Source organism: Penicillium daleae (assembly GCF_028827525.1).
Source record: "Penicillium daleae strain IBT 16125 chromosome Unknown utg000003l_segment0_segment0, whole genome shotgun sequence".
NCBI classification, from domain to species: Eukaryota; Fungi; Ascomycota; class Eurotiomycetes; order Eurotiales; family Aspergillaceae; genus Penicillium; species Penicillium daleae.
Genome location: NW_026623151.1, coordinates 128,355 through 271,196, shown reverse-complemented (window position 1 = coordinate 271,196; position 142,842 = coordinate 128,355). Strand labels below are relative to the sequence as shown.

The 142,842-nt window shown below is 41.7% G+C and overlaps 26 protein-coding genes across 26 annotated transcripts, besides 2 other annotated features; 13 read left to right on the top strand and 13 right to left on the bottom strand.

Moving 5' to 3' along the window:
- Positions 1–61,397: 61,397 nt before the first annotated feature.
- Positions 61,398–63,605, bottom strand: N7458_003711 (catalase-peroxidase; the record flags this gene model as incomplete). Its single annotated transcript, XM_056907093.1, has 1 exon — positions 61,398–63,605. One exon carries the CDS (start codon positions 63,603–63,605, stop codon positions 61,398–61,400), a length of 2,208 nt encoding a protein of 735 aa, XP_056768500.1.
- Positions 63,606–64,511: 906 nt separating this feature from the next.
- N7458_003710 (cyanamide hydratase) lies at positions 64,512–65,411 on the top strand (the record flags this gene model as incomplete). Its single annotated transcript, XM_056907092.1, has 3 exons — positions 64,512–64,770; positions 64,814–65,105; positions 65,165–65,411. The coding sequence occupies 3 exons, from the start codon at positions 64,512–64,514 to the stop codon at positions 65,409–65,411; spliced, it is 798 nt and encodes a 265-aa protein (XP_056768499.1).
- Positions 65,412–68,621: 3,210 nt separating this feature from the next.
- On the top strand, positions 68,622–70,045 carry N7458_003709 (Zn(II)2Cys6 transcription factor; the record flags this gene model as incomplete). The annotated part of the gene is given in 3 exon segments (XM_056907091.1): positions 68,622–69,478; positions 69,507–69,978; positions 69,995–70,045. The coding sequence occupies 3 exon segments, from the start codon at positions 68,622–68,624 to the stop codon at positions 70,043–70,045; spliced, it is 1,380 nt and encodes a 459-aa protein (XP_056768498.1).
- Positions 70,046–70,868: 823 nt separating this feature from the next.
- On the top strand, positions 70,869–72,944 carry N7458_003708 (amidase family protein; the record flags this gene model as incomplete). Its single annotated transcript, XM_056907090.1, has 1 exon — positions 70,869–72,944. The coding sequence occupies one exon, from the start codon at positions 70,869–70,871 to the stop codon at positions 72,942–72,944; it is 2,076 nt and encodes a 691-aa protein (XP_056768497.1).
- Positions 72,945–75,093: 2,149 nt separating this feature from the next.
- On the bottom strand, positions 75,094–75,906 carry N7458_003707 (SDR family NAD(P)-dependent oxidoreductase; the record flags this gene model as incomplete). Its single annotated transcript, XM_056907089.1, has 1 exon — positions 75,094–75,906. The coding sequence occupies one exon, from the start codon at positions 75,904–75,906 to the stop codon at positions 75,094–75,096; it is 813 nt and encodes a 270-aa protein (XP_056768496.1).
- Positions 75,907–76,679: 773 nt separating this feature from the next.
- N7458_003706 (SDR family NAD(P)-dependent oxidoreductase) lies at positions 76,680–77,441 on the top strand (the record flags this gene model as incomplete). The annotated part of the gene is made up of 1 exon (XM_056907088.1): positions 76,680–77,441. The coding sequence occupies one exon, from the start codon at positions 76,680–76,682 to the stop codon at positions 77,439–77,441; it is 762 nt and encodes a 253-aa protein (XP_056768495.1).
- An 827-nt stretch (positions 77,442–78,268) lies between these two features.
- Positions 78,269–80,114, bottom strand: N7458_003705 (CocE/NonD family hydrolase; the record flags this gene model as incomplete). The annotated part of the gene is made up of 2 exons (XM_056907087.1): positions 78,269–78,796; positions 78,849–80,114. The coding sequence occupies 2 exons, from the start codon at positions 80,112–80,114 to the stop codon at positions 78,269–78,271; spliced, it is 1,794 nt and encodes a 597-aa protein (XP_056768494.1).
- A 581-nt stretch (positions 80,115–80,695) lies between these two features.
- Positions 80,696–82,785, top strand: N7458_003704 (flavin-containing monooxygenase; the record flags this gene model as incomplete). Its single annotated transcript, XM_056907086.1, has 8 exons — positions 80,696–80,955; positions 81,025–81,038; positions 81,098–81,347; positions 81,410–81,478; positions 81,535–81,789; positions 81,843–82,376; positions 82,433–82,596; positions 82,652–82,785. 8 exons carry the CDS (start codon positions 80,696–80,698, stop codon positions 82,783–82,785), a joined length of 1,680 nt encoding a protein of 559 aa, XP_056768493.1.
- Positions 82,786–83,358: 573 nt separating this feature from the next.
- Positions 83,359–84,012, bottom strand: N7458_003703 (glutathione S-transferase family protein; the record flags this gene model as incomplete). The annotated part of the gene is made up of 1 exon (XM_056907085.1): positions 83,359–84,012. One exon carries the CDS (start codon positions 84,010–84,012, stop codon positions 83,359–83,361), a length of 654 nt encoding a protein of 217 aa, XP_056768492.1.
- Positions 84,013–84,437: 425 nt separating this feature from the next.
- On the top strand, positions 84,438–84,920 carry N7458_003702 (SRPBCC family protein; the record flags this gene model as incomplete). Its single annotated transcript, XM_056907084.1, has 1 exon — positions 84,438–84,920. The coding sequence occupies one exon, from the start codon at positions 84,438–84,440 to the stop codon at positions 84,918–84,920; it is 483 nt and encodes a 160-aa protein (XP_056768491.1).
- A 690-nt stretch (positions 84,921–85,610) lies between these two features.
- On the top strand, positions 85,611–86,671 carry N7458_003701 (NmrA-like family protein; the record flags this gene model as incomplete). Its single annotated transcript, XM_056907083.1, has 3 exons — positions 85,611–86,223; positions 86,280–86,442; positions 86,509–86,671. 3 exons carry the CDS (start codon positions 85,611–85,613, stop codon positions 86,669–86,671), a joined length of 939 nt encoding a protein of 312 aa, XP_056768490.1.
- Positions 86,672–88,068: 1,397 nt separating this feature from the next.
- Positions 88,069–88,909, top strand: N7458_003700 (uncharacterized protein; the record flags this gene model as incomplete). Its single annotated transcript, XM_056907082.1, has 3 exons — positions 88,069–88,498; positions 88,556–88,764; positions 88,820–88,909. The coding sequence occupies 3 exons, from the start codon at positions 88,069–88,071 to the stop codon at positions 88,907–88,909; spliced, it is 729 nt and encodes a 242-aa protein (XP_056768489.1).
- Positions 88,910–89,306: 397 nt separating this feature from the next.
- Positions 89,307–90,218, bottom strand: N7458_003699 (uncharacterized protein; the record flags this gene model as incomplete). Its single annotated transcript, XM_056907081.1, has 1 exon — positions 89,307–90,218. One exon carries the CDS (start codon positions 90,216–90,218, stop codon positions 89,307–89,309), a length of 912 nt encoding a protein of 303 aa, XP_056768488.1.
- Positions 90,219–90,797: 579 nt separating this feature from the next.
- Positions 90,798–91,899, top strand: N7458_003698 (uncharacterized protein; the record flags this gene model as incomplete). Its single annotated transcript, XM_056907080.1, has 3 exons — positions 90,798–90,887; positions 90,965–91,147; positions 91,858–91,899. 3 exons carry the CDS (start codon positions 90,798–90,800, stop codon positions 91,897–91,899), a joined length of 315 nt encoding a protein of 104 aa, XP_056768487.1.
- Positions 91,900–94,594: 2,695 nt separating this feature from the next.
- On the bottom strand, positions 94,595–95,367 carry N7458_003697 (uncharacterized protein; the record flags this gene model as incomplete). The annotated part of the gene is made up of 5 exons (XM_056907079.1): positions 94,595–94,659; positions 94,710–94,800; positions 94,858–94,917; positions 95,133–95,204; positions 95,257–95,367. 5 exons carry the CDS (start codon positions 95,365–95,367, stop codon positions 94,595–94,597), a joined length of 399 nt encoding a protein of 132 aa, XP_056768486.1.
- A 681-nt stretch (positions 95,368–96,048) lies between these two features.
- N7458_003696 (uncharacterized protein) lies at positions 96,049–96,657 on the top strand (the record flags this gene model as incomplete). Its single annotated transcript, XM_056907078.1, has 2 exons — positions 96,049–96,114; positions 96,373–96,657. The coding sequence occupies 2 exons, from the start codon at positions 96,049–96,051 to the stop codon at positions 96,655–96,657; spliced, it is 351 nt and encodes a 116-aa protein (XP_056768485.1).
- Positions 96,658–97,372: 715 nt separating this feature from the next.
- N7458_003695 (uncharacterized protein) lies at positions 97,373–98,852 on the bottom strand (the record flags this gene model as incomplete). The annotated part of the gene is made up of 4 exons (XM_056907077.1): positions 97,373–97,469; positions 97,929–98,281; positions 98,342–98,748; positions 98,810–98,852. The coding sequence occupies 4 exons, from the start codon at positions 98,850–98,852 to the stop codon at positions 97,373–97,375; spliced, it is 900 nt and encodes a 299-aa protein (XP_056768484.1).
- A 2,056-nt stretch (positions 98,853–100,908) lies between these two features.
- N7458_003694 (NmrA/HSCARG family protein) lies at positions 100,909–101,993 on the bottom strand (the record flags this gene model as incomplete). Its single annotated transcript, XM_056907076.1, has 3 exons — positions 100,909–101,237; positions 101,297–101,708; positions 101,820–101,993. The coding sequence occupies 3 exons, from the start codon at positions 101,991–101,993 to the stop codon at positions 100,909–100,911; spliced, it is 915 nt and encodes a 304-aa protein (XP_056768483.1).
- Positions 101,994–102,921: 928 nt separating this feature from the next.
- Positions 102,922–105,147, bottom strand: N7458_003693 (uncharacterized protein; the record flags this gene model as incomplete). The annotated part of the gene is made up of 2 exons (XM_056907075.1): positions 102,922–104,493; positions 104,581–105,147. 2 exons carry the CDS (start codon positions 105,145–105,147, stop codon positions 102,922–102,924), a joined length of 2,139 nt encoding a protein of 712 aa, XP_056768482.1.
- A 512-nt stretch (positions 105,148–105,659) lies between these two features.
- N7458_003692 (uncharacterized protein) lies at positions 105,660–106,506 on the bottom strand (the record flags this gene model as incomplete). Its single annotated transcript, XM_056907074.1, has 2 exons — positions 105,660–105,725; positions 105,796–106,506. The coding sequence occupies 2 exons, from the start codon at positions 106,504–106,506 to the stop codon at positions 105,660–105,662; spliced, it is 777 nt and encodes a 258-aa protein (XP_056768481.1).
- A 447-nt stretch (positions 106,507–106,953) lies between these two features.
- On the bottom strand, positions 106,954–108,507 carry N7458_003691 (uncharacterized protein; the record flags this gene model as incomplete). Its single annotated transcript, XM_056907073.1, has 4 exons — positions 106,954–107,135; positions 107,215–107,353; positions 107,475–108,230; positions 108,376–108,507. 4 exons carry the CDS (start codon positions 108,505–108,507, stop codon positions 106,954–106,956), a joined length of 1,209 nt encoding a protein of 402 aa, XP_056768480.1.
- Positions 108,508–109,042: 535 nt separating this feature from the next.
- N7458_003690 (uncharacterized protein) lies at positions 109,043–111,740 on the top strand (the record flags this gene model as incomplete). Its single annotated transcript, XM_056907072.1, has 8 exons — positions 109,043–109,200; positions 109,258–110,002; positions 110,056–110,256; positions 110,347–110,436; positions 110,488–110,538; positions 110,600–110,718; positions 110,781–111,575; positions 111,650–111,740. 8 exons carry the CDS (start codon positions 109,043–109,045, stop codon positions 111,738–111,740), a joined length of 2,250 nt encoding a protein of 749 aa, XP_056768479.1.
- A 901-nt stretch (positions 111,741–112,641) lies between these two features.
- N7458_003689 (uncharacterized protein) lies at positions 112,642–113,613 on the top strand (the record flags this gene model as incomplete). Its single annotated transcript, XM_056907071.1, has 4 exons — positions 112,642–112,729; positions 112,794–113,122; positions 113,203–113,320; positions 113,399–113,613. The coding sequence occupies 4 exons, from the start codon at positions 112,642–112,644 to the stop codon at positions 113,611–113,613; spliced, it is 750 nt and encodes a 249-aa protein (XP_056768478.1).
- A 1,479-nt stretch (positions 113,614–115,092) lies between these two features.
- On the top strand, positions 115,093–116,811 carry N7458_003688 (sugar porter family MFS transporter; the record flags this gene model as incomplete). Its single annotated transcript, XM_056907070.1, has 1 exon — positions 115,093–116,811. One exon carries the CDS (start codon positions 115,093–115,095, stop codon positions 116,809–116,811), a length of 1,719 nt encoding a protein of 572 aa, XP_056768477.1.
- A 1,706-nt stretch (positions 116,812–118,517) lies between these two features.
- Positions 118,518–119,059, bottom strand: N7458_003687 (uncharacterized protein; the record flags this gene model as incomplete). The annotated part of the gene is made up of 3 exons (XM_056907069.1): positions 118,518–118,629; positions 118,696–118,876; positions 118,990–119,059. The coding sequence occupies 3 exons, from the start codon at positions 119,057–119,059 to the stop codon at positions 118,518–118,520; spliced, it is 363 nt and encodes a 120-aa protein (XP_056768476.1).
- A 5,014-nt stretch (positions 119,060–124,073) lies between these two features.
- N7458_003686 (uncharacterized protein) lies at positions 124,074–124,974 on the bottom strand (the record flags this gene model as incomplete). The annotated part of the gene is made up of 6 exons (XM_056907068.1): positions 124,074–124,126; positions 124,199–124,319; positions 124,476–124,538; positions 124,620–124,647; positions 124,673–124,833; positions 124,894–124,974. 6 exons carry the CDS (start codon positions 124,972–124,974, stop codon positions 124,074–124,076), a joined length of 507 nt encoding a protein of 168 aa, XP_056768475.1.
- A 1,144-nt stretch (positions 124,975–126,118) lies between these two features.
- Positions 126,119–126,147: a sequence feature (Short protein (N7458_003685, KAJ5456102.1) was converted to a misc_feature.).
- Positions 126,148–128,981: 2,834 nt separating this feature from the next.
- Positions 128,982–128,994: a sequence feature (Short protein (N7458_003685, KAJ5456102.1) was converted to a misc_feature.).
- Positions 128,995–142,842: the final 13,848 nt, after the last annotated feature.

Here is a 142,842-nt window from a genome sequence, read left to right as displayed (position 1 = left end):
ATACCTAATAGCAGGTAGGCGCTTATAATATATCTCGTAGGGTGATTTGAACCCTAGAGCACTATATAGGGTTATATTATATAGATAGGTAGTAGCTAATAAGGCTTCTCCCTATATATCATCTTTTAATCCTGATTGGATTAATAAATATCTAACCTTATTTATAAGTATTAGGTTTATACGCTCAATTAGGCTATTTAGCTCTTTTATATAGATAGGCGTAGTTCGGTGTATAATACCGTATCTTCCTAATAATATATAGAAGTTATTATTCACGTATTTAGTACTATTATTAGTAAATATCTCTTTAATCTTCTTATTAAGCTAGTTTTCAACTAATTGCTTATATAAGGTAAATTTCTTAATAGCTTCGTCTTTTGATCGAAGTAGAGATATATATAGATATCTTGATACTTTGTTAAGAAACGTGATATAGTAGCGATAGCTATTATAGGTCTTAGGGCTAATAGGCCCTCTAATATCGCTATATATTCTTTCGCCTATACCGTATTCGGCAGCAGAAGTAGAAGATTTATTAATCTTCCTATCATATTTTAACTATATATATATTTCGTATATATTTTATATATAATCTCTTATCTTAGTATTAGATAGAGATATATTAGCCTAGCTTAATAGCCTTTGTAGTAGTATTAGGCCTATATAGCCTAATCTATTATACTAAAGTTTTAAACTAGTAATATTACTAGTACTTTAGATAGATTCAGAATCTACCTTATATAGTTTTTTCATATATAGGGTAGTTCGATATAGATTATCTTGCTTATGCCTAATCAGCATAATATTTCGATATTAATCGAAAATAGTGGCCTTTTCTCTATTAAATAGAGATACTAAATTTTTTAGTGTATATATACTTAATATATTAATTCCTAATTGTGGGATATAGAGTATATTAGTCAATTTATAGACTAGATTAGTATTCGTCTAGAAGATAATATCTCTAGCAAGATCGATAGATAATCTTTGTGCGTTTCCCTATATAACAGTTTTATTAGTTTTATATACACTATTAAACAAATCTAATTTAGATACTGTATATATAGTAGTAGCTGTGTTAATAATAAAAATCACTTTTGTAGTAGAAAGATCTGAATTTATTAGATTATATGTACTTTCTATAGTAATATCAGAATTAGTTTCTTGGTTTGTTTTGATAGGTAGATAAATTACCTGATCGGTTTTATACGAGAAGTCATCGTAGAGTGAGAGACTTCTTGGTGTATTCACTATAGATTTATTACTTAGATTTGAGTAGTCTCTTATCAGGTTTTGATCATAAACTAGTAGGCTATACCTGATTGGCTGTGCCTCTATTATAGGTATATTAGATCTTATCTGATAATCTAATTGATAGTCAATTAGACTGATTAGTATATAGCAAATATCACTATCAAGATTAATTAGATTATTAGCTAATAGGCTAGTAGGTAGTAGGTTACTAGCCGAAATTTCTTGATATTCAGCTTCTACGGGGTAATCTGTTATATAACTAGTAACGTGGATTTCTTCCTTGTTAGATTGCTTATCAAGTATTATAGTAATTATCTTCTTCTGTTTATCAATCTTTTAATAATCGATTTAATTAGATCTAGGCCAATTTGCCCTAGGTATCTAATTAGCTAGTCTGCTAGAAGGATATAGATACTAGCAATCTGCTACTATATAGCTTCGTATATTATAATACGTATAGTATTTGCCAGAATTTAATAGTTTTTTCTATGGTTTTTTGCTAATTCGACGATTTTGATTAGCCTAACGATTTGATTAGTGATTTACCTGATAGTTAGGCTTATAATTAGCCTAGTAATGGCTTTAACGATTGTTTTGACGATTATTTTAACGATTGCTTTAACGATTACTTTAACAATTGCGTTAGCTAGTAGCTATAAAGATTTGCTCGCTCGATTAAATATAACCGCGCGATTCGTTAATTAGATTAGCGAATAGCGATTTAATTGAATAAGAATCAGAATCTCTACGAAGAGATTAGATAATATTTTGAACAATCGGTGCGTACGATTAGTCGAGATTATTAAGAACCTATACGAATACGATTTGCTTTAGGAAATCGATTCCTAGGCTTGCTAGTTTAATTAGTAGGCGTCTTATCTTAGTAAGATAATTATATATGCTATCGAAATCGCCTAATTGACTATTGAATAGGCTTTTTAATATAAGGAATTCGGTAGTAAAGCCTTTAGGTCGATATTAGGTAGCTAAGGTAACCTATGCTTAGTAGGCCGATATAGTATCTCCTAGCTAAAAGAGTAGGCTATCTTTATATGATAGCTTGATTGATGATAGAGCGTCTCGATTTATCTGATTAATAGTTTTGAATTTATTAGATAGAATAACTAGCTTATTTTAGCCTATCTTAGCAGGGCTAGTAGATCTTGTAGGTCTACTAGATCTTCTTCCTAACTAAATCGTAGTATTTCTATAATCAGGTAATCGTTGATTAGGTAGTAGAGCAATTGCTTTTTTATAAGACTAGTATTGATTAGGAATCTAGCCTTGCTGAATAGCAGGAAGCTTTATATAATCGTGTTAGATTGTATTAATCAGTCTCTCTTGATCAAGAATCGTCTTGATTCGGATAGACTAGGCAATATAATTTCCTTCTCCTTTGAGAGGATCGATATTATGTTTGTTGATTATCTTGAGTTTTAAAAACTTGATTGAATATTTAAAAAATAATTGTTTTTGTCAAGAAAGTCGAGATTTCTTAGTGTTTCGTATAGAGAAGTAGACGCGACCGGTAAAAATCGAGTATAAATTTTTGAAAATAAGAAGTCGGAGGAGCTTTTTGTTTCTCTTTAAGAGAGAGAAGTTTCTCTTAAAAGTAAAGGATTCTTCGTTAAAGATAGAAGATTGAAGAAGTGGTATAAGCCGAATTGAAGTAGGATTAATTCGGGCTCATAACCTATAAGCAAGCGATGCTACGCAGGTTGGGTAAAGAGGAAGATAAATTAAAGATGATTGAATAAGATCGATTGATCTTTCTTCCTCTTGATTGAATAGGAAGGATAAAATTAATTCGGCTTAGAATCATAAAGATAAGAGAAAAGTAAAGTAGGACTGAAGCTTGGTTGATTGTATTGAATCTTGCTTGTATGTCTTAAACATGATTATTATCTTGGTAGAGAAAGCAGGGCATCTTTATAATCAACTTGTCTCTTGCATGTGATTATTCTAGATGATGTATGATGATCTTATGCAGATAGATCTAGATACATAGTGATCTTATGCAGTAGCTGTTTGATCGGTGGTTGCTTGATTGTACGATGTTATTGACTGTAGTGATGATGTAGATCGTGTTATTGACCGTAATGATGATGTAGATCGTATACTGTTGTATACGTCTTTACTTGATGTTATTGACCGTAGTGATGATGGTATAGCATAAAGCTTATAGAGATTCAGCTATCTTGTATAAGCCTTATAAATCTGGCTTAATATACTGTATAACGGTTTAGGTATCTTGCCCTATATCTCACAAATTACTACTCGGCCCTGATTGTATTCGATACTATCACCACCACGAACAACTACTACTATTAACCCTTTTAACGGCTAGAAGAAGCAACGTCTAGAGGACTAGGGCTAGAGGTAGGAGTAGGGCGAGGTAGCTATAGCCGATACAGGGCCGAATACGCTACTAGTTAACTAGGGCTAGAACCTCTTTAACGAATTTTTATAGCTACCGTAATTAGACGGGGATCTCTTTGTTTCTCTCTAGGAAGTCGAGCTACCGGCTATACAGCCGTAGCCACCGCCGTAGCTATCTCCTTCCTTACAGCTAGCTATTATCTAGCGCTTCTCTCTTATATAGCTAGATCGAACGAAGAGCGTTACTACTTCGGAGATTAGCGGCAAGTCCTCTAAGACCTCTATATCTCCGCTGACCACGTTCGATAGGGACGAGGATAACGAGTACTACTAAGAAAGCTTACCTAATAAGGCCTAAAACCGGTTACGCTGCTAATGAAATCATTCGAAATCATCTAATATAACGCTACGCGGGCGTAGGACACTATCGCTACGTTCCTAAGAGAGAGAGAGGTAAGGGACGCGAAGGTTATCGCTATCTAGGAGCTATAGAAGAACACTCTTCTTGACACAATACACAATCCGGTGCCGGCCACCTATTAGCTCCTGTTTCCCTATATTAAGGATAAACGGCAGCGAGTGGCGCTTTTCGTATCCCGGGAGCTCGATCTATCGACGTAGGTATATATAGTCGTTTCTTCGGATTACTAAATCCTTAAGCTACGGCGTAACCGTGGCGATAGGTAGACTGACCTATTCGTTTACAATATCTATAACGACTAGCAGCGCGATAACGAGGTTGTTAGGATGATTCCTAATAAGATTACTAAGCGCCCTTTCGGCGAGTACCTAGTTCTTGGAGATTTTAATATATACTACGCGAGCTAGAGGGGTGATAGTACCTAGCTATACGACCGAGAAGGTAATACGATTCGGCCTAAAGAAGATAAGAAAGGCAGACAACTGGCTAATTTGATAGAAGAGATACGCCTAGATCTCGCTATAGAGATTAGCAAGAAGACCTAGGAGCGCTAGGACCAGCGGTTAGTATTAGACTTAGCCTTCATGAGCTAATCTCTCTACGACCGCCTAGTTTCTTGCCGTACCCTACACGATATTGACTACTAAAGCGACTACTTTCCTATCAAAACCACTATAGATATCGAGACGCCATAGTTAGAACTACTACTACGCCGAAATTAGCAAGCAACCGATGACAAGATCCTTTTTGACTATATAACTACCTATCTACTACCACCGCTCGCTATTAACACTAAATTCGCTATCGAAATAACCTACCAGGCCCTCCTACGACTAGTCAATAAGGCCGTCGATTTATCTACGCCTTAGGTAAAGCTATCAACCTTCTCAAATCCCCTGTTTAACCAGGAGTGTAAAGATTCAGTCAAACGTTACCGAAAGCTTCGCAGGCTATTTAGCCGCACCCAATCAATCAATCAATCAATCAATCAACACTCTATTAACCTGTTGCAGCCTAACTAGTGGCGTAATGGCTATGCAGGCGCTTCCTCCGGCGGAAGCAAGAGTGATCCGAACGCCAGCCCACGCACATGAAACAGTAGATACATAGGAAAACGGCGTATTGCCAATAGAATAGCCCGAAAATCAGTCCAAAACAATACCAAAACAGTACTAAAACGCCCGCAGTGCCCTCAATCCCACAATATATTTCTCACTTTGCCCTCGTATTAGCCTGCTGCTTCCTCTACATCCCCATCTCTGCCTTCCTTCTCTGGTATCTACATCCTCCTGCTTCGGTCTCGATTAGTAGCGTTCGTCAATGTTGGATATAGTCTTCCAAGACCTCCCGGTAGGCCTTAGTTTTAGCGTTCCTCCTACCTAGCATCTTCACCCCCTGTGCCTGCCAGTCTATCCTGGCTTGTTGTTTCGTTGCCTATTGGTTCTGGCTCAATTTCGACGTGGCGGAACTACCCCAACAGGCCTGTTTGTAACATAAATTCGGCCACGTAGCGGGTGGCCTGCGAGTGCGATACAATTGTATCGTAATCCGTCGAATCCCCAAGATCGGTCATCCTGATCTTGTCAAGGAAGGTTTTCCTCAGATCAGCGTACAACGGGCACTACATCAAGATATGTCTCGGTGTTTGAGACCCCTCTCCATAGTAACACTGATCTGATTCGACCGCCTTGATTTTGTATAAGAAATAGTTCAGTGCAATCCGCATAGACCGCATCTGGATCAAAATTGAGGTATACGGCTTCGAAAGAGATTCGAATAGCCGAAGCACCTTCTTATCTGGAACCTTCACTAATCGCTGGTTTAGTTTACTAGTTCGTTCCTTTACCTACTCTTGTGCCTATCTCTCTTTGATGCGCCGCCGCACACGGCGCTTCGCGGTCGATGCTAGAAGGACGCGATCGCCGGGGGAGTAGATCCGATCCCGATCTACTACCGAATCACCGGCAGGCGGTGTATCCGTTCTGCCCCTCCCCACACCTCCCGTTGCCGCTAACTTTGCTTCAACGTCAGCGGTCTCGTTGCTAGGAACGCCCACGTGTGCGGGGATCTAACGGATCTCGATGGGAATCTGATCGAACGTAGGCGTTCGCGATTAGAGGGTTCGTACGTGGTCGTAAATTTGCTGGAGCACGAACTAGCCCGATGATCGCTTTGGGTTTTGCACTACCTGGATAGCGGCCTGGCAGTCGGAGAAAATCACTATCTTCGTGGGTCTTTAGTCTTCTAGCCGGTTAACGAGGTTAGCAACCGCTATTTCAATGCCGTTAAGCTCGGTAACGTACACTATAGATTCGTCGGTGGTTCCAAGATATCGCCGTTGAAAAACGCCCTCGCGCGGGGTAACGGCTAAGGAGCCGATCTGGCCCTCGTACCTACTACTATCTATAAAGAATAAGACCGTAGGGTCTTGTGCGGCTTGTTGGAGAGATTCTATCTTAATTCTATTATACGAGGCTCGCGTAGCCTCTGTATCTTCGATAACGTATAGGATCCGTGCCTCCTATAGTGCCAGAACGAAAGCTTTTCGGGACTCCTATATTCCCTTTTAGTTAAGGATACCGTCTTTCTTCTATCTAAGGGCTTCTAGAGGGCTCTACCCCCCTTTCCTAATATCCTATAGGGACCGTTGTTGATGCCGGAGATAGTCTAGTTAGGCCTATACCGCGCCTGTCTGGATTCGTATTACTGTTTCCTGGATGATTTAGTCTATAAGTAGGTGAATTAGTGTCAGAAAAAGCTCTACGTTGAGAGCTACCGCGCTGGTCGATTTAAAGGCGCTACTAATAAGGATTGCCGCACGCTGCTAGATCTTGGTGAATTCGTTGATAGTACGTCGTAGTTCACCGGCCGGTATAGCTCTTGCTGCAGGGCAGAACCACGTAGATACCCCGTAGAGTATCTATAGTACCACGACTGCCTAGTAAACCTTCCGTATCGCTATTAGCGAGGTACCCTAGACTAATCCTGTTATTGCCCGGAGGGCTTCGAGGCTACCGTTAGCCTTAGCGAGTAGCTTCTATCGGTGTGTACTGAAATCGAGATGTTTATCGAGCTAGACGCCTAGGTATTTCGCGGTTTCTATCGGTTATATTAATAAGTTGTTAGTTCTAACAGGTAACTGGTCGTTGCCCTATAGGTACGCCGTTTCGAAGTCGTATATATCAGTAGTGTTATCCCCCTAGTCGTCCTACTAGCTATTGTCTTAGTCGTTATCTTATTTGTTGTCTTCGTTGTTGTGTTAGTTAGTGATGTTGCCTTGTTAGGGGTTGCTGAAGTGGATAAGTTCGAATTTGTCGGGTACGAATCTAGCCGTATATCGTTTAGCCTACACACCTGCTTTCTCGAGTACTCTTTCTATCACCCGGACGTTTGAGTAGTATGATTCTACTTCTACTAGGATCGCTACGTCGTTAACCTATCCGATACTATAGGAACTAGCACCTACTATCCTCCTATCGGTACCGTATACAGAGACTAGAGGCGCGTTGAACAGTAAGAACAGGATCGGTGAGATTGGCGAGCCCTATAGGATTCTAGTAGGCGTAGGGAAGCTATCTAATAGGTAGCCTGGTAGTTTGATGCGAGTGCTTCTGCTACTAAGGAAAGAGGCAATCTATAGCTTAATCTAGCCTAGCCGGAGCCGTCTAATGTTATACAGAAGCCTTTCGTGTAAGACGTTATCGTATACACCTGCAACATCTAGTAGAAGCATCGACACTTTCTTGCCTTGTCCCTATGCGCGGTGTACGCGGTCGAGGATCAGCTAGATCGCATAGTCTACTGAGATTCCCTTCCGGCCACTAAGGTAGGTCTTTGGCAGCAGGCTATACTCTTCGACCGCCTATGCAATACGCGTGGCGACGATGGATTCGAGTATTTTGCCGAGGGTGTTCAATAGGGCAACTGGCCTATACGATTTCGGCTTTCGAAAATCGCGTAGGCCGCCCTTACGGAGCGTGACGGTGATAGATGCCTAGAAGTAGCGAGGATTGTAGCCCGTTCGTATATACGCGTCGAAGATAGCCGTTAGAATCGCCACGAAGTGGTTATCCTCTACTAGTATCTTCCACACGCGGTTCGGGATACCATCCTCTCTAGGCGCCTTATCAGGCGGCGCACGCTTGATCGCATCGATAACCTCTTGTGGAGAGATCGCCGGGAAGGTGAGTTGATTCGGAGGTAATATAGAAGTTGCTTCGATATTAGAGAGGTCTGCCTGTGGGGGTTGTGGGAAGAAGACCTGACGAAGTAGGTTGACCTTCTATTGGTTAGTTTCTACCGGCGGCCCTCCTTCTAGCGAGTGTAGGGTAGGGATATTACTGCTAGTTGACCCCTGGTCACGGTTCCTGGCCCATTTGGACACTTTCCAAAGGCCGCGGGGACCTCGTTCGACCGTCTCTCGTACCCACTGGCGAAAGCCCTTCTTCATTACCTTTCTAATCACCCTCCCCTTCGTATTCCTTGCTGATATATACTCTTCCCAGTCCTTATCGCTGTGTGTGCGCATATACTGCCGGTATTGCCTACGCGACGCCCCGATCGCCTCTATATACTCGGAGGTCCAGCCCTGGCGGGCCTACGTTAACGGGCGTGCCTAAGGTGTTGATTCCTGAGCCGCTCGGTGGATGATTTCAAGAAGATGATCGACGGTGTTATCGATATTACTAGGCGAGGGCTTATCTTCAGTTTGCAGTCGTATCTAGCGCTGGCCGGTAAGGTTGAGAGTGATAAAGGCGAGGAACTTCTCTACGTCTATTGCCTTCTAGTTTCGGCGTTTGATAGGGTCTGCGGCCTCTGGCACGTTGAGTTCGAGTAGGGTGAGTATCGGCAGATGGTCAGAATCTGCGTATACGCTGCGATCCACCTCACAAGCTAACATCTGCTCGCGTAGTGAGTAGGACGCGAGAACGAGATCGATAGTGGACTGTGAGCCGGCCTAGTCACGTGTGACGGTGCCTGGCGTCAGCTAACTATCTAGCTCTACCGTTTCTATCAGGTCCAGGAGATCCTCTGCCCTTACATCGCGTGGCGTGTGGTTACCTCCCTATACTAGGTGATAGAGATTGAAATCGCCTAGGACTAGGTAGGAAATCCCCTTTTGTTCGCGGATGGTCGGTAACATATCTTGTAGGAGATCGAGTGCCGCTCCGCGCTGTTGGTCGTTATATACGTTGATGATTCGAAGCTCTCCGGACGACTCAGTTTTGATACGAACTTCCTAACAGTCGCGGGAGTGCGTTAGATAAGTGTGCTCGCCTATCTTCTTTAACATGAATATGCATACCCGCGCCCTTCCCTCCTCGTCCTACGGGAATAATAGCTCATGTGTCTGTTTTAGTAGGTGGTAAGTGTCGTTCTTATACGGGTTTTCCTATAGTTCCTGGATAGCGATGATGTCGGCGCTGATGACTTCCGGGTCACGTAGGAACTACGCTATAACGACGTCCTTCGATCTGTGTACGTTATATTGGTATATTTTGAGCTCACAGCTTATTAGTTCCCTCGGTGTGTGTTGTTAATAGTTATATTGATTTATTGACGCTTATTTTATGATAGTTTCCTGCTATGTGTCTTCCTTCTCCCGGCTGAGCGGATATTGAGGGAGAGGTCGTCGCTGTGAGGCTGTTTCCGTTTTCTTGATGATATTTCTAGTAGGGATAATAGCTGGAAGTCGCCGTCGCTCCGTGGGTTAGGCTAGGAGGATAAGGTAAGTGCTCGACCTAGGCCGAGTTGCCGCTCAAGTTCCTTTATGTTAACTTCGTCGATCGAGCTTAGGTCTGACCCTGCTTAGTAGTTTGCCTTCTCTAGATGTGCTGCTCTCCTCGCCTGCTTCCTTGTTGGTGCGTCGCATGTTGTGTCGTTCTGGCTAGCTGATTTCGCCTCCTTTAGCTTCTTAGCTCTTGCCTCTCTTACCTTAGCCGTTCTCGCTCTGGCCTTGTCCGCCTTCGATTGGTTACTAACGCTGGTAGCAACGTCTGGCTGGAAGTTGATAGCTTCTATGGCCGGTTGGTCGAGGAAGCTTCCTGCGGTTGTTTCGCCTTCTGGTCTCTCTGGCTAGGTTAGCGGGTCGAGTCGTATATCGGTTGCGTTCCTAGTCGTGAACTAGCGCGTGTGACCCTCTCCGAATCGGAATACAGGCTCTGTGGGCCTTTCGACCTCATCTCTTCTAGTATCTATCGCTTTAGGCACCTTCTGCTTCGGTTTTCTTCCTCTCTTCTTGCCTGACGATGCTGTTGTCGCTGATTGGGCGGTGTTTTGGGTAGCCTATTAGCTGGATTGTATGCTAGTAGATGTTCGACTGACCGTCGTTCGTTTTGTTGCTGTAGGGCCGGTACCCTGCTGCTCCCTGTTGCTGGGGCGTATACCCGGCGCCGAGCCGCTACTCTCGACGCTAGTAGGCTCTTCGGTTGAAGATTCCTATAGTATTCCCTACGAGCTAATAGTGGCCTGCGAGAGCGTCGGCGAGGGCTGGTTAATGCTATATAGCGCTGGTACTAGGTAGTAGCGGCCTCGCTGCCTTACTAACGCTATCACTCTTTTAACCTCTCGCTTCCGAATCTTACATTCGGCACTCCACGCAGTATACGCGCCCTCGTAATTAGCGCACTTGTTCTCCTATGTGTCCTTCGAAGGGCAATCCCGAGACTAATAGCCCTCCGCACAGTACACACATCTTACGTTGTTAGCATAGGTGGCTCCTATATGTCTAAACTATTAGCAGTTGAAACACTAGCGTACGCGAGCGTCCCTATCGTATAGGATCACTGATAGACTGTTACAGTCCTATAGTGCCCCCTTATCAATCGCCATATTCGCTGGTACCGGCGATATAAACTTAAGGACTAGCGAGCCGGCTTTCTTACCCTCTAGTATACGTAGCTAGCTTATCTTGGTGATCTCCGCTCCTTCTCCCTAGTTACCCACGTTCGCCGCTAATAGCTCCTTGATCACACGGTCTTGTACTCCCCTTAGTTTATCTATCGATAGCTTGTTAATCCCTAGCGACCTTATATTAACGTCGTGCACGATCATACCCTACGTCGGTATATATACAAACGCTATACGACAGAGGCCTTTCGCCTACTTCTCTCTGTGTACTCGCATAATTTCAGCCTCTTTCGCGCTGCGGAGAGTGAAGCAGAGGTCACCAGACTTAAGCTGTTTCGAGGCAATAATCATAATAGTGGCTAAAGCATCGGTAGCCGTCGAGATCGCCGCTTTAGCCCTAGCCTGGTTCGCCCGCTTAGTGAGCTCGGCGGGCGTGAGGCGGCGGAACGTGCCTATTTATAACCGATCTCCTAGGCAGACCACCACCTCGCGGTCACGTACGACCTCCGCCGGCCGAACGCCTAAGCTAGATAAGCTATAGGAGAGGTAGTGCGCGGGCGCTAGCACCCTCGTAGCTGCTTCGGCGAAAGACCTGACCGTCTGTCTAGCTGGTAGCTCTACGGCGGCCTTAACAGCAGTAGTAATCTCCTGTTTTAGGTCCTCACGTAGGGCATCCAGCTCTTGCCGCCAGTCGGTCAGGGGCGTTAACAGGAGGTCCTTCGTCAGCTCCTCTACCTATCAGAGGAAATTAACGACCTTAGGGGTTGCTACAGGGGGCGCCCCTTCTAGCCACTGCTGAGCTCTTTTAGCAGGTCGTACGCAGTGTGATTGACGTTCAGTACGCGTTCGCGGTTCGATGGCAGATTTTTCAATAGGCCTCCGGAAGCCCCTGGCGGGACCGGCCCAACGCCCTTTGACGCGCGCAACATTGTCTTACCGGTCGAGCAGGGTCGAAACCGGTATCAAATGATAGCGCAGGGAGTTAAATTGAAACTGCCGTTTACGAGAAGTTGCCAACTGGCGTGGTTCCTGAGATATTTCAAAAATTCAATTCGGCGCTGAAGTTGTTGTTTTTCTAGCCGCACCCAAGACCCTCTAGCAGCTCTATTTACTAGAACGTAACTAGAAGGCCCGCGTGGTTAAGAAGAGACTTTCTAAGGGCCACCGTTAACGTATACAATAATTAATTAAGAAAGGTCCTCGAGGCATATAGTAGTTAGCTAAATAGGCTTGTAATAGGCAGGGGTCCTACGAACGTAGGATTACCCCGTCTCTCAAGACAGCCACTAAAGGGGCCCTAGCAGAGACGGTTAATAAGAAGGCCTAGGCCTTTTGCTAGGCCTTCTTTCCTATACCTCCGCCGGCTGACCTCTCTAATATCGCCGATTACGACTACCTAACTAATCAAATCTTCTTTTAACCTGTTACCCTCTATAAAGTGGAAGATGCTGTTCTCTCTACCGGCGCTAGCAAGGCACCCGGCGATAACGCCTTACCTAATAGCCTTTAGCATAAGCTTATCAAGATTCTAGTAGTCCTACAGACCCTTACTACCCTCTTCGATATATATATTCGCGTCGGCTATAACCTATCTCACTTCTAATAATCTATTACTGTTGTTCTACGCAAGGCAGGGGACCGAGACTACTAGGTGGCTAAATCCTACCGCCTAGTAGTACTTATCAACACGCTAGCTAAATTCTTGGAAGCAGTAGTTACCAAGAGGATTTCCTACGCGGTAGAAACGGAAGGTCTCCTGCCAGCCGGCTATCTTAGTAGCCGAAAGGGGATTTCTACGGATCATACTATCCAGATCTTGCTAGATCGGATTAAAACTGCCTAGGGTAATAGTAAAGCGGTAGTTTCCTTGCTACTTTTGGATATCTCTAGTGCCTACGATAATATATCATATAATAGGCTTCTACACGATTTGAAGAAGCGACGGCTTAGCTACCTAGTACTCTAGGTAAGGGCCTTCTTGACCGGTAGGTTAACGAAGATTCGTATACTAGAAGGCCTTTCCTAGCGTATGCCTACGCCTACTAGTATCCTCTAGGGCTCACCACTTTTACTAGTCCTCTACCTACTCTATAATACAGAGCTGATTAAGAAGTACGCCGACTAAACTGACTAACTAGAGGAGCCGGAGGTCTTTGCTAATAGCTAGGTAGACGATGCCGCCCTTATAGCTACTAGCTAATCTGAATAAGCTAATATCTACTAATTAGAAGTAGCCTGCTAAAAGGCTGACCGGTAGGCAGAAACCTATATATCTGTCTTTGATAAGAAGAAGTACTTACTAGTGTACTTTATTAATCCTCTTACTAATCTCTTAAAGGGCTATATACCTCTTTACCTACTAGAAGTAACTATCTAACCTTCCTTATCAGCTAAATACCTTGGTTTCTGGCTAGATAAGGACCTCTCTTTTAACGACTACCGCTAGAAGCTCTTATAGAAGGGATCTATCAGTTTAAACGCTATTAGATCCCTAGGTGCTTCTATATAGGGTAGTTCCGTAACTGCTATGCGTAGGATCTACTAAGCGGTTATTATCCTATAGATACTATATAGTATATTAGTATAGTTTATGCCTAATAACGATACTAAAGGGCGCCGCGTAGCTATCTCTCGACCTTTCGAGAGTATTCAGCACAAGGTAGTATGTCTAATTAGTAGCATATTCAAAACTACTATAGCGGCCGCTTTATGCGCAGAGCTCTATCTTATACCTATACAAATTCTGATAGAAAGGATGGTTAACGAAGTAGTAATTCGCTTACGAATAGGGATACTATTCGCTATCCTACTAATAATCGTTAATAAACGTACTATGGCGCAGCGTTAGCTTAGTGGTTTCTTACTAATAGAAGCTATCGTATAGAGGGCCGGCGGATGCCTTATAGCTCTCCTAGGCGTTCCTGGCCGGGAGGTTCTCTAGGAGAGCCGTATTGCATACGTTTAACCCCCCTAGCGTGTACCCCTAAAGGTAGTTATCTAGGAGAGAGAGGCTACGACTAGTAAGTATAATAAGATCCTCGCGAAATAGCTATAGCCTATAGTGATTTATACCAACGGTAGTAGATACTAAGGGCGAGTAGGCGCTGGTGTAGTAGTTAGCCCTAGTTCTCGTAGTAGGTAGAAGCTCTAGGGCTAGATAGGCACGGAGGAGATTTCTACTATATATTCAGCAGAGATTCGCGCTATTAAAATATCACTCACGCTGGTCAGGAATCGTATATTAGAAGGCTTCGAGGAAGAGAGACTTACCCCTAGCCTGGTTATCTTCTCTAATAGTTAAGCTGCTCTACGCGCTCTCTACCGCCTACGTATGCCCTCTAGTTAAATCTACCTGCTTAGAGCGAGTAGACTGACTAACTAGCTAGTGGACTAGGGCGTGGAGGTTAAATATAGATAGATTCCTGCGTATAAAGGTATCCCTAGTAACGAACTGGCCGACTAAGTAGCTAAAAAGGCTGCCCTGCGAGATAGCCTAGTAGAGATTAACGACTACCGAATTATCCTAGTAGTAGCGGTAAAACGTAGGGTACGCTAGATAGCTAAAATAGCCTAGGAGAGGTCCTAGCAGAAACAGACTACTAGTCCTAATACGATTGTACGACTAACTAAACGCCTCATCGAATAGCTAATTAAGAAAGTCCTGGAATATTAGGAAGGCCTGCGGAAGGTAACCTTATTAGTTCTTATCTAATTGCGCACTAGCCGAATTGCCCTTAGGGGGTATCTAGCCAAGATCAACCGCGCAGAGATTGATCGATGTATATACGACTAAGGGTGCTAGACCGTTTTACACGTCCTTCTAGCCTGCCTATAGTTAGTTGACCTACGCGATTATATACGTCAACAACTAGCTAATATAGGCGTTTCGATAGTAGTTAGAACGGATAAACTGCTTAGTAGGAAGGAAGCGAGGCCCTTTGTGGCTGAATTTATGCTAAATACAGGGCTTCTAGGCTAATTCCTCGATATAGACCCGATAGCTATAGGCGTAGAAGAACTAGAAGAACTAGCTGCGCTAGAAGAACTAGGAGGACTAGGAGACGCTTAGGAATCTCTTAGTTCCCCTTTAGATCGAGATAAATGATCTCTTACCTAGAGATAGTAGGAGTAGGATCCCGATAACGCTTAATACTAGAGGGCAGGTGCTAGGTCTACCCGTCCTCCTTGACTTCTATCGTGCGTATAATAGTGGCTATAGCCGATATAGTGTTTTTGTATAGTGTGTGACGCCTCGGAGTATTCCGTCGATGCGAGATTGGGCCGACCGAGAACGTGGTAACGGGGGAGTGGTATTGCGCGGAAGAGGCATCCTGGTAATACGGGATCTCGGTGAATCGAGGATGCTAACTATAGGAGGAAGAAATAAGGGTACTCGGAGATAGGGACGTTCGGAAGCAGGAAGGTAGGGGATTCGGTAGAGATTGAAGGATTTGACGGTTAGGGTTAACTGTCTGCGAGGGCTATATAGCTTGTAGCGACTGCTAGGGGTTAGCGGCGTTGAGAGGTTGAGGGGACTAGGAGACTGCGGGGATTGCAGCGATTCCCCTTCCTTTCGTTTAGTCTGTTTCCTTTATTGGTGTTTGGCTTGTTTGGCTTTGTTTGTTTGCTACGTTTGCACTACTTCCCTTCTTGTACGCATAAGCGGTAGCCTGGGCGGCCTAGTTCTGCAGCCCGCGCTATAGCTACGGCTGTGGCTGTGGCCCGCGCTGTGGCTAGGCTGATTAGCTAGTAGCAAGCCTGGCTGTTAGCCAGGCCTAACGTAGAATTAGGCCCTAGGTACTGCCACCTCTCGCCGGCGGCTTGGCTAGCAGGTTCTGCTACTGCTTTCTCTCTGTGTCTACTACTGGAAAAGCAAGATAACAAACCCCTGTATAGCACCTGTATGTAAAGGAAGCTAAATCGGGCCGATGAATTTTGATTGATTGATACTAGTAGTCAGGATAACTCTACAAGTAGTTACTTACTAATTAGTTCTCTAATAATAGTAGGGTTAAGCCTATAATTTACAAAGAATAGTATTTCTTTTATTACCGAATATATTATATTATTATATACGAACTATACTATTAGTAGTAATCCTATCTAGTCGTCTTGCTAGAAGTTTATATAGTATCGTAGGTATTACTCTAGAGTCTAGTTAACTCGTTCTATTTATCCGTTAGTTTACGGGTAGTAGGCCGTAGAGAGTCTATACTTAATACCTAGTTAGTCCGTAAGTAACTGCTATATATTAGATATAAATAGCTTATCCCTATCCGAGGTAATCTTGCTCGGTATTCTATAATTAGTAAATATATATCTAAGTAGCAGATTAGCTATCTATTGTGTATTAATAGTTTCCGTTATTAGGATTATATATACGTATTTAGTTAGTCGGTTAACGACTACTATAATTATATTATTACTCTCCGAAATAGGTAGTTTTGTGATAAAGTCTATTATAATCTATTCCTATAGTTATATTAGGGTTTCTAATTTTTCTATTTCTCTATATAGTATATATCGTGATAACTTGTTTCGTTAGTATAAGTCGTATTATCGAATATATTTTTTGACTTTTCTGTAGAGTACTAGAATATAATAATTCCGTATAATCTTTTCGATCGTTTTCTTAATTCCTAAGTATCCTTATATAGGTTCGTCGTGGTATAATTAGATAATCTTGTTCTAGAGGTTCCTAGGAATATATACTAGGCTATAGATATAGACTAGGCTATTACGCGTAAGCGCGGTACTATTACCTAGAATCTTTTAAATTAACTTATCGGTTATCGTGGCTTCTCGAATTTTCTCGAGCTATTCGTCGTCCTATAATTCGCTAGTTACTACGAGTATCTAGTAGTTATAAATAATATTATCCTCGCTATCCGTAGTAAGGATAGCGGGTACTACCTCCTTAGTTCCGAGTTCGTAGTCCGGGCGGCGACTTAGCGTGTTCGCTACTACGTTTTCGGTTTCCTTATAGGAAATAATCTTAAAGTCGTATTAGGCTAGTATCTCTACCTATCTAGCTTATCGTCGTATAAGTTTCTTCGTTATTGTAAAATAGGTAAGGTTATAATAATCCGTCCTAATAGTTATAGTATACTTTACTCCCTCTAAATATACTCTCTATATCTAGAATACTAATACTATAGCTAATAGTTCCTTATTATAGATATCGTAATTAAGCTCTACTAGGATTATCTTTCGAGACTAAAAGGCAATAGGTCTAAGCTTATCGTCTTTCCCTAGCTATATAAGTTACGCTCCGAGCGCGAAGTCTAATACGTTAGTTTCTATAATAATAGGTATATCGTAATTAAATATTATAATAATAGCTTCTCCTACCTTCTTATTATATATTTCCTTAAGTATAGTAAAGGACTTCTCTACCTCGTTATCCTATTTAAATAGTACTCCTTTCTTAGTAAATCGGTAAAGTCCTAATACGTACTACGAATACTTTAGTATAAGTTTTTAGTAGTAGTTAGCTAACCCGAGGAAGCTTTAAACGTCTTTAACGTATATCGGTATTAGCTATTCAAGAATACTCTTAACCTTATCTTCCTCTATCCCTAATCCGTCTAGGCTAATAGTGTATCCGAGGAAACTCGTTTCCTGAATATAGAACTTATATTTTTTAAGTTTAAGTATAACTTTCGCTTTCCTTAACTTCTATAATACTCTCTTATTATATTCGATATATTCTACCTTAGTCTTAGAGAATATAAGGATATCGTCGAGGTATATAATAACGAATACGTCGAGGTATTCTTCTAAAATAGTAAAGATAAAGCGTTAGAATAATACGGGTACGTTAGTAAGTCTAAATAGTATAACTATATATTCGAAGTATCTATACTTAGTGCTAAATACCGTCTTCTATTTATCTCCTTCCTTAATTCTAAGCCGATTATATACGTTAGTAATATCGTATTTACTAAAATATTTTGCTCCTTGAATAATATTATAATCTTGGTAGAGTATGTTTTGTTATATTTATAAGGAAATAGGTCTAAATAAGTATAATCCGGTAGATACTGGTAGAATTCTGGGTGCCTAGGCCGTACGGATGATATAATCAGGCTATACGTGGCTGTTAGGATTATATCCTCCCCTACTAGCCGGAAGCTCGCCTACGAGCTTTTCCCTTACCCTAAAGGGCCTGATAGCTTGCGAATATAGCTACCTATCAGGTATATATCGTAGAGGAGCCGTACGTACGCACCTATAAGCAGAAATATAAGGAAAGAATAAGAAAAGAGTACGGCTGATTACTTATAGTAGGGTTCGAACCTATAACCTATAGGGCTAAAAGCCTAAGGTAGAATTTCCCGAATAGCTTTAATAAAGCCTAAAATAGTAGTTTCCTTAGAGCCTAGCTACGGCGGGTATAAACCCTCCCCCCTTCTACCTACTACTTCTTACTTTCCCTCTTCGCTATCTCTAACCTCTCCCTATCGGCCTATTTTATTAGCCTATAGCGTATTTTTATTACCTTCTAGGCGTAATAGCTCCCTATTATGCCCTAAACCCTCTAATTCTATCCTTCTGCCTATAAGTAAGTTTCCCCGCGCGTTATTTTCGATAAAATCGGTCGAGATTTGATAAAGTTAGTATACTAACGCTAACTATAGTAGATCCCGATAACAAGCTTTTCGTCCCTCTTTCGCCTACTATAGACTAGAACGCTTAATACCTAGCCTAAACCTCTCTTAGTAGCCCTACCGTAACCGTAAAGGTTAACCTAGACCCTTATAGTAACCCCCTAATAGACCGTTTTATAACCGAACGGGACTATCGACTAGTATCTTTACTTCCTATCACGGACGTAGACTAGCGTAGTAACAAGGCTAAGGATTGTAAGGGTATAGGCTAGCTTCGGGCCGCTTAGGTCTAGCGGGTCGGTTCTACTACTCCCAATAGCTACGCGTACGTGTCCTATAGTAAGGGCTTCGGTCTATTTATAACCTATCGCGTCCTTATCTTAGACAGAGAGCCGTAGTTTTCGGGCGCTTATACTAACTACTTCTTTAACGTAGGCGGTAAAGGCTATTCCTTCTATAAGTGTCCTTTAATCCCGATCCTTCTACTTACTTTTGCTAACCCCTAGTCGTTAACGTAGGTTCCGAGACTGCCCTATTACCCGAGTAGATCCGTTCGGAGCTAGAAGAGCAGAATCCTAACTATCTATTCCTCTATAAGCTAACTAAGGCTAGTACCCCCCGTTCGGGTAATCGTTAGGCTCCTAGCGCTCCCTCTAGCTCCTCTACGGTTAATACCCTTACCTACTCGGCTAAGAAGGCTAAGAAGTAGGAGGCTATCGTGGTTAAAGAGGACGAAGAGGAGGCTATCGGACCCGATAAGGTCGAATTCCCCTTAGTCGACGCTCCTATCGGCCGCTATTCTAACAAGTAGTACGCTTCTCCTCTAGATAATAAGTATTTCGGTAAGAAGAAGACCGATTAGGACGTTATCCGTAAGGCCCTTAGCGTCCTACTAGAGACTACTACTCGCGTTATAGCTAACTACTAGTCGCTATACGCGTACGCTCGTGATAATAGCAAGCTTCTAGATAAGTTAGAGGAGGAAGTAGAGGAAGAGGTAGACTCCGATAACCCTTTCTATAGTATATACTAGTAGATAAGGTCCGTTCTCCCCTAGTAGTAGTCAAAAGGCCCTAACAGAGTATCTATTACCCGTCCTTACTCGTTTGCTTTAGCCTAAGATACCCTAACGGATATATTTTCCCGTCCTTGCTTATCTAGTCCGTAGGCTATAGAGATAAGACCTTTCGTGACTATCTTTTTCCCCGTAGATTAATTTATAGACTTCTTCGTAGTCGTAGACCTTCCTAAGAGGACTATAATAGCTAGTAGCCTATTAAATAGTATACTTTCGTAGGCGTTAGCGTCCCGCGGCCCTTTTATACCTTACTAAGGAACGTCTTCTTTAGCTCCGTTATCCTAATTAGATTCTTTATAAGAACTTTCGGATAGGCCTATTACCGAATCCTCCGCGTCTCTCTTTATAGCTATATCCTTCGCCTTCGCTTAGCCCGATTTCTTACGATTCTCTTAGCGATAACACGATTAGCGATCGCTTCCTCCCCTACTAGCTCGTAGCGCGTACTATTACGCCTAAAATCGGCCTATTCTTCTCAAGTAAATATAGCTAATTCCGAGTAATCAGGGATCTTATACTTATCCTTAAGTATCTTTCGTACTTCTTCCGGCCTTTATAATCGTAGCCCTACCCTCCGTAAGGTAGCTTTCGCGGCCGACGACGTCTATAGTGTTATCGGATTAGCTATATTTACCTCTAATAGCCGGGATCTATTAATAAGACTTCTAAGTACGCGGCTAGACGGCTCCTCGAGAGTATATATACTAAGTAGATAGGAAGATAGGATCCTATAGGGCCCGAACTACTTGCTCTCGAACTTCTTCCTACTTTCGTTTCGAACTAATACCTAATCGCCCTTTTTGAAGCTCGTTTTCGTGACTATACTATCACGGATACGCTTCGTTCGAATCGCTCTCGCGAGCAAAAGCTTATTTGCTTTCGTCCGAGTATCCGCCACGTTCTAGAGCTCTTCGGTTCTCTCGTAGAAGGGTAATACTTTCGTGGACAATTCGTCTCCTAGGAGGCGTAGTTAGATTCTATATATAAGGTAAAACGGGCTATAGCCTATTATAGTATACTTATAGAACCTCGTAGCGACTATCGCTTACGTAAGATAGAGATTCTACGCCCTAGTCGGTTTCTCTATAAGGTATTTCGTGAGTATTCGGCCTAGTAGTCTATTTAAATTCTTAACTTTTCCGTTCGTTCGCGGGTAATATAGTATTATTATACGGTGCTTCGTCCTTATAAGCTATAGATAGAACCGGACAGCCCCGGATAGAAGGTTCGGGCCGTTATCTAAGAGTAGTTCTATTAGGGCTCTATAATTTACGAAGATCTAATCGTACAAGAATTAACCTAATTCTTCCTCGGTTACTTCCTAGAGGGCTTTCGCGACTGGCTAGCCGGTAGTATAGTTAATTATAGTAACTATCTACTTATTACTATTCAGCGTCTTTAGTAATAGTCCGATTAGGTCAATTCCCTATCGCTAGAAAGGGCGGATACCGGCCGTAACTATATATTAGGCTAGTTCCCTCTCTAGATTCGTACACGAACCCTACGAAATTTAGTAATTCGGGCACGAACGTACTAGATCTTTAATATTATACTATAGTTAGGGCTACTACGCTCGCGGACGGAGTATACCTATTAGGCCGGGATAGCTAAGATAACTAAATTCCTTATATAGGTAGTTCAAAAGGTCTCTACGGAAGATCGGCTCTAAATACAGGGCGCAGAGCCCGTCTTCGTAGGTAAAGATAAGCTTTTAGTCTTCTAGGCTGCCCTCGTTATCCTATAAGCTTAGCTTCGGTACAAATCGCTTAACAGCTACTACTACAAGGAGATCTACTAGTAGTTCCTAAGTCTTCAAGAACTAGCAGGTTACGGATAACTACTTATCTTTAGGAACTTTTATAACCGTACGGCTAATTGCTTAGGTAATAGCTAGAGAAAAGTTCTATATCGGTCAGGATTTCGATATATTAGCAGGCCTATTCTCCACGAAATCGGGCCTACAGCTTAACGTATTAGGGACTACTACGTCCGATCCCTTCCGATACTAGATACGTAAGTTATATTCCTAAAATTTAGCTACCTAGCAAGCTAAACGCTTACTATAGGTCTTAGTAGATATTAGGTACTATAGACTCGCGTGATTAGTAACAATCGTTATCTATATACTATTCTTAATATAGCAATCCTATAGGCGTAGGGCCTCCTTAATCGCTAGAAGCTCCTTCTCCTAAATAGGGTAGTTTAGCTTAGCCCCTAAAAGCTTCTAGCTATTATATACGATTAGATATAACTTTCTGTCTACTCCTATCTAAAGTAGGACTATCCTAATCGCCTATTCTAACACGTCTATCTTAATCACAAACGGTTTCGATAGGTCCGGTTACGCTATAACTAGAGCGTTTATAAGCTTCCGTTTAAGAGTACTAAAGGCACTCTCGCACGCTATCGTCTACTAAAGAGGTGAGATCCCGGGAGCATTTTCTGCCTTAGGCTCCCTTTCCTTGGGCCTGACCCACTGACCCCTTCCGGCCACTTTCGGTCACGTGAGGCCCTATTCTATCTCTGATCACGTGAGGCCCCGTCCGGCCGCGCATATATATATAGTCTCTCCTTTACTATACTTAGAAGGACATACCCCTATCTACCCTTAGGATCACATCTGGTAGCAAACCCTCTAAAAGGTAACCTTTTACGGCCACCTACTAGAGGAGTCGATTTATTAATATAATCTAATCCTCTCCTAACGCCACGAACGATCCCTTCTAATCCAAGGGTGCCTAGAAGCGCCCTTTTAATCTATATGCGCTACGAAAAGCGAAGAGATCTCGCATACAGAGCTCGCGAAAGCTCTCGGAAAACCTCTGCAAGAAGTAGGAGACAGGTTTAACCCTAAGAAACCGCTATAGCTATACTGCGATCTCGGAAGAGGGGAACCTTTCTCTATCACATCTGCACTTCGTGTCTACAGACAGAGATTATCCCGTCTCCTTAGAATCTAATAGGAAGACACCGATCGCCGACTCTCGCAGACTACCGATAAAGTAGTTAGACCCGCGGGGCATCCTTCTAGCTAGAAAGGCCGAGAAACGCATATATACGACTACACGTTATCTCCGGTCGGCGGAAGTAAAAATCTAGCAGCGAATAGAAGCGATTAGAAGCTTAAAAGGCCGTCGAAATTCACGATAAGAACGAGCTTCTACTATTCGGCAACTTGTTTTGACTAAGAAGTCGGAAATACGCCTTAATCGTAATAATATATCTCTTTCTAACAACCTCCACTATAGAAAACTAACTAATAGACGAGCAGTCGGAGCCTTTGCAAGGACTAGCAGGTCTAAATCCGGATCCTTAGCCTACGCAAGCTCCCCCGCGTACTATTACGCCCGAGACCGAACGTGCCCTAACTTTCCTAGGACCCTAAGCTAACGAAATACGCGCGGCTATCTAGTCTACGACGGAGCTAATTCCGCTTATCTAGATAGTTAAACGACACGCAAGTTCCCTCGCGGAGCAGAACGCGCGAAACTAGTACTAGGAAGTTCTATAGCCGACTAGAATCCTCTATTAGTCGTAGCAGCAGGGTAATATCTCGATACCTCTAAATATCCAGACCCTATTAACCTCGTTCCCCTCCGCGCCCGAAAGCGACCGGACGGCCTAGGGAAGGAAGGATTTCGGGGCTAAATATCTTAGAAGAACCCTTCTAAAGAAAGTCCGAGAGATCCGCGAATACTCTAGCTAAATTAAGGATAATACAGCTCGAGAGTATCTACGCGATTACGAACGATTTTTCAAAGATATCACTAATCTCTCGCTTACGCCCGTAGACGAACGAACTAAGGTCTTATCAGCTCGTAGAGCCCTCACCGACAAAGCCTAAAGGAAATAGCTTATATATAAACAGAGAGTACAAGTTAGTAATACAGAACCTATTAAGACCTAGCAGAAGTACTAGAATTAGATTAACTATAAGTTTTCGGAACATTTAGGTAGCGAAAAGCGCTAGGACAAGTTTTTCGAAGCTAAACAGGGTATCTATCAAACCTTTACGGAGTATGCTACGAATCTCCGGTAGGCCGCGATCGACACCGAAACTAAACTTTCCGAAGAAATTCTAATACAACGTCTCCGGAAGGGCGCTAAGGTTGAACTTCAGAAGGAATAGGCGAAGGATCCCCGACAACCTACTACCCTCGACGAAACTATTACACGCTTTATCTAATACGAGCGTAGAGCAATAATCGCTAGGCACGTCGAACGCTAAGCGAAAGACTAAGATAGCGACACGAATATAGACTTAAGTGCTATACCGGGCCAGAAACCTAGCTTCCGAAAGGGCGATAGCCGGCGAGGTAATAATAGAAAAGGTCCAAGGTGCTTCGGATATAGCCGTTTCGGTTATATCCGTAGGGATTATTACTAGAAGGGTGATAGACGAGGAGATCCGAGAAAGAACGGAAATGATTAGAAGTCAAAAAACGGAGACAGTCGGACGAACTAGATACGCTCGTCGACCGTATAAAGATAGCATTAGAGGTACTATAGTTACCTGATCTTGATCCTCTAGACCCGATATAAGGGGAACTAAGGGTAATCGAGGCTTCTCTTTACGCAATAGGAAGCTCGCTATTATTCTATAAGCTCTCTATTAGATATCCGGACAAGAATATAAACGTTCGGGCCCTCTTAGATTATAGTACCTCCTATACTTTTATTTCTACTACTACCGTGAAGAAATTCGAGTCGAAGCTCCTAGCTCCTTAGAAGTCTTCTATTCTCCGTATTAGAATACTAGACGGACGTACGATCTTCACGAATTCGTCCGTACGGCTGCTAATTAGTATTAGAACTTAGAGGGGTTATACGCAAGCCTAGATCCTTAATCTTCTAGAATTCGAATTCGTTCTAGGCAAAGATTTCCTTACTACTAAAAACCCCTATATCGACTAGGCAACGTTAGTACTAACCCTACGAGACTACAAACGCTTATATCGGGTAGAACCCCTAAGCCTATTAGAAGACAAAGAGCTAGAGGAAGCTCAGGTTAACCTTTTAAGTAGAAGGAATATTCGCCGCGTGCTAAAGAAAAAGGGAGCTTCAGGGTTTTTGTTAGCTATTAGAGAACCTAAGAGCCCTAGATCTAAGCCGGTAGTAGTACTACCTCACCACGATAATCTAAAGATTCGTGGGATTTTACAACATTACAGTGATATTTTTAAGGACGAATTACCCGAAAGCCTCCTCCGGAGAGAAATATCGAATATAATATCGAAACCGGAGACGCTCGTCCTGTTAACGTCAACTCCTACCCCCTTTCGGACGAGAAGCTTCGCGAGCAGATAGTTTAGGTTGATCTTCTCCTCAAGAAAGGCCTAATCCGTCTGTTAGCTAGCCCGTAGGGATTTCTAGTCATTTTTGTCAAGAAGCCGAGTAGGAAGTAGCGAATATATATTAATTATCGCGCGTTAAACTAGTTAACTACCAAGAACGGTTATCCTTTGCCGAGGATTCAGGAGCTTCTAGATTATATCAGAGACGCTCGGGTCCTTTCGAAAATCGACCTAGCGTCTAGGTTCTAGTAGGTTCGCGTAAACGAACGCTCGATTCCGAAAACGGCGTTCAACACGATATAGGGTAAGTATAAGTGGCTCGCTATACTATTCGGCCTCTATAATACGCCCGCGACCTTCCAAACGATTATAAACAAGGCCCTAAGACCCTTTCTAGGCAAATTCGTGGTTATTTACCTCGACCACATTCTGATTTTTTCCAAAACCAAGGAGGAGTATTACGATTATCTCCGCTAGGTGCTCGAAGTATTAGAAAGAGAAAAACTGATTACATAACCCGATAAATATATATTTACGACGACGGAATTGGACTTCTGTAGGCATATTATTAGAAACAGGCAAATCCGCCCGATACTAGCTAAGGTCGATATTGTCAAGAATTAGCTAAGGCCGAAGAACGTCCACGAGGTACGCTAGTTCGTTAGCCTTGCTATATATTATAGACGGTTTATTCGCGGCTTCTCGAAGATCTGCGTCCCTCTCTATAAACTTTTCAAGGAGTCGGATATAGACTTACGGAAGCAGAAGTTTCGCCCGATTTATTAGACGGTGGCTTACGAGAGCGCTTTTCGCAAGATCAAAGAATTACTAACAGCCGCTCCAGTGCTATTGCAACCCGACCGCACTAAGCTATTCGTTATCGAAACGGACGCCTCCGAATAGGCAATTAGCATAGTTCTCCTACAGATTAGCCCTAACGGAAAACTTTACCCCGTTACGTTTGACGGAAGAAAGCTAACGGAGGCTAAGTTGAATTATCCCGTTTACGAGAAGGAACTTTTAGCGATTAAAGAGGCCTTACGCCTCTAGGATCGCTATATCGAGAATAGAACTTAGACTATAGTTATTACTAATTATACAAGCTTATAATACTTATAGACGACGGTGACCTATAGTAAGCGACTTGCTAGATAGGTATATAAATTTCAAGAGTATAACCTAGCTATATAGTATCAGAAGGGATCAGACGCTATAGTCCTAGATACGCTTAGCCGCAGGCCTGATTTTATTAGAGAAGGCCCTGCGAACGTATCCCTATCCCGGCCGATTTAGGACGTCTCTCTTGCCGTAATTCAGGTAGCTTTACCGACTATTATAAAAGTCCCCGAAAGCGAGTAGTTAGCTACGACCGTTTATTTCCTCGACACCGGGGAGATACTAACCGATAAAACTATTACGAAGTCCGTTAAGAAGTACGCCGCGAGCTTAAGCTTACGCGACTAAATTAACGAGGGCGCGATAGACCGGCTACTCGTTTTCATCTACGACGATAGGCTCTTAGTACTATACCTCGAGCCTATTTTTCGTAGAGACCTCGTGAACTATATACACGAAGATTTTAGCTATTTAGGCTAGCCTAGCCTAAATAGGGTCATTCGACTAAGAGCGTAGTAGCTATAGATACGAAAGGATATTAAAGGCGCCGTATATACGTGCCCAAATTGTTAAGTTTCGTAAGGTTCGAGGAAATCCCTCGAGAGGGAGCCTCCTTAATATATAGTTACTTCCGGACTCCGTCTATTCTAAAGATAGGGGATCGATTTAATTAGAATCTTACTAACGACCCCGAATAGGAATAGATAGATTATTACGGCGATCGATTATACTACCGGCTAGCCGGTTACAAAAGCTATCCCTAAAGCGACCGAGGAGGAATTAGGTCGTTTCCTGCACGAACAGATCTTTATAAACTATAGAGCACCTATAGAACTTATCTCGGATAATAGCTAAAACCTCCTTTTAGGAGCTATCGACTACTATCTTAAGCTCTTAAAGACAAAACACCGACTTACTACGCCTTACTACCCCTGAACGAACGGAAAGGTAGAAAATCTAAATAGACTGTTAGGTCGTATATTAACGAAATACCTGATAGGTAAGCTAATAAAAGTATAGGATCTCTACCTCGCGTAAGCGATTATTGCCGTAAGGATCCGAGAATATACTACGACTAGCTACAGCCCCTTCTACCTTGTCTACGGAATTCACCCGCGACTACCTAGTAACGACTTATCTAGAGATACTCTACCCTATACGGAACGGGCTAATAAGCTACAAAACCTTAATAATACACGAACGAAAGCTAACGAATTACTCCTAGTACGTACTATTAAGACGAATCGTATCCGTAATAGCCTTATCACAAAAACTAGCTTCAAGGTTAACGACTAGGTACTTGTTCGTAACGAATCGCCGCAAAAGTACGAAAGCAAGTAGTTTAGACCTTTTAGAGTCTTGTAATCCTATCTACTTAGTACTTATACGCTAGCAGAGCCGAACGGCCGCGTGCTCCGTAACCTTATCAACGGATCTCGGCTTATTAAAGCAAATATAACGGACCCTAAGTCCTTATAGGCGTCCCTAGCTACACAGAGCGCCCTTCGGCGGAAGGGTTTACGGCTAAAGAAGCTAGAAGAGCTCTAGAGAGTCCTCGCTCAGGACGACTCTCTACCTACTTACTAAGATCTATCTATATTCACTCGCGAGGAATAGGAAGCTTTTAGGGTAGATCGGGCCGTAGGTACTAGCCTAAAGCAGGTAGGAGAGGGCGTAATTACGGAGAAAGTGCTCGATCGTCGCCGAAGGAGAATTGCCGTAAGTAATAAGAAGAAGGGCAAGAAGACGAGGGACTAGCAAGAACTTCCGTCTTCCTCTTCTTTAGAAGCTTCTAGCAACGAGAGCAAGCAGGATAGTACGATAGAAGACGTTCCTCGCACTATAATTAGTAGGCCTCGGGACGCTAATACTCACGAAAGGACACTATTCGACGGGCTATTAGCCGTTATAATACCCTAGTAGAGAAGGCTTCTCTACCTACAATTAGAAGAAGGGAAGTTATTACTTATATAGATTAAATTTAACAAAGATCTAATAAAGAAATCTAACTACGAAGCCTAAAAACCACCGATTTCCTTTCCTCCTTACTAGCTTTTAGTTTGTACGCAACCGAAAGCTTAATTTCCCTTACCGAAGACCCCGAAATAGGACGTACACTCCTAGAGAATTTTATTTCTCCTTTATAGCCTTCGTAAAGGATAAAAAAGGGTTCTTTTTAACCGCGGGCTCCTCCTTAGACTCCTTATCCTCCGCGTTAGAATCCTTAATAGCTCCTTGAGCAACGAGAGCCTGCTTTAGGATCTTCTAGTCGTATTCTAGACGGTCCTTAGTCCCCGAAAGGGCTCGGTAGGCCTCGATAGCGGCCGCCGGATCCTCCTCTAGGTTCTAAATATCCGGGTCGTCGAGGAGGGAGCTATACTACTTGTTTTTGAAAGGAGACAGAAGCTCCTTCTCGGCCGTATCCTTGCCCTTCTTGCTGCTCTTAGGAGTAGCGACAGGACCCTTCTTAGCGGCGGTATCTCCCTTAGGAGTACCCTTCTAGGTAGTATCCCCCTTCGAAGTACTCTTCTAGGCGGTATCCTTCTTAGGAGTGCCCTTTAGCTTCTTTTAGGTAGGGGTAGGCGAATCCTCGTCCTCCTCACGTAGGCGCTTAGGAGCAGGCGAAGCGGCGCTTCTAGCCTGCTTCTAGAAACCTTTATTAATAAAAGCTAACTTAAGCGGGGAAAGATATTCACTTATAGCGGTAGGAGTTCTACAGACGAGGGAATAGCTAGGATTCTAGGCTGCTAGGATTACCTTTACCTAGGGAGCTAGCCCTTCTTGATCGCCGCGTAGCCGCAGCAAGCAGGTATTACTTCCGGAATTAAACGAGTAATTTCCACAGGAACCCTAGAAGTAAGGATCTCCTCTAACTACTAAAACCCGATAGGAGGCGAAAGGACCCTTTAGATTCCCGTAGTTCGCACAATCGGCCCCTAAGGGGGCGGTAGTCCTAGCTTGTTAGACGTAAGCTACGCGACGTTAAACGCTAGTCTTAACGGCCTTAGCCTCGCCCTCTCGCTAGTCTATATAACAGACGCGCTTAGCCGCCAGGATCTTTTTCTTAATAGGAGTAGAGAAAAACTTTAGAATAGGGTCGCTAAACTAATCAAGACTATCTAGAGCTACGGAAGTTAGTATTTATAATAGAAAGGGAGAGAATAGGTCTTACCTTCGTTCGTATAGCGCTTCTATTTAGTATTCGGGTTAAATAGGGCAGGGCTACCTAACTTATCTTCGGAAGACTCCTCCCGGACTAGAGCCTTTTCTTTTCCTTTGCTGATAGGCCGAAAGGGACTAGTAGTATCCTTGTCTTTCCTCTTGTTAGCCCTAACAACTTCTTCTTCTTCTTCGGAAGAACCTCCTCCACCGTCTCCTCCTATAAAGAAGCTAGAAAGGAACTTCCGCCTTATTAACCGCTTACCCTTTCTTTCGTCGCCGCTAGCCCGGAATTGCTTACGGATATCGCCCTTTAAGTCGTTAGAAAGGAAGAGTCCGTCGGTTCCTAGGCCTCTAAGAAAAGGGGCCTACCGGAAGGGAAAGCCCGAAACTAGGGCGTTTAGGGCCCGGAAGGATATTTTAGTGGTCGGCAGGATCAGGTTAGAGATATTAGGAGCTTCCTTTTCGCTGCTAGAGGCTGCGAAAGAAGACTCCTTATCGTCGTCGCTTTAGGGGACGAAAAGCGCGCCGTCGGAGCCTTCTATAGAGGAACTCCTCGGCGGATTATCGACCGCCCTATAAGAGCGAAGGCGCACTATTATTCGCGTCAATCCGGTTCCTTTTACTTCATTTCCGATCTAGAAGCTGGCTTACCTATACTGAAAGTGATCAAGAGTGATCAAAGGTGATTAGAAGTAGGAAAATTTGCGTGTACACGCGAATACGAAGAGTGTGTAGGAAGGAGAGTTGTATTAGAGAGGGTGGAAGAAGAAGCGCGTATTTGTGTTAACGAGTTCTTTGTTTGTTGATTTCCTTTGAATAATGCCTTTCTAGAGGAAAGAGCCACTTTCGGTTCCTTCCAAATTCGTCCTCGGAAATCCACCCATAGATTTCGACTTTCCTTTGTTTACGGTCATAGGTTCAAACCCCGCATGTCTCCTTTGTTCTATTTTTGCCCTTCTTTAGTTATATATATGCCCTTTTATGCCTGTATACAATGATCTCGGGTCGAGATCAGATTTAGTAGGGGAGGATAAGATCCCGGGAGCATTTTCTGCCTTAGGCTCCCTTTCCTTAGGCCTAACCTACTAACCCCTTCCGGCCACTTTCGGTCACGTAAGGCCCTATTCTGTCTCTGATCACGTGAGGCCCCGTCCGGCCGCGTATGTGTATATAGTCTCTCCTTTACCATACTTAGAAGGGCATACCCCTATCTACCCTTAGGATCATAGAGGGTAGAACTTATCTTATTAAAGTTCCTTGTTAGTTTCTTTAAATAATTCGTGTAAAGGAACGTAGATTTAGGCGAATCTCTTGATAAACCTATAGTAGTACGTAGTAAGGCCTACGAACTAGCGTAATTCGTGTATATTCCTTAGTTTCGGCTACGTACGGATTACGTCTACCTTTACTAGTAGTAGCCGAATACGACTAGAACCTATAATATAGCTATAAAACTCTAACTCCTTCGCCGTAATAACGTATTTACTCGGTTACGCGATTAGTTAGCTGTTTTAGAGTATAGAGAGTACCTTCTCTAGGTAGTCGTAGTAGTCTTCTATCGAATTAGAGTAAATAAGGATATTATTAAGGTAGACGACGACGAAAGTTCCTAAAAATAGCCGTAAGACCTTATTTATAACTATCTAGAAGGTTATAGGCGCGTTATAGAGTCTAAAAGGTATTACTAACTATTCGTATTTACCCTAAATTGTATTAAAAGCAGTCTTCTTAATCGACTTCTTTTCTATACGGATCTACTAGTAGCTAGAAGCAAGGTTAATCTTCGTTAAGACCTTTACTTAGCCGATATAGTCTAATAGCTCGTAGATCCGTAGTAGGGGATATCCGTTCTTAGCCGTAAGCTAGTTTAGAGCCCTATAGTTAATATATATTCGCTACGTCCTATTAGCCTTCTTCACGAAGATAACCAGGAAGCCCTATCCGCTAGCAGACGGTCGAATTAAGTCCTTCTATAAGAGCATCTTAACCTACTAAATCTGTTTACGGAGCTTCTCGTCCGATATCGGGTACGAATTAATATTAACTAGAGCGGTATCGCCCGTATTAATCTTATAAGAGGTAGTTCGTTTAGGTAGGAGCGCCTCTAGTAGCGAATCCTTAAATACCTCTAGGAAACGCTTTAAAATCTATCCGATTATCTCGTCCTCGTGCCTAGATAGCGCGTATTCGCTTCCTTTCTCGGCCTATCGTAGTATAAAGAGTATTCCCTTAGTATTTCTCTTCCGTATTATCCTAGTAGCTTACCTTGCGCTTAGAAGGTTAAGCTTCCCTTTAGCTAAAGCCTGCTCGTTACTCCTAGGTAATAGTTCGATTTAGTACGTTTTAAAGCGATCTCGTAGCCTTATAACTAATATAACCTAATCAATCCGAGGGTTTTAGGACCGGAGAAAATCGCGGCCGAGGATAAAGTCGTATCCTAGAAGCTCTAGAATCTATACTTCTATATATCTACGCTAAGAGGCAAGAGTTATAGAGACCCGAATAGACGTATTCGTGTATAGTTCGTTTCCGTCGGGTATCCTAATAGTAAGGGGCTTGCTATAGCGTCGTACTACTAGCTTATCTAGTCGTTTAGTAATAGTAGAGGATATAAATATATATAATACTCTATAATCTAATAGAGCGCGAATAGTCACGTTTATCCGTAGTAGGCCTAAGATAGCGCTATAAAATAGTAAGGCCTTACTAACCGTGAGTAATAAGGCGTACTTTAGCGTAGGTTCGTTATCTTTCGGGTCTAGTCGGTCCTTAAGCGGAATCTCCGTAACTTATAAAGCTTTTCGGAGGCGGCTAGCGAGCGCTTCGATATCGGCTAGGCCCTCTAGTTTCCCGATTCCTCCTATTACTTCCGATTGCCTTATTCCCTCCTTAGTTTTAGATAGTTCCTCCCGATATACCTAATCTTATTATAGTTAAAGTATTTCCTTCTCTCCTGATATATCGGTTTAGCTAGTATCGCGGACAAATCTATCGTATCGCTATTATTCGGAGCTTATCTCGAGTAGAAGCTCGCAAGAGTAGCTCCCTCTTCGTAACTCTTAAAGCGCTTGATAATATCGCGGAGATCGGTCGGGGGATTTCGCTCCTCTACCTACCGACGCTATAGGTGTATTTCGGCGCTATCTCGTAAGAATTTAACAAAGATCGGGTCCGGAATAATCTGTTCGTATTTAATTGCGGCCTATCAGAGCCGAGTTGCGTACTCTATAAATAGCTGCCTTTCTCCCTGCCGGAGCGTTTTAAACCGATTCTACCTCTTTATAGCGCTAAGGTATTCTAAAAACTCACGATTAATCTAATCCTTATAGCCCTACTAGGTCGAAATAGTAGTTTCGTATCCTTCTACAACCTAGCGCTCGTAGCTACGCTAGCTCCTTAGAGCTTTCTCTATTAGTATACTACTAGCGTATATAATCTTCTCTCGATCGACTATAGCCGAAGCCGAGAATTCGGCTACCTACTAGAAGTAACGCTCGCAATCGTAGAGATACTCGCGCGCGGTGTCTCCTTGAATCTTCCCTATGTAATCCCTGATCTTAGGGATCGTCTTAAGAAGAGCCTGTTTCTTATCTGCTTCCGTACAATCGTTTCTAGCCGGGGTAGCCGTCGGCGTAGGCTACGTAGCTATAGCTCTCGTATTCGCTTCTGCGAGCTATATAAAGCAGACGGTTTCTCTAATAAGGCGCGCGGTAGTATCTCGATCCGGTACGGTCTACTATAGGTAGAGATACTGTTAGCCTATCTTATATAGTAGTAGAAGTAACGCTACCGTTATTAGAGGATTAGGCGTATTCTAGCCTTAAGAATTTAGGCCCTATCGGTCCTATTCGTGGATAGTCGGGCCTTACGGTTCCTAGCCTAGGCCCTACTTGTTAGTTAGTATATATAGGAAGTGTTCTATTTCGGCTAAAGAAGGGTTATCAAATTATTCGAGGGGAGGGTAGGTAATCCGTAAGGTCGAAGGTTTCTTGTTCGAAAGTTGACCTTCTCTCCCTCTATATTTCTTTTACTTCTGCTCGCTTACGGCCCCGACGGTCGGCCGTGTACGCCTGGAAGGATGCCCTACCAAGAGATTCGCTCGTAATTAGGTTATTTTGCCTGGCTTTCTAGGTTAAGCGAACTAGAGAGGGAATCCGTACTATAATAAGTTTTTATAGTTACTATAATGTTCTTCGTAATCCCCCCCTTTTTCGGGCGCTTTTACTAGGAACAAGGCCTCTTTAGTTGACTTCCTAACCCGTATAGCTCTCTCTCTTTAGATCGTGAGTTTTAGGATCTTATAGGGAGACTTTTGCCTATTTTCGTAGCTAATCTCCCCTAGGTAGCCACGGAGGGTTACCCGTTTTTAAGGGTTTACTACTATATATAATCTTGGTAGAGCATGTTTTGTTATATTCGTAAGGAAATAGGTCTAAATGAGTGTAATCCGGTAGATACCGGCAGAATTCTGGGTGCCTAGGCCGTACGGATGATATAATCAGGCTACACGTGGCCGTTAGGATCACAATATCTTAAATCTCGTTAATTAAGGGTAATAGGTATCGATCCTTAATTATAATATCGTTGAGTTGTCGGTAATTAACGTATATTCGGAGCTCTCCCCCCCCTTCTTAGGTACGAATAGGATCGGGTATCCTACTAGTGATTTCGATTTTCTAATATTTCCCTTTTTAAGGTTATCTATAATTGTGAGATATAGGGCAAGATGTCTAAACCGTCATGCAGCATATCAAGGCCTATACAAGATGGCTGAATCTCTATAAGCTTTATGCTATACCATCATCACTGCAGTCAATGACATCAAGTAAGACGTATACAACAGTATACGATCTACATCATCACTACGGTCAATGACACGATCTACATCATCACTACAGTCAATGACATCGTACAATCAAGCAACCACCGATCAAACAGCTACTGCATGAGATCACTATGCATCTAGATCTATCTGCATGAGATCATCATGCATCATCTAGAACGATCATATGCAAGAGACAAGTTGATTATAAATATGCCCTGCTTTCTCTACCAAGATAATAATCATGCATAATACATACAAGCAAGATTCAATACAATCAACCAAGCTTCAGTCCTACCTTACTTTGTCTCATTTCATCTTTATAATTCTAAGCCGAATTGTTTTTATCCTTCCTATTCAATCAAGAGGAAGAAGATCAATTAATCTTACTTCCTCTCTACCTAACCTGCGTAGCATCGCTTGCTCACAGGTTATGAGCCCGAATTGATCCTACTTCAATTCGGCTTATACCACTTCTTTAATCTTCTATCTTCAACGAAGAATCCCTTACTTTTAAGAGAAACTTCTCTCTCTTAAAGAGAAACAAAAAGCTCCTCCGACTTCTTGTTTTCAAAAATTTATACTCGATTTTTACCGGTCGCGTCTACTTCTCTATACGAAACACTAAGAAATCTCGACTTTCTTGACAAAAACAATCATTTTTCAAATATTCAATCAAGTTTTTTGAACTCAAAATGATCAACAAACACAATATCGATCCTCTCAAAGGAGAAGGAAATTATGTTGCCTGGTCTATCCGAATCAAGGCAATTCTTGATCAAGAGAGACTGATCGATGCGATTCTACATGATTATACAAAGCTACCTACTATCCAACAAGATCAGATTCCTAATCAACACTAGTCTTATGAAAAGGCGATCGCCCTACCACCGAATTAACGATCACCTAATTGTAGAAATACTGCAATTTGGTCAGAAAGAATAAGATCTCGCAGACCTGCAAGATCTACTAGCCCTACTATCTCTGAGATAGGTCAAAATGAGCTAGTTATCCTATCTAATAAATTCAAAACTATTGATCAGATCAATCGAGACGCTTTATCATCAATCAAACTATCATACAAGGATAGCCCACTCTTTTGGTTAGGAGATACCACATCGGCCTACCAAGCATGGGTTACCTTGGCTACCCAATATCGACCTAAAGGCTTCACCACCGAATTCCTTGTGTTGAAAAGCCTATTCAATAGTCAATTAGGCGATTTCGATAGCATATATGATTATCTTACTGAGATAAGACGCCTGCTAATCGAACTGGCAAGCCTAGGAATCTATTTCCTAAAGCAAATCGTATTCGCATAGGTTCTCAACAATCTCGACCAATCGTACGCACCGATTGTTCAAAATATTATCCAATCTCTTCGTAGAGATTCTGATTCTTATTCAATTGAATCGCTATTCGCCAATCTAATTGACGAATCGCGCGGTCATATTCAATCGAGCGAGCAAATCTTTATAGCTACTAGCCAAAGCAATCGCCAAAGCAATCGTCAAAGCAATCGTCAAAGCAATCGTCAAAACAATCGTCAAAGCAATTACCAGGCTAATCATAAGCCTAACTATCAGGTAAATCACCAATCAAATCGTCAGGCTAATCAAAATCGTCGAATTAGCAAAAAACCGTGGAAAAAACTGTCAAATTCTGGCAAATACTGTACGCATTATAATACACGAAGCCATACAGTAGCAGATTGCTAGTATCTGCATCCTTCTAGCAGACCAGCTAATTAGATACCTAGGGCAAATTGGCCTAGATCCAATCAAAATAATCAAAGATTTAATCAACAAAAGAAGATGATCACAGCAATGCTCAATAAGCAATCTGATGAGGAAGAAATCCACGTCACTAGTTATGTGACTGATTACCCCGCAGAAGCTGAAGAAACCTCGGCTAGCAACCTACTGCCTACTAGCCTATTAGCTAATGATCTAATTGATCTTAACGGTGATATCTGTTATACACCGATTAGTCGAATTGACTATAATATACCCATAACAGAGGCACAGCCAATTAGGTATAGCCTACCAATCTTTGATGATCAAAACCTGATAAGAGACCACTCAAATTTGAGTAATGAATCTATAGTGAATACACCAAGAAGTCTCTCACTCTGCGATAAGTTCTCGCATGAAACCGATCAGGTAATTTATCTACCTATCAAAACAAACCAAGAAACTAATTCTAATATCACTATAGAAAGTGCATATAATCTAATAAATTCAGATCTTTCTACTACAAAAGTGATTTTCATTATTAATACAGCTGCCACTATATATGCAGTGTCTAAATTGGATTTGTTTGATAGTGTATATAAAACTAATAAAACTATCATATAGGGAAATGCACAAAGATTATCTATTGATCTTGCTAGAGATATTATCTTCTAGACAAATACCAATCTAGTCTATAAATTGACTAATGTGCTCTATATCCCACAATTAGGAATCAATATATTAAGCATACATACACTGAAAAATTCAGTATCTCTATTTAATAGAGAAAAGGCCACTATTTTCGATCAATATCGAAATATTATGCTGATTAGGCATAAGCAAGATAATCTATATCGAACTACCCTATATATGAAAAAGCCACATAAGGTAGATTCTGAATCTATCCAAAGTACTAGTAATATTACTAGTTTAAAACTTTAGCATAATAGATTAGGCCATATAGGCCTAATACCACTACAAAGGCTATTAAGCCAGGCTAATATATCTCTATCTAATACTAAGATAAGAGATTATATACAAAATATATGCGAAATATGCATACAGTCAAAATATAACAGGAAGATTAATAAATCTTCTACTTCTACTGCCGAATACGGTATTAGCGAAAGAATATATAGCGATATTAGAGGGCCTATTAGCCCTAAGACCTATAATAGCCATCGCTACTACATCACGTTTCTTAACAAAGCATCAAGATATCTACATATATCTCTACTTCGATCGAAAGACGAAGCTATTAAGAAATTTACCTTATATAAGCAATTAGTTGAAAACCAGCTTAATAAGAAGATCAAAGAGATATTTACCGATAACGGTACTGAATACGTGAATAATAACTTCTATATATTATTAGGAAGATACGGTATTATACACCGAACTACGCCTATCTATACAAAAGAGCCAAATAGCCTAATTAAGCGCATAAACCTGACACTTATAAATAAGGTCAGATATTTATTAATCCAATCAGGATTAAAAGAAGATATATAGGGAGAAGCCTTATTAGCTGCTACCTATCTATATAATATAACCCCACACAGTGCTCTAGGGTTAAAATCACCCTATGAGATATATCATAAGCGCTTACCTGCTATCAGGCATATAAAGACCTAGGGATCTATTGCCTACTATTATACAAACAAAAACCTGCCTAGCAAGCTATCGCCAAGAAAATCTATAGCTATTATTATTAGCTATAGTGAACAGAAGCACTATAAGCTATATAACCTAAAGCAGAAGAAGACAGTTTAGTCAAGAGACCCTACTATCTTAGAAGGTAGATTCCTGATGAATCAATCTAATCTAGCCAATCAGGAACCAGGAACTAAGAAAAGATCTGCTAAACAAGCAGTAAACCCTATCAAAAAGAAGATTACTAGTAAATCTACTAGTAAATCTACTAGCCTATCTACTAGCAAATCAGCTAGTAAAGAAACTAGCAAATCAGCTAGTAAGCCTACTAAGCGAAAAGCTAGTAAGGAAGCTGCTATTATAGCAGATCCGTCTTATAACATAGAGATCCAAATCCCATCTTTAAAATCTACCAAAGATAGCGAAGATATATATACTATATCAGATACGCTACTAAGAGATTTTATAAAGACTATTATCAACGATCAGCCTACCGATTATATATTATCGGCAGTAACTAATAAAGAACCCTCTACCTTTGACCAAGCTATACAATCAGCTGAAAGGAATAAGTGGTATAGGGCCTATCAGGACGAAAATCAAAGCCTGATAGATCAGGCAACCTATAAAATCGTTGATATACCTCCTGGTGTAACACCTATTAGGGGCAGATAGGTATTCAAAAAGAAGCCTATAAAGAATGCCTCAGGCATCCAGGCTAATTATATTACAAATGCGAACAAAACGATTCGCTACAAGGCTAGATAGGTTATACAAGGATTTAATCAACGATTAGGTATTGATTTCCTAGAAACCTTCTCTACTACTACTAGAACAGAAACCTGGCATATAATATTGATTATCGCGATAAACAAAAAATAGCATATCAGGCAATACGATGTTAAAAACGCATTCGTACACGCCGATATCGATAGTGATATATATACTATCTTGCCAACTGGCCTATATAGGCTAGGAGACCCTGCCTATCAAAATAAGTGCTGCTACCTAAAGAAGGCCCTATATAGCCTAAAGCAAGCACCAAGGCTTTAGTCTGAATTCTTTACAAAGGCTATCGCGAACCTCGGATTCGATAGAGTTCCTATCGACGAGGGTATATATATAAATGGCAAAACCCAGGCCATTATCATCACACATGTTGATGATATAATTATCATACACAAAGATCTAGCTTATATTAATAAGCTAGCTACTACGGCTAGGCAGTATATTCAATTGGAAGAGATAGGCGAATTAGCCACCTTCCTAGGCAATAATATCAGCCTAAATTATCAAGATCAATCGATAACTATCGATCAAAATGATTATATATCAAAGATCTTGTCAAAATTTGCTACTACTAGCAAACAGCCAAAGAAAACGCCGGGTGAAGCAGAGATCCACCTAAGAAAAAATCAATCAAAAGCTTCAGAGCAAACTATTAATCTCTATCAAAAAGAGATTAGCTTATTACTATATACCAGCCTAAAGACTAGGCCTGATATAGCCTATCTAGTTGCCTATTGCTCAAGATATATAAGCAATCCTGACCAATCACATATCTCTGAATTGAAGAAGATATAGCAATATCTATAATATCGGCCAAATCTAGGCCTACACTACGATTGCACAGGGAAAGACCTATATATAAAAGGCTACTCTGATGCTGATTGGTCAGGCGATATCGATGGTAGAAAATCCACTACTGGCTATATATTTAGCCTATCTGGAGATCTAGCCACTAATAATATAGTAAGCTGGAATTCGATGCTACAAAAATCAGTAGCCCTATCTACCTGCGAGGCCGAATATATGGCTATAAAAGAAGCTATACGAGAAGCTATCTACCTAGCTAATCTCTTCAACTATCTAAACGATAGATTAGGCCTAGGCTATACGCCTAGTAAGCCTACTATCTTAGTGGATAATAAGGCAGCTATTAAGCTAGCCGAAAACCCTGAATTTCACAAAAGGACGAAGCATATTGATATACAATATCACTATATCAGAGATCAGGTCAAACAAAAAAGGGTTAATATTCAATACGTCCCTACTAAACTGTAATTAGCAGATTTCCTGACTAAAAATGTCAGAAGAGAAATATTTGAAGACCTAAAGAATCTAGCTAATCTCTATGAGATCTAGCTATATATATATCCAATTTGATATATAATATCATGGATACCTTCGGGTATGGTTTTCACCTAAAAGGTTTTTCCATACTCTATACGCGAATGCGGAAGGAACTACTTAACCCTGTGAGATTGAGATTTAGGAAGATATATATCTAGCTATTTGATAGCAGTATATATATATATCGATCCTATCTACTCTATACTAATCTCTATACTCTACTGCCATTTGCACTACAGTATAAAGATTACGGGGGGGTGTGAGATATAGGGCAAGATGTCTAAACCGTCATGCAGCATATCAAGGCCTATACAAGATGGCTGAATCTCTATAAGCTTTATGCTATACCATCATCACTGCAGTCAATGACATCAAGTAAGACGTATACAACAGTATACGATCTACATCATTACTACGGTCAATGACACGATCTACATCATCACTACAGTCAATGACATCGTACAATCAAGCAACCACCGATCAAACAGCTACTGCATGAGATCACTATGCATCTAGATCTATCTGCATGAGATCATCATGCATCATCTAGAACGATCATATGCAAGAGACAAGTTGATTATAAATATGCCCTGCTTTCTCTACCAAGATAATAATCATGCATAATACATACAAGCAAGATTCAATACAATCAACCAAGCTTCAGTCCTACCTTACTTTGTCTCATTTCATCTTTATAATTCTAAGCCGAATTGTTTTTATCCTTCCTATTCAATCAAGAGGAAGAAGATCAATTAATCTTACTTCCTCTCTACCTAACCTGCGCAGCATCGCTTGCTCACAATAATATATTCTTGTAGTATTACTAATTCTTTCTATAATAGTAAATAGATTAGCATAAACTTTAGTTCTTCGCCTTCTTTAATCTTGATCTTATAGTCGAACGGACTATATTCTAGTAGCTCACTATCCGGTAGTAGCGTAAATATATCCTAGAACTCGGTATATTCCTTAGGTATCTTATATTCTTCCTCTAGCGTACCTATTACGTAGAGGGCTTGTTCTTCGTAGTCGATAAGGACGTATTCTCTTAATTCATCGTCTATTATATCCGATCGCTATTCTCGTGTAGCGATAATATTAATATTAACCGTATATTTATCGTTAGGCCTACCTCCTAGCTGAAAACTCCCCTTAAGTTTACCTTTGTAAGGGTTCTTATAAGTATCTACCTCCCCGGGGCTAGGTCTCTTTAGCGCTAGATACTCGTATCTAGTCTATAACTCGCTTATCTATTAATATAAGTATCTATTAAAGATTATCTTTCATACTTACTAGTCGATATTTACGTTATACTATCGTAGCTATAGTACGCCGAGTACTATATCGTATTCTCTGAGGTTAGTGATATTAAAGTTAATAACCTCGAAGTAGTTTCTAATAACTATTAGTAAGGGTCTACTCTTATATATAATTCCTAGCCCTAAACGTTCCCTATTTAGGCTAATAATCGGCGTAGGTTATACTTTCTTAACGCCCGAAATAGAGTAGCGGTTTCGATAGTATAGGTTTATAAAATTTCCCGACGCTCCTAAGTCGACTATTACTAAGGTTAGTCGGAGTATAATATTAGTAGTAACTTTTATATATAATCCCTACGCTATTACTACGAGATATTATTCGTTATTTATCCTCTAGTTTCCGTGCTAGAGTCCTACGTATTCTAGGCTCTAGTTAGGCTTCTTTTCCTATCGTAGTAGTTTTAGTTCTAGACTTTATTTATTTTTACCTACGCGATAGATAGCGTATCCTTCGTTGTAGTATACCCGAGCTACCTAGATATAGTAATCTAGGTACCTTGCGTATCCTTAGTATACGTAGCGATTCTTCTAATATAGGCAAAATCTATCCTTAACCTTAGGTTTTAACTTATATAGTTCGTAGAGTTAGTCGGTGATTTTAAGGGCTTTATTAATTTTCTTACTATTAGTATCTAAGTTATCTGTTAGAAATGCGTCTGGTGTATAAAACCGTAGAAGAAATCTTTCGTGTACACTAATCTTAGTACCACGATTATAGAAGAGAGATAAATCAAGATAGATCACAATCGGCTAATTAGACAGAAGAATCAAGCAGTGGAAGGTTAATTCAGATAGTCTACTATGCCCAGTGATTCTACTTGAGATCGAAAAGATATCAAACTTATTTATTCTAACTAGGAATCAGGGTATAATTTATAATATAGGGTATATAGTAAATATTATATAAGGAAATCAAGAATATTCGAGGTTATTTTAGAGTATTACGTAGTCTCCTGCCTAGATAGGTAATATTAATACGATTGTTAAAGATTAATCCGATATATTAGAGAGTAGTAAATATGATAGCGTTTCGTAGTAGGGAAGATATAGAAAAGGTATATAAGAAGGAAGATATAAGATAGTGTTCTTCCGCGGTAAAACTAGAGGTTGCTTAATAAGTAGGTAGAATTTAGCTAGTAATCTAGGCCTAAGACCCTATATATACCGATATACCTCCTTAGCTCTTAATATAAGATAAAAGGTAAGAGCAAAGTAAGAGCTAAATAAGAGGAAAGGAAAGGATAGGTAATTGCCTAAAATAATAGGGATACTTCTATATTTAGCTGTTTAACGAAAGCGCTATGTTTTTTGCTAGAAAGGCGTTTCGTGAGTCTATTAGCTAGTATTTCGGTTATTTTAACCTATTAGACTATTAGCTGTTTAGCCTGAACTTCTTGCCGAATCTAAAGCTAGTAGATATCTACGTGGCGAAGTTTCGTCTAAAAGACTAATCTCTCGCGATTTAATAGGTTGATAGTCTGCTTATTATCGTAATTTAGCGTCTCTAATTAGCTAGTTTCGAATTAGATAAAGGAAAAGAGGCGTTTTATCTAATATAGCTACTTAGCTACGTAGCTAATCGTAAGTAATTCGGCTTCGGTGGTTAACGTAGTAATTGTTTTTTGCTTCCGAGATTTCTACTCTATTAGGCTACTAAATAGGCAAAAGATAAATCCTTTAGAGCTTCTTCGATTAGGATTATTAGTAAAGCTTATATCTAATAAAAGGATAAAGATCTAGTTATCTAATTAGCTACTACTAAAATAGATTACTAGGTCTTTCGTTCTATATAGGTAGGAGATTAGATAATCTACTACCTTTAGATACTTCTTATTATACCGAGTAAGCGATCTTACTAATAGCTAGTTAGTAAATACTATATCTAGTCTCGTCTAAACTACCGGAAAAAGGGTTGATCTGTACTTTTGCTAATATAACTTGATTATCTTAGGATTAATAATACTAGATTAGATTAGATCGATGTTATAATTAGTTAAAAGAGGTATTCTTAGATAGTACTTATTAAGAAGGTTGAATCTAGTAGTAATCCTTTTAATATATACTACCTGACTAAGCTAAGTCTTTCGCTTCTAACGATCTCTAATAATACGAACTCTGATAAATTAGGTTAATTTACTATAATCTTTTATCTTAAACTACTATAAGAGAAGATCTTTTATCTAGTAAGCGTGTAAGCTCTTACTTTTATAGTAGGTAGCTAGAAAATCGTTAACGAATACTATAATAACTATACGATTATTAGTATAAAGGGCTAGATTATTAGGATATAGTCGAAATCCGAGTAAGAGAAGTAGTTCTTTAATATTATCCTCCTATCTCTTACTAGCGATTCGCAGGCCGTATACTACTTTATGTAGGCGAAGAACTATTAATTTTCGTCCTATTCCTAGAGGGTATTAGTAATAAACTTCCTCTTTAAGCGTACTATTTAGGAAAGCGTTAACTATATCTATCTAAAAGGTTTTAAGGTTAAATCGAGTAATAATTGCTATTAGCGTATAGAAGGTTCTAGTAGTAAGGGTACTAGTACGTATATCTTAATTATCGGGGATTTAGGTATCTCCGCGTACGTATAGGCAAGCTTTAAATCTAGTTAAATAGCCTGATTTATTAGATTTATAGGTAAAAACCTATCGTATCTAAACGAATTAGTGTCGAGGGCAAGATAATTAGTTAAGATCTTTATAATTTGATTAGTAAGTATATTTGATATAGGTTGTACTGATTAGTTCGAATATATATATATTAAGGAGTTTATTGAATTCAACTTATATAGCTTATCGGAATTAGGCTTCGAACGGGTAGCTAGCTAATTGATTATAGCCGGAAGGTATAGGAGGAATTAATAAGATTAGCATCTTTAGCTGCTTAATCTAATTAGACGAGAAGGCTTATAGAAACGTAGTAAGGCTGAAATAAGGTCGTTTTACCTTATCTTAGTCTCGGCTAGTATTAGAATTAGATCAAGAGCGCTTAGTTATTAAAGAAAGAGGTTCGTAGCCGCAGAGATTAAAGTTTATATTATTAATCAAGACGAATAGCTGATCTGATTAGTAGGATTATTCTAGATCTAATATAGATCTATCTAATTTTGTATTAAGTAGTAGTATGATTGGTTAGTCTCTAAGGATTTCGTCTAGATTAGAAGGGTCTTAGTCCGAAGTAAGCTGAATTTGAGGTATAGTATAATCGAAATTAGCCGTAGTAGTACTTCTACCCCCGAGATCTTGCTGCACCGGTATATTAGCTGATTAGTTAGTAGGAATTAGTATATCGATATTATTAATAATTCGTGTAGTTTCTTCGTTATCAAGAATAGCGATTAGCTATATAGGATCTGTATTATTATATATCCGGATCTTCTAATTAGTTAGCGAGGGATTATAGAATTCCTGCTTATTAAATTAAACGTCTCGTGCGCGAATAATACGACGATTAGTCGGAATCTAGATACGCTAGATATTATAGGCTTCGTAGCCTACTAGATAGCTAATAGTAGCGCGGGGTACTAGCTTAGCTAATCTTAGTAGCTTATTAATTCGTACGTAAGCTTTATATCCGAAGATTCGTATATTCGATAGATCAGGCTTTATTTATAGCTAATATAGTACTTTGTTACTAAGGTAGGTAGTAAGGGCTTTATACGGAGATTACTAGCTAATTAATCGATAAGGTAATCGATTTTAGATATAGATAGCTATCTTAGCTACCTTAGGCTAAAGATAGCTTAGTAGGCCTAAATCGATTATTATCTGCCTAGCTATCTTTAATATTAATATACTATACTACTTAGCGTAGCTATTTTGATTAGGTTAATAGGGTAGTATAGTTTCTAGATTAATTCTAGAAGATTAATCGAAGAATTCGGAGAGGGCTCTTTCGTTATTAGTATATACTATAAGAACGTATAGATCGAATTAATTTTAGATAAAATCGATCTGTTTCGATAGAGATTAAGATGATTCGGTCTTAGAAGAAAGATCTTCTATAATTTAATATTTCGTGACCGGATCGACCGAATATAATAGGTAGGAGGTTTTAGCTAATAATAGCTCGAAGTAAATAAGATCCTAGTATAGCGATTTAAACGGGCGATTATACTATATAGGTAATCTAGAGATTTAACGCGGCGAATTAGCTAGTTTATATATTTTATAATAGCTAATTAGCGAAGATATATCCTTGATTATAATACTAGATACGTAGTTAGGTAGGCGAGATAGTACGTCTTTACTAATATAGCCTAGTCGTCGGTACTACTAATTAATTATTCCTTCTAGCTATTTCTTAGTATCTAATACTAAGGTAATCTTGCTGATTTAATTAGCAAGAGGGTTTATATAATCTTGTGATATAGTAGTAAGGGGAAAGTAAGAGTTTAGCGAGGGATAAGAGATATAGTTAGTAGTAGGATAGCTAGTATCTGTTAATTCGTCCTATCTAATTAGATAGATACCTAATTTCGTATTTAATCGGTAGATAGGCGTTCTATCCTTCTCTTCTAGTAGGCAATCTCTCCTATTAAGATAGATTCCTGTATTAGCTACGCGTTCGGCTAAAATAAGGTTAATATAGAACCTAGAGTAATAGGTAACTTGTTTTAAGGGAAAGGTAGTGCTATTAAGAGATTTAGTTAGTATAACTTTAAGCTCTCCGAAACTAAGGATAGTAGTCTCGGTATTTCTAACTATAACTAAGGATATAGAAGACCTATAGTTTTGTAGTAGAGATCTGTTATTTGTGATATAAATAGAGGCTCTAGTATTATAATACTAGGCGTTGTTTCGCTTAGCGGAGATCCTGATTGTACTTATAGCTATCCTATTATCTTCTCGAAAGAGATTGTTAGCTTCCTTTTTTAGTATAAAGGCGGAAAAGGCGTCTTGCTTTCGATCTAATTAGCTAGAATTATTAATATCTAGCTAGTCTACTTAGTCTAATTAATATTTCCTAATAGCTTCTTCGTATAATTACTTAAAGGGAGGTAAAGATTCGTATCGAAGATTAAAGTTCTTTATAATTTGCTAGTCTAGCGACTAACCCTTTAGTCTAACTAGCAGATTAACGTATAGGTACTTCTATTCACTATAGCTAATAATAATAGCTATAGATTTTCTTGGCGATAGCTTGCTAGGCAGGTTTTTGTTTATATAATAGTAGGTAATAGATCCCTAGGTCTTTATATGCCTAATAGTAGGTCGGCGCTTATGATATATCTCGTAGGGTGATTTGAACCCTAGAGCACTGTGTAGGGTTATATTATATAGATAGGTAGCAGCTAATAAGGCTTCTCTCTATATATCATCTTTTAATCCTGATTAGATTAATAAACATCTAACCTTATTTATAAGTATTAGGTTTATGCGCTTAATTAGGCTATTTAGCTCTTTTGTATAGATAGGCGTAGTTCGGTGTATAATACCGTATCTTCCTAATAATATATAGAAGTTATTATTCACGTATTTAGTACTATTATCGGTAAATATCTCTTTAATCTTCTTATTAAGCTAGTTTTCAACTAATTGCTTATATAAGGTAAATTTCTTAATAGCTTCGTCTTTTAATCGAAGTAGAGATATATATAGATATCTTAATGCTTTGTCAAGAAACGTGATATAGTAGCGATAGCTATTATAGGTCTTAGGGCTAATAGGCCCTCTAATATCGCTATATATTCTTTCGCCTATGCCGTATTTAGTAGCAGAAGTAGAAGATTTATTAATCTTCCTATCATATTTTGACTGTATATATATTTCGTATATATTTTGTATATAATCTCTTATCTTAGTATTAGATAGAGATATATTAGCCTGGCTTAATAGCCTTTGTAGTAGTATTAGGCCTATATAGCCTAATCTATTATACCAAAGTTTTAAACTAGTAATATTACTAGTACTTTGGATAGATTCAGAATCTACCTTATATAGTTTTTTCATATATAGGGTAGTTCGATATAGATTATCTTGCTTATACCCAATCAGTATAATATTTCGATATTAATCGAAAATAGTGGCCTTTTCTCTATTAAATAGAGATACTGAATTTTTTAGTGTATATATACTTAATATATTAATTCCTAATTATAGGACATAGAGCATATTAGTTAATTTATAGACTAGATTAGTATTCGTCTAGAAGATAATATCTCTAGCAAGATCGATAGATAATCTTTATACGTTTCCCTATATAATAGTTTTATTAGTTTTATATATACTATCAAACAAATCTAATTTAGATACTGTATATATAGTAGCAGCTATATTAATAATGAAAATCACTTTTATAGAAGAAAGATCTGAATTTATCAGATTATATATACTTTCTATAGTAATATCAGAATTAGTTTCTTGGTTTATTTTAATAGGTAGATAAATTACCTAATCGGTTTTATACGAGAAGTCATCGTAGAGTAAGAGACTTCTTAGTATATTCATTATAGATTCATTACTCAGATTTGAGTAGTCTCTTATTAGGTTTTGATTATAAACTAGTAGGCCATACCTGATTAGCTATGCCTCTATTATAGGTATATTAGATCTTATCTAATAATCTAATTAATAGTTAATTAGACTGATTAGTGTATAGTAAATATCACTATCAAGATTAATTAGATTATTAGCTAATAGGCTAGTAGGTAGTAGGTTACTAGCTAAAATTTCTTAATATTTAGCTTCTACGGGGTAATCTGTTATATAACTAGTAACGTGGATTTCTTCCTCGTTAGATTACTCATCAAGCATTATAGTGATTATCTTCTTCTATTTATCAATCTTTTGATGATCGATTTAATTAGATCTAGGCTAATTTGCCCTAGATATCTAATTAGCTAGTCTGCTAGAAGGATACAGATACTAGTAATCTGCTACTATATAGCTTCGTATATTATAATACGTATAGTATTTGCTAGAATTTGATAGTTTTTTCCACGGTTTTTTGCTAATTCGACGATTTTAATTAGCCTGACGATTTGATTAGTGATTTACCTGATAGTTAGGCTTATAATTAGCCTAGTAATTACTTTGACGATTGTTTTAACGATTGTTTTAACGATTGCTTTGACGATTGCTTTAACGATTGCTTTAGCTAGTAGCTATAAAGATTTACTCGCTCGATTAAATATAACCGCGCGATTCGTTAATTAGATTAGCGAATAGCGATTTAATTGAATAAGAATTAGAATCTCTACGAAGAGATTAGATAATATTTTGAACAATCGGTGCGTACGATTAGTCGAGATTGTTGAGAACCTATACGAATACGATTTGCTTTAGGAAATCGATTCCTAGGCTTACTAGTTCGATTAGCAGGCGTCTTATCTTAGTAAGATAATCATATATACTATCGAAATCGCCTAATTAACTATTAAATAGGCTTTTTAATATAAGGAATTCGGTAGTGAAGCCTTTAGGTCGATATTAGGTAGCTAAGATAACCTATACTTAGTAGGCTGATATAGTATCTCCTAGCTAAAAGAGTAGGCTATCTTTATATAATAGCTTGATTAATGATAGAGCGTCTCGATTTATCTAATTAATAGTTTTGAATTTATTAGATAGAATAACTAGCTTATTTTAGCCTATCTTAGCAGGGCTAGTAGATCTTGTAGGTCTACTAGATCTTCTTCCTAACTAAATCGTAGTATTTCTATAATCAGGTAATCGTTAATCAGGTAGCAGAGCAATTGCTTTTTTATAAGACTAGTATTAATTAGGAATCTAGCCTTGCTAAATAGCAGGAAGCTTTATATAATCGTGTTAGATTATATTAATTAGTCTCTCTTGATCAAGAATCGCCTTAATTCGGATAGACTAGGTAATATAATTTCCTTCTTCTTTAAGAGGATCGATATTATGTTTATTAATTATCTTGAGTTTTAAAAACTTGATTAAATATTTGAAAAATGATTATTTTTGTTAAGAAAGTCGAGATTTCTTAGTGTTTCGTATAGAGAAGTAGACGCGACCGGTAAAAATCGAGTATAAATTTTTGAAAATAAGAAGTGGGAGGAGCTTTTTGTTTCTCTTTAAGAGAGAGAAGTTTCTCTTAAAAGTAAAGGATTCTTCGTTAAAGATAGAAGATTGAAGAAGTAGTACAAGCCGAATTAAAGTAGGATCAATTCGGGCTTATAACCTATAAGCAAGCGATGCTGCGTAGGTTAGGTAAAGAGGAAGATAAATTAAAGATGATTAAATAAGATCGATTGATCTTTCTTCCTCTTAATTGAATAGGAAGGATAAAATTAATTCGGCTTAGAATTATAAAGATAAGAGAAAAGTAAAGTAGGACTGAAGCTTGGTTGATTATATTGAATCTTGCTTGTATGTCTTAAATATGATTATTATCTTAGTAGAGAAAGCAGGGCATCTTTATAATCAACTTGTCTCTTGCATATGATCATTCTAGATGATGCATAATGATCTTATACAGATAGATCTAGATATATAGTGATCTTATGTAGTAGCTGTTTGATCGGTGGTTGCTTGATTGTACGATGTTATTGACTATAGTGATGATGTAGATCGTGTTATTGACCGTAATAATGATGTAGATCGTATACTGTTATATACGTCTTTACTTGATGTTATTAACCGTAGTGATGATGGTATAGCATAAAGCTTATAGAGATTCAGCTATCTTGTATAGGCCTTATGAATCTAGCTTAATATACTATATAACGGTTTAGGTATCTTGCCCTATATCTTATATCTTACCTACCCTATTAGAATTATATAACCTATATACTAATCTAATTCAATTTAGTTCCTTCTATCTACTAAATTACCCGCTCTACCCCCTCTTACTAACCATAGATTCTTTAATAGCATCTTCCGCTAGATCTTAATCTAATTTAAACTAACCTCCCCTACTTCCTACTAAATCCTTTATACTACCTACCTTACTACTAGATTTACTATAATTCTACGAAACCCGTAACCTTACGAAGAAGGCCCTCTAGGAATCTACTACTAAATAGGGTTTTACCCTAGTAGTAAGGAAATTAGATAGAAAGAGGGCTAATCTATACTATTCTCTCTAGCTAGACCCTACCGAGAAAGGTCCTTCGGTCGTATCTAAGGCTAAATCTCGTGAGGTTATCAAGATTAGGACTAATTACCTATACAACATTCAAATCTAGCTACGGAAGGATAGGAGAAATATTATTCCGGATAGGCACGAGGTTGTGGTAAAACATAGTAGCTATAATTATAGCCTAACTCTACTAAATCTTCTAGTTAAACTACGGCAAGAAGAGAGGAAAGAAAAGGAAGAGCGACTCCTCGATTACTTTAATAAAGGTCTAAAACCTATAGCAATTTCAACACTTTTAGAGTCTAAGAAGAGTCTGCTTAACTTGAAAGATCTCTATAACCTCCGCGCCCGGACTAGATTAGTTTTCCTTAGTAGGCGTTTATCAATTAAAGCTGTGATATAGAGCCTACTAGGATAGATTATACTATACGAATTAGATAACTAACGGCGACTAATTAGAATTATATTTATCTTAAGGATAGGCCTCGAATTTCTACGAGTTTATCTAAATCTCCTATAGGTAGATACTATATATAAGACTAATCGGTAAGTAAGATCTAAGTAAGAGAAAGATAAGAGATAACTAATTTACTTAGGTATAATATACTAATAATTAATTTTATCGGACAAACCTTAACCAGAAAAACCTTCTATTTAGCCTATTACTTTATTAGTAATAAGTAGGAGCCGTTATATCTTTAGATATTTCAAACTCTTCAAACATAGCTTATATAAGCAAAGATTCAAGCCCTATGTGTTATCTTCTCTAACGACGCAGAGGCTCTTTTAAATATATACAGGGAGGTCTTTAAGGATTCGATAGGCCTAATTTGTCTCTAGTATATTATAAAGAATATTAAAACACGTGTTCGGCTAATAATTATAACGTAATTACTCTTATAAGACCTTCCTAATTCGGAAGTTCTAAAGAAGACTATCGACGAATAGCGATCTACGAAGGCTAAATTCATACAAATTATTCTCGAATCTACTAAGGATAGGATAGAAGCAAGAAAGGCCTCTTTTCTAGAATCCCTAAGCGATCTAATCTACTAATCAGCAATCGATTATATCGAAAAGTAGTAGTTTAGCAAAAGGGTAAAGCAATTTATGCGGTGTTATCTTAATAGAATTCTCTATTATAATAAGCTTTCTTCCTCTTGCGTAGAAGGTACTTATATAAAGCTAAAGCGAGAAATTTATACCTCAACCGGCGATATTCTTGCGACTATGCAAGTCGTTTCTCGAGTTGTTTCCTATATAAACTCGTAGGCTTTTAACTTAATCTAAGACGAAATCTACCGTTATCCTATCTCGCTTTAAGTCCTATTTTTGCGCGATCTCCTTAGTCGGATCTTGTATAGCGTAATTCGAAGGGTATATAATACCTAGGAGGAATTTATCCGAGTAGATAAGCTACTACCTCCTTGTACCTAATACTATAGGAAATCTCTTAGTCTTCTATATAATTATCTAATTAAAGACCTTATAGATAGTAGTAAGTTCCTTCTTCCTTCTAATTTCGATTAATAATACTAGCTTCGCCTGCTAAATCGGGTAATTTAGACCGATCGGCTAATTAGAAGGATAGGTAGGATAGGAGGAAGGCTTTAAATTAATAAACCGAATTAGGTAAAGAGGGTTAGACGGCCGAAGTTACTAGAGACTATTAAGCGTTAGTAAAGATAGGGGATATAGAATACTACTAGTCGGAAGTTTAGGATAAAGCGAAGCCGAGATACCTACGTTTCTATAGATAAAACTATAGGAATCGTAGTACTACTACCTTTATAGAGGACCGATAGATCGACTAAGCGAATACTATTAAAATAGGAGACGAAACTTCGTTAAGGGCGTAGGGCCGGCCGAGGTCGTAGGGCTAAGAGGGTAGTAATAGTAGAGAAGGAATTAAATAGAAGGGTAAGGATGATTAGTAAGTATCGATTTAGTAGCTAGGGGCAGGTAACTTAGTAGATAGAAGGAACTAAATTAAATTAGATTAGTATATGGGCTATGTGATTCTAATAGGGTAGGCAAGAAGTAGTAGAAGATAGAAGAGAAGATAGAAGAGAAGAAGGAAGGGATACGTGTATATAAGAAGGAAGGGGGTGGTTGAATTCGTAATTAATCGGCGTAATAGGCTTAGCAGAAATCAGGTAGAAATCAGGCCCTAGGTAGTGCGAGCAGAATTCCTAGGTGGTGCTAATAGTCGCCCCTATTAGTTAATAGTAATTAGAATATCGATATTGTTAAGGATTTAAGAGATTTCTTTATTGTTAAGAGTTCTAATTAGCTAAGAGAGATTAGATTCTTCGTATATACGAATTCTCTAATTAGACAGAGAGGAGTCGTAGAATTCTTGCTTATTAAATTAGATATTACGTGCGCGAATAATACGGCGGTTAGTAGGAATCTAAATACGCTAGATATTATATACTTCGTAGCCTACTAGATAGCTAATAGCTATACGTAGTACTAGCTTAGCTAATCTTAGTAGCTTATTAATACGCACGTAAGCTTTATATCTAAAAATTCGTATATTTAAGAGATCAGGCTTTATCTAAAGCTAATATAGTACTTTATTACTAAGATAGGTAGTAAGGGCTTTATACGGAGATTACTAGTTAATCGATCGATAAGGAATACGGTTTTGTATAAAGATAGTAGTTTTAGCTACCTTAGGCTAAAGATAGCTTAGTAGGCCTAAATCGATAGTTATCTACCTAGCTATCTTAGAGATCGATATACCGTATCGCTTAGCATAGCTGTTTTAGTTAGGTTAATAGGGTAGTATAGTTTCGAGGTTGATACTATATAATCTTGTATTTTGATTAAAGAATTTAGATAGAGATCTCTCGTTATCTAAATATATTATAAGGACGCGTAGGTTAAATTAGGCTTAGACGAAATCAATTTGTTTGTAGAGAGATTATAATAAATCGGTCTTAGAAGAAAGATCTTCTGCTAGTTAATATTTAGTGATAGGGTTAACGGAGTAAGAAAGATATAAGGTTTTAGCTAAAGATAGCTCGAAATAAATAAGATCCTAGTATAGCGATTCGAACGGGCGACTATACTATATAGATAATCGAGAGATTTAGCGGGGCGAATTAGCTAATTTGCAGATCTTATAGTAGTTAATCGGCGAAGATATATCTCTAACAGAGATATTTGATAAGTGATCTAGTAGATAGGATAAAATCTCTTTACCTACGTAGCCTAGACGACGATACTATTAGTCAATCGTCCTATTAAGCTGATTCTTCGTATATAATAATAGGGCAATCTTGCTAAATTAGTTAGTAAGTAGAGATATATAATTATATAAGATAGGAGTAAGAGTAGAATAAGAGATTAGTAAGGGATAAGAGACGTGATTAGCGGTTAGTTCGCTAGTGATCGCTAATTCGTTCTACTTAATTAGGTAAATACCTAATTTTGGATTTAATTTATAGATAGATATTCCGTCTTCTTCTTCTAGTAGATTCTTTCTACCGTTTAGATAGATTCCTACGCTAGCAGCACGTTCTACAGAGATTAGGTTAATATAGAATCTAGGGTAGTAAGTAACTTACTTTAAGGGAAAAGTAGTGCCGTTAAGAGACTTTGTTAGGATAACTTTAAGGTCTCCGTAGCCGAGGATAGTGGTTTCGGTATTTCTAACTATAACTAAGGACACGATAGACCTATAGTTTTGTAGTAGAGATCTATTATTCGTGATATAAATTAAGGCTCTAGTATTATAGTACTAGGTATTACTTCGCTTAGTAGGGATCCTAATTATACTTATAGCTAACCGGTTATCTTCTTAAAAGAGAGTTTTAGCTTCCTTCTTCGGAATATAGGCTAAAAATATATCTCGATCTCTAGCTAGATCTTAATCTCTAGCTAGATCTTTATCTCTAGCTAGATCTGATTTATTAGAGTCGTTTGATTAATGTCTCTTGATTGTATAATTATATACGGTTTTAAAGGTATATAACAATTCGTATAGGTCTTTAAAGATCTTCTCGATTGCCTAATCTAGCTTCTAACTCTTTAGTCTAACCTTTAGGTTAATATATCGGTACTTATCGAATTTATACTTAAATCTATAAGGGCAATTTCGATTAGTAGACGACTTTATAATATTCGACTTATCCTCTATATCTCGTCCCTAATAGGTAGGATAGGTAATTAGTCGCCTAGTAGAAGAGCTAATTAGCTAGTATTAGTTAACAAATAGGTTAACTAATTCTATTAGGGTAGGCTTCTTTAAGCCCTAGAGGATTATATTATACTAAAAGGTATAGAAACCTTGATCGCTAAGTTAAATCGTCTCTAAGAAATCGTATACTAGAGATAGTAGGTCTTTAAAGTAGGTAATTCCGGCTTTCTTGCCTTCTAATTAGCTAATAATCTACTTCTATCTCTATATAGCAAGATAAGACGATTTAGTTAGTAGCGTTTAGCGTTTAATTCTATCCTAATTACGTTAGATTTATCGGTTCTTTAATTAGTCGGATAGTACGAATATAGCTCGAAGTTTGATAATAGCTTTATATACTAATAGGCTATTAATAATCTACCGTCCTTCTAATATAAGAGATAATCGAATACCTTATTTAAGAGATTCGATAGATCGAAGGTAGCGAAGATAGTCTAATCTTAATAATTTATACTTACTTAGCAATATCCTATAGATAGCTAATTAGTCGGATATAAGATTAATTAGTTGTGTAGGAACGTTAGTAGGATCTTTAGTAAGATTAGCGAATTAAGGTTTTATAGGTTCTTATAGCAGGGTAGTAGGATCGGATTAGTCTAGATTAATATACTTCTATATACTATTCGCTAGTACGTACTCTTTAATAGTAGTAATCTAGGGTACCTAGTATAAGTAGGTTTTAAGTAGGTAATTAAGCTAGGTAGCTCGTAGATCGGATAAATCTATCACTTTTAAGACGAAAGTGAGAGATAGATAAGATAAAAGTAAGATAAGGAAAGATTAATTAACTAGTTAGAGGCCTTAGTAGAAGCTCGGGCTTATAACTAATAGATTTTAAATAGTGATTATAAAATCCGATTGCACACAAAAAGATATATATGTTATAAGCAGGTAAAGAAAGACTATCATAAGAGAAATAGAGGTCGGCTAATTAGACTAAAAGAAGAGTATGATCAGGTATACCAAAGAAATCTACTTATGAATTAAAAGAGATGTTAAACTTGTTTAATTTAGATAGGAAAACAGGCAGAATTTATAACACGAGGTATATAGTAAATATTATATAAAGAAATCAAGAATCGTTCGAGGTTATCTTGGAGTATTAAGTAGTCTCCGGCTAATATAGGTAGTTCAATACGAGATCGTTGAGGATCGTTGAGGATCAATATAATAAATCAATATGGTGGTCATGAAGGTGTTTCTTCTAGGGAAAAGATGGTGGCGGCTTAGTTATCTACGGGATGACCCTATATAAGTTGACAGATCTGCTCTAGGATTCAATAAGATAATTAGTAGTAGCTAGATATTTCTTATTATACCGAGTAAGCGATTAAGCTAGTAGCTAATTAGCGAATATAGTATCTAGTCTCGTCTAAATAGCCGCGAAAAGGGTTGATCTATATTTTTGTTGATATAATTTAACGATCTTTAGATTAATTAGTTGACCTATTACTAGATCAAGCTTGTGATTAGTTAAAAGTAGGGTTCTTAGAGGCTTTTTGTTAAGAAGATTGAATTTAGTAGTAATCTTTTCGATATAGGCTGCCTAACTAAGCTATATCTTTCTTTTTAGACGATCTCTGATAACGCGGATTCTAATAAATTAAGTAAGTTTACTACAATCTTTCATCTCAAATCGCTATAAGAGGAGATCTTTAATCTAATAAGTATATAAACTCTCACTTTTATAGTAGGCTACTAGAAAATCGTTAACGAATACTATAATCACTAACGTAATTCCCGCATAACCGGGCCACCCGGTTGACCGGGCCACCCCATCGAAAATCGCGTCTTTCTACCTACATACCAACTTCAACCACCTACCATGCCACCGATTCGCTCTAAATCCTCGCAGAAATTGGTCAATCAGGAGGGCAAGAACCTATTAGCCCTTAAAGATCTTAAAAATAGCCGCGTCAAATCTATTCGCGCAGCAGCTACTCTATACGCAATATCACGTTCAACACTGCAATATCGCGCCGCCGGCCGAATTGCACGCGTCGATAAGCGCCTAAATCGCTATAAATTGACTCAATTAGAAGAGGATACGCTTACCGAATAGATAATCTCTATAGATATACGTGGAGCAGCGCCTAGACCGGCTACTATTAGAGAGATAGCGAATATCCTACTAGCTATACGCAGTAGCTAACCTCTACCTACCGTTAGTAAAAATTAGCTATCAAAATTTGTTGAACGTCGCGATAAGCTTCGAACACGCTTCTCAGTACGATACGACTACCAGCACGCATTAAACGAAGACCCAAAGACCCTCCGAGCCTAGTTTGCGACCGTACAATACGTAATTAACGAGAACAGTATATAACTAGAGGATATCTACAACTTTGATAAGACAGGCTTTGTAATAGGCCTTATATCTTCGTAGAAGGTTGTTACGCGAGCTAAATTCTACGGTCGGAGACGTCTTCTACAACTAGGAAATCGCGAATAGGTTACTACGATTAAATCAATCTGCGCAGATAGCTATTCGTTACCGCTATACGTAATATTTAAGGGCAAGGTTGCCCTTACTAGTTAGTTCGATAACCTACCGAAAGACTAGCAGTTTGGAGTCTCAGCTAATAGCTAGACTACTAATAAGATTAGCCTACGCTGGTTACAAAAGCTCTTTATTCCGTTGACGAATTCGCGCGTACGTAGCCGGTTTCGCTTATTGATCCTCGACGGCCATAGTAGCTATCTTACGCCTCAATTCGACCGAATTTGCGCAGAGAACGATATTATACCACTTTATATACCTACTTATTCTTCGTATCTTCTATAGCTACTAGATATTAGCTGCTTTATAGTAATCAAGAGGGCGTATAGCCGGTTCGTGAGCGATCTTACGCGTACGGGATATAACTATATCGACAAATGCGATTTCTTAGAAAACTATTAACACGCGCGGCTAGAAGCCTTCCAAAAGCCATCGATTATTTAGAATAGCTTTGCAGCTAGTAGTTTAGTGCCAGTTAATGCAGAACGAGTGCTCTCTAAGCTTAATATCTCTCTCCGAACGCCTTCACCACCGTCAAGCCGGCTAAGTAGCAGATCTAGCTAATTCACACCAAAAACGCCTAGAACAGTGATTCAGCTACAGAAGCAAGCTTCATTACTAAAGGATCTACTACACCGGCGGTCAAATACCCCTCCGAGCCCAATCAACACCGTGGTGAATCAGATGATTAAGGGCGCCTATCTATCCTTACATACCGCTGCATTACTCACGAAGGATAATACGAATCTGCGCTTAGCGAATAAGAAGATCGTCAAGAAGCGTACTCGGTCGCATAAGCAGATACCCTACGAAGAGGGTTTGACCGTGGAAGAGGGCCTACAGCTAGTTGAACAGCTAAACCAGCCTATAGAAGCTGATAAGGTAGTATCGCATACGCAGGGCGAATTGCCTATCCAGGCAGATCCACCACCTACTAGGGCCCTAGCTAGGTGTAGTGGGTGTAGGGAGATTGGCCACAGGATTAATACGTGTAAAAATCGCTATATTTAGTTGAATTAATGGGTGTTGGTTGATATAATCGATTTTAGAATTTTCTAATGGTGGTGGGTGGCCCGGTCATGCGGGAATTATGTTATACGATTATTAGTATAAAGGGCAGGGTCTTCAGGATACAGTCGAAATCTAAGTAAGAGGAGTAGCTCTTTAATATCATCCTTCTATCTCTTGCTAGTAATTCGTAGGCTATATACTGCCTTATATAGGCGAAGAACTATCGATTTTCGTCCTATTCTAGGAGGATATTAGTAATAAACTTCCTCTTTAAGAGTACTATTTAGGAAAGCGTTAACTGTATCTATCTAAAAGGTCTCAAGATTAAATCGGGTGATAATCGCTATTAGTATACGAAAGGTTCTAGTAGCAAGGGTGCTAGTACGTGTATCTTGATTATCAGGGATTTACGTATCTCCGCGTACGTATAATCTAGCTTTAAAGCGCGTGAGATAGCCTGATTCATCGGATTTATAGGCAAAGACCCATCGTAGGCTACGAAGTATATAATATCTAGCGTATTTAGATTCCTAGTAACCGCCGTATTATTCGCGCACGTAACGTCTAATTTAATAAGCAAGAATTCTACGACTCCTCTCTATCTAATTAGAGAATTCGTATATACGAAGAATCCAATCTCTCTTAGCTAATCAGAACTCTTGACGATGAAGAAATCTCTCAAATCCTTGACGATATCGATATTCTAATTGCTATTGACTAATCAGATTCGGTGCAACAAGACCTGGGGGGTAGAAGCAATACTACGACTGCTAATTTCGATCTTGCTATACCTTCTCAAGCCTCAGATTCTCCTATTAATTCAGACGAAATCCTTAGTGATTAACCAATTATACCACTACTCGATCCAAAATCAGACGATTCTATAGCTAATTCAGACTAATCTAACCAATCTCTCGATAATCCTGACTAATCAGGAACTCAAGAGTAACTATTCGTCTTGATTGATAATATAAACTTCGATCCTTCTGACTACGAACCTCTTTCTATGCCAACAAAACGCCCTCGATCTAATTCTGATATAAGCCGAGACTAAGATAAGGTAAAAAGACCTCACTTTAGCCCTATAACCTTTCTATAAGCCTTCTCGTCTTATTAGATGAAATAACTAAAGATTCTTATCTCATCTATTCCTCCTGTACTACCTAGCTATAACTAATTAGCTGGTTACCCTTTCGAAGAACAATTTCGCTAAGCTATACAAGTTAAATTCAACAAACTTATTGATATATATATATTTAAACTAATTAGTGTGAACTATATTAGATTTATATATTAGGCAAATTGTAAAGATCTTAACTAATTAGATTGCCTACGTCACTAATTTATTAAAATACGATAGGTCTTTGTATATAAATCTAATAAATCAGGCTATCTCACGCGCTTTAAAGCTAGATTATACGTACGCGGAGATACGTAAATCCCTGATAATCAAGATACACGTACTAGCACCCTTGCTACTAGAACCTTTCGTATACTAATAGCGATTATCACCCGATTTAATCTTGAGACCTTTTAGATAGATACAGTCAACGCTTTCCTAAATAGTACGCTTAAAGAGGAAGTTTATTGCTAATATCCTCTAGGAATAGGACGAAAATCGATAGTCCTTTGCCTACACAAGGTAGTATATAGCCTGCGAATTACTAGTAAGAGTGTGAGATATAGGGCAAGAAACCGTCATGCAGCATATCAAGCCAGATTCATAAGGCCTATACAAGATGGCTGAATCTCTATAAGCTTTATGCTATACCATCATCACTACGGTTTATGACATCAAGTAAGACGTATACAATAGTATACGATCTACATCATCACTACGGTCAATGACATCGTACAATCAAGCAACCACCGAAAACAGCTACTGCATGAGATCACTATGCATCTAGATCTGTCTGCATGAGATCATCATGCATCATCTAGAACGATCACATGCAAGAGACAAGTTGGTTATAAATATGCCCTGTTTTCTCTACAAAAATAATGAAATATATCAATCACACAACATACAAGAAAGATTCAATACAATCAACCAAGCTTCAGTCCTACCTTACTCTTCTCTCATCTTATCTTTATGATTCTAAGCCGAATTGATTTTATCCTTCCTATTCAATTAAAGGAAGAAGATCAATTAATCTTACTTCCTCTCTACCTAACCTGCGCAGCATCGCTTGCTCACAAGAGAGAAGTTAAATTAAATTAAATTAGTATATGGGTCATGTGACTTTCCTAGTAGGAGAAGATAGAAGAGAAGGTAGAAGGAAAGGATGCGTGTATGTAAGAAGGAAGGGGGTGGTTGAATTCGTAATTAACAGGTGTGAAAGGCTTAGCAGTAATCAGGCCGAAATCAGGCCCCAGGTGGTGCCGCCAGCGTTTTCGGGTGGTACCAACAGCGCCACCCATATTGATAGGTCTTATAGATCTAGAACCGATACTAGGTGTTATATATAAAGAATTCCCTAATATAGTCTATAGTGAGAGCGCTAGTGCAGAAAGCAGTAGTAAATATATATAGAAGAACAGGAAGCGTAGAGTTAAAGATCTTGATATAGGGACAATAGAGAAGATAGGGGTAGGCTTACCGTTATAATAGGTCACTAGAGAGACGCGAGAACCCCCTCTAGCTAAGGTCGCGTCGCGACGCGCAGAGACGGGATATATTTCGCTCCGGATACTAATGTTAAGCGAATCTGATAGACTATTTAAATCGGGTTTAGCCTGAATTATTATAGATAGATCAATTTAGGATATATCTAGTAGGTAGGAAAACTTGCATTAACCCTGAATATATATATTATCCCGGGAGATACCTATACATACTACAGGAACCGCTATGTGAATTATGCCTGGGACAATAACTTGACCGTGCTATATATATTCTGATTACGGGATAGTTATTACAGACATACACCTCACATCACGGTTATGTCGGATTATTTACTGCTTAACGTATGTTCCGATCTCACTAGGGAGGGTTAGTTTGAGGGTTTAACGCAGTACTGCTCTAGGGCAGGAGGGGTGAAACTCCCTTCTGGTATGATCATTCAATAGGCTTGATTGATTGTTCTGGAACTGGATCTTCCGGTATACATCTCGGGACGAATGGGGTATATTCCTCTACTAGAGCTAGCATAGCCGCTAGGGTCGGTCGTCGAGGATTTATGATGTGGTGTGGGGGCTTCTGGATACGCACTCCGGGAGGCGGGAGCACGCGAAATGGACTAATCAGGGGGCGAAATCAGGGGGCGAAGAAATCGACCTAGGGCCGATTCTAATTACCACTAGGGTGTAGGCTTGGCAGTATCTATTAGCGTTGGCCCCGATGGAATTAAGATACTTGGACTGGTGTTACGCTGAGTGGAGACCAACCAGTCCACATATATCCCTTCGGTTTATAACATCCGGATTCATCAACAAAAAAAAGATGATATGAACAAAACTTGGATAGTTTGTGCTGGTATAAATCTCGTGATTGAGGGCTCTGTTCTCTTAACACAAGAACAGGAGGATCTGTGTACGAGGTAGACACTTGAAGAACATCTCCCTCAGTATCATCCATGCCTGAAATGTCAGTTGAGCAAACTAAAACAGCACTGACAATCCTAGGTTGTCAGAGGGGGAATTTCAGGTGTTTAAAGTACTCCTTATTAGTGTGGTCCAAGTATGCTAGATCAACGCCAATATGGCTTCCAGCGCGCTCTAAAAGTCTATAAAATAGCAATAAATACAGAAATAAACAGCGGAAAACAAAGCAGGACTGTTTCTGTAGAAAACGTCTGGGCCAATTTTATTTCAAATCGAAACGGTCCAGGTTCATCACCTTGTCCCATGCCGCCACAAAATCCTTCGCAATCTTCTGCTTCCCATCTGTACTACCGTATACCTCGGCGATGGCACGTAATTCAGAATTAGAGCCAAAAACCAGGTCAACACGGGTTGCAGTCCATTTCTTCACACCGGTCTTGCGGTCCGTACCCTGAAATAATTCCTTGTCAGAGCCGTCAATTGCCTTCCACACCGTGTTGATGTCTAGCAGATTCACGAAGAAGTCGTTCGTCAGCTGGCCCGGGCGGCGAGTAAGCACACCATGAGCAGATCCATTGTAGTTGGCATTCAGGGCCCGCAGACCACCCACAAGCACTGCCATTTCAGGAACGGACAGTGTGAGCAGCTGCGCCTTGTCAACGAGGGCGTGTTCGCTGCGCATATGCAAGATCGATCGGCCGTAGTTGCGGAAACCATCCACCAGCGGTTCTAGATGACCGATGGATTCGACGTCGGTTTGTTCCTGCGAGGCATCCATGCGGCCAGGCTTGAAGGGAACAATGATCGCATGACCAGCATCTTTGGCAGCTTGCTCGACAGCAGTGCAACCAGCTAGTACAATTAGGTCAGCTAAAGACACCTTCTTTCCACCCTGCTGGGAAGCGTGGAAACGGCTTTGGACACCTTCCAATGCGGAAAGCACCTCATCCAACCGAACTGGGTTGTTTGCTTCCCAGTGGCGCTGCGGAGCAAGGCAGATGCGCCCACCATTGGCACCGCCACGCTTATCGCCCCCACGGAAGGTGGACGCTGCAGCCCAGGCGGTTGAAATGAATTTGCACCGGTCTACATCCGTTGATAGAATAGCCTCTTTGAGTGCAGCGATGTCGATGTTGTCGATCAACATGTGGTTGACTGGAGGGATGGGATCCTGCCAGAGCATCACTTCAGACGGCGCTTCCGGCCCGAGATAGCAGGAGGCGGGGCCCATGTCGCGGTGTGTCAATTTGAACCAGGCGCGGCGGAAGACGTCATCAAACGTACCCGGGTTTTCCAAGAAGCGACGCGAGATCTTCTCATAGATTGGATCAGACTTCAACATAATATCAGTCGTCAACATCCTAGGTGGGTGCTTCTTAGTCGGGTCGAAGGCATCTGGAATGATATCCGGTGCATCCTTCGCCACCCATTGCCATGCGCCGGCGGGGCTCTTGACAAGCTCCCATTCATAGGCGAAAATGTACTTGAGAAAGCCGTAATTCCACTTGGTTGGAGTTTGCGTCCAGATAACTTCTAGACCACTGCCGATAGTGTCAGGACCCTTTCCAGAACGGAAGTTGCTCTTCCACCCTAAGCCCTGCTCCTCAAGTTCGGCACCTTCTGGTTCAGGACCGACATGAGTGCTAGGCGCGGCGCCGTGCGTCTTGCCGGGAGTGTGGCCACCGGCTATCAGTGCCACTGTTTCCTCATCATTCATTCCCATACGTTCAAAGGTAATACGGGTATCACGGGCCGCCGCAATGGGATCAGGACAGCCGTCGGGGCCCTCAGGGTTCACGTAAATCAAACCCATATGGGAGGCTGCCAGCGACGTTTCTAGCTCACGCGAACGGATGTCCTTGTTTGCCTCCCCGGCAGCGTTCGAGCCGGTTGCATAGCGAAACTCGTTGCCCATCCACGTCTTCTCGCTACCCCAGTACACTGACTCGTCGGGCTCCCAGACGTCCTCGCGGCCCCCGGCGAAGCCGAAGGTCTTGAACCCCATGGATTCGAGGCCCACGTTGCCGGCAAGAATGATCAAATCCGCCCAGGAAATCTTGTTGCCGTATTTCTGCTTGATTGGCCACAATAAGCGACGTGCCTTGTCAAGAAGCACGTTATCTGGCCAGCTATTAATGGGTGGAAACCGTTGCTGAGCCTGAGCACCACCACCGCGGCCGTCATGGACACGGTAGGTGCCAGCACTATGCCAGGCCATACGGACGAATAACCCGCAATAGCTGCCGAAGTCTGCTGGCCACCAATCCTGCGAGGTGGTTGTCAATTCAAGCAGATCTTTCTTGAGTTCATAGTAATCCAGACTCTTGAAAGCCGCCGCATAATCGAAGTCTTTGTCTAGCGGATTTGACGTAACCGTGTGCTGGCGAAGGAGGCTCAGTTTCAGCCGGTTGGGCCACCAGTCGAGATTGCTGCCTGGTACTATGCGAGAAAGAACTGGACATTGAGCCATGTTTTCGGGGCTTCTTGTTGACGCTTTGGAAAATCTAACTTCTCTGCGCAGATGATGATTCTGTAACGAACAATGAGATGTGCTTGAAGTCTTTAAGGGAAGAAAATAATTTCTCGAGGGGGGTAACGGCGCACACTTTATAATAAAATCTTTCCTCAACAGAAAGCTTCCCCCCGAGTAGAATTTTCTCTTTTCCCGAAACCATTTCCCGAAACCACTTCTGAAAAGCTACGACTAGCAGAACGGTCGCAAGGCCGGTTAACAGCACATGCCTGATAATCAAGTCTTCCCCACAGAACAGATGTTTCCACCAGAGCAGCGTTTCGTCGTGGCCCGAAACCATTTGCCGAAACCACTAGAGCTATGACCAACAGAACGGTTCTAGGCCTGTGTGAATTATAATTTAAAACTACTCCGGCTTTCAATCTAGACTGATCCATGGGGTGCACCTGTAGGGGAAGTCAACGATTGGTGTGGCGGCTTGATTCCATGGTTATTACCTAAAGACACGCGACGTACCATGACTTGACTAAACTCAAAATGTTGATAGTTAAAAGTTATTAAACTTCTGCCGGAATGAGCCTAACTTAATATTTTAAGTGGGGCTAGAACTCTTACATAAGGGGGCTAGGCTTAACTTGCTTGATAAGAATTTAACTCTCTACTCTTCGTATATCAGGATCCAATCCAGATAGATGAAGGCAACATTCTTAGATAAGGATAGACCTGGACCAAACCATAGACTGGGTTTGTCTAGACCTAGATAAGGAACCGCCACTAGTATTAATTAACACAGAAAAATGTCAGCGAAATTATTATAGTACGCCCTGATTTAAATCATATTTCCCTAACCCGCCGCAAAGCAAGATTTCCCCTCAACCTCTGAATCTTCGAGAATCGAAAACAATGGCCCTTACTTGCGAGCAACAGATCAAGGAATACGACTGGATTGCACTTTCCTGCGACCCAAAAGTCTGGGGTGGCACTAAGCCATTCAATAAGGAGCCTGTTGCTCAGCTCTGCAAAGATGTCCCTACACCTAACACCCCTCTCGTAAATGCTGCTATGGAGTATGTTAGGAAGGAACTTCCTGAATACACCTTTAACCACAGCATGCGTGTTTTCTACTATGGCAAGGAAAATAAATCCGAAGTCAACATTCTAGGTGGGATGTTACGAAAAAAAGCGCTGGCACGCTCCATCTCTAGGCATGGCCATCACATCTCAGCAATTTCCTAAATGGGAATTCAGCCCCGAGACATGGCTTCTGACTTGCCTCTTCCACGACATTGGAACCATCGACAAACACACTCACGGCACCCTTATGTCCTTCGAGTTTTACGGCGGTATCCTTGCTCTGCAGAAGTTAAAGGAGCTCAACGGACCTATTTCCCAGGCCGAGAGTGTCAGCGAGGCCATCATCCGACACCAGGATCCTGCTGAGGTCGGCACCATTACCACCATCGGCTTACTTATTCAGCTAGCTACTCAATATGGTCGGTTTGATCTTTCTCCCTCCTTGCTTTGCCGTGTTGTTTATGTTTGTCTCTACCCTAGAGAACTGGGAATGTTAATATCGTATCATATATAGACAACATGGGCTACCGCCCCGGGTACGTCCACCCCGATACAATCAAAGACGTCGTCCCTCACTACCCTCGTCGCAACTGGTCCAAGTGCTTCACGAAGAAGATCAGAGAAGAAGTTACGGTAAAGCCGTGGTGCCATACCACTACCTCGGAGGAGAAGTTTCCCCATGATGTCGAGCACAACGTCCTTATGGAGCCTTATGATGCCTTGCATTAAATTCCACTGTTTATGATATATTGGGGTGTGTATTTGAGGGATTCTGCACTGCTTTTTAGATTTATAAATCGAAAGTCTCACGCGGTTCTTTCAGTTAATTTCTGTCGTAACGTGGACATTACAATTTGTATGTAGAAAATCATTCCTTTGTGATGATGTGGGTGCCTGAGGTGTCACGCCCACCGCCCGTTGTAGATAGACCTTCCCTTCTGGGAAGGTGATTTAGAAATACACTCAACCCCCCTTTCGTTTCTTCCTCTCTAGTGATCTGGCACCTCCCTTGGTCCTGTGGCACTCTTGCACCTCCCATGTGCTCCTCGTGCCGATCAATTCTCCATCATGGCTTTTCTCGAACCGTTGAATTCGACCTCTTATTTCCGCTATCTCGGGGTTTTCCAGGATACTTTCCTCAATTTCCGCTGACAATTCGCTTGGCAATCCGGGTTCGTGGAATTGGAAGTAACCTTGAAAGTACTCGATATGATCGGATTAGTCCTCCTCATCGAGTACAGCTGACACTGTGTCTATTGAGGACCAATGGGCTTGGTAGTGTTCCGGAAATGTGCCTGGGCCTCGATGTGCCATTATCTGAGAGACAGATGCGGAACCATGTCTTCCTGTGTTAGGCTGCAATCACTTGACCCCTTTTCGGTGTTTCTTATGCTGCAAAGGCTCACCTTCGATTTTCTTCCCTAGATTTCGTCGTATACAATGGACGGTTGCTAATTCGCCAAAGTATCCGGCAGCAGTAAAAATTTGACGCAGGCAGAAACTGAATTTCTGCTTCGTGAGAGGCGTTTCTTGAGGTCCGTCCGCTATAACATTCCTCAAAACTGGCTTTTCCAAGAACTTATTCTTCCATCGCAAAGGAACTTCGCCAGCGGAAAGATCGAATTGAGCTAGATCATCCGTAGTGTCAATCCCAAAAAGAGCTCCTTGAGACAGGGCGAGGGCCAGGAGAAGATAGCGAGATGCAAATTGCGGCCTATTGCTGTCCCAGATGCCAATCCCCAATCTAAACGCACTAATTAGTCAAATTGACGTAAAACATCCAATTACCATATCGTAGACTGCAATTAGCAGATTTCCTGACTAAAAATGTTAGAAGAGAAATATTTGAAGACCTAAAGAATCTAGCTAACCTCCGCGAGATTTAGGAAGATATATATCTAGCTATTTTATAGCAGTATATATATATATCGATCCTATCTACTCTATACTAATCTCTATACTCTACTACTATTTGCACTACAGTATAAAGATTACGGGGGGTATAAGATATAGGCAAGAAACCGTTATGTAGTATATCAAGCCAGATTCATAAGGCCTATACAAGATAGCTGAATCTCTATAAGCTTTATGCTATACCATCATTACTACGGTTTATAACATCAAGTAAGACGTATACAATAGTATACGATCTACATTATTACTACGGTCAATGATATCGTATAAGACGTATACAATAGTATACGATCTATATCATCATTACGGTCAATAACATCGTACAATCAAGCAACCACCGAAAACAGCTACTGCATAAGATCACTATATATCTAGATCTGTCTGCATGAGATCATCATGCATCATCTAGAACGATCACATGCAAGAGACAAGTTGGTTATAAATATGCCCTGTTTTCTCTACAAAAATCATGTCAATCATAAGACATACAAGCAAGATTTAATACAATCAACCAAGCTTCAGTCCTACCTCACTCTTCTCTTATTTTATCTTTATGATTCTAAGCCGAATTGATTTTATCCTTCCTATTCAATCAAGAGGAAGAAAGATCAATCGATCTTATTTAATCATCTTTAATTTATCTTCCTCTTTACCAACCTGCGCAGCATCGCTTGCTCACATGGCTACTATAGCCGTCAAGAATTAGTAGCCGAAATCGACCGCGTACACGCGAATTCGTATATGGGATAAAGTGCTTTTCTAGCTAGCGTAGGCCAATCTCATCGGTAGTCCAGCTATTCGCAGAGACCTCGATTCGCCAATCTCTCGGTAGATTATCGTCAAACCACCCTGCAATAGCCACTTTGCCCTTGAAGATTACGCACGGCGGTAGTATATAGCCGTCTACGTATATAGCTTCGATAGCAGTAACCCATTCGCGATTTCCTGGTTGTAGAAGAGATCTCCGACCGTAGTATTCAGCCCTGGTCACTACCTTCTACGAAGATATAAGGCCTATTGCAAAGCCTGTCTTATCAAAGTTGTAGATATCCTCCGATTGTATACCGTTCTCGTCAATCACGCATTGTACGGTAGTAAACCAGGCTCATAGGGTCTTCGGGTCTTCGTTTAATGCGCGCTGGTAGTCGTATCGCCTCGAGAAGCGCGACCGAAGCTCATCACGCCGTGAAACGAAGGTTGATGGCCAGTTCTTGCTAACGGTAGGCGGAGGGCTACTACCGCGCGCAGCCAGTAGGATATTAGCCATCTCTCGTATAGTAGCGGGCCGGGGGGCTGCTCCACGCGAATCCGTAGAGAGAATCCATGTAGTAAGCGAATCCTCTTCTAATTGAGTAAGTTTATGGCCTGTTGGGCGTATATCGACGCGAGGGGATTGGCCGTGTAGGCGCGTTTGTAGTGTTGACCGCGGTATTGCGTATAGGCTAGCCGCTGCGCGGATAGATTTGATACGGCCATTTTTAATATCATCAAGGGCTAACAAGATCTTGCCCTCTTGATTGGCTGATTTCTGCGAGGATCCAGCGCGAATTGGTGGCATGGTAGTTGGTTGAATCTAGTATGTGTGCAGGATTACGCGATTTTGGATGGGGTGGCCAGGACGGCCGGGTGGCCAGATCGGCCGGGAATTACGTTAGTTAACTAGTTAGTTAGTTAACTAGTTAACAACTAACTAACTAGTTAACTAGTTACTGACACCACAAATGATGTAATAACCGCATCACATAATCAATTTTGCCAAGCATCATTACCATACATTACCGCAGCAACTGCACCACTTGTGGTAATGTATGGTAATGATGCTTGGCAAAATTGATTATGTGATGCGGGTATTACATAATTTGTGGTGCCGCTAGTAAAACGTGTGGTGTCTGTATCAATTCCCGCTCGACTCGAGTTTCCTAATTCGAATCCCCCTTCATAGCCCATAGAAGGGGAGATCCCCACGGTATTGCGGCTTCCCAACTTCACCTGCCATTTGCTTGAATCATCCAGCCATTTTCTATCATGCCGACAATAAATCCGGGGTGCTGGACCTGTCGTGTGAGACATCGCAAGTGTGACTTGGAAATACCCCTTTGCCGTGAGTGCACCGATCGCGTTGTCCATTGCCATGGCTATGGGGCGAAGCCTGCGTGGATGGATGGTGGGCCCGAGGAGCAGAAGGAGCGAGCTCGCATTAAAGCCGCAGTTAACAAAAATTTCCGTCATGTCAAGAAGATGCAGAGTCGCGCTCGCCGGAGTCAGAGTGCCAGGGAGCGATCGGCATCTGAGACGCCAACAAACGGGGCGGTCGAGGCCGTTGAAGAAACGCAGACTAATGATGTTATCACACCTCCGGATTTATCTCCACCACGACCAACCGAACTCGTGACTCTATCGCACTGTGACACAGAAGTTTTGATCTGCCCTCCTGAAAAGAGCCCAAGTCCTGCCAATAATGATGCTACTGGAGATTGCAGAGACCCTTATCAAAACAATTCAAATGCCAACGAACTAGATAATCAAGAGGCATGCTTGTTAATGCATTATCTTGACCAGGTCTTTCAATGGCAATTTCCATACCATGATTCTCGTTCTCGACTAGGAAATCGTGGATGGCTTTTCTTGCTACTGAGCAAACGAGGGCCATTGTATCATGCAGTTCTGAGCCTTTCTTCACTTCATCAAAGTGCACTATTGGGTACAGAAGAGGAGTTTCAAAGGAAACAGAAGGCTCTGGATCATCATTCCAGGGCGTTATGTGAACTCTGCGACCTGATGAGAGAGAATGGGGACAAGCTACGTGACGATCATGCGCAATTAGTCGAGTTTCTCGCATGCAGCTTCATATTGATCAGCTTTCAGGTACCTGCATACTTTGAGTTGATTTCTGGTGTCACAGAGCTAAAGTAATCGGCAGGTCTTTAGCGGGGCCGAGCATGACTGGCTACTTCATCTAGATGCCGTTACCTCTGTCATGAGTTTACTCTCACCCGAGGCTGTCTTCAACCCAGAATCCTATGCCTATGGTGCACACGCAAACTCGATGGCTTCCTATTCATACGGACAAGGAGGGTGTCATCAAGGCCTGGAGTTTCTTATGGTTACAGTGGTTTGGTTCGATATTTTCGCCTCTTTGTCAACAGGCAGGCCACCACGACTTCCCTACCAGGGCTGGCTTCGCACCCCAGGGTTGAATACAGCTGATTTGATGGGATGCCAGAATTGGGTTTTGGTTGCCATTGGGGATCTCGCTCATTTTGATACATGGAAAGAGCGGCGGGAAAGCGAGGGTTTATTAAGTATAAGAGAGCTTGCTGGAAAGGCCCAAGAAATAGAGATGCGTCTCGAAAACGGGATTCAAAGTCTTGACCTATCAAGGGTATGTGGATCTCCAGTTTCCTTTGCAAGTTTTTGTGACTGAGAACGGCTCTACTCTAGGGGTATAGCGAGACTGAATCCCTAACAAACTGGGTGACACGCATTTTCGCCCTAGCTTGCTTGGTTCTCTTGCATACGATTGTATCAGGCCCACTGCCAGCGCTCCCTGAGATACAGAACGCCGTTAGCAGGAGTATCACTGTGCTACAAAACAAACCAAAGCATTACCCACTCACTGGGTCCGTATGGGCGCTGTGTGTGATAGGATGTATGGCCCAACCGCGCGCTCGTCCGTTCTTTGAGAATCTTATGGACGAATTGGTCCGAGATTCTGGTCGATGTGGGAATAGCGGAACAGTCTTGAAGATCATGGAGAAGTGTTGGGAAATGCAAAAGACCGCTAGAGTAGATTGCAGAGCAACAATGGCTGAAATGCGAATACAAGCAATTTTAATCTAGAGGGCGTGTTTTATTGGGGTTACATATGTATAGATCCCCTTTTAAAATGAAGGAGAGAATCTCCTGCCAAAATATATTCTTGACTTGTACCTAATCTTTGATTGACTTCAGTAATTTGCAAGCCGCAAAACTCTTCGTATATGATTTTCTGTCCCTTGTCATAAAGTATGTTTTGGCCCTATTGAGACAGACTGAGGAAACTCGAGCCGTGAAGAGGTAAGTCGACCCGATCATACTCCGTGGCCAATCAGCGATCAGTACCTCTATGTAGCAACATCGAAGCAGGGGAGGCTTGAACTATATGGCTACACTGCTTCGTAAATCGTTATATGTCGAGCGATAGTTGAGGATAAAAGGGAGTCGATGTTCGTCGAATTTGTGGACAACTCTCCCCAATTTCATCTTGCGCAGTAACACCCCATAAGCCCAACAATGCCAACGCTCGACGTTCCAATGCCACTAACAAGCCTAAATCTTGTCGATGCTGGCATCCAAGATCTTCTCTACGCCCTTAAGTCTAGGGCCGTAACAAGTGTCGAGCTTGTTTCGCTTTATCTTCATCGAATTGCCCACTACGACACCCGAGGACCATCATTAAACTCGATCTGCGTTTTCAACCCCAATGCTTTCGAGGAAGCCCAAAAATCAGACGACTACAGAGCAAGTGGTCGTACACCAAGGCCATTGGAAGGTATTCCCTTCACAGTCAAGGATAGCTTCATGGTTAAGGGCATGACCGTTGCAGCTGGATCCCCCGCATTTGCCAATCTCGTTGCCTCCGATGATGCAGCCATCGTCACGCTTCTTCGAGACTCTGGAGCTATAATACTGGGAAAAACAAACATGCCAGCCATGGCCGATGGTGGAGGCCAACGCGGGCTCTATGGTCGGGCAGAGAGTCCTTACAATCTTGAATACTCTACAACGGCATATGCCTCTGGTTCTTCCAACGGCTGCGGCACATCTACAGCAGCAAGTTTTGCCGCTTTCGGTTTCGCCGGAGAGACAGTCTCCTCGGGCCGCGCTCCTGCCTCCAACAATGCGCTGGTTGGATATTCCCCGTCTCGGGGTATTCTTGGAAATAGAGGCCAATGGCCGCTTTATCCAACATGCGATGTGATCGTTCCACATACGCGCTCAGTTCAGGACTTATTCTACGTCCTCAATGTGATTGTTGCAGATGATCCTGATGCGCATCGAGGATTTGATTTCTGGCAGAATCAATCCTTCACGAGCATTCCGAGGGCATCAGAAATCCGTCCAGATGATTTTCAAAGTCTAAAGGATCCATATGCGCTCCTTGGAAAACGCATTGCCGTTCCTAGATGTTTTCTCGGAGCGCAGGATGCGAAGCCATTCCACGTCTGTACTGGGCCGGTTCACAGTCTATTCGAGAAAGCTCGCACTATCTTGCAATCGATGGGGGCAACAACCATCGAGACAGACTTTCCTTTACTCGAGAAGTATGTGAAACAAGACTTCCCCGGTCAAAGTTGCAATGTACCCCAAATGCCGAATCAATGGACAGACATTGAGCGGTGTCAAATGATTGCCACAGCATGGGACGATTTCCTCCGCCAAAACGGTGATTCGAAGTATCCGAATCTTCTGACAGTCGATACACAGAAAATCCATCCACGAATCGCACCTATGGATGATCCTTCGAAATATACCGAGCAGCAGAATCAAGTTCGCTATCCTGAAATGATCGAATCCGTTAGAGACAGAAAACACACCATTTTCGATCTTCCCGGCATCGAGGCTGCAGTGCATGCGCTGGAAGATATGCGAAAAGTTGAGCTTGAAGACTGGATGGACTCTCATGGATATGATATGCTTGCTTTCCCAACCAACGGCGATGTGCCATATTCGAACTCAGACGAAGTCCTCGAATCCATGCTGCATGCTCTGCAGAATGGTGTTAAGTATTCCAATGGAGGCCGTGTCCTCAAACACTGTGGTGTGCCCTGTATCACTCTTCCTATGGGTACCATGAGTGAGAATAAAATGCCAGTCGGCATCACCTTCGCCTCCAAAGCTCATACAGACAATGACCTCCTTCGATATGCATACGCTTATGAAGCAGCTTCTCGAGCCCGGACCACTCCCAGCTTGACGCCTCCAATCTCGTCTGATCACATATCGTTAATACACTCCTATCATGGAAAATCTTTGACAGCGAAGCCGGAACTGAATATCACATCGGCTACTTTGGCGAATGAGAATGTCTCCGAGCCGCATTTGTGTCGTGTTTCATTAGCTGGAACCTTAAGATCTAGCGATCCCAGTGTCAACATCATCTCACTCCAAGTGTTTGTTGACGGGAAGCAACGTGCGTCTCTGCCCATTGGGTATGAGCAGTGGACTTGGGAAGATATCGTTTCACGGCCCAACACTAGTGACCGCTACCCGACCCTTGCCAGAGTTCCCAAGGACTGTTTCCTTATTGTTGTCATCGCCAGGTTGGCAAATGGCAGGTCGGCAGCTTCCATGCTACTTGTAGATTAGGAAGAGTTGGTGTCCTATGTACTGGCGAAAATGACTATTGAAATTTTCCTCAAAAGTCTCCTCCAAAAGGTGTGAATCCTGCGCAACTCACCTCACTAACTGGTCTACCCTTGTCGTTGAAAAATGAGGATATCTAGCGCTGCAAGTCTGTTCGGATTATACACTGCCTGGAGTTGGCCTCTTCAAAAAATATTTCTCCAACCTATTGGTATGTAAAGATCCTTCTTCTTGCGATACTTCAATGTACTAAGAAGGATTGATCTACCCAGCCGCGAAGTTTTCCGAATATTATCACATTCCCTTCGATGTGTATAACGACTACATACTATTGCTTGTGATTCCCTAAGATACGCGATCAGCGTCTTAGGGATTTTTGCTTCAGGGCTATGTAAACACTTACCGTAGAGCTTCACTAAAGAAAAAGACAATGATTGGGCCACCTCTTCGCGGCCACGGCCAGTACTCTTCAATAGACTCGAACAAGTATACTCTAGTAATCTTACTGTCAACTTGAGGATCTCAAGGATAAGAATATTGACAGTCATTTCTGTGACATGAAGATATTATAAATGACAAAACGGTGCATTGCAGTAGCGTTGCGTCGGGTTGATATTTATCGGATGGTGCTTGGACACGCCCAGACGTCATTATGCCTGATACCCGCTCGTCGAGGGCGCTAGATTTCCCGACGTCAAAGCAAACGTCAAACCCACATAAACCCAGAAGATAGCACTGAAGAGGTCAAAATAGGAACATCGTCAATATCATTGCTGTATGGCTTATGGGTAACAGTATATCGAGGGTTGTATGTTATGCTAACACAATGCATGAAAACGGGAATTCACAGGGCTTAATACAGATCGAAGATTAAACAAGAAGTGGCAAGAGGCTATAAGCCTAAGGGTGGATATGCAAAACTCAAAATTAAAAGGCAGGCTGTATCATGTTTCCAGGCTAATTAGCGGAAAAAAGACTCCTCATCATGCCAATGTAAGATTCGCGAAAGTGGGGACAGGAACGAAGGCAAACTCGAGGATTATCCGGGTTCAAAAAGGAGTGAAACGAATAGCTCGGGCACTCCTGTGACAAGTCTCAAGTTTCAATATCACTGTGCCTCCTTGGGCTTGCTTGCCCTGGTACCGATCATCCATAGTCTCGCTGGGCCACTGGACCAGCCGGTGCCGCTTACTTTGGAAGTTGCTCGAGTTGCCGTTTATAATGGTCTTGGGGCCATGCAGTATTTTGTCCGGCCGCTTGAAGGAATGGGCCTATTCCAGGGATGCCAACCCAGTTTATACATCATGCATCTGGTTCTTGTTTATAGCGCTGTAATGCTATCACCAAATATTATTCCTGCTGTGCACTAGCAGGCTGCCTCTGGTTGGAGCGACGATTCTACCGGGAATTATTCAAGTACTGATCAAAGGTCGAAAGGGATTCAAGGCTGTTGTTTTACTTTGTTTTACATTTCTTCGTCATCTCGGAAAAGCAATCGGGAACCCACATGAGGGCTTCTTGAGTCTCATCGGCTAGTACCCACCACTATTTGGCTGTTGGAGAGCGCTCCCGAAGAGCCGTACGTTTTTAGAGCGAGCTACATCTGGCAAATGTAATCATCTTCATCGTCATCGCTGTATAGCTAAATTCGAAATTGCCTTCCAAGATTTACACAGCGGAATTGTTTTTGGACCTCGGGAATGGTCCACCATTCCACGCTTTTCGTCTGTGCACCCTATAGTAAAGCCTCTGGTAGACTACAGCGACCTGGTCTGCTATTATACATAATTTGTCTGTGCGTTTTAACTAATCGTAGCGCTATAACTATTCCCTGGTCTTCTTTTCCCGCCATATCTATTGATGAGAGCCTCTAGTCACCGAAAAAGTAAAGCGTGTCTTCGAACGCGTAGGACGCGTTCTCCCTAAAAAGGCGTCGCTCTATCCTTAATGTTTTTCTTAATGATCTCGACTTCCCTAACAAATGATTAATGGACAGATCATGAGTATGACTAGGTAGCATGACCTCGTCTTCGCAGAGGATATAAAATTTACTGAAGTTGTATCTGGTATTTTAGTACGGTGATTGTGTCGTTTCCCTATCCAGTCATGCAATGTAGGAGTGCCAGCAGAAGTTTTCCATCGAATTGGTGTTTCAGTGGTATGTTTCTCCTCCGCTAACATCGAATATTTGTCCAGTAATGAAAGAAGCTTCTGGGCTGGCGACAAAACAGAAACAATGCGCGATATCATCGGGGCTCCCACATCGTTTCACATCTTGCTTCTTGATCACACGCTCAAAAAGAGGATGGGATCCGTCGGGTTGAACACCCGAGTTCCACACTTGGTCTGTTCGGATCAATCCCGGCATCACTGCATTGACAGTGATCCCGGGTCCGGCCTCGGTGGAAGTGCCACGAACTAACCCAAGTATGGCTGCTTTGGATGTAGCGTATGCCGTGAGTCCTGGCTCTGGCTCTTGGACGGTTGATGAGGTTGTATGGATAATACGGCCGTATCCGGCCTTCTTCATGTAGGGAAGGACAGCGCAGGTGAGATAGAAGGAGGCATCAACGTTAACTGCAATGGTGCGACGATAGATTTCGGGGGTAACCTTGTCGAGGGGGTTGAAGGGGTAGATGCCGGCAATGTGGGCCAGGATATCGATCCTCTGAAAGCGTTGAACAATGGAGCCGATAGTCTCGGTGACCTGTTGCTCATTGGAGATATCACACACGAAATAGCTGGCTTTACCCCCGTCACTTTCTATCAAAGTCTGTCTTTCTTGAAGCTTGTTCTCTCGAATATCCAGGAGAACAACGTGGGCTCCTTGTTTGGCGAAAAGTTGAGCAGTCGCAGCACCGATTCCCTGGGCCCCACCCGTCACCACGGCAAGTTGACCGAGAAACTTGTCCGGGTATATTTTGATGAGGGGAATTTGGGCGCCTTCCTCGAATTCTGTGGCCATGATTCTCGCTGGGATGGTTCAATTGGCGTGGCGGGGTTACCAGCCAATTCTGAAAAGGGATCCGAATTTTATATAAGGACGGGCGTGCCCCGCAAAACCGTCTTGCCCCGTAGGAGATGCGTTCACCCCACCACATCCGTGATTCATGTAGTGGCAAGTTCACGTTGGCAAGGGGTCAGGAATTCCACTTTCGAGATTCTTGGAATGACTTTGGAGTGGTCTTGGAGCTATCTAGAGATGATCCTTGTGGCGGGTGCTCCCCTCAGATACGGTGCATTGTGGGACACTCAGGAGTTCTCGGGTAACAACGAGCAATCCAAAGTTCGACGGCCCCTAATGAGCTCATAATTTGTTGGATGAGTATAGCCCTGCTGTGTTCACTGTGATAGTTGCTCTGATAGGCGAATCAGGTCAAGATCCAAGTCTTGAATGAGCTCAATATCAGCTCGCTTGGAGTAGTAGGAAATGAACCGCGCTTCATGTGACTCCTGAGTTCACCAAACCCACTGGATTGAAAATATCGCTATCTTTCTGCCCCACTTCGATGGGGTGAAAAGTACGGGGGAGAACAAGTGTAAATCAGATCTCAAATCGACAGGTCTTCTGCGGGATGTAATAACGCGGGGAGATGGAATTTTCGTTAAATTGTTCTTGATTTGTCACTTGTTTCCTTCTTTTCAGGATAGTTTCAAGCTATCGAAGCCTCTACAAGACTTGACATTCCTATCAAATCACATCATTATACACCCGCAATACTACACACGATCGTCATCATGGCACAGAGTCTGTTGAATAAAGTGTGCATCATTACCGGCACAGGAGGATCTATGGGACGTGCGGCGGCACTGAAGTTCGCGATGGAGGGTGCTAAAATCGTTGGGTGCGATATTAACACCTCCGATGAACCCACCACTATGGAGGCTGTACGCAAGCAGGGCGGCAAAATGATATCCATGTCGCCCTGCGATCTGACCAAGCGTGAAGACTGCGAAAAACTAGTCAAGCTAGCCATCGATACCCATGGCAGAATCGATGTTCTGTACAACAACGCTGGCATGGCTTATTTTGCCTGGATGGATGACATGAAAGATGAGGAATGGCATAAGACTATTAGTCAAGAGCTGGATCTCGTCTATCTCCTGACATCAGCTGCCTGGCCTCATTTGAAGAAGTCACATGGATCCATCATCAATGTCGGTTCCGTCAACGGTTGGGTTGCCCTTTCTGCACTTCCAGCATTGGCGCATGTTGCAGCCAAGGGAGGTATTATCTCGATGACACGCCAGCTTGCAATGGAGGGCCGGGAGCATGGGGTCAGAGCCAACTCGATCTCCCCGGGTGTCATCGTTTCTCACCAGACAGCCCCTTACATCGGCACTAAAGACTGGTCTGAAACGATGTTGAAGAAAATCATGCTTGGCCGATTTGGAAAACCGGAGGAGGTGGCTTCTGTGGCTAGATTCCTAGCTTCGGATGAAAGCTCATATGTCACGGGTACGGACATCCGAGTCGATGGTGGCCTCACAGCCTGGTAGTGCAGAAGTCCTTTTCTAAAATATCCACAGATGGATCTTGGATTCGCACAGATGAGATTAAACATTCCATTGAAAAGAGGGATCACAATGGGAAAGCAAGGGAGGAAGAAGTAATAGGATACTGCCACAACAGTACACTGTATTAGATACCGATGACGTGTATCTTTTTCAAATGATTTTCAGAATACACTCGTTCCTACCAACAAATAAAGTTTACCATTTCATGAGAATTAACTGCGGCAAGTTAAATAATCTATAACGACGTGGTAGACAAAGCAGATGTTTAAATATGTTCCTTCCCCCTTCTCTTGTTATCTCAATAAAACGCCATGCTCGTGTTCTAGAACCTTGTTCATCATCATATTTTCAACTTATTTAGTGTTTGAGATACTGTATTTATCTTACTGGTGAATTCCTTGACTCGACTTCGATGATTTCCATCCTAGTGTGAGTTATAAATGGAGAATCGCGTCGAAAAAGAGAAGATCATTCTACAAACCAAGGTTATCACTAGTTTTCTTGCTCTAGAATAAGGTATAGAGGGATAAAGACAAACTACCTACGGACTACGTTCAATCTACTGAGATTTTGCTCATTATTAGTGAGTACCACGCAAGAAATCAAACAGAAGGAAAAAGCGCTATTCTTGCGGCGAACGAAATATTCCGACAGAGGAGCCCAAGGTAAACCGGGCGGGTAAAGTCAAATGGAATGATTAATCCGAGAAAGATTTCCAGCTCTTCTATCTCTTTTATAAAACCTTGATTTCAATAACTGAAGAACATCTATCTGTATATATGCATAAACCAAGAAGTCCGGAACGGAGATCAAATAAATGGCAGGATCAATTTCGAATCATGGTCGCCACCAGTGTGAACAACGTGATTTCCCACATTCTCGTTGTTGATCGATGCTGGTGGGATTTTGTCCGTCTCTGGGTAGCACATATCATGACCTGAGACCCGAAGCATGATACCTTCGCCAGGCGCAAAGATCATACCCATGGGCCAGAATGTGATCTCAAGCTTAGCGACTGACCCTGGGCGAACAGCTTCGCGCCGATCGTGTTGGTAGAACACTTCTTGCTGAGTAGACAACTCCTCAACCTGTGTGCATGAATGCGAGGCACGTAGGAAGCCCTGCGGTCCCAAAGCCTTAGCCGTGTTCACGTTCGGAACCTTCTCGATTTCCACCGGGCACGGATAGTTAAGGTGCTCTAAGGGTTTTCCATCTTTCGAGATCTTTCTAATCTGCACCGCGACGTCAAAATCATCGTGTTCCTTGCATGACATCCAGAGTTCTGCTTTAGCATAGCCAGCAAGCTCTGTATAATCGTGGAAATTAAAAATAAAATCCTAATCTCGGGTGGTTAGATTTGAAAATGTGGATGTCGAGATATAAACATACCGAGGTGGCCTCCATATCTTCCCCAGAATGCGAGCAAGAAGAGATATTAGAAGGCTTGTCAACTTGAAGCTTCTTGGTTGAAGCATTTAAGAATAGCGTCTTCAGGCTCTGACGAGGCACGGGCCAGTCAGATTCCGGTCGTTCGCGTACAGTCTGAATCAAGCCACCTCCAGCTTCAAACCCGAGTAGAGATAGGCGGACCTTCGGCGTGGTCAGCTCCCAGTCATTGTCAATACCTTTCAAAAATCGATCAAAGTATTTCTGAAGATCATCGACCATGTCTGGTCGATACAGATCGTACCATTCCTGATATGGATGGACACGTAGCCACTTTTTAGATGACTTTGCGGTCCGGAAGGTATGGAAAGCGCCGCGACTATGAAGCTGGGACGAATAAGACGCAACAACGTAAAGCGGAACGTTGATATTCACGGTGTTGATATATTTGCTCTCCCAATATTCATCGAAGAGCGGCCGCTTATGGATCATCGCGGGCATATTCTCAGCTGAATTTGGACCAGCAAATCCAGCGAGAAGGAATTTATGGAGGCCGGGGTTGTGTTTTCTCCCCCCCCGAACGAGAGAGTCGCGATAGATATCGTTTCGACATTCCCATGGTGCTAGGGCTTTGAGAGCCGGATGTTCTAGACGAGATCCAAAGTTGATCTGGGAGATTGCCAACCATGAGTTGCCGGCCATACCGACGGAGCCACTACACCATGGTTGGTTGGAGATCCACTCAATAGTGTCATAGATGTCTTCCGCCTCTTGCTGCCCCCAGAAAACTAGATTTCCTTCGGATCGACCGGCACCGCGAGCATCGATATTCACAATGGCGTACCCACGATGCATCCACTCAGCGGGATCAGGACCTTCGAACTTTTCGTAACCGGACGTCTGTTCCAATCTCAGACCAACTCGGAAAGGGGCCATGTTTTCATACTGCTGAACTCCGGTGCCAGTCTTGCCATATGGGCTCCAGGGTAAGATTGCCGGGACTGGGTGCTCATGATCTGAGCCAACGGGACGGAATATGTCGGCGTAGATCGTAATCCCGTCTCGCATCTGAATCGCGACATCTTGTTCAAAAATGGTTTCAGTTGGAAAGGCTCGGCGTCCGGGTGAGCGAGTGTGACCCTTCCCTAGGACAGTGGATCCAGATTGAGAAGGTTCGTAGATAAACCTGGGGTGCTCTTCTGGTGTAGGCAGAGGAAACCACTCCAAGTCCGGGAAGCGGGACTTGAGTTCATCAGTAGTTGACGGCATATTGACAGGAGAAATGAAGTTGACCAAGTTGGGATCAGGAATCATTCTGCAATCTTGCGGCCTGAACCATTTATATCACCTTTCGACTACCCTGATGGATATGGGGTGCAAGATAAAATTCACATAACACACGTCCCCGTGGGGAGTGGGATGAGGGAGGGGGCGATGGCGAATAGAGAGTAGATCGCAACAAGAGGGAACACAGACTCGGGCTCGGTCATTCTTCATGGGCCGAGCGCGTTTGCTCGATGACAAACCGCTTCGCTTCGGAGCATGGCGGGGTGAGCGTTGGATGAAAATGAGAGATGGGGAAATGGGGAAACGGGGAAATGTGAACTTGGGGAAACGGGGTGGCAAAAGTCACGTTTAGACACCCCATCACTTGCAGTTTGTGGGGTCCCAGGTTTCCCCGTATCAGTCCCAGAGGAACGGGGTACTCCGCAAATCCAGCTGATAAGTTTGGCACTCTATACTGGGAGAGGCTACTATAAAATGCCCCTCGATCTTGGTCGAATATTGTGAGCCTTCATTCAAGATTCCTCTCCTGGCTATCCACTATTGCGAGCAGACGCCTTTTCAATATGCCATCAAACGAATCATTAAGCCACTCTTCGCCGCCGACGGACACGCCCGCGAACTGGGTTTCTATTCTTGAACAGCCTTTGTTCACATCCCGAAAGCTTCGTCTGGTCTGCATTGGTGCAGGCTTTTCGGGCTTGATTCTTGCCCATAAGATCAAACATGAGCTAAAGATGGACGATATGATCGATTTTCAGATTTATGAGAAGAACCCTGAGATTGGAGGCACCTGGTTTGAGAATCGATACCCAGGAGCTGCCTGGTAAGTCATGCTCGGGTCGCCTCCCTTTCTGATACTACTCATCTTTCCTGGCTTACCATGAATTATCAGTGACGTCCCAGCACGTTAGTCACCTCTTAATTCATTTTCCCCTTCGGCTATTTGACTGATATGCAAAACTTAGATGTTTACGTATTTCCATTTGAACCCAACCCAAACTGGTCGTCCTTTTACGTTGGCAGTCCAGAGATTTGGCAATACATGAAAGACACTGCTGTCAAGTGGGGACTTGAGAAGTTTGTCTCATTCAATTCCCGGGTCAACGAGACTGTATGGGATGATGAACTTGGCAAATGGAAAGTCAAAGTCAGTTGTTCAGGAAAAACAATCTCCGACGAATGCAACATTTTGGTTAATGCCTCTGGCTTTTTGAAGTCAGTTTCTTCATTCCCGCTGGGTCATTCTTCTCAGGACGCTAAATATTTTGTTATTGTAGCAAATGGTCATGGCCTACTATCGAAGGACTTGAAGATTTCAAAGGAAAGCGTCTTCACACCGCTGCTTGGTTAGTACTTCCCTTGTGAATCATCGGCATTCAAGAATCGCTCACATTCAGTCAAGGGATGAGTCGTATGACTGGACAGGAAAGAGAGTAGCAATTATTGGCAATGGATCCTCTGCGATTCAGCTCCTTCCAGAAATTCAACGAACCGCCAAGGAAGTGGTCAACTACATTCGCAATCCAACTTGGATCGCTACAAACTATCTTCAAGAGTTCGCCGAAAATGGAAAGTTTGTTTACACAGAGGAAAAGAAGAAGGAGCTTCGAGAGAACTCTGAAAAGCTTTTTGAATTGCGCAAAAAGTTGGAGCATGGGTGAGCATTGAGTATGAATACTCCTAGAAGATCCAAGCTAACTCTGTCATTAGATTCAACCAGTTCTTTCATTCGATGATTGATGGAACCCCTGAACAAAAGGCAATGGATCAAACCTATCGCAAGAAGATGGAAGCTGCTCTTGGAGGAGATCCTGAACTTATCCAGCGCTTGGTTCCCGATTTCAACGTCGGCTGTCGGCGTCTAACTCCTGGTGACGGCTATCTCGACGCTTTGCACGAGAAGAATGTTCGTGTCGAGTTGACTCCTATCTCTCGGATCACCGAGACGGGAATTGCCACCGAAAATGGCCCAGAGGAGTATGACCTGATCGTGTGTGCCACTGGGTTCGATGTCAGCTTCCGTCCTTCGTGGAACCTTATGGGGCGAAATGGCGTGGACCTGTCAGAAGCATGGAAGGTGGAGCCCAAGGCGTATTTCGGCATGTGTGCCGCTGATATGCCCAACTATTTTATCTACGCTGGTCCGAATTCCCCCGTTGCACACGGTGTTCTCATGGGATCCATGGATGCGATGACTTTGTATATCCTGAAATGGTGCCGGAAGATCGCCACGGAAGATATCAAGTATGTTGTTAAACCTACCAACAAAACTTTTGAAATTGCTCACTAATTTCCAATAGATCTATTACTGTGAAGGCCCAAGTGATAGACGATCTAAGCGTTTGGTCTCAAGAATTCCTCAAACGAACCGTATGGGCCGGGGAGTGCCGAAGCTGGTATAAGAACAGCAATACCAAGGGAAATATCACAGCTCTCCATGCCGGTAGCGTCATCCATTACAGAGGTTTGTCAATGAGTGTTCTCTATCTAGTTCTCCAATACACTAACTCAAATATCAGAAATGCTTCAAGACCTACGGGGCGAGGACTTCGACATCAAGTATAGGTCACGCAATGAGTTCCGATTCCTCGGAAATGGATTCACACAAAGAGATGCTAATGGAGGCGATCTTGCATATTACCTTAAGCAATAGATCTACATGAAATGCAATTCAAGTGAATCATTTTTGTTAAACTGCTCGAGTCTCTGCACACAATTTTGTAAACATGCAAAGGTGGGGCTCTATCTGTTCAAACGCGGCTCGCTTCGTAAATAAACCTGAGCCCCTAACCAAAGACCGAGGAAATACAGAACTACTAACACATTATAAATGTAGGTAAAGCTGAATTTGAGCCCGCTTGTCAATTTCCTTTGATCCTCGTTCTCTTCTTTCAAGCCTCGATCAATAGGCATCAACATGTATCTACTCTACTGGCCTGTACTCACCTTTAGGAAATCGCCGCCCATTCTTTTTAATGTTTATACAAAGTTCCAGAAAGCAAGACTGAATTTGACTGAAAAGAGACATAATAAGTGTACTAGGACCGTTGTCAAGTGGTATTTGAAAGTGGAAGGGGTCAAGTCAAGCCTGGCCATGTAACTGCGTGGTGATCAATGCTTTAGGTGCATTTAAGGGTCAACCTACGTGCGCGAGCCAGAGACTTCTAATTTCTTGTTGATATTGAAGAACAACTGTATTACCAAGGTACACAGCGCTATATATGATTCACAGCTGTTTAGGAGCCTCTGACTTGGCACCTAATCCTTTAACGACTGCAGGGTGTGACTTTAAATCGGTCAACCACGCATACACATTAGAGAAATCCTTCTCTAAATCTATGGAATCAGCGGCCACCCATGTGACAACCTCAAACCAGGGGACAAAAACAATATCCGCGTAGCTGTATTTATCATTCACGAGGTATTTGCGACCCTCTAAGAATCCATTCAGAACCCCCGACACGCGGCGAATTTCGTTGATGTATCGATCAACAGCAGACTGAATCTGCTCCTTGTGGTGAATTTTGAACCACACGGCCTGACCGAAATACGGGCCCTGGCCCGATGCTTGGAAATGGACCCATTGCTTTGCTTGGTAGAACTCGGCGCTGTCAGGTTCGAAGCTGATTTTTCTCTCCGTGTCGTATTTTGCAACCAGATATTCGATGATTGCTCCGGACTCCCATAGCGTGATATCCGTGTTCGGATCGTGAATCGCAGGAACCCGCCCGTTCGGGTTGATACTCTCATAAGCAGGCTGCTTCATCTCAGGAAATTCAAGTAGCTTAATTTCATAGGGGATTTCCAGTTCTTCGAGAACCATAACCACTTTTTTGGGGTTCGGGCCAGCATGGTGACCGTAGAGAGTGATGGGCTTCATGGTCGCAATTGAAAAAAAATGCAAGTGTGAATGAGGAACAGGAGGGTGTGGATGGTTATACAAGCCACGGATTCCGACGGAATTAAATAACTGTTTTCGAGGATTCTCGCTACCTCGGAGCGTGATTAGTGAATTGCGCGAGCCTGACAAAGGCCCTCAAGCGCCTTAGGCTGGTCCAACTCGTAGGGGGCCGGTTGAATGGAGTCAATTCACGTCCGCATTTAGAGTTTCTTACTTGTCCGGACACGTATGGCCGAGATTAGTCACCTCTCGGTCTTCGGTCTTCGATGAACTATGTCATGACTCATCACCGAGCCGCCAGCCAAGCCGCCACTTTCATGGACATATATTCATGGGTCTGCTAAGATCGGCATTCTACACTGATCACTTCCGAGCTGCACATTCTCTAAACAGTTCTGATCATCATGTCGACGAATAACCTCGCCTTTACCGCTCCCCTCAACCCAGATGGGGCCACTCCAGTTCTCAACAAAGACCAAATCTGGGCCGGCCTACTTCTCAAGATTCAATCTGCCGAGTCATTCGTTCCGAAAGCTATCGAGTCGACTACTGTGATCTCAAAGTCTGCAGATCAATCTTCAGGAAATCCGGTGACTGTCCGGGAGGTGATATTCCGAGACGACAAGCGCAAAGTTCGAGAAACAGTGACAGCATATGAGCCTACGCAAGTGATTTTCGTCCAGCCCAATGGAAGTTCAATCGCGAACATAGTCAGTGAGGATGCTGACGGGAAGCTCTACATGACTTACACCTTTGAATGGAGACATCCCGGAGCTTCAAAAGCTGAGCTTGCAACTTTCATGGAGAGAGAGAAGAAAATGAGCAAGATGGCAGTCGAGGGAACCATTACTGCTTTGAGGGAAATGGTCAAGAGTGGCAAGCTTTGACCAGACCTGATCTACAAATATGATGTAACTATGTACATATAGTAAGCTAGGACTCGCATGATTCATTGTATATTATTAGTATCCAAAATGTTCTAAATTCGCCCTAAAGGATATACGCTTTGATCCATCGACTCAAATAGACACTGGGAGGACACGCATCCAGATACTATCGAGGGGACAGAATGCATAAATTTCAAATTTAGCTTGCCATGTTGCATCGTCAAACCACTTAAACCACCCGGTTATGCTCTACGTTACTGCGCTTGCCTGAACATCCCTTTCTACCACATTGGAAGGGTGCGTATCCATAATTTTCGCTAGCCTCGCAAGCCTCTCAAGGGTTTGTGATAACGAAATGCCGAGGATTAGCTACAACTGAAGGCATGGCGGATAACCCGATAGGAAATAACACCTTGGCTAACTCGTTCCAAGTATTATGGTTTTGATGATTATCGGCAGTTGACGCAGGGGATTTGACAGCTTGCTTAGCGATTCGGTGATTCGGTAAAGCGAATATGAAGTGCTCGGTCTTACTTTTGTTCCCGATTGGGCCGAGCGAGGTAGAATATCGGCAGTCCGACTTCCCGATGACAAAGCAAAGCGTGAACAATGCATGGGATCTGTTTCTCTGTTTTAAGTGTAGGTCGCTATCCTAGATCGTCATCCCTTTCCGATTCTAATTCGATCACAATGAGCACGATTACCGTTGGTATTGCTGGTATCACGGGCAAATTCGCCCGTTGCGTGGCAGCCCACCTACTCAAAAACCCACAAGTCATAATTAAAGGTTATTGTCGAGACCCAGCAAAGCTATCCGCTTCCCTCCGTGCTTCTCCAAGGGTCAATGTCACCCAAGGCCAATCCGACGACGAAAAAGCTTTGAGAACATTTGCTAAGGGCAATGATGTGGTCATCTGCTGCTACCTTGGCGACCATAACCTTATGATCAATGGCCAGAAATCGCTTATTGATGCGTGTGAGTCAGAGGGAGTACCCCGCTATATAGCCAGTGATTACAGCCTCGACTTTACGAAGTTGGAGCTCGGAAAACTTCCCGCCAAGGATCCTATGAAATATGTTAAGCAATATTTGGAAACCAAGAGGGTTCAGGGAGTTCATGTCCTGATTGGTATTTTCATGGAAACGTTTTTCACCACATTCTTTAATGTCTGGAAGCCTCGGGAGAAAGCGTTTTCCTACTGGGGAACTGGGGAAGAGATTTGGGAGTCTACCTCTTACGATAATGCGGCCCAGTATGTCGCAGCTGTTGCCCAAGACAAAGCTGCAGTCGGAGTCCACAGATGTGAGTAACAGCATTCGTTTTTATCTGAAGATTCATTTTGGTACTAACCAAGATAGTCCTCGGCGACCGTAAAACCATCCGAGAGATTGCTAGCGCTTTCGAAAAGCAATATGGAGTGAAGCCATGGTTGCATAACCTTGGTACTCTGGATGAACTTCATAGCTACATGCACCAGGTCAGAGAAGCTGACACTGAAAATTCCATGGCTTGGATTCCTCTGTAAGTGATAAGGGTCCAGTTCCACATTAGGGGCAAAAGATATCTAATATAGCCTCCGTCGCTCAGATTCTATCAGTACTATTGCAACAATGGACAGGCTTATTTGAACCCGGAAATTGACCCTTCGGAGTATACCGAAATTCCACGCCTGGGATTCGCCGATTTCTTTGAGCGCCATTCCCAGGAATCTCTTTCTACTGCAGCTTGGGGCGTCGGATCGGAAAATTGAGGCACCATCTCGACTTTGTATAGAGCTGTTGGCGATCTATTCCTGTGGTCCTGAGAGTTCAAATCTGTCAAACGGGAGTGGGATATCAATACCACGAGGAGCCACTGGAGGAGACTGTGGGAGGTTCACAGGTGATGGGAATTTACTGCTGAGAGTGAATATACGCCACGTGACGGGCCTAGCACCTATTTAAAAAGCTTTGTTTCTCTCATAAGACTTCCGAATATCAGAATCCTTTTCCAGAATCTCTCGCCATGAACAGGAATACACGATTTCCTCGCTGGTTTTGCATGGCAATCAGCACTAGAAAACTGCACTGTAACGCGCTTAGCATTGTACGGGATGTTTCGGCCTCTGCACGGGACCGAAAAGACCCCAACCAAGACCGCACCGTGCGGTCTTTGGTCCTTGGGACCGCGGGGCGGTGCTGCGGTCCTGCAAACAAGCAAACATGCACTATCACATATAGGCAAGTTTTATGAAAATTTCGTCTGTTTTAGAAGTGTATCGGAAGGTTTATTATATGGTTTGTTTATCTAAAATATACACTGTTATATTGCTATATATAGAGATATCTAGTTAATACATAATATATCCGTCTAGTCCGGTTAAAAAATACGGAGATTTTTAATGTAATTAATTTTTGGCGTTTGCTGTAGAAAATGGTGGTGCTCCTACCACAAACATAAATATACTTAAATGTAGGTTGTCCACCAGTACCTATTACTATATGCTACTGCATACTTTTTGCCATCGTATTTACCCTAATATATTAGTATTTTCTATGGATCTATGGATATTTCATCCAGAATACGAATATTTCTTGTAGATAGTAGTATATGCTACTATATAACGTGTGAAGGGTATATATTACACATTATTATTAAGGTAAATATCCAGCCAAAATAGGTAATTCTTGGCATAATTATGCAATTGAGGTTTCACCACGGTGCGGTCCTAACTAACCTCTAATTTTAGGACCGCAGGACCGCACCATGCAGATGTTATGAAACCAGTACTCGGATAGATTGTTGGATTTCTTCGGACAAGAAGAATTTGACGCACTTCCTTGCATACCAGTCCAAGCCATTTTCAATTCTTTCGTCAAAATGCCTTGGTGAAAAGAGCTCGTATCTCCTTTACCCGTACCATAACACTCTACAGTATACGGAACTTTACTCCGTACAGTATTACGATACAACTCCAAACTAGTGCGTTTGTCGCAATTCGCCCCACAACCAAGACTGTCCAATAGGTACTCCAATCGCAAAGCCGCATCCTTGGTTTACTGGGGACCGTGACCGCGATGATGTCACACAGACCAATGAGCTTAACTATAAGTAGTAGACTTGGACCGCACTCCCAATTATCCTTTACATTCATATCCAGATTTCAGAATGGTGAAGCCAATTGCGATTATTGCCGGTGCGGGCCCTGGAACAGGGAGCGCCGTCGCCCGCCGGTTCGCTCGAGCATACCCGGTCGTTTTGCTTGCCAGATCGCAATCCCTTGATGCTTTGGTCCAAGACATCACGCGAAGCGGTGGTTCTGCAATTGGAATACCCACCGATGTCACCAGCTCCTCAAGCATGAACTCAACCGTGGAGCAAATCAAGGAGAATTTTGGCTCCGATGTTAGTGTCGCAGCGGCGATCTATAACGTTGCGAGCAAGTTCACTCGAAAACCATTCCTGGAACAGAGCTCGGAAGACTTCCTAGGAAGTCTAGAGCCTTCGATAAAGGGGGCTTTCAATTTCGCCCAGGCCACGCTACCTTTGATGGTGGGGGCAGAAAATGCACAATATCACCCTACCCTTATTTTCACCGGTACGCCACAGAGAAGTTAAAAACGGACTCACAGAACCTCTCTAATTGAATTTCAAGGCGCGACAGCTGCACTCAAGGGTGGCTCGGGGCTTTCTGGTTTCGCTATGAGCAAGTTTGGAATTAGGGCTTTATCACAGTCCCTCGCGCGCGAATTCGGCCCCAGGGGTGTTCATGTCTCTCACGCCATCATTGACGGCATCATTGATACCGAAAAGACCAAGGAATATAGCCGGGAGATCCCAGATTCCAAAATCGATCCCCAATGGGTAAGTGATCTGGGTACTAACCATAAAGAGATTGATATTAATTACCTCTTTCTAGATCGCCGAATCATACTGGTTCCTGCACACCCAGCCCAGAACATCGTTCACGCACGAACTGGACCTTAGGCCATACTCGGAAACATGGTAAACGGGATAGAGGTATTATATCTAGCAACATCCTGCGTATTGTGCTGGGTGGGTCTGGTTGGTGTTTGGGTACGCGATGGTAATTTATAAGCGTGCCTTGTTTCGTGCGGGAGCAGTCATCTTACTCCTGAAAATTCTCCTTTTGTACCACCTCCCCGACAAGTACTTGTTGGGAAAGTGCTTTTTGGAAGTACGAAAAATACGATAAGGGCAGTTATCTTTCGGTCCAAGAAAGCCCGGGACAAATATGCAATTGTCTTGGAGCACCATTCCGTTCTATTATAATATCATCAATACATTCACTTACGGAAAAAATATGGAAATAATATGTACCCAAAGAAAACAAAAAAGCATATCCCATCCGCGACTAAACTAAGCGTCCTAAATCTAGCGCGATTTCATTTACCCTCCTTCACTTTGCAATCACGGAAGAAATCCTCAACCTTGGTCCAAGTCAGCTCTGGATAGCGGGAGTTGTCGATAGGATCGAGTTTGCCAGCGCCAGACATCATATTTGCCATATATTGCATTCCCTGCCAGGCGGGGAACACATCATTTTCACCGCCGAACAGGCGCATGACTCGGATCATGAACTCCATGAATCCAATAGGGCCCATCCAGCTGGGCTTGTATTGCACACCTTGCACCTTGGTTTGCGCGTTGGCGATATCCTGCACGCTGACAATGTCGCTTGCAATGCGGAGGAAGTTAGGAGCAGGGTTCGGGTCAGCGGCCACGGCAGCAGTATAGGCAGCCGTATCAGCCATAGTTGTGAAGTCGAGCAGCTGGGTCGGCTTTCCGATATAAGGGACCTTGTGGCTCTTGTGGTTGATCATAGGTGTGTCGCCAGCCATCAGATCCATGAAGCCACCGTTGAGGATACTGGTCCAGGCAATGCCGGAGTTTCTCAACTGGGCGTGGAATTCACGACGCAGGTCCAAGTTCCTGTTGGATCCTGGCTTGGTTTTGGTGAAATCGAGGGAGAAATCGGATGGGATAAATCGCTGCACCTTGGCAGCCACGGAAGCCTGGAGCAGTTTGCCCTGCAGACTGTGAATAACCTCTCGCAGACCCTGTAGGGTGGAGACAACACATGTAGCGCCGGTAAGCTCGCGGGTGAGGGATGTGACATCACTGAGGTTGACTGGAATGATGACAACGCCGGCCTCGCGGAGTTTTTGGGTGCGGGATGCATCGGTGTTCGGGCGCACGAGGGCCTTCACAGCCACGCCTCGTTTAATCAGCTCCATCACGACAAGCTGGCCCATTCCACCGGTCGCGCCCACGACTGCAACAAATGGTGAAGCCATTTCAGCTCTGTTTGGAGGCAGAGATGAGGATAATTGATATTATGAGTAGCGGCTTTTTGGATAAAAGATAAGTAGCAAGCCAGATGTGAAAAATATAGATATGGATGGAATATATATTGAAAACCCTTCAGCAATAAATATCCTTCATATTGATTAGCTCAATCGCGTACTACGTAGTTCCTACCGTTTCCAATCCGTCGGAGGGCTTAGTCAAGCTCTCACAAATTTGAACCTGAGAGGTTCGCTTTCGGGCATTCGTTATTAGTCAATGTGGCTGGTAGCCTGCTATTGAAATCGGCCTCGGGGCCTCGGGCCTGACTCCACAGGCCGAGGACGTTACCCCTGGCAGCCCACCCGAGTGTATATCTGGCACCTAGAGTTGGATGACCCACCATCGAGAGTTGACTAAATGCGCTAAGCCGTTTTAAGAACCAACTCTCGAAGTGAGGTTCCGAAACAGGTCTAGCGCCGTATATTGAACAAGCGGATACACACACGCGTAGAAATTGAATTTTCTCTCTCCTTCCCACTGCCGGCCGACCGAGCTCGTTCACATACCCAGCTTATTATACGTTTACCATGGCTTCCACAGGGAGTGAATCGGATAGGATTGATAAGGAAAATGATCGTTTGATTACGGAGCGGATGATACGGGAGGGAGAGAGCCAAGTAAGCAGATATCTACTAGATATGTCCCAGACATCTGTCAGATATCCAGACCACATTCTCATAAATGTTATTAGTAGAGCCCCGATCAACCAGGGCCGACCTGGCTTACCGAAAGTAAGGGGCACCGTCTCAGTGCTACCGATATTGAATACGTTAAGGATCTACTAGAGTACCCGCAGACTAGTGAGGGTGGATATGCCTATATTATCCCTGTCGGGGAACGCACAGCCGAGCAGGTTCATGTATTGATCTTGACAACAGTATGTGTCAGACTAGATATCCTATAGATATCTACCGGATATCTGATATACTCTTATAGGTACAGTACTCGTACCGTCAAGTCTACGCTAATAAAGCATACAAGAATAATAATTTTCTTGGTACTAACTACACACACTCACGATATAACTGCTCTAGTACATTTGTGTATCAATATAGCGACCTAATTATTAGGTCAATGACACACACAGCAGTTAACGAGGGTCTTTAGTCGACTATTCAGGGTATTCGGTAAAATATGCCCTTCATAGAAGATGATCAAGTTCGCAGAGAGACATATACGTAGGTATCTAGTAGATATCTGCTAGATACCTAGCTAACGCTTAGTAGATATTTCTCTAGTACGCACACCCTTTTCTAGCGCGGTACTAGCTATCAGGCTGCTTTACCTTCCTGTTTCCTAGTCCTTACGTAGAGCGCTGATAGAACTCCGCTTAGTGGTTATACCTACGTAGTAACATACGTAAACGAGCTTCAGGTTCCTGGCTATCACTATCGCTCAAACACAATTGCTAGGGACGGGAGTATTGACATTAAGTTTCTAGGTAGCTTATTGACTGGAGAGATTCCTAGTCTTGTGGAGTCATGCTGTGCGGTTAAAGGGATACTGAAGCGAACTCCAAGATATGGTAAGTTGCTGGATATTACCTAGGTATCTGTCAGGCATCTAACAGATATTTACCGACTCTAGGATACTCCTATATCCAAGGCCCTAGGCAATAGGAGCGCTTAGGTTATAAGGTTAGATTCGACTAGCTTATTCTCTAGTACCTTCAGAAATACCCGTTCTTCGTTTTTATATCCACTAGCCGCTATCTCCACCCTCTAGTACCCCCGAAGCGGAGCCTATTAGCTATTGTCGAGGGTCTTAAGAGGTTAATTACAAGGATAAATAGACTAGATCTTATAACAGGTATCCCCTAGATATCTAACAGACATCTAGCGAATATCTAACGCCCCTTCAGGCAAATTTCTCGCGAGCCTAGAGCTACAGAGATTCTGTGAACAGCACTAGCATTATACGCTTGCGGAACTTCATGTTAGCTTCGTGAATACAGATGGACTTACCGCTATTATTCGAAAGCATCGCCTTCTATCATTTCCACAAGGCCAGAGTCTAAACAGGGTTCTGTTTGAACGTGATAGGAATTCGGAGATAAGGGTAAGTGTGAGCAAGCGATGCTGCGCAGGTTGATAAAGAGGAAGATAAATTAAAGATGATTAAATAAGATCGATTGATCTTTCTTCCTCTTGATTGAATAGGAAGGATAAAATCAATTCGGCTTAGAATCATAAAGATAAAATAAGAGAAGAGTGAGGTAGGACTGAAGCTTGGTTGATTGTATTGAATCTGCTTGTATGTCTTAAAACATGATTATTATTTTGGTAGAGAATGCAGGGCATATTTATAACCAACTTGTCTCTTGCATGTGATCGTTCTAGATGATGCATGATGATCTCATGCAGACAGATCTAGATGCATAGTGATCTCATGCAGTAGCTGTTTGATCGGTGGTTGCTTGATTATACGATGTCATTGACTGTAGTGATGATGTAGATCGTATACTATTGTATGCGACTTGTACGATGTCATTGACCGTAGTGATGATGGTATAGCATAAAGCTTATAGAGATTCAGCCATCTTGTATAGGCCTTATGAATCTGGCTTGATATGCTGCATGACGGTTTAGGCATCTTGCCCTATATCTCACAGTAATTCACTAGATATCCCGCAGATATCTAACGGATATTTAATCGTGCTAGGATTATACACGCGAAATCTTCAACGATCCTAAGGGTCCTATAATTATCTGTCTATTTACTAGATAAGCCTACCTCTTAATAAAGGCTTCATCTTATAAGGTTGATATATCCTATAGGCGCGTGAAAGATAAAGATATAAAGGAGGTCGTTTTTGCATCTTTCTTTCCTTTAATTAGACGTAGTAAGTTCAACAGATATCCCTTAGATATCCGCTAGATATCTAACCCCCTATTTATCCTAGTCCGAACCCTCTATCGCGTCTTTACAACATAAGATATAAGGCTAGGCTACTACCGCTTATTTAAGCGTGTATATACACTTCTCGAGCGTATCACTAGGGTTAGGCCGCTAATACGTATTATCGATGGATTTAGACTTGATATAGTTATTGCTGATATGTGTGCAAAGTAATATTTTAGTAAGCTGAATATCCCCTAGATATCTACCAGATGTCTTACTTCTCTAGGGTTTACCGATTTTCTCCACGACTACGATCCCGAGTACCGTGATGGTGAAGTTTTAATACGTCAGATAGCTATCTTCTGCCATATTCACTTTACTAGAGGGGTCAACGATGCTCTAAGGCGTGCTGGTGGTAGTCAACCTGGTATACGCCAACGAATACTACAACTCCTTTATGCCTAGGACCGGGAAGGGTATAACGCAGTAATCGACTTTTTAGAAGGTATTTAGATATCCCACAGTTATCTAGCAGCTATCTACCAGGTTTCTAACGTCTCAACTAAGCTACTAAGCCCGCTCTTACTAACTGGGCTAAACATAAGCGACATAAGTGGGTTATGTGTAGCCTAAATCCAGCCTATTCCGATTCACCACCTCCGTACTTTGAGGCAATTCGTAAGAATACGAATGCTATAGAGCAGACTCATCATAAATCAAACGTTCGTAGGATACAGCTTACGCTACTTGCAGCTATTCTAAGGTAAGTCTCTAGATATCCCTTAGATATCTGGTAGATATCTAACCCCTTCTAGTTCCCTTAAGCTCGACTGCCAGGACATCCAGGAGTATAACGTTCGTCAACGATAGGCAATCTCTAGCCGATATACAGATTCCTCAAGAGAAGCCTATCTCACACGGTATCTACATACTGCGCAGCAGCGCCGTGTTAGCCGGAATCGGACGCAACTTGATAATAAACCCCTTCTAGATCGGGTTAGTAGTAGTGGAGTGCCGATTCGTGGACGATCTTCTACAAGCTCATCAAGCCGTTCTAGATCAGCGTCCCGGCGCCTTGCTCCTTATAATCGTCACCGGTTAACACCCGAGGATACAACCCTATCGCAAATAAGGAGACAGGCTAAAGAGGAAAGGCTTCAACTTGAGCTTCAAGACGCTGCACTTCAGAGGATGCAGCAACAGGCAGAAGAAGAGAAGCTACAAGCAGAGCTTATCGAGGCAAAGGTCTGACGGTATAAAGCGCAGAAAGAGCTAGAAGAATTAGAGAAGGAAACTAGACACCCGGTAGATATCTAATGGATATCTAGCAACTAAGGCTTCCGTTCTATAATATATATATATCTACGTGGTCTACGTCGAGAAAACATTCCGTTAAATTCGTTAATTTATGTAGGAAAACTACAAATTAATGTAGTAAAAAACCTCAGGAGTGCTCTATCTAAGCCTCATCTAGTTCCTCATCCTAGCTTTCCTCAGGGATATCAAAGGTAGCTAGATGATCGCAGATTGCCTTATTGAAAATGCATCCTAGGAAGAGTTAGTTATACCAGATATCTGCGGGATATCTAGATACTTACTTTTCGGCAGGTCTGCAGCCTTACAGGCAGCGCAGGGGACATCCTTTCGGGCATTAAGACCCAGGATGCGAAGGACTTCGCCCTTGTTCACCTATATAATAGTTAGCTAGTTATCTGCCAGATATCTAGGAGATATCTCATCACTTACCTCACCACCTCTCTTCAGTAGAAGAGGGCGCTTAGCCGGGGCGGCAGCAACGGGGGTAGCCTACGAGGCTCCGCGGCTATAAAGACCATTAAAAAAGGCCTTAGCCGCATCCTTCGTGGCTTTATCCAGATTTCCAGCCTTCAGCGTAACGGGAGCAAAGCCGTCCTAGCTGTGGGCCTTCTTCAGGTGCTCACGAAGCCCAACTATCTTCTAGAAGGCTTTCTAAAAGTCTGTTAGCTGTCTGTCAGATATCTGAGGGATATCTAGGGACTTACTTTTCTATGCTCGCAGTCCGGCACTCGGCAAAACACCTCTCCAACATAGACGATGACTTCATCATCCGCATTCTATCAATCATCAGTCAGTTATCCGCCAGATATCTGAGAGATATCCACTTACTCTTTGGTATGCTAGGAGGGTCAAAACACCAGAGGGGGCACCATTTAGATACCGATCGAACGCGCCGCAGTTCACAAGGAACTTTAGCTTGTTGATTTCGAAGGGAGCCATCTAGATAACTGTCAGATATCTGCCAGCACTTACCGCCTCCCTATCAGGAGCGCCTAGACGTCCGACAGATATCTAGCCACTCCCCACCACCAATATTACCACCAACCACACTCACCTGGTGCCCAAAAACTGTTGAAACTTTCTAAAAATTGCCGAATCTGTGAGCCCGTTAGTTACCTGATAGATATCTGATAGATATTTAGTGAAATTCGATGATTTGGGGATGAAACCTACCGTGGTTCGATGGCAAGGGGGTGGGAGAGATGGGGAGGAAGGAAGATTACAGGTGGGGCTGTATGCCAAGGTATTTGGAGTGGGCCCGCCAGAGTTGGCCGCTAAACCCGATTAGGCCTAGCGCGGTCCAACTCTCGAGAACAGCTTTTCCAACTCTCGGACTGAACTATTTCCTGAGCGCCTGAGCCCACTGGACCCGGAGGCTCGGACATCGGTCGAAGGAGAGTTTTACATATCTAAAATGTTATGATTATCCAACACGGAGACCGAATATCGATCTGTGGTAGTTAGAATCCGTTACTAAAGCCCTGAAGTTTTTTCAAATAAAATATACGAATAGTCCACACGCTCAAGGCACTTCAGTATCAGTCGACTATTTCATTGATACTTATAGAACTCCAGTTTTGGTTTAAAGAGCAACGATCGACGTTCTCTGTGCCGCGCAACATGACCACCCGCAACGACTATGAATTTAGACTATTCAACCGCATGGCAGATACTATGCAAGCACTTGTACGTATTCTTCTCGGAGTTAATATCGCTTGAACTGATCTAATTTCGTAGCATCAATGGTTTCGAGTGAGATGGGATTTCATATATCAGGTGGCTGAATCATCTCAGCGCCCGGCCGGAATGTCAGTCAAAAAATACCTCCAATTATGTTTGGAGTTTTGTGACAATCTTGAAAGACATCATAACATTGAAGAAGTATGCATTCATGAATCTAGTTATGCCCCGCATGAGCTAACCAAGATACTTTCTCTCATCCAGACCCGTGTGTTTCCATATCTTGCAATGCGCATGCCTGCCTTCGCTCGCCAGGATCAATTGATCGCACAGCATAAAGTGATTCATCAAGGCCTGGAAAAGTTAGAGTCGTATGCACGAGACTGTCTTGGCGGTCAGAAAGACTTTAAAATGCATGAAATAAAGTCGATACTAGATTCCTTCGGTAAGACCCTATGGGATCATTTAGATGACGAGGTCAGAGAATTGGGTGCAGAACAAACACGAAAGTACTGGACAGCAGAGGAAATGACAAGGATGCCAATGTAACTTAGTTATAGATACAGACAAAATAAAACACATAATGCATAAAATGAATGTATTGTATTGCCATATACGTTCGTGCTTTTAGTATGCTTGAGTGAAGTAAAATGTTTGAATTATGGGCGGATAAGATACGTATTCATTGATGTTTTCAGCAAAGTCGATACGATGTTTGTGTGAGCTATTCATTCCTGTGCATAAGAAAGTGATGCAGTATTGACATAATACATATTTGTCCGTCCCAAACTTGTATGTTGTCATTTTCATAAGATCAAGCCTGTACGCTCGGGGGGATTCTTGCTTACGGCTGAGTAATGTAGTTACACATAACCGTCTTAGTCAGTTTCGGGGTTTCGGTCTTACTTTTCATGCCGAAATTCATTTTTGCCTCCGTGCTAAATCGCTATTTGACCGGCAATACCGTAAAGGGTAACGGGGCGGTCACGGTGAGTAGCGTTATACGCCCACCGCTATTTCAAGTTATGACACGGGAGAAAAAGTCATTCACATGATCTAAAGTAAAAGAAGAGCTTGATTTTCTAATATTAGTTCCCCTCTCTTCGGATTTACTCCCAGTTTCTGGTTAACCCAATAATCACATGATCTAAAGTAAGAGAAGAGCTTGATTTTCTAATATTAGTTCTCCTCTCTTCGGATTTACTCTCAGTTTCTGGTTAACCCAATAAAGCAAAGGGCGACGGCACTGACCTAATCTTTATCGTTATCCCTGTTCGAAGTGGAGCGCACACACGCGTACAGCAGCATGAATCTCGCGGGTCCAACTCCAGATAGCATGCTTCTGGTCCCCATAAAATTCGCTGCATGAGTGTTGTCTTGGTCACGACCGATAACAATCCCTTATTCTCCGTATTTCAGCGGCTATTCTGCCTTCTATGCGACACTAGCACAGGTTCTGTTTCCTGTATCCACATGGGTGCAAGTACGACCAAGGTCTATGACGACTATCTGTGGCTCCTTAAGCGTAGTACCACTCGGCTTTCAAGTTGCTACCCAGACTTATTCTATGATATTCCTTGACCGAACATCGCTTCTTTAATATGTTGTGCGCGTGCCGTTTAGATATCAGCACTCGGTTTCTATTTTGAGCCCTGAAATAAGCATATAAAATTGGCAACAAAGGGAATGCTGGGGTTGGTTTTTGTCATATTCTTTCAATAACTATAGCATTCAGATCTAATAAAATACAAAACAATGGTTGATTGCCCACGTGGCGCCTGGCACTTTGCTCCCTGCAATGCCTTGGGCATGTCACAAACCATGAGAGCCTGATTAACTCATTTGAGCGCCACCGGAAACGGAGAATTTGGCCGGTGAGCCACTGGGCCTCGGGACTTGCCAACAACGCCATCACCCCGGACACATCATCTGGGAACCCAGGTCTGCCAAGTGGAGACCATTGAGACATTTTTTCGTCAATTTCAGCTTCTGACATATTTTCACCTCCGGGGAGATATTTGGCTGCTGCCTCCTTACCCATGTCGGTCTTGATTCCTCCCGGTGCAATAGCATTAACAGTGATACCACGGGGACCGAAATCGTATGCAAGACACTTGATCATGCCGTGGATTGCGGCCTTAGAAGCTGCATAAATTGCATGTTCGGGCACACCCTAGGGGAAACTCATGTTAGTTTGGCATTATCTTTCATTACTAGAGTTTCGGTTTTCTACCTTGAAAGCGGAGATGGAGGACATCAAGATTAAGCGACCGTTATCGGCCAGATGCTTGTAGGCTTGTTGGGTGACAAAAAATTGTCCCTTGACATTCACTCGTAGGATGTTATCGATTTCAGCTTCAGTGACGGTAGGAACACTACCGAAGTGCTCAATACTGGAGTTGCTCAAGACAATATCCAAGCGTCCAAACTCCTCCATGACTTTCTCGAAAATCGCCTTGATATCGGTCTCCTTAGAGACATCCGCCTTGAGGGTAATGGCTCTGACGCCAAATGATCTGATTTTCTCGGCAACGCTCTCTGCCGCCGCTGCAGAGTTGATATAGTTCACGGCAACGTCAGCGCCATGTTGAGCCAGGCGCAAAGCGGTTGCTGCCCCAATGCCCCGACTCGACCCAGTCACTTCATTGAGTTAAAGTTGTCAGACCCAATTTCTTTACTTGTCAGGTTGGGAGAACCATACCGAGGGCGACTTTTCCAGCTAGGTTTTGAGAGATTGGAGACATCTTTGGGTAGTGGCGTATGAGTTTGGAGAGTTCCTCGGGTTCAATGGACTGAATTTATGGTTGAATTCTTCGCATCGCTCCACCTAAACATCGGTAGATCGGTGATCCTTTATTTCACCACAGATCGGGCTTGGGCTTGATGTGTAGACCGAATTAATGAGGGTGGATACAGCTGAAACCAGCTTGAAGTGACAAGGAAATTATACTGGGTATCAATCAAGGTGGTTTCAGGTATTGTTCGCGGTGCTACTAATCTAGCGGATGTGTCTTCAGCTGTCAAAATCATCAAAACTACAACTGGATATATAACTGCGATTGATATATGAAAATCCAGGCCATGTATCGACCTCGCTTCGACACCATTTTCTTGCCCATGGCAGCGTAATGTAAATTACAAAAGACAATATAGCCTAATGATTACCAAAGACTCGACAGAAAACGGCGATGAGCAAGTGCTCGCCCGAGCAGAACGCCGAGCCCCGATCTTACTAATGATCAGCGGGAAAGAACGAACGATTCCTTGCTGCCCGCACTCTAGTAAGATGAACCCGGCCGGCCGAGGTCCTATCTGCCGGCATTGCGCATTCAAGTAGAAAATTACCTGCCCCCACCACCAGCAAGCTACACCGACCGATTTCACTTCCAAAGGAACCCATAACAGGACCATTCTATAGTTGCTCTGTTGCTTGCAACGATCGGCCAGAGAGCCGATTGTCCCTTACCGCATGCCTCTGGCTAGCAAAAGGCTGATGAATGCATTGCCCATAGTCGTGTGTGGCAAGTCGACGCCGGTTTCAGTTGGCCTGAAAGAAGGCATCAGACCAATTTATCAAGGTAAGGTATCGCATTAAATAATATCGCGTTAAATAACAGCATTTTCTCCTATAACGATGGAATGGCTAATGGTTGAAAGCACTACACATCGTTCATTCGGTAGACGCGGGAGTGAGGGATATTCCATTTCTCTTGCAGAGCCTCCCCCCTCCGTCCAGGGAATGGGCGAATCTTGGGTCTCAGGAATACGGTAAAACTGTGCACGCAGTGGTGGTGGGGGGCGGATATGGCGACCCGGAATTTGAACAGCTTCGAAATGCTAGCGAGGGAAAAAGCAGAGTTCCGTGGCTACGTCATGACGTCACTAGAGATATCGACCCAAGAAGACCTAGACCTAAGGTTGGGATCGAATACGGGGAACAGCTAGCGACGAGAATCGTGGACTGCCTGCAGGAATTAGAGAAGAGCGGAAAAATGAACTCCGATGGGATCTATTGGTTTTAAGCGAATTCCTAATAAGACAAAGACGGGATTCAAACTTGATCTGAGTTGGACCTTGTATTGGAATGTAACAGTCTGGCCACAGATGCTTCGTATCAAAGCTGGGTAAATGGAAATGAATCTGGTATCTAGTATGAAGAAACCATCTGTAAAGCTGAAAGAAGGCTGTCATGATGGTTCGGGTAGTTCTCGGCCTTGCTGTCAGAATGCTATGTCTGGCTGAAGTAATGTGTAAAATACTGGGAGGTATACCTATTTTTTCGCGACATGCGCCCAATGGCAAGTCCCACAAAGAAGACAATTGAAAGAAAAGGAATATAGGTGATTGAATGGAATGAAAAGTTATGGGCGAGACTGGATATGTCCCAAAAATACAGCTAAGCGACAGCAACGGTATCTATATTGGCACGGATTTCTGATAGTAGCTGTTGTCGCATACAGGACAGAATATCACCAAAGTACAAAAGCGAAAAGAAATTGAAATCAAGGGGGTAGTATGTAGTTGTTGTTGAGATGAGGGGATAGGATCTAGAAGAAGCGATAGGCGTATGCTAGCAATTCAGTAATAATAAAGATGTCTAACAATCGAAGACAAACCCTGAGTGGAAGCGTGTCTTAGGGAGGACAGAGAACAACAGAAGCTCTTTGTCACATGAAATATATCAGGAAGCCTCGGCGGTATCGAAGACTGCTGAAACCTCAACAGTTGGAACGATTATATATTGTTCATGATCAAGAATTTTGCTTCTAAATCCCTGCGCAAGAAAAAGGGGTAGGAAACTTATTTCCAAGCAGAAACGTTCTTCTTGACAAACTCCTCCCAAGTGGTAGGCTTAGAATCGAGAAGTTCCAGGCTGGGCTCAAGGGGCTCTCCCAGGTAGTAACCGGGCTCCTCCACGAACAGCTGGTTTTCGAGATATTCATCTGCAATAGCAGGGGGAAGGGAAGCCTTGTACTGCTCAGCAGAAACCTGGACGAAGGAGGCCTTCTTGCCAGTAACACGAGAGAAAGTGTCGACAATCTCCTGGGGAGTGTAGTACGCAGAAGCGGCCAGAACCTGCTTGTTCTTCAGCTCACCAGCGTGCTTGAGGGCAACCTTGGTGAAAAGGCCTGTGGAGGATATGTTAGTTGTTTGCCGAGGAAGGATAGTCGGACAGAAAATAACATACCGGTATCCTGAGCGGCATCGAAGAGGGGGAACTTGGCCTTGTTACCAACGGGATAGTAGAGAGTGTAGGAGCCATCGTCGGAGCGGGTGAGCATCTGGGTGTAGTTGCTCATGTAGTATCCAGGAAGAACGAAGCTGCATCCGATTCCGGAGGCACGGATGTACTTCTCGACATTGGCCTTGCTGTCGAAATGAGGGACTTTGGTGAGGCGGCCGTTGGTCTCTTCCTTGACGTGGTGGAGGGAGGAGAAAATCAAGTGGGAGACGCCAACAGCCTTAGCGGCATCGGTCACATTCTTACCCTGCGCGTACTCAATGTCGGCATTCATGGTTTCCCAGTAGTTGGTGACGAGAAAGACAGTGTGGGAGCCCTTCAGGGCCTCGGTCAGAGACTCAGGAGAGCTAAGGTCAGCCTGGATGAGCGGGGAGCGACAACTGTCAGCATATTGTTGTGAATCTCAAGGGCATCGTCGGAGCTGTTGGCCGCGAAGTGTCCGGAAATAAAGGCCATGGGAATTCCTTACAGTGACTACCTCGACGCCACGCTTGGCGAGTTCCTGGGAAGACTTCTTGGTGGTATCGCGGGTGATACCACGGATCTTGAATTCCTTGGAGAGCTGGGCATCCGCGAGGATGGCCTCGATGACGGACCCACCTTGGTTGCCGGTGGCACCAAAAACAGTGATGAGCTTAGACATGATGGCGGGGGAGGATTTGAGGGGGAATGAGGAGTTGGAAGGTTGAGCGACTTGTGCAATTGAGTGATCTGAAAGGAAGTAGAGGCGAGCGGATGATCGAGCTGTGATGTTGGAATCCAGCGGAGAGGAATGAGTTTAAACATCCTCTATACGGGCCCCGTTCCTCACCATGGACCTGGACTTCCATCGCGCCGACAGCCATGACAGTGAATTACTCTTTGGCTATGAGTAATCTCGGCGTCAAATGGGAGACCGATTGCCACATCGGCGCTGGGCGCCACCGAGCTCGGGCGCCCCGCACTTCCGTTTGGTTCAAGTGATGATAAACCTAAGTCAACTTGATAGGTCATATTCTGGCTAATGATCAATCGACGCCAAACCCACACATAACAACCTCTAGGAGCTGACGTCATCGAAGGTTGTCCCGAAGGACCGCGAGACCGAGTCTGTGCAGAGTACGGAGTACAGGGCAGTTGGGCAGTCGGGCGGTCTAGGGGGAGAAAGGCATACAAACCCGCGAGAACCCCCCACCCCCGGTCTTTTAACCTACATCCGAATCCCGACCGATTGGTAAGAGTGTAAGGCTGTTCGGGATGCACGGATCGACCATGCTTACGGCCATGGGACCGCGGTGTCGCCTCGCTGGATCCAGTCTTAGTGGATGTGGCTTCACTAGATCGTACAGATCGTGCAGATTGGCAAATACAGGGGCTGGGACAGTAAGAAACCGATTCGGGGCAAACAAAAGTGGAAATACAGGACAAGTGAGAATACGGTAATACGGTTTCCATTTACGTAAAATTACATACTCTGTGCTGTATTCAAGACCATACAAAACGGGGCATCGGGGCACGATGAAAGAAGACTTTTCACGGTGCTACCAGTAAGGTATGGTGGTACGGAATCGATTTCGACACACTGGTCTCATTCACTTTAACCCCCACTGGTAAAGGTCCACGTTGGACAACACATCTCTGAAAATATCCAGACCGTTGGTGTTTGGAGGAGCGACCGATGTCGGATATTCAGTCTCAAGGTTTGCAGGCAAATCCACATTGCTTGAGCTCGGTGGATTGAATTCAAGCACCAATGGCACCGTGAGCGCCCGAACCTGGTCTCTAATTGAAGCAGCACGATTCATCAGACGTTCTAAAATTCGCATGATCAGGCCTTCTTTTTCATATCCGGGCTGTTTCCATCGCTCGAAAACTTTCATCACGGCGGCCCATGCACGACCGGACAAAGGAGAGGTGGGCCGTGCATAAAGCTCCGACAAAACGAAAGCAAACGATTGCCACTGCGCGTGCCCTTGAAAGAGCCAAGTCCATTGCTTTGTCTTCGGGTGGGTCTCCAGCAGGTAGACGAATTCGAGGACTTCAATAGCAGTTCTGACCAGAATATCACACTGGTCGGGCAACAAGTTCGGGTCAAATCCCGGGGAATTCAGCAGCGAGAAATGAGAAACAAGCCACAGTCGTGAAACGGCAACCCGTGCGATGGTTGCAACCACCCAGTGGATTGGAATTTGGACGTCGCAGTATTGGAGATATTGGAGATCCAGTGTCGTCCGAAGCTCGTCGATTGCTCCATTGCGATTTTTAAAAAGGAGCGCATGGTCACCCTCAGTCGGATTTTTCATTTGCATGAGCTTGCAATGGGCCATCAAGATCCGACAGCGAACCAAGGTGAGAGTCATGTCTGTAAAGCCAGTCCGCTCTTGCGGAGGGTTTTCCAAATCAAGGGACCAATCACTATCGTTAAGATTCGATGGCAGTTGTGTATCGTAATCGCCTTCCCGGATCTGCGGGCTCGTCGCCTGATATTCAGATGCTTGAACATCTAACAAATAAATATACCACCAGAGCCGCCGACGCATTTCCGTCTCGAACGGACTCAATCCAAAATGACCGCCATCGCGATGGAGCCCAAGGCCTAGACCAAGTCGAGTGATTAAACCGATCATCGTCCAGACGAATCTCCCATCCTTGGGGTGGCAGGCGCATGTCAAAAAGAGAACGGCCGCTTGGACAACTATGAGCTTCTTGGTGTTTATAAAACCAGCACGCGACAGCGCCTGCTCGACGGCGAAGCGATATCGTTGGACTAGAATAGCGTGGTCGGTTGAAAAGTACGTCAGGCATTGCTCTCGCGTTATACTGGACACGGCGGCGAAATAAACGGCAAATGTCAAAGCCTCAGAGCCTCGGTCAAGTTGTTCGGGAGCCGTGCATGCCGTGTGAATGAGGCTTCTCAGGACCGGCTTATGAACAATCAAAATTAATGGGGCAATATTTTGTGCGAAAATATCCAATAGGACATATGCGTCTGTCGGAGTCGGGTGATAGCTTCGTAAGGAATGAGCCTGAGCATAGTATCCAAACAGGAACAAGTTACTGTTGTCGGAAGACGGGGTCAAAGTAGGCGATAAAGGGTCTTCGTCTGATGAGAGGGATGGATTCGGCGAGGGAACAGATTCAAAAAGGCCCCTGAGCTCTTTGATCTGACAGTTGCATAGGCGCCTCGTAAGCCACTTATATGGCCAGATTCATTCGCAAAGCGAAAACAATAAAAGGCTAGAGCGACATACCTGACTACCCAGATCTGTTAGAACATCATTACTAACATATTGGGATTGTCCGCTGTTCCGATCCATGAACAGCTGGCCGAATTGATGTGTCAGGGTATTTGTCGCAGACGGGGAACTTGCAGCACCAGGCTCCTCATTATGAGCCTCATTTTGCGTCTGTACCGTCTGTGCACTGCGCCTTTCCAGATCTGAAGGGTGATGTTCTGCAGGCGATGATTCAAAATTGTGATTACGATCTGGACTCTGCTGATCGACCAGCCCCTCCAGGTGGGACTTTGAAGGGACAAAGACAACATTTGATGCGCTAAGATTCTGAACTTGCCGCTCCAGGAAGCTCAATCGAGAGAAGAGATCGGCATTCTTTGGCTTTTTCGATATTTTTCGGGGCTTGCGTCCAGGCGGCGGGAATGTGCACTCAACCCCAAGTCGAACGCAGTTGTCGCACGGGCGTACTTTGCTGCATTTGACCTTTCTTCGATGGCAGTCATAGCAACTACGAGGGGGGAACGTAGAGCCGTCTCCGTGCGGTGCTTGTGAATCAATAATTTCGTCAGGTTCCTCAGCCATGTCAGCGAGTGCTAAAGGAGGAAGAAGGGATAAGAGTGTTGAAGTTTGAAGATGGTTTAGACCCGCGGCAGAAACCCCTCTCAGAAGCTGCCCCACATTGGCCCTCCCCCGTTGAGTGCCCAAGAAACGTCACGACTCGAATTGTCATACCTTTGGTTCTGGGCTCGGAGTACTGAACCCCACTAGGCTATCAAGTCCGCAGTCCCCTTCCGGCGGCATCTTTGGACGAAATAGATATTGTAAGGACGGGTGAACAGAATATTGTATTCGAGATATTTAATCAATTATAGATTTGCTGGCGTTTGCTGGTCTAGTGTCACAAGGATGCATATCTTGGCCCACTTCTCCCTCTTCTCCCCAACAGTATTGACATCTAGATATCGAAGCACTGCTAGTCGAAACACCGGAACGGAGTAATTCGATATAGCTACAAGGACCCGGAGTAGACGCCAATTTCCGCACATCCTGACAGTTATTCTGTTTTAATGGAGCTGTTGTCGGACCATTGGTGGCTAGTAAATCCACGGCAGTAGGCGGTAATGAACACGGGCTTTGATAGCCTTCCACGGCTCTCCATACTAGAATTTCAGCAGTTAGCAAGGGACAATAAGAAGGGTAGCCGATTCAATAACGGGAAACAAAACATACTCTCTCGGTGCAATACTGGTCGAGAACTGGAACCCCACGGGTTACAAAATCATAGAAGAAAAATGCGAATGTAAAGAGACCCCATGGCCAGCCTCCGGTTGCCAGCGCAAACCCACCCCGCCACAATGTATATGCACCGTAGTTGATATTGGTTGCGAGCGAGAATAATCCATCTCCATATGGCTTTCCTTTATTGGCAAGATTTTTCTTGAATCGCTGCCGCTGGAGCTCGGAGATAAGCTCTACGAGGATACCTACTGAATAAGCTAAGATGCCCGCGACCAAGGACACCTTGGACAAAACAGAACGCCAATCTTCGGACACAGGAGCTTGTGACGTCGCAGACCAAATGCCAAAGAGGATATTAGTCGAGTTGAAAACCGTATTGAAGAATCCGATGCCAAATCCCAATCCAGCCGACAGCTCCTGTTCCGAAATAAAGGCCATGTGTATCGTCTGTTTTATGCCACTGCCAAGAGACATAGCAACGAGGATCTGGTAGTAGGGTCGGAGCTGTCCATTGAGAGCAGCTGTCGCAGGTAAAGGTGTGCCATTGAGTCGAGAAACAAGCTGAGAGGCCCAGCCGCGATGTAGAAAGTTATATTGCCAGAGTGCATCTGCCAGGCGAAGTCCAACAAATATCGATTTTCCGACGGGAGACGGGGCTTTGACACGGGAGAGATTATCGTGTAATTTCTTGTCGTTCGCCATTGCAGATGACCGATGAGGACTGATTTGGTCAATAAACTGCTGAACGGAAAATTCACATAGGGTGTAGAGGATATAGACGGCCCCACCAGCAATGAAGGCCAGTCAAAATTCACTTTAACAAAGGCACGTAGCCAACCCCTATGGCTTTGTGGCTTGGCGGGGCTCGGTGCTTTGGAGCCCCGGTGTTTGATTACTGGAGTTCCGCTCGGTCACAAAATTTACACCGAGCACCGACGGCTTGATAATCTTCATTTTTAGCTCTTCTCAATCTCAAATGATGTGCAACACCATACGAGGTATTCCATGCCACTATTTTGGAGTGAACCCGAGAATCGCATTATTTAATTGTGCATAAATATCACTCATAAATATATGACAAAAAAGAGTCAGGTACTTTGACAGTGGTTTCGACTATGAGTAAGGACAATCTGCGAGCATGTCTTTGAATCATCTCTGAAGTCGATCCCATCTCTTGACCTCGACTCTTTGCACATAAGATGATGCCTCGACCTCCTCTGAGCCTTGCAAAATTCGTGCTCGGATGATCTTTCTCTCTACCTCTTTGCCCAGAGATTTGAGAAGCTCCCTGCGTAGGCCGCCTAAAGGATATCCTACCAACCCCCATATGCCTAGCCTCTTGGTTAGGATACCGTATGTAGAGATTTTGAACGACACAAAAAAAGGAGGTTGATATTTGTTTCGACCTACCAGCAACAGGCTTCAATACAAGCCCACCGATACCTTTCCCAACTCCTTTAGCCAACCCCTTGCCCCCGCCCGATTTTAGACCATCCCTGGGCTGAATGACCAAACCAGTGATTCCGTGGTACAAGCCGCCCGTGAATTCCTAGAAAAAGTTAGAATGGATCCAAGCGATGCCATGTTCATGATTCTGAGGAACACGTTGATGAAAATACACATGCGAAGGAGAAAAGGGAAGTGCCAAGCTGGATAAAGAGAGCACTCACATTTCCGGCAGCCTTCAAACCACTTCGAAGTCCAGTCAAAATTGGATTGGGTGGAATCGCATAATCGTGATATAGCTTCGGGGCATTGCGAAACCCTTTAGCCAGGGTAATAGTGATATCTGTGGGTAGCCACAAGGCCATTCTTGCGAGCTTTTTTAACCCTCTTACGCCATGCACTGTTAATTCTGACACAACTCCATGAAATCCAACGGTTGGAACGTTGCTACGGATCATTGTGGGTGCCTCCGGGTGAAGAACACTCTCTGGCTTTTCATTCAAATTCCGTGCGTCCTCATTAAGATGCTGGCAAAGATCCCTTGTTGTGGTAGTATCGATATCTCCATTGCCCTCTGTGCTGTCTGGCATTTCCTGATCTGTGCCATGATCTGTACATCCACACTGGGTTTGAGGATCGCTATGCGCGTGGGGACGGGTGAGAACGCGACGTACGGAGATCACATTCGTAACAATACCTGCGGGGGCGGTTACGAGGCCGGTGACGATATTTCCAATCGCACTGAAGAATAGCTGTTCAGGATCTCCACCGATGTCGAAGAACTCAAGATGAGCCTGAAGAACAAAGTCTCTGAATTTCTCGTGGGTGGCCACACGAACACGATGCCCTTGCTTTTTGAGCTTTTTCCCCAAAGCCACAAATGGCTGAATGTCGCCTCGAGAACCGATGACTTGAATAACAATATTTAAAGCGGGCACGGTTTGTCGGCAAACTCCTGTTCCCCTTGCGACGTCATGGTCCTTTGTTGTAGATAGTTTAAGAATGGAGTGATATCCGCACGATCTTCATCGAGCTGAATATCTATCCGACCATCACCTTTGAAATAACCTGATCAGCAGGGGCTGGTTGGTATCCTTAACAATCCTGTACTCACTGTCTTCGCACCCCCGCCTTGGATCCACCGTGCGAGTCTGGTGAACGGACATCCTTAGCAGTTCCTAGCGATGTTTCCGGTGCTATCTGATCTGTCTGTCTCTTGACAGGGCCATCCTGTGAGTTTGATGACTCGGCAGGCATGGCCAGTAGCTGTGTCTCCCAAGATCACGGGTGTTTGAGTACAGGAGGTAGGGAAGATTAGCATATGGAAAATGCGGGATCTACCTCCGGATAGGTCCTAACGGAGATCAACGAAAAGTTGTCAAAAGGTTTGAATGAGAGCGGGACCGGGGATTTAGATTGAATCGATTGATTATCGTGATGTCATGGAGCCTCATACTTGAGGCTGCTTCGGCGTCCGGTTTCCCCGTCCTTCCCCATCTTTTTAACTCAATACCAAACTGTTCTAGCTCTAAGCCGTAGAAAGAGAAGAAATTTCAAATCAAAGTCTTTGACCTCAAATGAGGCTCAGAGTGGGAGAGTGGGGAAGAATATGATCGATCCCATGATCGATTTACGGTGCAGGGGTGGAATGCTGGCAAACGCGATCGGCGGTGGCTTTGTTCACGGCGCCCCCGTTGCGGGCCTCTCGAGGCCCTCCAGGGAACCAGGTCGTACACGGTCATTCATTCCTCTTCTCCCTCATTCCACCCCTCCGACATCCCCACCTTCCGTGATGCTGCCCGTGCAGAAAAGGCCGCGAGGAGGCCGACATTACTGCTCCGCCTGCGCCAAATCTTTCTCCAAGAAGGAGCACCTCACCCGACATATACGCTCCCACACTCGCGAACAGCCTTTTCCCTGCCAATTTTGTGGCAAGCGGTTCGGTCGCAAGTCCGTCAACCTGCTTGCCTTCCATCCAGCAGCGTACTGAGTTCTTGTGTCTTCTAGTGATACCCTCACTCGCCATACCCGATCCCACCACCCTTCCCAGATCCATCCCCTCGCACAGGTTCCGGGCACGCACAAGTCAAGCCCAGGAGAAGTCTCTCAGGATTGTCTCCAGAGCGCCGCTTCCTATGTCCTCCAGGCTGGACACCCAGCCGAGCAGAATGTTTCAAGGCGAAGCTCCTACGCCTCTGGGCCGGATACAACCCAGCTAGACTCATTACCACCGTCTGCGCCTGAAATGACTGCACCCTTGGCCCTCGAGACAGTGTCTCTGTCGGACATGAGCTCCGCCGACCATGACGCCTCTCCCTTTCCTCTCCAGCCCGTCCATCCCCCGGATTCAAGAGAAATGGGACGCATTAAGGATGATGTATTCAGTGACTACTATTTCTGCTCAGACCCATCCACATGGCTGAATGCGAGAGACTTCAATCTGGAGCTAGACTCGGCCAACTTGAATGCCACCTTTTCTTTCTCTCCCGATCACCTCCAGCAAGATTTAGGCGGACGAAATGAGGTGAACATTATTGATGACCTGCATCACCCTCCAACCACAATCATATCCCACAAGGAAGACCTTGTTCGTCGGCAATGGTTCACCTTCGTGGACCCCGTTGATACCGGCGACGTGACTCCGGAGATTGAAACCGAGCAGACTCGCATCGATGAAAGCTTCCGAGAAGACTTACATAAACGCCTCTGCCGACTTCCTCCGAGTACACCACTTCCATCTGCTGACTTTTTAGTGAGTCGTGACACCTCATTATTGAATTTGAGTTCAGGACTTAACAGAAACAGAACCATTGCCTCCGCAGCTATTTTACTCGCTTTCATCCTATTTTCCCGATCCTCCATGTGCCAAGCTTCCGGTTGTCCAGGAACAACACTCTGCTGTTGATGTCCATCTGCACCGTGGGAAGCCTATTCTCAGGCTTTCCTCGTGCGGCTGTTCTTGGACAAAAGATCTTCGATCGCCTGAATAAAGCCGCGTTGGCCTCGGTGCGTATTGGGATAACGGCCCATTATCCCCTCCCGTCATGGCTCTTCCGCCTGGGCAACCATAAAAGGTCGATATCTGATAGTATGCAGTGGGAGAAATATGTATCGCGGGGCCCACAGACCGCGCTTGTGATCATTCAAGCTGCCTTAATCGGACATACGTATGCAATGTTATCAGGTGTACGTGGCGCACCTATCATCCATTCAACGGTTGTGGGCTAACAGATCCAGCAACCCTCGAATCTGTTGACTATGCAATCATTCCATGGAACCATCATCACGGTAAGCTATCTAGAGCCGCCTATCGTCAACTGGGCTTTGAATGTTAATCTGGGGCCGATAGTGGGCGAAAACATGCCGTCTCTTCAATCAAAACTTGGGGCCTCCCAGTCTCGGCGATGGTGGCGACCAGGATCTCGAAGGATCATGGAGATTATGGATCCAGAATCAAGAACAAGCAAGGTGAGTCTTCATATGAAGGATCATGAATATCCGCGCAGGATACGCGTATTAAGATGAAGCAGGGCCGTGGCAGCGCTTCACATCCACGACACTGAGTACTGCACGCTTTTAAATGTAGAGCCTCTCCTGCGACATATCGCGTGTCAAATCCTTTATATATCTCCCAGGCGGTCTTGGGAAGCCGCCACCGCCCAAGAATGGCAGGAATCTCTGAAAAATGAACCCACAGACTTGACCGATGTACGACGTACCCCATCATCTGGCCAAACATTTCTGTATCCGATGCTTGCAGAAGAACATGGGTTGAACTCCTTTGGTATCTATTGCAGACTGGAAAACATTTCAGGGTCCATCTCCGCAGCTAAAATGCTGGGTTCTTGGCCTGCTTCATCTGCCCACGCTGAAATGAGTCTATTGGAATTTCACGATACCTACCTCCGACATAGCATTGACGATGCTACTGCAGCAGACGATCCCTACAGTCTGGAAATTCTCTGGCATTCAGCTTTTATTCTCATGTCAGCTGACCTGAATCGCCTGGAGCTGGCTCTCGGGCGACAGGGCTATATGGAGTCACAACTGCACCTAGATCACGCGAAGAGTTGGGCACGATCTAGAAATGGGGCCCGCTGTGCCGCCCATGGTGCCCTTATTCTTCGAAAATCGGAAGTGGTGCCCTTGGGAAGTAATGTCGCAATTCATGTACCTCGTGTATTATACTGGGCTGCCCTGGTTTGGTATTGCTTTTTGGAGTTTGCAAGGGACCAATCCACCCAACTCGCATACGAAGACTTGCGCTTCGAAGAGTTTAACAGGCTTGGAATCAGAATTCCTGACCTACTTCTTGGGGAAGAATGGTCAGAGAGTCAACAGCCGACAGTCATGACTTCCCGCATCCTCGAAAGGCTAGTTGATCTGTTGACCCGTATAGGGCATTGGACAATTTCAAGAAAATTTGCTTCGTTGATGATTTCTCTGGTTCACAGGGATGGGAAAGTGGGATGAAAAGGGGTTACGAGTAGGGCAAGCTCGCCATTCTTTAATTGAGACTTTAAGTTCCAAATTGATGTCAATGAAATATGCAATGTATCCAGATACTGAAACGAATTAGTCGAAATAAGAGGGAGTGGCGACAGGCCTGTGTGAGACGTAAACTGGAAATAAAAATGTTGTGAATATATATGTCGTGCTGGAGGATGCTAAAAGAGATAAACAATGTGACGAATGTACAGATCTACGACAATTGGGGACCCGAGAATACCAGTTAAATAGAACAAGTGACAGATCGAGATGAAACTTGGCGCATGAGGAGTCGTGCCGTGGCAAAGAAACCACACGACCCAAGGACTACCCTGTTTCCCTCCCCAGTTTCGGTGTTTTTTCATTATTAGCGCGCATCTAATCCATTCTCTTCCCCTCGACTGGCTTTTCGAAATTGCGACTATTGGATGATAGAACGAAGAGTGTTGAAATTGACCTCGATAGAAAATCGTCAATTCAAGATATTCTCCATAAATCATCAGATCGAAGAGATCCGTATTTTTCCGAATGCCCCTAATGCCCCTAGTTTCTCATGGATCACTCAAGAGAACTAGGCAGTTTAGAAATCTCTGGCCCTACATGTGGAGTCCGTGTCTCCCAAATCCCCTTTAAGTCTGCCATATGGTTCTTTTCCCGAGCCCGAGTCTAGTCTAGTGGGGTGGCCACCCCGCAGCTGGGTTCGTCCTTGGTTATGTGGGATAAGCGGGGCTCTGCGGGGGTTATGACAAAGTCCTAGGAGCCCGAACACTGGGGGAAAAAACCAGGCTTCTGCGATGAAGCCCCTTGGCATTTAATTTATAATTTGCCCATCGTCCAAGTTTTGGGAAAGAACGCTTCAAGTGCTGGCTTTTATATTTCTAACGAGGGCAACTTTCCGCAAATATGGCGTCCAACCCCCCATCAAACTGTTGCTTTACCGGCTTCAAACATGAAGGAACTGCCACTGGAGAAATGATATCCATTGGAAACAGTCAGATATTGAACCACTTCTCGCAACAAAAGGATAATCCACTGACCCTATCGCCTTGGTACAGTTTCTACATACATTGCACGTCCGAAAGGGGATGACACGCCCCAAAAGGCTGTTCTAATCCTGAGCGATGTTTTCGGCATTTTCACCAACAGTCAGCTTATCGCTGATGATTTCGCCGCCAATGGTTATCTCGCAGTGCTCCCGGATCTATTTGCAGGTGATAAGATGGATATCAGTGACTTTGAAGCCGGTCGAATCAATATTCCTGAGTGGCTTTCCCGGAATGGCCCCGATGCCATTGATCCCAGAGTGGAATCGGTTCTGCGCCATCTGAGAGAAAGCTTGAGTGTCAAGAAGATTGCATGCGCCGGATACTGTTTTGGTGGCAAGGTGTGTACTATGCACACAAAAGCTCGTATCCGCAATGAGTAGAACCCGCCGCTGACCTTCACATTTCTTATCCTCTCTAGTATCTTGCTCGCTTTTTGAAACAAGGCAAGATTGATATCGGGTATACTGCTCATCCTTCCTTCATCTCGGATGAGGAGCTTGCCGCAATTGAGAATCCTCTCTCCATTTCCGCCGCGGGTATGTTCTTTGCATGCTTAACAGGATTCTAAAAAAAATTATTGAGCAATGAAGGCCTCCGCTAACATTCATATACAGAAACCGATCAGATCTTCACCCGTGAGTTGCGGCATAAGTCAGAGGAGATTCTCTCCAAGACAGGCCAGCACTACCAGTTGAATCTTTTTAGCGGCGTTGAGCACGGATTTGCAATCCGTAGCGATCTCACAAAGCCTAAGAATAAGTTTGGAAAGGAGCAGGCTTTCCTGCAGGCTATTGCTTGGTTTAACTTTGAGTTGAGTGTCTACGCATAAAAGGGGCCACCTGATGCGCATGGTAGAATGTGTTCTCCCTTCTATCATCAAGCTTGATATCTGCCGAAGGAGGCACTTGGTCTCTAAGGGTCCGGCTGTATCACAATAAGTAGGTGTATCGCCAAACACGACTAGATTAAAACTACAGGCGAGGATATTATATACTTTGATAAATATTCTGGACTTTCTACTCCTAATTCTTTACTACCTTTCACTATAGTGTAACATTGCAGAGAATTTGGACGATACACGGAATACAGCGATATCCATATTACCATAGGTCTTTCAAGGGTATCTCGAATGAAAAGACAGCTGGATCTTCTTAAAAACTTTTATCCTTCTCTCCGATAAGAGTACCCTTCAATCAAATTCTAGGCGTGAATGGCGCTTGCCGTTCTGGCAATGCCCATCTTTCCACCCATTCACATTTAAGAACACGATGTGCAATCAACCGCTTGTTTGGCTCAAAAGACAGCATTGATCGCAACATGTTCATAACAGTAGCTTTCTCCTCCGCATCAGATGCCGGGACTATAGCCTTCTCCGTTTCGAAGCACGTCCCGAACAAAGGCTATCACTTGAGCATTGGGTACTTCGACGAGAGAAGCTTAGCACAGTCGCTAGGAGCCAATCGCATTTCACAAATACGTTTCGCGAAAGTGACCTGTACGGCAATCGCGCGACGAATCGGTTGGATAGTCTAGATTCATAGTAGCTGCTGATGATCATTTTGGCACGGCACAAAGAATGTCGATGACCCCCGAGGCAAAAAAATGGATTTGCATAGGTATCAATAAAATGATCGACTGACGCTGAAGTGTCGTGACAGTGTGGAGTCTTCGCGGATTTATTTTGAAAATCCAAAGGCCTAGCAACGGATGCTCACTAACATGAATCAATATTTGGCCTCCGAGTTGAATATTCGGAACTTTTTAGATATGCAGAACTCATCTTCGGCCGATGTACGAGCTCACTAGCCCAAGGCTGTTCGCCACCAGGGCAACGGCTTCGGCCTATGGAATCAGGCCCGAGGCCGATCGAGACCGATCCGATGGCCACAATGACTAACCGATTCCCAAACCCGAACCTTTGAAATCCCGAAGGCTTGACTAAGCCAACTAGTCCCCACGGCCACACGGTTCGTCCCAACTTTGCATGGTTCCACAGTTCGATTTTGTTATTCTTCGTGGCTTAGGCATTGTGTCGTCGAGTAGATTAGGGATTGCTGTGGCCATCCCATTGGGAGAACTGGAATCTACCAACGGATTACTGAGGTCCGAATAGAATACCACATCCAGAAACATTTTACCGCCTCGCAGAAATAGAAAACCTACCTTGGGAATGTGTAGTAGCCTTGGACATTATAAAAGAAACGATGTCTCACTAAGTAATCGAATTCTTTATAGTTTGCGTTTCAACGATCGATTAATTGCATACCCAAACTCCTGTTCCCGCCTCTGATAGCGAAGGACGGCTGCCATGGCATCCACTACGAGTATTGAAACGGCTCCCGTCGCCTCAGTCCATCCCAACAATGACTTGGCCGCCATATCGCACAGAAAAAGCTCATCCTATCTCGAAACAAGCGACATTCCGATACCACCAGTGACAGCTAAGACCTTAGCATTGGGTGCTTTTATCTCAATTGGTGGTCTCCTCTTTGGATATGATACCGGCCAGATCTCTGGGTTCGAAAACATGTCTGACTTTGTTCAGAGATACGGCCAACAGCACGCCAATGGGGATTATTACTTCAGCAATGTCCGCTCTGGTTTAATTGTCTCCATCTTGTCCGTTGGAACCCTGATTGGCGCTTTGACAGCGGCTCCTATCGCCGATCACCTCGGTCGCAAACTGTCAATCTCCGTCTGGTGTGGTATAATCCTTATCGGTCTCATCGTGCAGATAACCGCCCCGTATGGTCATTGGTACCAGCTAGTGGTCGGCCGTTTCGTCGCAGGTCTTGGAATTGGTGCCTGTTCTTTGATTGTTCCCATGTATCAAGGTGAAAGTGCACCGCGGCATATTCGCGGTGCTATGATCAGCTGCTATCAATTGTTCGTCACCTTCGGTATTCTTTTGGCATACCTGATCAATTTGGGTACCGAGAAGCTGGAAGGATCAAGCCAGTGGAGGATCACCCTGGGCATTACTTTCGTCTTTGCTCTTTTACTGGGTATTGGTGTGGTTTTTTTCCCAGAGAGCCCTCGCTTTGAAGTCCGCCAAGGAAAGCTTGATTCTGCGCGGCGAACGATGGCAAAGCTTTACGGGATCCCAGAGAATCACATTCAAATCATTCAGGAATTGGAGGACATCACACTTCAGCTATCAGAGGAGAACCACAACGGGGTTTGGTATGAGATATTTAAAGCACCTCGGATGGCTTATCGATTATTCTTGGGGATGATGCTCCAAACTTTGCAGCAGCTGACTGGAGCGAACTATTTCTTCTACTACGTATGTTTATCTGCCCTTTTTGACTATGACGTTTTCTATACTCACAAAACTTCACAGGGAACAACCATTTTCAAGGGTGCCGGAATTTCGAATAGCTTTGTCACCCAAGTTATTCTAGGAGCTGTGAATTTCGGAACAACCTTTGGCGGCCTCTATGCTATTGAACGCTTTGGGCGTCGAAAGTCACTAATGACGGGTGCGGTCGTGATGTTCATCTGCTTCATCATATTCGCGTCCGTGGGTCACTTTTCTCTCAACGTTCAAGTTCCAGAAGCAACTCCAGGTGCAGGCAAGACTTTGGTGGTTGTCGCTTGCATCTTTATCGCAGCGTTTGCCATGACCTGGGGTCCTATGGTCTGGACCATCGTCGCAGAGCTGTATCCATCGCAATTCCGGGCAAAGGGTATGGCTCTTGCAACAGCGTCCAACTGGTTCTGGAACTTCCTGATAGGATTCTTTACTCCTTTCATCACGGACAAGATTGATTTTGCCTATGGATATGTCTTCGCAGGCTGCCTAGCTTTTGCGACATTTTCCATCTACCTTTTCGTCATCGAAGGAAAAGGCCGAACATTGGAAGAGATTGACTACATGTATGTGATGAAGGTGGCCCCGTGGCACAGTGAACAGTATCAAATCCCCCCACGGCATGAGTGGGTGGCACTCACCCCAGTAGCCCAGGAATGGGACGTGACTTGTGGCCATAACAAACGACAGTCGCAGCATACGGAGAATGTTTGATTACCGACGCTACGGGTCATGTTTTTAAGTGTGCAAATAAGTTTAGGGAAATGATGCTATCCCCTTGACTGGCAAGACGCTAACTGGTTAGCGGTAACTTTCAGTAAGGAGTTTCATTGGCCTACTGGCCCTCACCGCTTTATTACTACTTCGGAATAGCCTTAAATCTCCTATTCCTACGCACTGTCTATTCTACGTAAACTAAACAAGAACGCGCGTGTCGCATCGCATATCGTTGTACGCGCATTATGGATTTATGGGGCTTGCCTTTGGAAGAGGTTGAAGAGCCTCTAATGCATAGCTCCTCTGTAGCTCCGTCTAATGCGTCTATATCTCCTCCTCCTCCGCCTATTTCTAAGAAGGCACAGGCTACACGGCCTAATCTAGCACAGATCCTTCATGAGATACCGCATTACCACGACGTCTCGTTTAAGCCTCTTGAGGTGGCTGAACCTTTTCCTCCTACAGTCCAATTGCCGTCTGGAGTTGATATTGAAAGCTCATATAGCCTATTTTCTTTGTTTATCTCTCAAGATTTGATTACGTTATTATCAGCCAACACCAATAAATACGCAAAGGCCAAGAACGCAGGCCAATGTGGCAGAGAATGGCATGAAACTACAACTTCAGAGATTAAGATCTTTCTTGCAATCTTGATCTATATGGGAGTTCATATATCTCCTAGTGATGAAGGTTACTGGCGAGCGGATGAGGAGCCAATTCATATACCTCGCCGATTTATGGGATTGAAAAGATTTCAGCAAATCAAGCGATTCTTTCATATTGCAGATCCTGATCCTGAGGCTGCTGTGCAAGAAGCTATGCGGCTTAATCTAAAGCCAAATCAAATGTGGTGGTATAAGCTAGAGCCTTTTACATCTAGGCTTCGTACAGCCTGTTTACAACACTGGAAACCCTCAAATGCAGTCTCTATAGACGAGACAATGATTCGTGGCTTTAGACGCTCTTATCATACATTCAAAATGCCAAATAAGCCAATTCAGCAAGGATATAAGCTTTTTGCTATTGCTGACCAAGGCTATATTTTATACTGGATATGGGCAAGCCGTCAAAAGTCTCTCGTGGAGGTTACAAAACATGAGAGTTTAACTCTTACAGGGTCTATGGTTGTTCAACTAGCACAAGAAGGCCTACCATCGCAACGCAATCACTATACGATCTATATAGACAACTACTTTACTACTATTCCTCTATTCAATCATCTTCGGCAGTTAGGGATTAGTGCCTGTGGAACTACCTGTTACGAACCTCAAGAAGGCGCGGGGGCCGCAACTAATTGAGGAGCAACCGAGAACCAATCAACCCCCGGGCGCTATACATTAGCGCTATCACGTGCGACACCTGTCGCTCAGGCACGTCACCAAGAGCCCTAAGTAGAACATTCAGGAAGGCGGCTAGAAATAGCCTTCCCCTAACCGTGCTAAACTATACCCGCCTATACGATTGGACGGTTAGCCAGACGCAGGAAACGGCCACCGATCTACCGTACCCAAGACTACGCCACAACACAAGGTAACGGTAAATAAGTACGTGACCCTAGTAGTAGAAGGATAGATAGGTAGGCTGCGGCAAAGCCCACTCGGCCCCAGGCCCAACCCCGGCCCAACACCTATTTAGGTTGGGCTTTGGGCCCAGTATCCGGGCCCAGGTTCCCGAGTGTTTGCCTCCTCTAGTAGAGGAAGAGATTAGTTGTTAGCCTTAGATACACCCTTATCTTCCCTTTCTGCCTCGTTCTCTACATCGACAAAAGCCTCTTCTTCGTTATCACTAATAGGGTCGACGTTAAGTTGATCCGGGCTGTCTTCTTGAACCTCCGCTATCGCCTCAAGTTCATCCCGAGAGAAGGTCGATTGTAAGAACTACCTCTGCTTATTATCTATATCAAACTTTGTAGCGTAGAGATATATTATAAGCTCTTGGATAGTAGACGAGTTTAATCTCCCTCTACGATAGTAGTAAATATCCCGAGTAGTATTAAAGAGTCGCTCAACACTAGCGCTAGTTGCAGGTATTAAAAGAATATCCCGCGTAAGCGTAGCGATTGCTAGGAAGCGACTTTAATAGGTCTTCTAGAATTCAAGAGGGAGAGAAGCAACAGGATTTGCTTAAAAGTTAGAGGTTTTCTAGCCTAAGACTATTAAATTTAGAAATATATACCACTATCAAGATACTTAGCTATCTTATCTTTCGGCGCGTTTAGTCGATATATACTCTTATTTAGAATCATGTTAAGTCTTAATACTTTTCTAGAAGGTAGCTAGGCAATAGGGGAAGACTAGTCTTTATTATAATCCTAGTATAGTCGTAGTATATCCTTAAAGCTTTACCGGTATTGTGTGTAATATTAAGGCTCCTAGTTCTCTATAAGGAAGAATATATACTTATCTACTAGACTAAGTATTATACTAATAGTATATAGATTACTAGGAATACTATCTATCTTACTATAATAGTGCTTTAGCTTCTCCTAGCTAGCCTCAAGTACCGTAAGTATCTTTTTCTTCTATAGCACCGTCTTTCTTATAAGCTAACGAACGTATATATCGATATAGTCAAAGAGAAGGTTATATATTTTGAATATATAATAGATAGTAATATCCTAGGTTCTTAAGAGCTCGGTAGTGAACTTATAAAAGGGACAGGTAATATAAAGAAGATAGTTAATCTAACGCTACTCCTTATTATCTAGCACGAGATCAGGTCGCTCCTATTTATTATAAAAGGGTAGGAATATAGCACAGAGCTTCCGTGTATAGCGAAGTATTAGGAATATAGAGTTCTAGCGTATCTTTATATCCTAGATAGGCACAAGCTTCTTAGTACTAGTCTATAGGCTAAGAAAGGCTTCCCGGCGCTAGGAACTAGTATTTATAAAGATAGAGAGGTAACGAATCTAGAGCTATAGTGAATAATAGTCTAGGAGAGGATAGTTAGTAATAGGATAGTAAGATCGTACCTTATTTAGGGTAGCAGCAATATCTCTAGCTTCCGTATTAGCACGAGCACTCTTAGATCGCTAGTCTATCTAACGATTCTCTATCGTCTTATTTACCGGGGCAGCCTTAAGTTTACTAAGCAGCTTATTCAAACTAAGTTAAATTATATATACGAGGTAGGGTATACGGATAAGTGTTATATTATCCGTAAGATACTACTATAAGGATTTAATTAATATATCATTATTTAATACGTTATCTGTTATAATAGCAAGGACTCGATACTCGATATCGTACTTTCGTAGGATATTAAGTAATATATCACTAAGGTTAGTACTAGAATACTTCCTATATAGTAGCTCGAAACCAAGTAGAACCTCGTTATACTACTAGTCTTTATTAATAAAGTATATAGTGATTGCTATAAAGGCCTAAGTAAAGGGAGATATCTAGCAATCTAGAGCTATAAAAGCTTCGTATTGCTTAGAAGCTTCCGTAAAACCCCCTTCTGCTTATCCTTAACAGAAGTCTAAAGCCTACGCCGGATTATTCTTAGAGAGGGTATATATAGAAAGGATAGAGTAGATTAAGCTATTCGGATAAGACGGTAGAACTCTAGATGCTTAATAAGACGAAACGAAAGGCAAGCAATAGTCAAGAAATCTAGGAGTTCGATCTCCTATACCTCTTAGCTAAACTCCGGGGTTTTTGTAATAGGACCCTAGTAGAGGGTTAAATTAGCGGGATATAAGGTAAGGCCGCAAGAAAGAGGACTACGTATATTAGAACGTATAAACTTTGTAATATCTAATCTACGTACTTTTTCCCTTATTAATTAAATATATAATACAGTTTTAAGATATCTAGTGATTATAGATATTCTATATCGACTTACTAATTTAGGGTTTAAAGAGTAGGGATACTTAAGAATCTAGCTATAGCGCTTATATATAACCTTCGTAGTACTAGAAATACTATCCGCTACCTAATCGAATTACTCCTAGATAGCAGAAGGATACAGGGCTTCCTATTCTAGCTTCCTTATCCTTCTATACTCAGTTTCTAGCCACTATTACACAAATTCTTTATAAACTATCCTTGTATATAGCATATAAGCCTTTAAGCGGCCTAGGCCTACGCGTGTAAGAGAGGAGGGAATAATAGGTCGAGGAGCCGGTCGTAGAAACTCCGTATCGGATAAGTTAATTGTCTACTAACTCACTATAAGATCAGGTGTAAACAATAGTGCGTTCTCGGATACAAGATAGATAATATCTTATATAGTAATATCCTCTACTCTACTATCGTAGAAAGAAGAGGAGAACGCGTTAGAGTGTTAACTTTGAGGCATAATTAGATAAGCCGAGGAAAGAGTAGAGAGCACAAGATAGTTAGGGGCTTTAAGATAAATATACTAGGAGATTTTAGGCACTAATAGCTTATAGACTTCGAGGAATTACTCGAACTCGTTAATCTATTATCCGTAATACTATTAATCTATTATCTATATATATAATTAGCCTAGTTCTAATTAATTAGTAGGTCGGGCCCACGAAAAGCCTAAAAAGCCCGAAAAGCCTATTTAGAGCCTATTCAGAGCCTACTCAGAGCCTATCTAAAGCCTATTTAGGGCCTATCTAAAGCCTATAGACCCTATATAATATTTAACACCTAAGAAGTTAGGTCTGTTATTAGTAAATTAAACCTAGATTATAGCATATTTAGTATACGATTGATTTTTTGAAAAATGAGAATAAAATCGACAAAATTCTAAGTATTCTATTAATACTAGAAATAAGGTAGGATTAGGAGAATTAGGCATTTTAATATAGAGGGGGCTACGTAAACGGGAAAATATATATGTTTTGCGTAGCATTGAAATATATTTTCCTATATATAAATCGAATTTCCTACCACTATATAATATCTCTACTATATAACAGTTAAATATTATTATAATTAAACAAAAGTATTATTACAGATAGAGTTTAATTTAAATATAAGCAGATTTCCTAAAATTTCAGTGTGTCTGTAGTTACTTTAAAGGATACTCGCAGAGGTGACTATAATATATATAAATAACGGTAATTAATTGAGATAGATCAGCAGCTTTATGAACGCCAAGACCTGGATTTTATACAAAAAATAGGCTTTTTAGGCTTTATTAGGCCCGGACTATAAGCCTACCGGGCCTAATAGGTTGGGCTAGGGCCCGACAGGTTCGGCCCAAAGCCTACTAGGGTTAGGCCTTAGGCCCGGATCCTAGGCCTAAGGTTGGGCTTTGCCGCAGCCTATAGATAGGTATACGGGTAGATCACGCTAAGAGTCATCTACCACTATACTACCTACTATCTATACCATCACGAAGGACTGGATATATAAGTTGTGAGATATAGGGCAAGATGCCTAAACCGTCATGCAGCATATCAAGCCAGATTCATAAGGCCTATACAAGATGGCTGAATCTCTATAAGCTTTATGCTATACCATCATCACTACGGTCAATGACATCTACAAAGATCATCACTACGGTCAATGACATCGTACAAGACGCATACAATAGTATACGATCTACATCATCACTACAGTCAATGACATCGTATAATCAAGCAACCACCGATCAAACAGCTACTGCATGAGATCACTATGCATCTAGATCTGTCTGCATGAGATCATCATGCATCATCTAGAACGATCACATGCAAGAGACAAGTTGGTTATAAATATGCCCTGCATTCTCTACCAAAATAATAATCATGTTTAATACATACAAGCAGATTCAATACAATCAACCAAGCTTCAGTCCTACTTTACTTTTCTCTCATCTTATGATTCTAAGCCGAATTGATTCTACCCTTCCTATTCAATCAAAGGAAGAAGATCAATTAATCTTCCTTCCTCTCTACCTAACCTGCGCAGCATCGCTTGCTCACATAAGTACACTTATTTAGTATCATATATTTAGTTCTTCGGGATCAATTACATATTATTACTTAGTTACTACTATTAGTACTTTATACTTCATAGTTTACTTTAAGACAAACCTAACCTATAAGTAGGGGAGCTCACTTAGTAACTATCACTACCTAGTGACTAACTGTCAACTTATGTGGGATCTTCCCGCAGATGACTAAGCCGCCACCATCTTTTCCCCGGAAGAAACACCTTCATGTCTACCACATTGATTTGTATTGATCCTCAACGATCCTCAACGATCTCGCATTGAACTGCCTATGTTGGCCGGAGACTACTCAACACTCCAAGATAACCTCGGATTTTCTTGATTTCTTCATGTGATATTTACTATGTACCTCGTGTTATAAATTCTGCCTGTTTTCCTAGTTAAATGGAACAAGTCTGATATCTCTTTTGATTCATGAGTAGATTTCTTTGGCATACTTGATCATACTCTCCTTTGATCTAATTAGTCGACTCCTATTTCTCTCATGATAGTCTTTCTTCACCCGCTTCGGACACACATATCCTTTTGTGTGCAATTGGATTTTATGATCACTATCTAAAATCCAACACTAACTTACTTGGCGCGTACTTCTAGCACGTTCTGCAAGATACTTAACAGGATCCGATCCCGTGTAAGGCTTAGCATAGTAACGGTACGATTGCGAGATACTCTTAGAATCCGTAGTAGAACTAGGTAAGTATAACCCTCGATAGCTCTACTCATAGTGACTAGTCGGCACCGCGTAACATATTAATCGCCCTGTCTTTAACCGTGAAGTAAAGTCATCATAGTACCTAACGATAGTACCGTAAGTAACCTTTCGAGTAGGTCTATCCCTATAGCACTAAACAATACTTAACTACTTACTATGATCGAGTAGCTCTAGGAGCAACTTCTTACCGAGTAGACCTGGCCCTTACCCGCGGGTGACCCTCCGGACCCTCGACCCGACCCGCCCCGCGGGTGGGTAAGCGACCGAGTTATAGACCCTAAGGGTCGTACCTCTAGAGGTCTGACCCCTAGAGGGTCACCCGCGGGTGACCCTCAGGGTCTACAAACAAGACAAACAGGTAAGAAAACGTGACTTACTGGCGATGCATAAATTATGAAGATTTAGAGAGGTTTTCTACGTATTCATTTGTAAAATTTAATACAGCAAGTAGTAGACTAAATACTTAAGAATCAGGAGATAAAATCATAAGAAAATTATATTCTTTATCGTCCGAATAACTTAATATAGGAAATCATAAATATAGAACAAAATAATGTAGTAATTATTAAGATCCAAGCATATAGCCCTTAAGTAGCTTCGAGCGCTTCCGCTTTCTACTAGATATACGCTACTATATATTAGGCAAAGGAGGGTTGATATCGTCGTTATCGTCCTCATCATGATCTATAGCCTCGCTGTCGTCAAGGTCAAGTGTTATCGTACGAGACGGTAGAGGGGACTGTAGAGGCTATATACTCTCCGCCTTATACATAAGATCCTCTATCTCTTCCTCGGTATCACTAATCGGATTAAACGATTTATCCCGTGTTTTATTAGCCTCTGCTATAGCTACAATCTCTTGGTATAAGAGATATTCCTATAGTATAAGCCGTTTCTGCTCTTACAGGTCAAATCTTGTCGTATATATCTAAAGCATAATATCCTAGATAGTCTCTAGCTTTAAAGACCCTCGTCGATAATAACAGATATCCCGAGCAGAGTTAAAGAGACGCTCTACTCCTGCTCTAGTTACTAGGATCGACAAAATATCCCGGGCAAGGCTTGTAAGTACGGGAAACTCGTGTTTATAGTCTTTCTAAAAGATCCGAGGGGAGCCTCGTACGGTCGCTAAAGAAAAGAGTTAGTACTATTTAGTAATAAGAGAAGAGAGACGTACGACTTTTAAGGTACCTCGTAAGCTCGTTCTATTACGGAGATAGTAGCGCTTACGAGTTTTCAAATAGTAGATCGGCATCTGTTATTATCGTTATTAATAATATAGTATCCGACCGTTTCCTTTCTTCCGGACGTTTCTCGTCGTACGAGGTAAAGAAAGACTTAAGACTCTCACGATATATCCTTTTATAGTCCTTCTCTAGATTATTCGACTCCTAGTCCTTAGTTAAGAAGAACTAGAGCTTGTTTGCCGGCGCTAGGATCGTACTAATTACGTAGAGGTTACCTTCGATACTATCTGTTATAGCGTAGTACTTTAACAGCTTCTCTTGCGCAGCCTTAAGCGAGGAAAGCATTAACTACTTCTAAGGTATCTTCTTTCGTCGGAGTTAACGGATTAAATTTTCAAGATAGTTAAACAGTCTATTATAGAAACTAAAGACTAAGTAAATACTTATATCTTTAGTCGTACAAACGACGGTTATATACTTAAAGAAGGGCTATAGGATAAATAGTAGATAATCGATTTGCCGCTACTCCTCGGTGCTTAGTACAAAGTAAGGCTAATCGTACTACGAGCAGAATATATTAAAAGTTGCTTAGAGTCTCTTAGCCCTCCGAAGTATAAGATATATTAAATTCTATCGCGTTCGTACGTCCTAGATAGGTATAAGCTTTAGCTCGTCGGGCTAAAGATTATAGAATACTTCGCGACGTTAAGGGCTTACGTTAATATAGACAGCAAGACTACGAACCTTAAGTATATAGATATAAGTATAATCATCGTACAACGAGAGAATAAGAGGGCTAACCTTATTTAGTATATCGGTAATCTCTCGCATTTACTATCGATCACGTAGGGCTTATACGCAATCCTCTTTCTACTCGACCTCCGCTATATCGTTCTTTAGTAATACCTTTATCTTCCTAAGTAGATCATTTAGACTAAGTTGAATTATATATATAATACAAGGGACTTGTATAATTACGGAATTAGTATTAAGCCTTAGTACCTAGGCTATATTATTAACAATAGCTATAAGTATAGTATTATTAGACGTATTATCTATTATAACTATAAGCACCCGATCGAGGATTTGATACTATTATAGAGTCCGTACGATAACCTTACTAAGGTTAGCCCCTAAATATATACCAGAAAGTAGTTTAAAACCAAGAAGGACTTCGCGATATTCCTAGTTCTAATCAAGGAAATATACTATTATCGCTATAAATGCTTGTTAGAATAGCGATATCTAGCAGTCAAGTGCTAGAGATAGCTTTACGCCTAGTAGTAGGCCTTAGAGAGTAGTTATTTAGTTATCGGTGACAAGTTAACGAAGCCTTATACGGATTACCTTCCTAGAAGGAATACTTAGTGGTATAGGGGTAAGGCGAGCGTACGAGATAAGATCATAAAATTCTTGATGCTCGAGGAATAGGAAAGGTAGATACGATACTATAACTAGATTTAGAAGCTTCTGTTCCTAAGTACTCTGCTTAAATACTTAGGTAGGCGCCCTCTAACCCTAGTAGATTAATTATTAGTTAGTTTAAAATAGAGAGATAATCTTAGTCGTATATATAGCTTATACGAGTAGTTAATAGATACTTAGCTTACCTATCCCTTGCTGATATTATAGCCCTTTAAGATATTTATTTATCGACGAGGTACCTAAATATACTAAGGCTAGATATTCAAGAACCGTATAGCAGCGCTTATATATTACGCTAGGCTTTCTATCTTTAGTATAAGCTACTTGATCGAAGCCTTCCTAGCAAGTTACGTAATACCTTCTATCCTAATTAATCCGCTTTTTCCTCCTATAGTCAGTTTAAAGCCACCACTCCACGAATTCCTTACTTATATTCGCTTTGTACGGCAGATATTCGTTAATCCGGTTAGGTTTAATCCGCCGAAGGTTTTCTAGTACTAGGGGTACTAGCCGTAGAGGAATAGAGGAATTATCAAGTATTATATCTAACGTAGGTTAACTTAATAGAAATTAACTTAAGAATAAAGTATCGTCCGGGATAAGGTAAGGGAGATCTTCGATTCTAGCTCCCTTAGCTATCGAGGAGGGATATCTATCCGAGAATTAAGACATAGTTTAGAGGTAGCTTATAGGGACTCTGAAGAAGAGGGAGGACTTATAGAAAGTAAAATAGTAAAAAAAGCTATCGTACAGGGGAAATCGATTTGCCTATATCGTGAGAGGACGCAAGCTAATAGATCATCTTCTTACCTACTCGGGCTAAAGTTATCTTATCCGATTAGCTAGTATAGGGGCTATATACGGGTAAAGAGGGTTACCCTAAGGGTTAGTAAGGGTCACCCTTATCGACCCTCTAGTTAGATAGTTATTTATTTTTAATAAAAAATATTAAAGTCTAATAATCTATATCTTCAATCTTCTTTCGTACAAGATCTAGAGTACTTAGAGGTAATTTGAATTAGTAGAAAATTAAATAACAGTCTAATTAGTTTATTATCTAAGATAGATTTTTATTCGATGTTTATTTAGTATTAAAAATAAAAAGACGTATTTCTTATTATAAGTACACTACTATTATTTAACTTCAGAAATATATTTTTACTACTCTACCACGAATATTTTATAACATCTATTAAAACTAACCTTCAACAAGATATTTCTAGTCGATACTAAGAAAACTAACGTAACAATATACGAAATATTAACTTACAATTTAATTTCTTAAAATTTCAAAAGTCTTTATAGTAAAAGACAAGAAGAATTTAGAGGTATACCAGAACAGCCGTAAATAACAGTATTTTAAGAAGCTGGATAATTAAATTTATACATCCGAAATAGGAAAGGCGTAAAGAAATTATGCATTTAAGGGTTAATAAGGGTCCTTGAGGGTCACCCTCAAGGGAACCTCGGAGGGTTAGGGTCAGGGTCAGGGTTACTAAGGTTGGACCCTGACCCTCTAAGGTACGGGTGGAGGTTCCTGATCTTGGACCCGCGGGGCGGGTGAGTGCCAGGTCTATTACCGAGAGAAGAACTAACTAGTAAACTATTAAACTACCTAAGCCTAAGTTCTTCTATAGAGAGCGGACTAAGCTTCGCCCTTTCCTAACTTAGATAGATATATAGCTTAGTATAATTAACTATAGGGAGGAAGCTAATAAGGTTATCTACGCCTCTACCTACCTTCGCGGATAGGTATTTAATTAGTTTAAACCTTATATTAGATTCAACGAGAAACCAGGCGACGATTAGGGAGACGTTACTAAAGCTATCTTCCGATCGTATATATAGTTCAAAAAACGACTCGAATAGATATTCGGAGATATCGATACGGTTAGAATAGCTAAACGAAAGCTAGACCGACTCCGATAGACTAGATCGGCTAGTGTATACGCCGCCGAGTTCTAATAAATTATCTCGTACCTCGACCTAGACGAGGATACCTATATTTAGCTCTTTAAGCGAGGACTTAAGGATAATATTAAGGACGAGCTTATACGAATTAACCGACCTAAGGATCTTAGTACTCTTATCGAGATCGCGGTTAAGTACGATAATAGGCTCTATAAGAGAGACCTATAGCGACGAGAAGGGCAATAAGGAAACGCCGGTTTCCGACCCTATCGAGGCCGACGTTAGGAAGAATAATCGGGCTAATAGCGATATTAGCCGAGGGAGTCCTACGATAGTAACCCCTATAGGCCACGACTAATAGAGCTCAACGCGGCGAGACTCCTAGCCGAAGAAGAAAAAGACGAAAAGATAATAACCTATACTTTAACTATAGAGAGCTAGGATATATAGCGCGTAAATATAATCGACGCGATAACGCAAAGCCGTAGACGCGAGAGCGTAATAATAGACGTAATAACGCAAAGCTATAATAGCTACGAGCGACCTAAAGTACCGAGGTCCGACTATAATAGCTACGGGCTACCTAGGAAGAATAGGAGCCTGCTAACGACGTTAAAAACTACGGCCTAAATAGCGCGGAGTATGCGACGGAAGACTTCCTAGAGATTAATTAGGAAAATATTAAGAGTTAAGGATAGACCTAGTACGGTCCCTAGAATACTATCGACTTCTAGGAACTATCTAACGATTCCTAGGACTAGGGTATAGGGATCCTAAAGATACCTATTAGAATTCTAGGAACCCCGGAGATCCTAGAGACTCTACCTACGGTCCTAGGAGCGGATATACCTAAATAGCCTTACTAGAACCCTAAAAAAGTAGATATTATTACCGATATTAATTAACTACAAAATAAACTCTACGACTTATTTAAAGATAATATCGGCATATATAGGGTCTTAGGCCTAGATTGCCAGCTGAATTCTGCCTGCTTATTAAGCAACCTCTGGTTTTACCGCGGAAGAACATTATCTTGCATCTTCCTTCTTATGCACCTTTTCTACATCTTCCCTGCTACGAAACCCTATCATGTTTACCGCTCTCTGATATATCGGATTAATCTTCAACGATCGCATCAACATTACCTATCCAGGCAGGAGACTATATAACACTCCAAAATAACCTCGAATATTCTTGATTTCCTTATATGATATTTACTATGTACCCTATATTATAAATTGCACCCTGATTCCTAGTTAGAATAAATAAGTTTAACATCTTTTCGATCTCAAGTAGAATCACCGGGCATAATAGACTATCTGAATCAACCTTCTACTGCTTAATTCTTCTATCTGATTAGCCGATTATAATCTATCTTGATTCGTCTCTCTTCTATAATCGTGGTACTAAGATTAGTATACACGAAAGATTTCTTCTACGGTTTTATGCACTAGACGCATTTCTAATAGTTATAAGCCCGAGCCTCTACTAAGCCCTCTATCTTTTACTTTCGTCTTATCTATTCCTCACTTTCGTCTTAAGTGATAGATTTATCCGATCTACGATCTACCTAGCTCAATTATCCTCTTAAATACCACGCGTATTAGGTCCTGTAGATTATAGCTATCAAAGATTATATACTAGCTAATAGTATATAGAAATATATTAATCTAGACCTACCTACTTCTGCTATACTACTACAGGAACTAACTAAGCTCTATCTATCTAATATAATCAAAAAACCTACTAATATATTTATATCTAACCTTCCTAATAAGCTAATCAGAATTATTAATCTTACCTCTAATTAATTAGCTATCTATCGAATCCTACTTAGCGAATATAAGTTAGCAAGATCTGATTATCTACGCTATATACGATCTATCGAGATCTTAAAGTAAGGAATTCGATCGTCTCTTACGCTAGAAGGGAGATAGATTATTAATAGCCTAATAGTATACGAAGCGATTACTAAGCTACGCGCTACCTTTGCTCTATTAGACTAATCTAAGAACCGCTAAATCCTACGCGACTAGGATACGATCAAACGCTAAACACCGCTATCTAAATCGTCTTATCTTACTATATAGAGCTAGAAATAGGTAATCAGCTAATTAGAAGACGAGAAAGCCGGAATTACCTACTTTCAAGACCTACTATCTCTAGTATACGATTTCCTAGAGATAATTCAACCTAGCGATTAAGGCTTCTATACCTTCTAGTATAATACGATCCTCTAGGGCCTAAAGAGGCCTACCCTAACTAAACTAGTTAATTAGTTTATTAACTAATACTAACTAATTATACCTAGTAGATAACTAATTACTTATCTAACCTATTAAGGACGAGAACCTAACGATAATTAGCTAATTAAACCTAGCTAAAAGAGGAATTATCCTTATAGAGGGCCTCCTAGCTATAGTAACCACGATTTCGATAAGCACTATAAGCTATATAACCTAAAGTAGAAGAAGATAGTTTAGTTAAGAGACCCTACTATCTTAGAAGGTAGATTCCTGATGAATCAGTCTGATCTAGCCAATCAGGAACTAGGAAATAAGAAAAGATCTGCTAAACAAGCAGCAAACCCTATTAAAAAGAAGATTACTAGCAAATCAGCTAGTAAAGAACCTAGCAAATCAGCTAGTAAAGAAACTAGCAAATCAGCTAGTAAGCCTACTAAGCAAAAAGCTAGTAAGGAAGCTGCTATTGTAGCGGATCCGTCTTATAAGATAGAGATCTAAATCCCATCATTAAAATCTACTAAAGATAGCGAAGATATATATACTATATCAGATACGCTACTAAGAGATTTTATAAAGACTATTATTAACGATCAGCCTACCGATTATATATTATCGGTAGTAACTAATAAAGAACCCTCTACCTTTAACTAAGCTATACAATTAGCTAAAAGGAATAAGTGGTATAGGGCCTATCAGGACGAAAATCAAAGCCTGATAGATTAGGCAACCTATGAAATCGTTAATATACCCCCTGGTATAATACCTATTAGGGGTAGATAGGTGTTTAAAAAGAAGCCTATAAAAAATACCATAGGTATCTAGGCTAATTATATTACAAATACGAACAAAACGATTTGCTATAAGGCTAGATAGGTTATACAAGGATTTAATCAACGTCTAGGTATTAATTTCCTAGAAACCTTCTCTACTACTGCTAGAACAGAAACCTGGTATATACTATTAATTATCGCGATAAACAAAAAATGGCATATTAGGCAATACGACGTTAAAAACGCATTCGTACACGCCGATATCGATAGTGATATATATACTATCTTGCTAACTAGCCTATATAGGCTAAAAGACTATACCTATCAAAATAAGTACTGCTATCTAAAGAAGGCCCTATATAGCCTAAAGCAAGCACTAAGGCTTTAGTCTAAATTCTTTACAAAGGCTATCGCGAACCTCGGATTCGATAGAGTTCCTATCGACGAGGGTATATATATAAATAGCAGAACCTAGGCTATTATCATTATATATATTGATAATATAATTATTATCCACAAAGATCTAGCTTATATAAATAAGCTAGCTACTGTAGCTAGGTAGTATATCTAATTAGAAGAGATAGGCGAATTAGCTACCTTCCTAGGTAATAATATCAGCCTAAATTATCAAGATTAATCGATATCTATCGATTAAAATGATTATATATCAAAAATCTTGTCAAAATTTGCTACTACTAGCAAACGGCTAAAGAAAACGCCGGGTAAAGCAGGGATCTACCTAAGAAAAAATTAATTAAAAGCTTTAGAGCAAACTATTAATCTCTATCAAAAAGAGATTAGCTTATTACTATATACTAGCCTAAAGACTAGGCCGGATATAGCCTATCTAGTTGCCTATTACTCAAGATATATAAGCAATCCTAACTAATCATATATCTCTGAATTAAAGAAGATATAGTAATATCTATAATATCGGCCAAATCTAGGCCTACACTACGATTGTATAGGGAATAACCTATATATAAAAGGCTACTCTGATACTGATTGGTCAGGCGATATCGATAGTAGAAAATCCACTACTAGCTATATATTTAGCCTATCTAGAGATCTAGCTACTAATAATATAGTGAGTTAGAATTCGATGCTACAAAAATCAGTAGCTCTATCTACCTACGAGGCTGAATATATAGCTATGAAAGAAGCTATACGGGAAGCTATCTATCTAGCTAACCTGTTTAACTATCTAAACGATAGATTAGGCCTAGGCTATACGCCTAGCAAGCCTACTATATTAGTAGATAATAAGGTAGCTATTAAGCTAGCCGAAAACCCTGAATTTCACAAAAGGACGAAGCATATTGATATACAATATCACTATATCAGAGATTAGGTCAAACAAGAAAGGGTCGATGTTCAATATATCCCCACTAAACTGCAATTAGCAGATTTCCTGACAAAAAACGTTAGAAGAGAAATATTTAAAGACCTGAAGAATCTAGCTAACCTCCGAGAGATCGAGATTTAGGAAGATATATATCTAGCTATCTTATAGTAGTATATATATATATCGATCCTATCTACTCTATACTAATCTCTATACTCTACTACTATCTGCACTATAGTATAAAGATTACGGGGGGGTGTAAGATATAGGGCAAGATGCCTAAACCGTTATATAGTATATTAAGCTAGATTCATAAGGCCTATACAAGATGGCTGAATCTCTATAAGCTTTATGCTATACCATCATCACTACGGTTAATGATATCAAGTAAATACGTATACAACAGTATACGATCTACATCATCATTGCGGTTAATAACACGATCTACATCATCACTACAGTCAATGACATCGTACAATCAAGCAACCACCGATCAAACAGCTACTACATAAGATCACTATGTATCTAGATCTATCTGCATGAGATCATTATGTATCATCTAAAATAATCACATGCAAGAGACAAGTTGATTATAAAGATGCCCTGCTTTCTCTACTAAGATAATAATCATATTTAAGACATACAAGCAAGATTCAATACAATTAACCAAGCTTTAGTCCTACTTTACTTTTCTCTTATCTTTATGATTCTAAGCCGAATTGATTTTATCCTTCCTATTCAATCAAGAGGAAGAAAGATCAATCGATCTTATTCAATCATCTTTAATTTATCTTCCTCTTTACCCAACCTGCGCAGCATCGCTTGCTTATATAAGAAGTAGTAGAAGATAGAAGAGAAGATAGAAGAGAAGAAGGAAGGGATACGTGTATATAAGAAGGAAGGGGGTAGTTGAATTCGTAATTAATCGGCGTGACGGGCTTGGCAGAAATCAGGCAGAAATCAGGCCCTAGGTAGTACGAGCAGAATTCCCAGGTAGTGCCAACAGTCGCCCCCTAACTAATCAGATTCGGTATAGCAAGACCTAGGGGGTAGAAGTAATACTACGACTACTGATTTCGATCTTGCTATACCTTCTCAAGCTTCAGATTTGCCTTATATTCGACTCGATTCTCCTGTTAACGAAATCCTTAGTAATTAACTAATTACACCACTACTCGACCTAAAATCGGACGATTCTATTACTGATTCTGATTAATCTCTCGATAATCCTAACTAATCAGGAACTCAGGAGTAACTATTCGTCTTGATTAATAATACAAACTTCGATCCTTCTAGCTATAAACCTCTTTCTATGCTAACTAAACGCCCTCGATCTAATTCTAATATAAGCCGAGACTAAGATAAAGTAAAAAGACCTTACTTTAGCCTTATAAACTTTCTATAAGCCTTCTCGTCTTATTAGATAAAATAACTAAAGATTCTTATCTCGTCTATTCCTCCTATACTACCTAGCTATAACTAATTAACTAGTCACCCTTTCGAAGATCAATTTCGCTAAGCTATACAAGTTAAATTCAACAAACTCCTTGATATATATATATTTGAACTAATTAGTGTGAACTATATTAGATCTATATATTAGATAAATTATAAAGATCTTAACTAATCAGATTATCCGCGTTACTAATTTATTAAGATACGATAGGTCTTTGCCTATAAATCTAATAAATTAGGCTATCTTACGCGCTTTAAAGCTAGATTATACGTACGCGGAGATACGCAAATTCCTGATAATTAAGATATATATACTAGCACCCTTGCTGCTAGGACCTTTTGTACGCTAATAGCGATTATAACCCGTTTCGACCTCGAGACCTTCTAGATAGATATAGTTAACGCTTTCCTAAATAGTATGTTTAAAGAGGAAGTTTATTACTAATATCCTCCTAGAATAGGACGAAAATCGATAGTCCTTCGCCTATATAAGGCAGTATATAGCCTACGAATTGCTAGTAAGAGATAGGAGGATAATATTATAGAGCTACTCCTCTTACTTAGATTTCGGCCGTGTCCTGATAACCCTGCCCTTTATACTAATAATCGTATAGTAATTATAGTATTCGTTAATAACTTTCTAGCTACCTACTATAAAAGTAAGAGTTTACACGCTTACTAGATTAAAGACCTTCTCTTAAAACGATTTAAGATAAAGGATTATAGTGAACTTACTTAATTTATTAGGATTCGCGTTATTAGAGATCGTCTAAAGAGAAAGATATAGCTTAGTTAGGCAGCCTATATCGAAAAGATTACTGCTAAATTTAATCTTCTTAACAAAAAGCCTCTAAGAACCCTACTTTTAACTAATTATAAGCTTGATCTAGTAATAGGTTAACTAATTAATCTAAAGATCGTCAAATTATATCAACAAAAATATAGATTAACCCTTTTCGTGGCTATTTAGACGAGACTAGATACTGTCAGCAAGCGATGCTGCGCAGGTTGGGTAAAGAGGAAGATAAATTAAAGATGATTGAATAAGATCGATTGATCTTTCTTCCTCTTGATTGAATAGGAAGGATAAAATCAATTCGGCTTAGAATTATAAAGATAAGAGAAAAGTAAAGTAGGACTGAAGCTTGGTTGATTGTATTGAATCTTGCTTGTATGTCTTAAACATAATTTTTATCTTGGTAGAGAAAGCAGGGCATATTTATAATCAACTTGTCTCTTGCATGTGATCATTCTAGATGATGCATGATGATCTCATGTAGATAGATCTAGATACATAGTGATCTTATGCAGTAGCTGTTTGATCGGTGGTTGCTTGATTGTACGATGTCATTGACTGTAGTGATGATGTAGATCGTGTCATTGACCGTAGTGATGATGTAGATCGTATACTGTTGTATACGTCTTACTTGATGTTATTGACCGTAGTGATGATGGTATAGCATAAAGCTTATAGAGATTCAGCTATCTTGTATAGGCCTTATGAATCTGGCTTGATATACTGTATAACGGTTTAGGCATCTTGCCCTATATCTTATACCCCCCGTAATCTTTATAGTATAGTACAAATAGTAGTAGAGTATAGAGATTAGTATAGAGTAGATAGGATCGATATATATATATACTACTATCAAATAGCTAGATATATATCTTCCTAAATCTCAATCTCACAGGGTTAAGTGGTTCCTTCCGTATTCGCGTATAGAGTATGGAAAAACCTATTTAGGTGAAAACTATACCCGAAGGTATCCATGATATTATATATCAAATTGGATATATATATAGCTAGATCTTATAGAGATTAGCTAGATTCTTCAGGTCTTTAAATATTTCTCTTCTGACGTTTTTTGTCAGGAAATCTGCTAATTGCAGTTTAGTAGGGACGTATTGAACATCGACCCTTTCTTGTTTGACCTGATCTCTGATATAGTGATATTGTATATTAATATGCTTCGTCCTTTTGTGAAATTTAGGGTTTTCGGCTAGCTTAATAGCTGCCTTATTATCTACTAAGATAGTAGGCTTACTAGGCGTATAGCCTAGGCCTAATCTATCGTTTAGATAGTTGAAGAGATTAGCTAGGTAGATAGCTTCTCGTATAGCTTCTTTTATAGCTATATATTCGGCCTCGCAGGTAGATAGAGCTACTGATTTTTGTAGTATCGAATTCCAGCTCACTATATTATTAGTAGCTAGATCTCTAGATAGGCTAAATATATAGCTAGTAGTGGATTTTCTACCATCGATATTGCCTAACTAATCTGTATTAGAGTAGCCTTTTATATATAGGTTATTCCCTGTACAATCGTAGTATAGGCCTAGATTTGGCCGATATTATAGATATTACTATATCTTCTTTAATTCGGAGATATACGATTAGTCAGGATTGCTTATATATCTTGAGTAATAGGTAACTAGATAGGCTATATCAGGCCTAGTCTTTAGGCTAGTATATAGTAATGAGCTAATCTCTTTTTGATAGAGATTAATAGTTTGCTCTAAAGCTTTTAATTAATTTTTTCTTAGGTAGATCCCTGCTTTACCCGGCGTTTTCTTTAGCCGTTTGCTAGTAGTAGCAAATTTTGATAAGATCTTTGATATATAATCATTTTGATCGATAGTTATCGATTGATCTTGATAATTTAGGCTGATATTGTTGCCTAGGAAGGTGGCTAGTTCGCCTATCTCTTCCAATTGAATATACTGCCTAGCCGTAGTAGCTAGCTTATTTATATAAGCTAGATCTTTGTGTATAATAATTATATCATTAATATGTGTAATGATAATAGCCTGGGTTTAGCTATTTATATATATACCCTCGTCGATAGGAACTCTATCGAATCCGAGGTTCGCGATAGCCTTTGTAAAGAATTCAGACTAAAGCCTCGGTGCTTGCTTTAGGCTATATAGGGCCTTCTTAAGGTAGCAGCACTTATTTTAATAGGTAGGGTCTCCTGGCCTATATAGGCTAGTTAGTAAGATAGTATATATATCACTATCGATATTAGTATATATAAATACGTTTTTAACGTCGTATTGCCTGATATGCCATTTTTTATTTATCGCGATTATTAGCAATATATACCAGGTTTCTGTTCTAGCAGTAGTAGAGAAGGTTTCTAGGAAATCAATACCTAATCGTTAATTAAATCCTTGTATAACCTATCTAGCCTTATAGCGAATCGTTTTGTTCGTATTTGTAATATAATTAGCCTAGATGCCTGTGGCATTTTTTATAGGCTTCTTTTTGAACACCTATCTACCCCTAATAGGTGTTATACTAGGGGGTATATTAACGATTTTATAGGTTGCCTAATCTATCAGGCTTTAATTTTCGTCCTAACAGGCCCTATACTACTTATTCCTTTTAGCTAATTGTATAGCTTAGTTAAAGGTAGAGGGTTCTTTATTAGTTACTACCGATAATATATAATTAGTAGGCTGATCGTTGATAATAGTCCTTATAAAATCTCTTAATAGCGTATCTAATATAGTATATATATCTTTGCTATCTTTAGTAGATTTTAATAATAGGATTTAGATCTCTATCTTATAAGACGGATCCGCTATAATAGTAGCTTCCTTACTAGCTTTTCGCTTAGTAGGCTTACTAGCTAATTTGCTAGTTTCTTTACTAGCTGATTCGCTAGTTTCTTTACTAGCTGATTTGCTAGTAGATAGGCTAGTAGATTTACTAGTAGATTTACTAGTAATCTTCTTTTTAATAGGGTTTACTGCTTATTTAGCAGATCTTTTCTTAGTTCCTGGTTCCTGATTAGCTAGATTAGATTGATTTATCAGGAATCTACCTTCTAAGATAGTAGGGTCTCTTAACTAAACTATCTTCTTCTACTTTAGGTTATATAGCTTATAGTGCTTCTGTTCACTATAGCTAATAATAATAGCTATAGATTTTCTTGGCGATAGCTTGCTAGGCAGGTTTTTGTTTATATAATAGTAGGCAATAGATCCCTAGGTCTTTATATACCTAATAGTAGGTAGGCGCTTATGATATATCTCGTAGGGTAATTTGAACCCTAGAGCACTATATAGGGTTATATTATATAGATAGGTAGCAGCTAATAAGGCTTCTCCCTATATATTATCTTTTAATCCTGATTAGATTAATAAATATCTAACCTTATTTATAAGTATTAGGTTTATACGCTCAATTAGGCTATTTAGCTCTTTTATATAGATAGGCGTAGTTCGGTGTATAATACCGTATCTTCCTAATAATATATAGAAGTTATTATTCACGTATTTAGTACTATTATCGGTAAATATCTCTTTGATCTTCTTATTAAGCTGGTTTTCAACTAATTACTTATATAAGGTAAATTTCTTAATAGCTTCGTCTTTTGATTGAAGTAGAGATATATATAGATATCTTGATGCTTTATCAAGAAACGTGATGTAGTAGCGATAGCTATTATAGGTCTTAGGGCTAATAGGCCCTCTAATATCGCTATATATTCTTTCGCCTATACCGTATTCGGTAGTAGAAGTAGAAGATTTATTAATCTTCCTATTATATTTTAACTATATGCATATTTCGTATATATTTTGTATATAATCTCTTATCTTAGTATTAGATAGAGATATATTAGCCTAGCTTAATAGCCTTTATAGTAGTATTAGGTCTATATAGCCTAATCTATTATGCCAAAGTTTTAAACTAGTAATATTACTAGTACTTTAGATAGATTCAGAATCTACCTTATATAGTTTTTTTATATATAGGGTAGTTCGATATAGATTATCTTGCTTATACCTAATCAGCATAATATTTCTATATTAATCGAAAATAGTGACCTTTTCTCTATTAAATAGAGATACTGAATTTTTTAGTGTATATATACTTAATATATTGATTCCTAATTGTGGGACATAGAGTATATTAGTTAATTTATAGACTAGATTAGTATTCGTCTAGAAGATAATATCTCCAGCAAGATCGATAGATAATCTTTGTGCGTTTCCCTATATAATAGTTTTATTAGTTTTATATATACTATCAAACAAATCCAATTTAGATACTGTATATATAGTAGCAGCTATGTCAATAATAAAAATCACTTTTGTAGTAGAAAGATCTGAATTTATTAGATTATATATACTTTCTATAGTGATATCAGAATTAGTTTCTTGGTTTGTTTTGATAGGTAGATAAATTACCTGATCGGTTTTATGCGAGAAGTCATCGTAGAGTAAGAGACTTCTTGGTGTATTCACTATAGATTTATTACTTAGATTTGAGTAGTCTCTTATCAGGTTTTGATCATCAAAGATTAGTAGGCTATACCTAATTAGCTGTGCCTCTATTATAGGTATATTATAGTCAATTCGACTAATCGGTGTATAACAGATATCACCGTCAAGATCAATTAGATTATTAGCTAATAGGCTAGTAGGTAGTAGGTTACTAGCCGAAATTTCTTGATGTTTAGCTTCTGCGGGGTAATCTATCATATAACTAGTAACATGGATTTCTTCCTTGTTAGATTACTTATTAAGTATTACAGTGATCGTCTTCTTCTGTTTATTAATCTTTTAATAATCGATTTAATTAGATCTAGGCCAATTTACCCTAGGTATCTAATTAGCTAGTCTGCTAGAAGGATACAGATACTAGTAATCTACTACTATATAGCTTCGCATATTATAATACGTATAGTATTTACTAGAATTTGATAGTTTTTTCCACGGTTTTTTGCTAATTCGACGATTTTAATTAGCCTAACGATTTGATTAGTGATTTACCTGATAGTTAGGCTTATAATTAGCCTAGTAATTGCTTTAACGATTGTTTTGACGATTGTTTTAACGATTGCTTTAACGATTACTTTAGCTAGTAGCTATAAAGATTTACTCGCTCGATTGAATATAACCGCGCGATTCGTTAATTAGATTAGCGAATAGTAATTTAATTAAATAAGAATCAGAATCTCTACGAAGAGATTGGATAATATTTTGAATAATCAGTACGTACGATTAGTCGAGATTATTGAGAACCTATGCGAATACGATTTGCTTTAGGAAATCGATTCCTAGGCTTGCTAGTTCGATTAGTAGGCGTCTTATCTTAGTAAGATAATTATGTATACTATCGAAATCGCCTAATTAACTATTAAATAGGCTTTTTAACACAAGGAATTCGGTAGTAAAGCCTTTAGGTTGATATTAGGTAGCTAAGGTAACCTATACTTAGTAGGCCGATATAGTATCTCCTAGCCAAAAGAGTAGGCTATCTTTGTATAATAGCTTGATTAATGATAGAGCGTCTCGATTTATCTGATTAATAGTTTTGAATTTATCAGATAGAATAACTAGCTCATTTTGGCCTATCTTAGCAGGGCTAGTAGATCTTATAGGTCTACTAGATCTTCTTCCTAACTAAATCGTAGTGTTTCTATAATTAGGTAATCGTTAATCAGGTAGTAGAGCAATTACTTTTTTATAAGACTAGTATTAATTAGGAATCTAGCCTTGCTAAATAGCAGGAAGCTTTATATAATCGTGTTAGATTACATCAATCAGTCTCTCTTGATTAAGAATCGCCTTGATTCGGATAGACTAGGCAACATAATTTCCTTCTCCTTTGAGAGGATCGATATTATGTTTGTTAATCATCTTGAGTTTTAAAAACTTAATTGAATATTTGAAAAATAATTGTTTTTATCAAGAAAGTCGAGATTTCTTAGTGTTTCGTATAGAGAAGTAGACGCGACCGGTAAAAATCGAGTATAAATTTTTGAAAATAAGAAGTCGGAGGAGCTTTTTGTTTCTCTTTAGAGAGAGAAGTTTCTCTTAAAAGTAAAGGATTCTTCGTTGAAGATAGAAGATTAAAGAAGTAGTATAAGCCGAATTGAAGTAAGATCAATTCGGGCTTATAACCTATAAGCAAGCGATACTACGCAGGTTGGGTAAAGAGGAAGATAAATTAAAGATGATTGAATAAGATCGATTGATCTTTCTTCCTCTTGATTGAATAGGAAGGATAAAATCAATTCGGCTTAGAATTATAAAGATAAGAGAAAAGTAAAGTAGGACTAAAGCTTGGTTGATTGTATTGAATCTTGCTTGTATATCTTAAACATAATTTTTATCTTGGTAGAGAAAGCAGGGCATATTTATAATCAACTTGTCTCTTGCATGTGATTATTCTAGATGATGTATAATGATCTTATACAGATAGATCTAGATGCATAGTGATCTCATATAGTAGCTGTTTGATCGGTGGTTGCTTGATTGTACGATGTTATTGACTGTAGTGATGATGTAGATCGTGTTATTGACCGTAGTGATGATGTAGATCGTATACTGTTGTATACGTCTTACTTGATGTCATTGACCGTAGTGATGATGGTATAGCATAAAGCTTATAGAGATTCAGCCATCTTGTATAGGCCTTATGAATCTGGCTTGATATACTGTATGACGGTTTAGGCATCTTGCCCTATATCTCATAGATACCGTATTTGCTAATTAGCTACTAGCTTAATCGCTTACTTAGTATAACGAGAAGTATCTAGCTACTACTAATTATCTTATCTCCTACCTATACAGGACGAGATATCTAGCAATCTGCTTTAGAGATAGCTAACTAGATAGCTAGATCTTTACTATTTTATCCGATACGAGCTTTACTAATAATTATAATAGAAAAAGCTCTAAAGGATTTCTCTTCTACCTATTCGGTAGGCTAATTAATTAGAGATCTCGTAAGTAGAAGACGATTACTACGTCGACGATAGAAGCCGAACTACTTATAATTAGTTATACTACTAGGTAGCTATATTAGATAAAGCGGCTATTTTTATTTATCTAATTCGATACTAAGCAATCTAATTCGCTAGATTGCGATAACAAGCAAACTATTAACCTACTAAATCGCGAGAAATCAGTATTTTAGACTAAACTACGCTACGTCGATATCTATCAGCTTTAGATTCGGCAAGAAGTTCAGGCTAAGCGGTTAATAGTTAAATAGGTCAAGATAACTGAAATACTAGTAGATAGTTTCACAAAACGATTACTAAGTAAGAAACACTATAAATTCGTTAGGCAACTAGGTATAGAAGTATCCCCCTTATCCTAGATCTTACCTTTTGTCTCATTCAGCTCTCAATTTGCTCTTGCTTTTGTCTTATATCGAGAGCTAAGGGGGTATGTCAACTTATGTGGGGTCCTCCCGTAGATGACTAAGCCGCCACTATCTTTTCCCCGGAAGAAACACCTTCATAACTACCATATTGATTTATTATATTGATCCTCAACGATCCTCAACGATCCTTAACGATCTTGTATTGAACTGCCTATATTAGCCGGAGACTACTCAACACTCCAAGATAACCTCGAACGATTCTTGATTTCTTTATGTGATATTTACTATGTACCTCGTGTTATAAATTCTGCCTGTTTTCCTATCTAAATTGAACAAGTTTGACATCTCTTTTAATTCATGAGTAGATTTATTAGCATACTTGATCATACTCTTCTTTGGTCTAATTAGCCGATACCTATTCCTCTTATGATAGTCTTTCTTCACCTGTTTCGGACACACATATCCTTTTGTGTGCAATCGGATTTTATGATCACTATTTAAAATCCATCAGGCTATTACGGATACGATTCGTCTTAATAGTACGCGCTAGGAGCAATTTATTAGCTTTCGTTCGTGTATTATTAAGATTTTGTAGCTTATTAGCCTATTCTGTATAGGGTAGAGTATCTCTAGATAAGTCGTTACTAGGTAGTCGTAGGTAAATTCCGTATATAAGATAGAAGGGGCTATAGCTAGTCGTAGTATATTCTCGGATCCTTATAGTAATAATCGCTTACGCGAGGTAGAGATCCTATACTTTTATTAGCTTACCTATTAGGTATTTCGTCAATATACGACCTAATAGTCTATTCAGATTTTCTACCTTTCCGTTCGTTCGGGGATAGTAAGGCGTAGTAAGTCGGTATTTCGTCTTTAAGAGCTTAAGATAGTAGTCGATAGCTCCTAAAAGGAGGTTTTAGCTATTATCCGAGATAA